This window comes from Salvelinus alpinus, chromosome 34 (assembly GCF_045679555.1).
Source record: "Salvelinus alpinus chromosome 34, SLU_Salpinus.1, whole genome shotgun sequence".
In the NCBI taxonomy this organism is placed as follows: Eukaryota; Metazoa; Chordata; class Actinopteri; order Salmoniformes; family Salmonidae; genus Salvelinus; species Salvelinus alpinus.
In genome coordinates this window covers 26885799-27018046 of record NC_092119.1, presented here as the reverse complement: position 1 = coordinate 27018046, position 132248 = coordinate 26885799, and the positions used below count along the sequence as shown (strand labels likewise).

At 42.7% G+C, this 132248-nt stretch overlaps 2 protein-coding genes across 3 annotated transcripts; one reads left to right on the top strand and one right to left on the bottom strand.

The window, feature by feature from the left end:
- Positions 1 to 12677: 12677 nt before the first annotated feature.
- Positions 12678 to 19876, top strand: LOC139563737 (COMM domain-containing protein 8-like). The gene is made up of 4 exons (XM_071382640.1): positions 12678 to 12852; positions 17465 to 17617; positions 17927 to 18082; positions 19429 to 19876. The coding sequence occupies exons 1-4, from the start codon at positions 12745 to 12747 to the stop codon at positions 19447 to 19449; spliced, it is 438 nt and encodes a 145-aa protein (XP_071238741.1). The 5' UTR covers positions 12678 to 12744; the 3' UTR covers positions 19450 to 19876.
- A 9335-nt stretch (positions 19877 to 29211) lies between these two features.
- gabrb1 (gamma-aminobutyric acid type A receptor subunit beta1) lies at positions 29212 to 96540 on the bottom strand. 2 transcript variants are annotated; one of them, XM_071382638.1, is made up of 9 exons: positions 95795 to 96535; positions 95601 to 95692; positions 95396 to 95463; positions 73163 to 73383; positions 58349 to 58431; positions 51117 to 51251; positions 50719 to 50871; positions 32836 to 33089; positions 29212 to 32653 (listed from the first exon to the last, which is right to left on the bottom strand). In XM_071382638.1, the coding sequence occupies exons 1-9, from the start codon at positions 95872 to 95874 to the stop codon at positions 32279 to 32281; spliced, it is 1461 nt and encodes a 486-aa protein (XP_071238739.1). In that variant the 5' UTR covers positions 95875 to 96535; the 3' UTR covers positions 29212 to 32278. The 2 variants fall into 2 exon arrangements, with proteins under 2 accessions (XP_071238739.1, XP_071238740.1); XM_071382639.1 differs by lacking the exons at positions 50719 to 50871; positions 51117 to 51251 and having other exon boundaries at positions 95795 to 96540.
- Between the last annotated feature and the right edge of the window lie 35708 nt (positions 96541 to 132248).

The window sequence follows — 132248 nt, the reverse complement described above, 5'->3', positions numbered from 1 at the left end:
ATTTTCTGCGACTTATGTTCCATCCCTGCAGTGCAGTTGATAACCATTGGTATAAATGCTAAAAATCCAATCTTACTGAAGCATATATCACTTGTTGGCCTATCTCTCTGTACTGGTAAAGATCTACTACTCACACCACTCCTCTCAGGATCCCCTCCCCCTTGACCCATCTTCCTCTACTTCAAATCAAATCAAATTTTATTGGTCACACACACATGGTTAGCAGATGTTAATGCGAGTGTAGCAAAATGCTTGTGCTTCTAGTTCCGACCATGCAGTAATATCTAACTGTCACGCCCTGACCGTAGATTGCTTTGTATGTTTCTATTTTTTGTTTGGTCAGGGTGTGATGTGGGTGGGCATTCTATGTTTGTATGTCTAGGTTTTGTATTTCTATGTTTTGGCATGGTATGGTTCCCAATCAGAGGCAGCTGTCTATCGTTGTCTCTGATTGAGAACCATACTTAGGTAGCCTGTTTTCCCACTGGTAGTTGTGGGTGGTTATTTTCTGTTTAGTGTTTGTATCACCTGTCAGAACTGTTTCGGTTATTCCTTTTGTTATTTTGTATTTAGTGTTCAGTTTCGAATAAATAATATGTACACGTATCACGCTGCACCTTGGTCCTCACCTTCTTCTTCTGAATGCCATTACAGAACTACCCACCACCAACGGACCAAGCAGCGTGGATAAAAGGAGGAATGGACATGGGAGGACATTCTGGACGGGAAGGGATCCTACACATGGGAGGACATCCTGGCTGGAAGGGATCGCCTCCCATGGGAACAGGTGGAGGCAGCCAGGAGAGCGGAGGCAGCAGGAGAAGGGAACCAGCGGTATGAGGGAACATGGCTGGCAAGGAAGCCCGAGAGGCAGCCCCAAAAAATGTTGGGGGAGGCACACGGGGAGTGTGGCGGAGTCAGGTTGGAGACCTGAGCCCACTACCCGTTCTTACCGGGGCGAGCATGTGACTGGTCAGGCCCCGTGCTATGGGGTGATGCGCACTGTGTCTCGGCCGAGCATCCACAGGCCGGTGTGCTCGGTGCCAGCGTCCCGCATTTGCCGGTTGGAAGCTGGCATCCAGCCAGAACGGGTGGGGCCAAATCTGCGCTCGAGACCGCCAGTGCGCCTCCACGGCCCAGTGTATCCGGTGCCTCGGCCAAGGACAAGGCCTCCTGCATGTCTCCCCAGCCTGGTGAGTCCTGTGCCTTCTCCCAGAGCCAGGCCTCCTGTGTGTCTCTCCACTCCAGTGATGATCCATGGCAAGAAGCCTCCAGTGATGATCCATGGCACGAAGCCTCCAGTGGTGATCCATGGCACGAAGCCTCCAGTGGTGATCCATGGCACGAAGCCTCCAGTGAGGAGTTATGGCACGAGGCCTCCAGCGACAGACGCCTCCTGTCCGGAGTCGCCCTCCTGTCCGGAGTCGCCCTCCTGTCCGGAGCCGCCCTCCTGTCCGGAGCCGCCAGAGTCGCCCTCCTGTCCGGAGCCCGCTGCGAGGGTCTCCGCTCCAGAGGCGCCACCTAAGTGGGCCAATACTAAGGTGGAGCGGGGTCCACGTCCCGCACCAGAGCCACCACCGCGGATAGATGCCCACCCAGACCCTCCTCTAGGTTTTGCGGCCGGAGTCCGCACCTTTGGGGGGGGGGGGGGGGGGGGTACTGTCACGCCCTGACCTTAGAGATCCTTTTTATGTCTCTATTTTGGTTTGGTCAGGGCGTGAGTTGGGGTGGGCATTCTATGTTTTGTTCTATGTTGTCCTTTTCTATGTGTTTGGCCTGGTATGGTTCCCAATCAGAGGCAGCTGTCAATCCTTGTCTCTGATTGAGAACCATACTTAGGTACCCTGTTCCCACCTGTGTTTGTGGGTAGTTGTTTTCTGTTTTGTGTGTCTGCACCAGCCAGTACTGTTTCGGTCGTTATCTTTGTTATTTCAGTGTTCATTTAATAAATATGGACACGTACCACGCTGCACCTTGGTCTTCTCCTTCTCCCGACGACGTTCGTTACACTAACAAGCAATCGAACAATTTCACAACAACTACCTTATACACATAAGTGTAAAGGAATGAATAAGAATATGTACATATAAATATATGGATGAGCGATGGCCGAACGGCATAGGCAAGATGCGGTAGATGGTATGGAGTACAGTATATACATATGAGATGAGTAATGTAGGGTATGTAAACATTATATAAAGTGGCATTGTTTAAAGTGACTAGTGATACATTTATTACATCCAATTTTTAATTATTAAGTGGCTAGAGATTGAGTCAGTATGTTGGCAGCATCCACTCAATGTTAGTGATGGCTCTTTAACAGTCTGATGGCCTTGAGATAGAACCTGTTTAATCCATTTTAGAATAAGGCTGTAATGTAACAATGTGGAGAAAGTCAAGGGGTCTGAATAATTTCCGAATGCACTGTATGTATGTGTATATACAGTGGTAAACACAACGGCATAAAAAGGACAAAAGCTTTAAAGAGAAAATACATTTACAATGGTGATCTTTGTATTATTATTACCCACATCAGCCCATTGAAACATCTTGGTAGAGCAGAGACAACTTTTTATTTTACCATTATTTAACTAGGCAAGTCAGTTAAGAACAAATTCGTATTTACAATGATGGCCTACCAAAATGCATAAGGACTCCTGCGGGTTAGGGGGCTGGGATTAAAAATAAAAAATTCAATATAGGTCAAAACACACATCACAACAAGAGAGACACCACAACACTACATAAAGAGAAACCTAAGACAACAACATAGCATGGCATCAACACAGCATAGTAGCAACACAACATGGTATCAGCACAAAACAAGGTACAAACATTATTGGGCAAAGACAACAGCACAAAGGGCAAGAAGGTAGAGAGAACAATACATCAGGCGACTTAGAGCATGTGGCTTTGTAACACGCAGATGTTTCATCCACAAAGAAGCAGTGACTACCTGGCTAAGCTTGATAAGCAGGGGTCCGGAACAAGGTAGCATACACAGTGAAATCAGGCCATGGGTCCACAGCTGCAGTCAGAACGACAGCACGACCAGGAGTTCAGGTCCTCTATCAGGGGATACACAGAAAGAAAGAAGGGTGGGTGGGGGTATGCCTAAGATCACACCAGAGCCCATATTCACAAAGCATCCAAGAGTAGAAGTGCTGATCTAGGGTCAGGTCCCACCAGTCCATGTAATTTGATACATTATGATCTAAAAGCAACAATGATCCTAGATCTGCACTGGGTCCAGACAAGACAAGATGATCCTTTTCCTTCACTTTGGAGTCCAACTCATCCCAAACCATCTCAATTGGGTTGAGGTCAGGTGATTGTGGAGGCCAGGTCATCTGATGCAGCACTCCATCACTCTCCTTCTTGGTTAAATAGCCCTTACACAGCCTGGAGGTGTGTTTTGGGTCATTGTCCTGTTGAAAAATAAATGATAGTCCCACTAAGTACAAACCAGATGGGATCGTGTATTGCTGCAGAATGCTGTGGTAGCCATGCTGGTTAAGTGTCTTTTGCATTCTAAATAAATCAGTGTCTGCGACCCCACACCTCCTCCATGCTTCACAGTGGGAACCACACATGCAGAGATCATCAATTCACCTACTCTGCATCTCACAAGGACACAGTGGTTGGAACCAAAAATCTCCAATTTGGACTCATCAGATCAAAAGGACAGATTTCCACCGGTCTAATGTCCATTGCTCGTGTTTCTTGACCCAAGCAAGTCTCTTCTTATTGGTGTCCTTTAGTAGAGTTTGTTCTCATCTGAACAGTTGATGTTGAGATGTATCCGTTACTTGAACTCAAGCATTTATTTGCGTTGCAATCTGAGATGCAGTTAACTAATGTACTTATCCTCTGCAGCAAAAGTAACTCTGGGTCTTTCTTTCATGTGGCGGTCCTCATGAGAGCCAGTTTCATCATAGCGCTTGATGGTTTTTGCGACTTGCAACTGAAGAAACTTTAAAAGTTCTTGAAATGTTCTGGATTGACTGACCTTCATGTCTTAAAGTAATGATGGACTGTTGTTTCTCTTTGCTTATTTGAGCTGTTCTTGCCATAATATGTACGTGGTCTTTTACCAAATAGGGCGATCTTCTGTATACCACCCCTACCTTGTCACAACACAATTGATTGGCTCAAACACATTAAGGAAATAAATTCCACAAATTAGCTTTTAACAAGGCACACCTATTAATTGAAATGCATTCCAGGTGACTATCTCATGAAGCTGGTTGAGAGAATGCCAAGAGCATGCAAAGCTGTCCTCAAGGCAAAGGATGGCTACTTTGAAGAACCTCAAATATAACATATATTTTTATTTGTTTAACACTTTTTTGGTTACTACATGATTCCATGTGTTAATTCATAGTTTTGATGTATTCACTATTATACAATGTAGAAAATATTTAAAAAAAATAAGAAAAACGCTGGAATGAGTAGGTGTCCAAACTTTTGACTGGTACTGTATATCAGACATTTTCAGGAAAAGCAGCTAATAGTAAGCCATTAAAAATGTATATCATTGCATTCGTTCAATATAGACGTCTAACTCTCTAATTAAGATAGAATCTGAGAGATCGCACTTTTTTTTTTATCTCTCTGGGGCAGTTTGCCGCCATTTCGTTTGGGTACTCCAACACCCCGATTGAAGCAACTGTACATCTAATCTTCTCTCCCATCCCGTTGAGTCGACAGGGAGCTAGCCTGTTCTCCTCAAAACATCGCTAGCAAGCTAACTAACGTTACCCAATTTGAGCAGAGATATCAGCTTGCTAACTAGCAAAGCCAACCAACTAACTAAAGAGCAAACAATCATTTTCTAATCTAATTAGTTTCGACCAAATGACAAGTTGCTACATAGCGTCCTCACCAACGCCTTGCTGTAACTTTCAAATTCTGTGAATGTAATTTCAACAGATTTGATTCATATTTAGCATAGTGGAAAGCGTGCTTCCAAGACGAACCCTGGCACCCTATTTGAAAGTACTGTTCGGAAGGAAAAGCCCGCCCACCAAAGCTCTAGTGTTTTTCTCTACATACCTATTGCACAACGTAGCAACGCCCACTTCCTATCCGATACATAGCTTCCTGTCAGCCTGATTGTAGCCTCGAAGTAGCTTGTTTTATCATTACCTCAGTATATTAATATAATCATATTTCTATAGCGTTTAAAAAAAATCTGTTTATCCGTTTAGTTAGTGTATTTTGTTTGTCTCTTTAGCTTGCAAACGTTAGCTACCAGTAACGTTACCTAGCTAACGTTAGTGTTATTGAAAGCCCCGGCATCTGGGCTGTGGCTTGCCTTCTCACAAAACTAACAGTGTGGACCTCTTGTTAATTAAGGCATGGTCCAAGGCGCAATGAGCTACTACTGCAATGCATCTTTCCTTTTTTTGCTGTTACACCCTGTAGTCCATTTATTGATAATAAACACCACTGCTTACTCCAAACACAATGTTGTAAAGAGTTTTTATTTACAGTGACAAAAGAACAGAAACAATTTTACTGAATTATTTTAAATTATTAATTGCACAGACAGATTTGTTGGTTTGTTTCTCTTTCATTAATTGAAAGATCAAGGAGCATGTCCGTTGTTATTTAGTCTGTCCTGCCTAAGAACTTTTGCATGTACACATAAGTAGTAACAGTCACCCTTCTCTCTAATTAGTGAGAACACCACTGGGTCTCTATGTATTCTCTCGACCAGAATGTCCTCATGCGCACAGACAACAAAGTCACACCACTCCAACCCAGTGATGTAGAGCTGACCTTGAACTTGCCAATAGTAGGCATGCTGCTTCTTCAGGGAAGGTTCACCGTTATGCATGTGAATGTACTTGCAATCCAAAAAAACCTTTACGTTTTGGTTCTTATTCTCAACTAGGCCAAAAGATGGATGCTCGAGAGGGTCGTAGACCAGGCCATCAGGAGAAGTGGCAAGCCAAGGGACGTCAGGATGTATGATGAGGCCACAGGGTGAGAAGTTGACATTCTGCATCTTGCAGTAGTCACTGTCATCTCCAATTCCAGTCCCCTCTTCATGTCAGCTGTTGGTGCTGTGCCTTTGCGTATCCTTTCAGCTAGATTGCCTGAGGAGTATTTCTTACAAGCACATATTTTATTTTACAACTGGGAGCCAAGTATGCTTACTGTGTTCTTTGTATTTTTTCCTATTCTCATGTGTGTTTTATAGTATTACATTGTTATTGATCGTTGTGTTTTCAAGAAAGGTATTTCACTGTACTTGTGCATGTGACATTAAAAACTTGAAAGTATTTTAATATCCTGACAATCCAGAATAGATTTTTGGCTTATATCCAAATGTATTGATAGTGAGTGTGTTACTACAAATATCTGTACTACTCCCCTCACAGACCATAGGGCCATTTACATTGATATCAAAATATTTACCCCTGATACTAACCTTGGCAGTGCATCTTACTGGAAGCTAAATAGCTCATTATTAAATAATGATATAGTTAAATTTGAGGTTAAAGATCTGCTCTCACACTTTTGGGAAAGGGCTTGTGAAGAAAAATCTTATTGCAAGAACTGGGAGCTCTTTAAATTTGAGGTGTCCAAATACCTTAGAAAATATGGTAGTAATCTTGCTAAGACCAGGAGAGCTGAGGAGGAAAAGGTGATCATTAAGATAACTTCCCTTTCTCAGAGGTCCCCAGCCAGCCTCTCGGGGGAGGAGAAGATGGAATTAATTGAGTTACAAAATAAACTGGATAATATATATAGATTAAAAACAGAAGGAGCCTTTATTAGATCTAGGAAAAAATGGATTGAGGAGGGAGAACAGAATTCATCCTATTTCTTTAGACTTGAGAAATTTCACTCTAAAAATAACACTATCCATAAATTAAACATTGATGGTGTTATTACAGATGACCAAAAAATAATCGCTAAATACTGTAGCAATTTTTACAGAAAATTGTATAGCTTTACGTACTGTCAGGAATCCACAGATATGTTTTTTAACTCACTGAATAAGGTTCACTCTATCAGTGATATAGAATCTAAACAGTGTGATGAACCCATCAAAGTTGAAGAGATTATAGAGTCTATCAAACATCTAAAGAACAATAAATCACCAGGTGTTGATGGAATTACATCAGAATTTTACAAATTATTTTCTGAACAAATAGCTCCCTTCCTATTTGAAGTCTTTTTAGAGAGTATTAAAAACAATGTTCTCCCTCCTACAATGAGTCAGGGGTTAATAACACTGATACCTAAGCCTAAAAAATAAGTGCTGCTCATCGATAACTGGCGTCCAATTTGTCTTCTTAATAATGACTATAAGATATTAGCTTTACTACTTGCAAAAATAATTAAAGAAGTCCTGGATGCAATCATTGATGAAACACAGTCTGGCTTCATGAGGAACAGACATATTTCTAACAATGTCAGACTAGTATTAGACATACTTGACTACTCAGACCTAATAACTGAGGATAGCTTCATATTCTTTTTAGATTTTTATAAAGCATTTGACACAGTAGAGCATCAATTTCTCTTCCACTCCCTTGAGAGACTTGGCTTTGGGGATTTTTTCTGTAAAGCTATTGTAACGGCGTTCCTCCTCCTCTTCATCCGAAGAGGAGGAGCATGGATTGAACCAAAATGCAGCGTTGGAATAAGACATAATGAATTTATTGAACAAGACAAAACGAACTATACTTGACAACTAAACAAAATAACAAACCGAATGTAGACAGACTTGGACCACGAACTTACATGAAACACGAAGAACGAACGAACAAGTACTTACTACAAACAAAACGACGAACGAACGAAACAGTCCCGTATGGTGCAAACATAGACACAGACACAGGAGACAACCACCCACAAACAAACACTGTGAAACTACCTACCTTAATATGATTCTCAATCAGAGGAGATGAAAACCACCTGCCTCTAATTGAGAACCATATTAGGTACCCATTCACCAACATAGAAACAGAAAACATAGACTGCCCACCCAAACTCACGTCCTGACCAACTAACACATACAAAACTAACAGAAAACAGGTCAGGAACGTGACATAACCCCCCCCTCAAGGTGCGTACTCCGAACGCACCACCAAAAGTCTAGGGGAGGGTCTGGGTGGGCATCTGACCACGGTGGTGGCTCAGGCTCTGGGCGAGGTCCCCACCCCACCATAGTCAATCCCAGCTTACGTCTCCCCCTTAGAATGACCACCCTCTTATTTCCCCCACCTAATTTAAGGGGCAACACCAAGATAAAGGACAGCTCCGGGACAAGGTAGCTCAGGACAGAGAGGTAGCTCAGGACAGAGGGATAGCTCAGGACAGAGGGATAGCTCAGGATAGAGAGGTAGCTCAGGATAGAGAGGTAGCTCAGGATAGAGGGGCAACTCCGGACTGAAGGGCAGCTCCGGACAGAGAGACAGCTCTGGACAGAGAGGCAGTTCTGGATGAATGACGGCTCCGGACGCTCATGGCAGGCTGACGGCTCTGGACGCTCATGGCAGGCTGACGGCTCTGGACGCTCATGGCAGGCTGACGGCTCTGGACGCTCATGGCAGGCTGACGGCTCTGGACGCTCATGGCAGGCTGACGGCTCTAGACGCTCATGGCTCGCTGACGGCTCTGGCTGCTCATGGCTCGCTGACGGTTCTGGCTGCTCATGGCTCACTAACGGCTCTGGACGCTCATGGCTCGCTGGCGGCTCTGGCAGATCCTGTCTGGTTGGCGGCTCTGGCAGATCCTGTCTGGTTGGCGGCTCTGGCAGATCCTGTCTGGTTGGCGGCTCTGGCAGATCCTGTCTGGTTGGCGGCTCTGGCAGATCCTGTCTGGTTGGCGGCTCTGGCAGATCCTGACTGAAGAACGGCTCTAGCGGCTCCTGACTGACGAACGGCTCTGACGGCTCGGAACAGACGGGCGGCTCTAATGGCTCGGGACAGACGGATGGCTCAGACGGCACTGGGCAGACGGATGGCTCAGATGGCGCTGGGGAGACGGATGGCTCAGATGGCGCTGGGGAGACGGATGGCTCAGATGGCGCTGGGGAGACGGATGGCTCAGATGGCGCTATGGAGACGGATGGCTCAGATGGCGCTGGGGAGACAGATGGCTCAGATGGCGCTGTGGAGACGGATGGCTCTGGCCGGATAAGGCGCACTGTAGACCTGGTGCGTGGTGCCGGAACTGGAGGCACCGGGCTAAGGACACGCACTTTCAGGCTAGTGCGGGGAGCAGGGACAGGGCACACTGACCTCTCAAAGCGCACTATAGGCCTGGTGCGTGGTACCGGCACTGGTGGTACCGGGCTAAGGGCACGCACCTCAGGGCGAGTGCGGGGAGAAGGATCAGTGTGTACAGGACTCTGGAGACGCACAGGTGGCTTAGTGCGTGGTGCCGGAACTGGAGGCACTGGGCTGGAGACACGCACCATAGGAAGAGTACGTGGAGGAGGAACAGGGCTCTGAAGACGCACTGGAAGCCTGGTGCGTGGTGTAGGCACTGGTGGTACTGGGCTGGGGCGGGGAGGTAGCGCCGGAAATACCGGACCGTGCAGGCGTACTGGCTCCCTTGAGCACCGAGCCTGCCCAACCTTACCTGGTTGAATACTCCCCGTCGCCCGACCAGTGGGGGAGGTGGAATAACCCGCACCGGGCTATGTAGGCGAACCGGGGACACCATGCGTAAGGCTGGTGCCATGTAAGCCGGCCCGAGGAGACGCACTGGAGACCAGACGCGTTGAGCCGGCCTCATGACACCTGGCTCAATGCCCAATCTAGCCCTACCAGTGCGGGGAGGTGGAATAACCCGCACCGGGCTATGCACACGTACAGGAGACACCGTGCGCTCTACTGCGTAACACGGTGTCTGCCCGTACTCCCGCTCTCCACGGTAAGCCTGGGAAGTGGGCGCAGGTCTCCTACCTGCCCTTGGCCCACTACCTCTTAGCCCCCCCCCAATACATTTTTGGGGTTTCTTCTCGGGCTTCCAGCCACGTCTCCTTGCTGCCTCCTCATACCACCGCTGTTGGGCTCTCGCTGCCTCCATCTCCTCACGAACGCGGCGATATTCCCCAATGTGCGCCCAGTGTCCTTTTCCCTCTAATACTTCCTCCCAAGTCCATGAGTACTGATCTCTTGGCCGCTGCTCGAATTTCCGCTGCTTGGTTCTGGATTGGTGGGTGGTTCTGTAACGATTGTCTACTGAAGAGAGTGAGGACCAAGGCGCAGCGCGTGAAAAGAACATCTTCTTTTATTCAGAAGAGAGAAAACATGAAACGAACACTATACATAAACTAAACAAACGACCGTGAAGCTATAAACGTTGTGCACACACACACAGGCTACAAACGTTCAAACATAGACACAGACACAGGAGACAACCACCCACAAACAAACACTGTGAAACTACCTACCTTAATATGATTCTCAATCAGAGGAGATGAAAACCACCTGCCTCTAATTGAGAACCATATTAGGTACCCATTCACCAACATAGAAACAGAAAACATAGACTGCCCACCCAAACTCACGTCCTGACCAGCTAACACATACAAAAACTAACAGAAAACAGGTCAGGAACGTGACAGCTATTAAGACTCTCTATGCAAATGGTAACAGCTCTATCAAATTGAAATATGGCACCTCACCTAGATTTGAGTTAAAGAGAGGAATTAGGCAAGGTTGTCCTATCTCCCCGTATCTGTTTTTATTAAACACCCAACTTCTTGCAAATTCTTTAAAAAATAGTCCTGTACAAGGTATTTCCATAGCTGGTAAATAAATTATTATAAGCCAGCTGGCTGATGATACTACACTTTTTCTGAAAGACGCTAACCAAATTCCCATATCGATCAATGTGATACAATCCTTTTCCAAAGCATCTGGTCTATACCTTAACATTAATAAATGTGAACTCATAGCTGTCAAATATTGTGTGACACCTTCATATTATGGTATTCCAGTAAAAGAAGAACTTACATATTTAGGCATAACCATTAAAAAGGATCAGAAGTCTAGAGGCTTACTAAATTTTAACCCTCTTATTAAAAATACCCAGAAGAAGCTAAATCAATGGCTACAGAGGGACTTATCTTTAAAAGGTAGAGTCCTAATAACCAAGGCTGAAGGTATCTCTAGACTAACATATGGCGCTCTATCTTTATATCTTGACAGTAAAATAAGCAAGGAGATAGACCAGATGCTTTTCAACTTTCTTTGGAGAAACCGTACCCATTACATTAGGAAAACTGTTGTAATGAACACTTGTGAGAATGGTGGACTGAATTTTCTGGACTTTACTACTTTAAATAATACTTTTAAGATCAATTGGATAAAACAATTCCTAAGAAGACCCACTTCTATCTGGAATTTTATTCCTCATCATGTCTTCTCTACTTTTGGTGGCCTTAACTTCATGTTGTTGTGCAATTATAATATTGACAAAATTCCAGTGAAACTTTCTGCTTTTCATCGGCAGGTTTTCTTGTCATGGTCCTTAATTTATAAACACAATTTTTCTCCACACAGATATTATATATGGAATAATCGGGATATATTGTATAAAAATACTTCTTTGTTTTTAGAATATTGGTTCCGAAATAATATCCTATTGGTGAGCCAACTGGTAAATGCAGAGGGTCTTTTACTCAGTTATAAGGAATTCTTATCTCTTTACAAGGTCCCTGTAACACCCAAAGATTTTGCAATTGTTTTAGACACCATTCCCTCAGGTGTTGCTCTGTTATTCAGGAACGTGTCAAGACCTGACCCTCAGAGCCTACCTTCTATTGACCCTGTTGACTCATCAGTAGGAAAGATTTGTTTCTCTTTTGGCCCATTCAACAACAGAGCGATACGAACCTTGTTTCAGCAGGATGTTGTATCTATACCTTATGTCATGCCTTATTGGAATGGATTTATTGATAATATCTGTTGGGGAAAAGTTTGGATGTTGCCACACACATACCTACTTGTTAACAAAATTAAGGAGGTTTCCTTTAAAATTATTCATAAATATTATCCTGCCAACCACTATATGAAGAAGTTTAAGGAAAACATCAATTCAAATTGCTCCTTTTGTAATGACCACCCAGAAACAGTGTTGCATCTCTTTTGGCATTGTATACATATACTCTCAATCAAGGGCTAAAATGTGATTTGTAGTACTGTTGTAACTATGTAGCTTACAATGTTGTTGCAAGCTCCCCAATTCAGATACAATGTGTATTGATGATCCATTGTGTGTTTTCTGCATCTAACCATTTGGAAAGCATATCAATACTCAATCGTAAACCGCCCCTATAAATACTCTAGTAGGTCTGAAAGGATATGGTAATTACTTCAACTTTACTCATGATAGGCTTTGTGGAGCTGTCATCATATTATTTAAACCCGTGTAATCCTTTCTGATCTATGATTGCCTGGGTGTAGCTGTTAGGGCTCAATTTGGCAAAGTGTGCCCATGTCATTGTCATAAGCACACACTGAACCAACAATTGACCAGCAGAGGGAGCATTATGCTTGATTGTAAATCCAAAGCATGCAGATAAGTCAGTTACTCCAAAACACTATGACCTACACACAAACATGGGCATGGCATTGTTTACTGACTTGTTTTGGTGGGTAGATTAAATCCTACCATAGGCTACCATCATCATGATGATGATACACATTTTCTTTCCCCCAGCTATTACACAGGGTGGTGGATGGTGTATGTGGGCGGGAGTCCCCTCGGATGGCAGACTATGGTGACATGTGGACCCTTGTAGAATGGATGGAGCTCCTTGACTCCCTCTCCTCTCTGTTCCGGCTCGCCGTCGGTAAGAACACCCCAGACGAAGAGGTGAGCTAGGAGTCAGTGAGTTTGGAGTTGTATCATGCATGTTTGACAGAGTCATGTTCCATGCATGACTGACCATTGACTCAGATGTGACTGGAGTTGGGTTTCTAAGGTGTACAATGCAGTGACTCACTGGTTTTTGAAGGTTCTATGTCAGTCACAGGGTGTTTGACTCTTCAGTGTGTATTAGGTTTGTGTAGGGCCTCTTGATGGCTGAAGTATAGTGTGTTGGGTTTGTTGGGGAAATATGAAGAGTGTAGGGTTAGGTCAGTGTTTCTTAATCCATTCCTGGGGGATGCTCCGAGGGTGCTGGGTTTTTGCTGAGCAAGAACAAAAATGGGCACCCCCTGTGTGAGTGCTGCAGTGTGTGGTAGGCTGTGTTTGTTATGGCTGCAGAGTAGACCATGGGTTGAGTGTGTCAGGTGTATACAGTGTGTTGGTTTCAGGTTGCTATGTTGTTTGGCACTCAGGAGGAAAGTTCAACCAGGCATCAATCATACTGTTCCCATAGAATTTAACTTTGACACAGCATAGTAACATTCAATGCCAACAACTAGGTCTACATTTTCAAGTGCTAAACGTTACATATTAGTTATTTCAGTAGCTAAGTTATTTCAGTAACGAGTTACATACAATTCAAAAGGCACTCGCACATCTGAGCAATCTTATTTGCAGGTGCATGGCAACAATTGAAGGAAAAAGGAAACCGCACACTGCTCTTGATAGTATCACCGATATTTAATAAGCTTACGTATCGGCCACACGGCCTTCGTCAGAGCTTTTGTGATAAACATTTTTTTTGCACCCTTATGTAGACCTGGCCCCACCCACATCCGTTCTACACATCGAAGGGGGTTGGAGGCAAAGGAAAAACAAATAAGTGCTACCAAATATAACAATATGCATTTCATAAATATTACAAAATTGTATAAATAAGGCGTATTGAACACGTCTGTAAAATCTCAATGAGGACATAGCAAGTTTTCATTAGTCATTGGGTATATCGTACGAAAAACGTCAGAATAATCTACAATAGACACATATTTCATGTTCAAATTCGCGAAAAGTGGGAGGTGTGGTCAAGAAACACTGGCATATTTTATCATCAGACCCAGCTTTGCCGGCTGAATTTAAATATCCACCACGTATTGTGTATAGGAGAGGTCGCAATTTACGCAATAAATTGGTTCATGCCAACTGCCAGCCACAAAAGAAAATTAGCCAAGCTCTTTTACGCCCTCTACCAAATGGTCAAATGGTAGCTATAAATGCAGAGGATGCGCACAGTGCAAAAATATGATGACGTGTGAATATTTCTGCCACCCACACACAGGAAAACGGTTCCAAATAAATTACGTTGTTATTTACATTATTAAATGTCCATGTGGGCTCTGTTATGTTGGTAAAACCACCCGGTCTCTCAAACAGAGAATTAGTGAACATAATTGTTCAATCAGGAGAAACGACAGGGATTATCCAGTCGCTGTACATTTCAATGACATGAAGCATGAAGCAAAACCTTTAGATTTTTTAAAGATATCAGACAGAGGAGGAGATATTAATAATACTCTGAGTAAAAGAGAATGTTTTTGGATTTTCACCCTCCAGACATTATTTCCTAAAGGACTTAATGATGAAATGCCTATGTATGTTATGTTGTGAATTTGAACATGAAATATGTGTCTATTGTAGATTATTCTGACGTTTTTCGTACAATGTACCCAATGACTAATGAAAACTTGCTATGTCCTCATTGAGATTTTACCGACGTGTTCAATACGCCTTATTTATACACTTTTGTAATATATATGAAATGCTTATTGTTATATTTGGTAGCACTTATTTGTTTTTCCTTTGCCTCCAACCCCCTTCGATGTGTAGAACGGATGTGGGTGGGGCCAGGTCAACATAAGGGTGCAACTTTCAAAAAATCCCAAAAGCTCTGACGAAGGCCGTGTGGCCGATACGTAAGCTTATTAAATATCGGTGATACTATCAAGAGCAGTGTGCGGTTTCCTTCTTCCTTCAGTAACGAGTTACATCAAATCTTATTTGTCACATGCGCCGAATACAACAGGTGTAGATCATCTTACAGTGAAATACTTACTTACAAGCCCTTAACCAACAATGCAGTTTTAAGAAAAATAAGAGTTAAGTAAAAAATAATAAATAATTAAAGAGCAGCAGTAAAATAACAGTAGTGAGGCTATATACAGGGGGTACTGGTACAGAGTCAATGTGCGGGGGTACAGGTTAGTCGAGGTAATTGAGGTAATATGTATATGTAGGTAGAGTTAAAGTGACTATGCATACATAATAAACAGAGTAGCAGCAGCGTAAAAAAGGGGGGGGGTAATGCAAATAGTCTGGGTAGTCATTTGATTAGCTGTTCAGGAGTCTTATGACTTGGGGGTAGAAGCTGTTAAGAAGCCTTTTGGACCTAGACTTGGCGCTCCGGTACGGCTTGCCGTGCGGGAGCAGAGAGAACAGTCTATGACTAGGGTGGCTGGAGTCTGACAATTTTTAGGACCTTCCTATGCCCCCTGGTATAGAGGTCCTGGATGGCAGGAAGCTTGGCCCCAGTTGGGTCATACGCACTACCCTCTGTAGTGCCTTGCGGTCGGAGGCCGAGCAGTTGCCATACCAGGCAGTGATGCAACCAGTCAGGATGCTCTCTATGGTGCAGCCTTCGAAATATTTGAGGATCTGAGGACCCATACCAAATCTTTTCAGTCTTCTGAGGGGGAATAGGCTTTGTCGTGCCCTCTTCACTACGGTCTTGGTGTTTTTGGACCATGATAGTTTGTTGGTGATGTGGACACCAAGGAACTTGAAGCTCTCAACCTGCTCCACTACAGCCCTGTCGATGAGAATGGGGACATGCTCGGTCCTCCTTTTCCTGTTGTCCACAATCATCTCCTTTGCCTTGATTACATTGAGGGAGAGGTTGTTATCCTGGCACCACACATCCAGGTCTCAGCCTATAGGGAGGAGGTCAGTCTCACCGTAGTCGGTGATCAGGCCTACCCCTGTTGTGTGATCGGCAAACTTAATGATGGTGTTGGAGTCGTGCCTGGCCATGCAGTCATGAGTGAACAGGGAGTACAGGAGGGGACTGAGCCCGCACCCCTGAGGGTCTCCCGTGTTGAGGAACAGCGTGGATGTGTTGTTACCTACCCTTACCACCTGGGGGGCGGCCTGTCATTAAGTCCAGGATCCAGTTGCAGAGGGAGGTGTTTAGTCCCAGGGTCCTTAGCTTAGTAATGAACTTTGAGGGCACTATGGTGTTGAACGCTGAGCTGTAGTCAATGAATAGCATTCTCACATAGATGTTCTTTTTATCCAGGTGGGAAAGGGCAGTGTGGAGTGCAATAGAGATTGCATCATCTGTGGATCTGTTGGGGCGGTATGCAAATTGGAGTGGGTCTAGGGTTTCTGGAATAATGGTGTTGTGAGCTATGACCAGCCTTTCAAAGCACTTTATGGCTACAGACGTGAGTGCTACGAGTCGAAAGTCGTTTAGGCAGGTTACCTTAGTGTTCTTGGTCACAGGGACTATGGCGGTCTGCTTGAAACATGTTGGTATTACAGACTCAGTCAGGGACAGATTGAACATGTCAGTGAAGACACTTGCCAGTTGGTCAGCACATCCTCGGAGTACACGTCCTGGTAATCTGTCTGGCCTTGCGGCCGTTGACCTGTTTAAAGGTCTTACTCACATCGGCTACGGAGATAGTGATCACACAGTCGCTCCGGAACAGCTGATGCTCTCATGCATGCTTCAGTGTTGCTTGCCTCAATCAGAGCATAGAAGTAATTTAGCTCGTCTGGTATGCTCGTGTCAGTGGGCAGCTCGCAGCTGTGCTTCCCTTTGTAGTCTGTAATAGTTTGTAGTACGATTCAATCTTAGTCCTGTATTGACGCTTTGCCTGTTTGATGGTTCACCGGAGGGCATTGCAGGATATTTATAAGCTTCCGGGTTAGTGTTCCGCTCCTTGAAAGCGGTAGTTCTACCCTTTAGCTCAGTGCGGATGTTTGCGTCCGACTCTTTTAAAGAAAAAGTATTCTTCCAGTACGAGGTGAGTAATCGCTGTCCTGATATATCTAGAAGCTCTTTTCGGTCATAAGAGACGGTGGCAGAAACATTCTGTACAAAATAAGTTACAAATAACGCGAAAAAACATTGGTTAGGGGACTGTAAAACGGCAACCATCTCCTCCAGCCATATTGACAATATTTATGAACAATTACAGGGACACACAGACTCATCTGTTTCAGTTGAGCAACTAATAAACTGAATATTTTATATGTGTAAATAGAATTACAGGCAGATTGAAACAAGACCAGCCATTTGATATTCATTGCATAATCACCAGGAGCTGTTGCACCAGATGTGAAAGACGAGCTAAGGAACATATTTACAAAAAAACATGTCGTTTAAATTAATATTGTCCTGTGTCTTCTGTGTTGACAGTTTTTGTGTATCATGTTTGTTGTTTAATGTCGGCCAATGTATTATCCCACACAATAAAATCCTAAGTTATTTTGAATTTGAACTGTACAGTATGAGTGATTATTTATTAGTGCAACTGCCAGCCTGTTCTGCTTTGGGCAGGTGCTGGCATCGTTGGCAGACGTGGGCCGGGGGTACGGGGAGGCCGTGCTGACCGTCCTGAGGGCCAGACGGGAGGAGATCCGCCAGGCGCTGGTAGAGAGGACCAATAACGTGTCCAGCTCCACCCTCCAGGACTTTGACTGGCATATAAAGGTGAATTCCTTGGACTATAGTGAGGAGACCACAATCTTTGTTTGATTGGTAAACTGATTGATCAGGACTCCCTTGAAAAATATATTATATTTTTTATCTCAATGGGACATACAGGTCAAATGAAAAAAGTGGTTATGCTTTTTTACAGACCTGTTTTAACTGGGTTTTACCTGGTATTTATACATTATGTGATATCAGTCATTAATTAATCCGGGGTGAAATGCTGATGTGTATGGTTCACCATGTCTACTACTGCTACCACAATGATTTCTATACACTAGAATCCTAAGCCTCTCTGTCTCTGTTCAGCTGGCATTGGCCAGCGATAAGATCTCGTCTCTCCAGACCCCTCTACTCAACCTCAGTTTGGACGTGAAGGAGAACGGGGCCCTGAAGCCTGTGTCTGTCGAGATGAACCGAGAGGAATTACAAACACTCATCAGCTCAATGGAGGCTGCCAATAAGGTAAACCTTCAGGGACACACGTACATGCACACATATTATGACAATTAGGGTATTATCATTGCCAATCAAATGTGTTTGTGTCAACATGTTGTATGTCCAATGTTTTAGTGGTGCATAGTTATGCACAGCATGTGTGTATGAGTGCTTGCGCGTGTATGTATGCGTGTGTGAGCGTTTGGCCAGCATCAGTGGAGGGTGTGATTTGGATGGCTTGAGAACAGTTTTCTTGGCAGTTCCACCAATAGTTTAATATCATTATCTTTTCACCTACTGATGTCAGGAGCATAATAGCTGGTGATTTCTGCCCGTTTTTGCACGCTCATTCACTTAAAGGGACTGTTCTTTCCCAATCGTTCCATATTCCCTCTGTCCTAGAAGACATTTGTGTATTACAGAAGGGCGTTTATCCAGGTAAATATATTTGTATCCCAACAGCAGTTCACAGTATGTTATTTTTTGTGTGTGTGGTTTTTGCAGTGCTGACAGTGTACATTTGATACACACTTGAGGACAGCCCATCTCATATGATTTATGATTTTTCTTCGGATCCCAGTTAACTGTTGAAGAAGCAGCAGCTATTCTTCCTGGGGTCCACACAAAACATAGAACATGCCAAAATACACTAATGGACAAGAACAGCAACACATTTAAACTAAGAACACTACGACTATTAAAAAAAAAAAAAAGAGGAGAATAATAAAACTATGAATAATGTGTGGAAGGGTGTGTGTCTCCACAGTCCGCGTGGTTTTTATTGATATTATTGCTTGCCCGAGTTACCTGAGGTGGAAGAGAATTTGATGTAGTCATTGCTTTATACAGCACTGTGTCTCCCAGCCTCTGTTGTTGACTTGGGAAATGTGAAGAGACCCCTGATTGAGTGTCTTGTATGGGTTTTTGAGCTGTGTTAACTGGCTGAACAGACAATTCGGTACTTTCAACACGTCAATACCTACAGCCCTCAATGGTGTTGCCCATGCTATCTCCATTATAAAGTAGTCTACTTCTGAGTGTATTGGCAGTTCATAAATAAACAAAAAATGTGCATACCACTGTCTACTGTGCTGGAGTGTGTTTTCTCTGAATAGGTATCAATCAAATGTTGGTGATTTACTGCCACCTGCATTTATGGAAAGTTTGTTCAGGAGTATAATTCATTAGTTGACCACTCCTTTCTTAACCCATAGTAAGTCTCATCCAGTTGACTACTTTAAAATGGTGGAAGCCCTCAATGGCACTGTCTATGCTAAAGCAGGCTCTGTGGCACAAGAGCCCTCTATCCAACTCTATGTGCACACTACATCTGTGTGTATGTATCCTGATAGTGTGTATTTGTGTCCTTACAGGTGGTACTACAGCTGAAGTGATGGTGGCGATAGACATTTATTTCACTGTGCCCTTTCATCTATGGCTCTTATTAAGGGGACTTGCTATATCATCATAGAGGGACACTGAACTATGATGCAGGGTCTTTCTGGAAACAGTGGTCTGATCCAGATACAGCTTTTTGCCTTCAACCCCCTTAGGCACTGATTCCTACGCTTCCCCTCATGAATTCAAAATCATTGAATTTGTGTAAGCATGGGATAGTGGGTGTTGCACCATATTCCATTTATTTTCAATCCATGAGGGGGAGTGAATGAGTGCACATTTTAGGGAAAAGGATATAGAATCATACTTCAGCCTAAGATAGGTTCCCAAGACTGCAGTAAGAAGTAGTCTTTTGTACTTTTTATTTTTGCTGTGTTTTTTTGTAATCCATTCTATTACTGTATAATAAATATTAACGTTTGACCTTTTCTTCAATGGAATATATATTAGAGCTGTAGGCTGTCTCCATACTCTGAAATGGCTTCATCTCTTTCTCTTGTCCTTCCTGATCTCGGTTGATTGGCTAGGTGAAAAGATTGTCAAGGTCATCCCCAGAGGCAATGTTATATATCAGACCAAATAATACCCTTCCATTTTTTTTCTGTCTGTTGAATATTTAATACAGATCCACACTGTGTGCAAAATCTTCCTTTGCGTATGCCTGGTACTAGTCAGCATGCCTATGATGTTATTCACCAAAACAGCAGTGGGGGGTAGAGAGTCATGGAGGGCCTAATTTTCATCACATCTGGACCACAATATGGCAGCGCTATAATGCATTAATATTTTAATGAGCTATGTAAAAAAAGACCACGTTGACAAAAAGTCCAAGTCTCTAGTGTTGGATGAGAACCCGGTGCGTGTTCTAGTTGGGCATATACAGGACTTGCTATTAGAGCAGTCTTTTTAATAGAGGTAACCTGACTTTGCAAGCTAGGTTAGATGTGCATTTTGCCTGAACACGTGCACACACAACCAGAGGCAAAATGCCTGAACGTGCGTACACACACAACCAGAAGCAAAATGCCTGAACGCGCACACACACACAACCAGAAGCAATGCCTGAACGCGCACACACACAACCAGAAGCAAAATGCCTGAACGCACACACACAACCAGAAGCAAAATGCCTGAACGCACACACAACCACGCGAACGCTCAGAATCATAATTCCTGAAAGCACGCACCCAACCAGAAGCAAAATGCCTGAACCAGCACGCACACACACACAACCAGAAGCATAATGCCTGAACGCGCACACACACACACACACACACACAACCAGAAGCATGATGCCTGAACGCGCGCACACACAACCAGAAGCAAAATTCCTGAATTCGCACACACACACAACCAGAAGCATAATGCCTGAACGTGCGTACACACACAACCGGAAGCACAATGCCTGAAAGCACGCGCGCACACAACCAGAAGCATAATGCCTGAACGCACGCGCAACCAGAAGCATAATGCCTGAACGCACGCGCAACCAGAAGCAAAATGCCTGAACGCGCACATACAACGCACGCACCCAACCAGAAGCAAAATGCCTAAAAGCGCGCACACACACAACCAGAAGCATAATGCCTGAACGCGCACGCACACACACAACCAGAAGCATGATGCCTGAACGCGCGCACACACAACCAGAAGCAAAATTCCTGAATTCGCACACACACACAACCAGAAGCAAAATTCCTGAATTCGCACACACACACAACCAGAAGCATAATGCCTGAACGCGCACACACACACAACCAGAAGCATAATGCCTGAACGCGCGCACACACACAACCAGAAGCATAATGCCTGAACGCGCGCACACAACCAGAAGCATAATGCCTGAACGCGCGCACACAACCAGAAGCATAATGCCTGAACGCGCGCACACAACCAGAAGCATAATGCCTGAACGCGCGCGCACACACAACCAGAAGCATAATGCCTGAAAATTGGCTGAATGCGCGCTCACCCAACCAGAAGGAAAATGCCTGAACGTGCGTACACACACAACCTGAAGCATAATGCCTGAACGCGCGCACACACACAACCAGAAGCATAATGCCTGAACGCGCGCACACAACCAGAAGCATAATGCCTGAACGCGCGCACACAACCAGAAGCATAATGCCTGAACGCGCGCACACAACCAGAAGCATAATGCCTGAACGCGCGCACACAACCAGAAGCATAATGCCTGAACGCGCGCACACAACCAGAAGCATAATGCCTGAACGCGCGCACACAACCAGAAGCATAATGCCTGAACGCGCGCGCACACACAACCAGAAGCATAATGCCTGAACGCGCGCGCGCACACAACCAGAAGCATAATGCCTGAACGCGCGCGCGCACACAACCAGAAGCATAATGCCTGAACGCGCACACACACACAACCAGAATTATAATACCTGAACGCGCACACACACAACCAGAAGCATAATGCCTGAACGCGCACGCACACACACAACCAGAAGCAAAATGCCTGAACGCGCACACAAAACCAGAAACAAAATTCCTGAACACGCACACACACAACCAGAAGCATGATGCCTGAACTCACACACACACACACACACACAACCAGAACTGAACGCGTGCGCACACACAACTGGAAGCATAATGCCTGAATGAATACACAACCAGAAGCAAAATGCCTGAACGCGCAAACACACAACCAGAAGCAAAATGCCTGAACGCGCAAACACACAACCAGAAGCATAATGCCTGAACCCGCGCACACACACACAACCAGAAGCATAATGCCTGAACGAGCGCGCACACAAACAACCAGAAGCATAATGCCTGAACGCGTGCGCACACACACACACACACAACCTGAAGCATAATACCTGAATGCGTACACACACACAAACACAACCAGAAGCATAATGCCTGAACGCGTGCGCGCACACACAACCTGAAGCATAATGCCCGAATGCGTACACACACAACCAGAATTATAACGCCTGAATGCGCGCACACACAACCAGAATTTTAACGCCTGAACGCATGCACGCACACAACCAGAAGCATAATGCCTGAACGCACGCGCACACGCAACCAGAAGTATAATGCCTGAAGGTGCGTACACACACAACCGGAAGCATAATGCCTGAAAGCAAGCAAGCACGCGCGCCGCACGCACGCAACCAGAAGCATAATGCCTGAACGCACGCGCGCAACCAGAAGCAAAATTCCTGAACGCGCGCACACAACCACGCAAACGCACACAATCAGAATCATAATTCCTGAACGCGCGCACACAACCACGCAAACGCACACAATCAGAATCATAATTCCTGAACGCACGCACCCACCCAACCAGAAGCAAAATGCCTGAACGCGCACACACACACACACAACCAGAAGCAAAATGCCTGAACGCGCACACACACAACCAGAAGCAAAATGCCTGAAAGCACGCGCGCACACACACACACACACACAACCAGAAGCAAAATGCCTGAACGCACGAGCAACCAGAAGCAAAATGCCTGAACGCGCGCACACAACCACGCGAACGCACAACCACGCGAACGCACACAATCAGAATCATAATTCCTGAAAGCACGCACACACACAACCAGAAGCAAAATGCCTAAAAGCGCGCACACACACAACCAGAAGCAAAAAGCCTGAACGCGCACGCACACACACAACCAGAAGCATGATGCCTGAACGCGCTCACACACAACCAGAAGCAAAATTCCTGAATTCGCACACACACAACCAGAAGCATAATGCCTGAACGTGTGTACACACACAACCGGAAGCACAATGCCCGAAAGCACGCGCACACGCAACCAGAAGCATAATGCCTGAACGCATGCGCAACCAGAAGCAAAATGCCTGAACGCGCGCACACAACCAGAATCATCATTCCTGAACGCACGCACGCACCCAACCAGAAGCAAAATGCCTAAAAGCGCGCACACACACAACCAGAAGCAAAATGCCTGAACGCGCACGCACACACACAACCAGAAGCAAAATGCCTGAACGCGCACACACACACACAACCAGAAGCAAAATGCCTGAACGCGCACGCAGACACACAACCAGAAGCAAAATGCCTGAACGCGCACACACACACAACCAGAAGCATGATGCCTGAACGCGCACGCACACAACCAGAAGCAAAATTCCTGAATTCGCACACACACACAACCAGAAGCATAATGGCTGAAATTGCACACACAACAAGAAGCATTATGCCTGAACGCGCACGCACACACACAACCAGAAGCAAAATGCCTGAATTCGCACACACACACAACCAGAAGCATAATGCCTGAAATTGCACACACAACCAGAAGCATTATGCCTGAACGCGCACGCACACACACAACCAGAAGCAAAATGCCTGAACGCGCGCACACACAACCAGAAGCAAAATTCCTGAATTCGCACACACACACAACCAGAAGCATAATGCCTGAAATTGCAAACACAACCAGAAGCATTATGCCTGAACGCGCGCACACAACCAGAAGCATAATGCCTGAACGTGCACACACACACAACCAGAATTAGAATACCTGAACGCGCACACACACAACCAGAAGCATAATGCCTGAACACGCGCGCACACACACAAACAGAAGCAAAATGCCTGAACGTGCACGCACCAACACACACAACCAGAAGCATAATGCCTGAACGCGCATGCACACACACAACCAGAAGCAGAATGCCTGAACGCGCGCACACACAACCAGAAGCAAAATGCCTGAACGCGCGCACACACAACCAGAAGCAAAATGCCTGAACACGCACACACACAACCAGAAGCAAAATGCCTGAACGCGTACACACACAACCAGAAGCATGATGCCTGAACTCGCGCACACACACACACACAACCAGAACTGAACGCGTGCGCACACACAACTGGAAGCATAATGCCTGAATGAATACACAACCAGAAGCAAAAGGCTGAACGCGCAAACACACAACCAGAAGCATAATGCCTGAACCCGCGCACACACACACAACCAGAAGCATAATGCCTGAATGCGCGCACACCCAACCAGAAACATAATGCCTCAGCGCGCACGCACCCACCCAACCAGAAGCAAAATGCCTGAACGCGCCCGCACACACAACCAGAAGCAAAATGCCTGAACGCGCGCATGTACAGACCACCAGAAGCATAATGCCTGAACGCACACACACAACCAGAAGCAAATTGCCTGAATGCGCGCACACCCAACCAGGAGGAAAATGCCTGAATGTGCGTACACACACAACCTGAAGCATTATAACTGAAAGCACGCGCACGCACACAATCAGAAGAATAATTCCTGAAAGCGCGCACACACACAACCAGAAACAAAATGCCTCAACGCGCGTGCACGCACCAAACCAGAAGCAAAATGCCTAAAAGGGAGCACACACAACCAGAAGCAAAATGCCTGAACGCACACAACCAGAAGCAAAATGCCTGAACGCGCACACACACAACCAGAAGCATAATGCCTGAACCCGCGCACACACACACAACCAGAAGCATAATGCCTGAACGAGCGCGCACACAAACAACCAGAAGCATAATGCCTGAACGCGCGCACGTACAGACCACCAGAAGCATAATGCCTGAACGCACACACACAACCAGAAGCAAATTGCCTGAATGCGCGCACACCCAACCAGAAACATAATGCCTCAGCGCGCACGCACCCACCCAACCAGAAGCAAAATGCCTGAACGCGCCCGCACACACAACCAGAAGCAAAATGCCTGAACGCGCGCATGTACAGACCACCAGAAGCATAATGCCTGAACGCACACACACAACCAGAAGCAAATTGCCTGAATGCGCGCACACCCAACCAGGAGGAAAATGCCTGAATGTGCGTACACACACAACCTGAAGCATTATAACTGAAAGCACGCGCACGCACACAATCAGAAGAATAATTCCTGAACGCAAGCACACAACCAGAAGAATAATGCCTGAAAGCGCGCACACACACAACCAGAAACAAAATGCCTCAACGCGCGCGCACGCACCAAACCAGAAGCAAAATGCCTAAAAGTGCGCACACACAACCAGAAGCAAAATGCCTGAACGCACACAACCAGAAGCAAAATGCCTGAACGCGCAAACACACAACCAGAAGCAAAATGCCGGAACGAGCGCGTGCACACAACCAGAAGCATAATGCCTGAACGCGCGCACGTAGACCACCAGAAGCATAATGCCTGAACGCACACACACAACCAGAAGCATAATGCCTGAACGCGCACGTACAACCAGAAGCAAAATGCCTGAACGCTCACACACACACACAACCAGAAGCAAATTGGCTGAATGCGCGCTCACCCAACCAGAAGGAAAATGCCTGAACGTGCGTACACACACAACCTGAAGCATTATGCCTGAAAGCACGCGCATGCACACAACCAGAAACAAAATGCCTAAAAGCACTCACACACAACCAGAAGCATAATGCCTGAACAGGTGCGCACACACACAACCAGAAGCATAATGCCTGAACGTGCGCGCACACAACCAGAATTATAATGCCTGAACGCGAGCACACACAACCAGGATTATAACGACTGAACGTGGGCACACACACAATCAGAAGCATAATGCCTGAACACGCACACACAACCAGAAGCATCATGCCTAAACGCGCACGCACACACACAACCAGAAGCATAATGCCTGAACGCGCACGCACACAATCAGAAGCATAATTCCTGAACGCACACACACAACCAGAAGAATAATGCCTGAAATCGCGCACACACACACAACCAGAAACATGCCTCAGCGCGCACGCACCCACCCAACCAGAAGCAAAAGGCCTGAACGGGCCCGCACACACAACCAGAAGCAAAATGCCTGAACGCGCGCACGTACAGACCACCAGAAGCATAATGCCTGAACGCACACACACAACCAGAAGCAAATTGCCTGAATGCGTGCACACCCAACCAGAAGGAAAATGCCTGAATGTGCGTACACACACAACCTGAAGCATTATGCCTGAAAGCACGCGCAAGCACACAACCAGAAGAATAATGCCTGAAAGCGCGCACACACACAACCAGAAGCATAATGGCTGAACGAGCGAGCGCACACAACCAGAAGCATAATGCCTGAACGCGCACACACACAACCTGAAGCATAATGCCTGAACGCGCACACACACAACCAGAAGCATAATGCCTGAACGCACACACACACAACCTGAAGCAAAATGCCTGAACGCGCACTTACACAACCAGAAGCATGATGCCTGAATGCGCACGCACACACAACCAGAAGCATAATGCCTGAACTCGCGCACACACACACAACCAGAAACAAAATGCCTGAACGCGCGCACACACAACCAGATGCATAATGCCTGAATACGCGCACACACACAACCAGAAGAAAAATCCCTGAACGAGCGCGTGCACACAACCAGAAGCATAATGCCTGAACGCACACACACACAACCAGAAGCATAATGCCTGAACCCGCGCACACACACACAACCAGAAGCATAATGCCTGAACCCGCGCACACACACACAACCAGAAGCATAATGCATGAACGTGCGCGCACCAACACACACACAACCAGAAGCATAATGCCTGAACCTGCGCACACACACACAACCAGAAGCATAATGCCTGAACCTGCGCACACACACACAACCAGAAGCAAAATTCCTGAACGCGCACACACATACAACCAGAAGCATAATGCCTGAACCCGCGCACACACACACACACAACCTGAAGCATAATGCCTGAATGCGTACACACACACAACCAGAAGCATAATGCCTGAACACGCGCACACACACACACACAACCTGAAGCATAATGCCTGAATGCGTACGCACACAACCAGAAGCATAATGCCTGAACACGCGCACACACACACACAACCTGAAACATAATGCCTGAATGCGCGCACACACAACCAGAATTATAACGCCTGAACGCGCACGCACACACAACCAGAATTATAACGCCTGAATGCGTGCGCACACACACACACACACACACACACAAACAGAAGCAAAATACCTGAACGCGCACGCACACACACAACCAGAAGCATAATGCCTGAACGAGCGAGCGCACACAACCAGAAGCATAATGCCTGAACGCACACACACACACAACCAGAAGCATAATGCCTGAACGTGCACACACACAACCTGAAGCATAATGCCTGAACTCGCGCACACACACACAACCAGAAACAAAATGCCTGAACGCGCACACACACACACACACACACACACACACACACACACACACAGAAGCATAATGCCTGAACACGCACACACACACACAACCAGAAGCATAATGCCTGAATGCGCACACACACACACAACCAGAAGCATAATGCCTGAACGCGCACGCACACACACACACAACCAGAAGCATAATGCCTGAACGCGCACGCACAGACAACCAAAAGTATAATGTCTGAACGCCTGCGTGCACACACACAACCAGAAGCATTATGTCTGAACTTGCGCGCACACACAACCAGAAGCATAATGCCCTGAAGCAGCATGTCCCAAACTCAGTCCTGGGGACCCCAAGTGGTACACGTTTTGGTTTTTGCTGATTCAAATAATCAACTAATCATCAAGCTTTGATCATTTGAATCAGCAGTGTAGTGTTAGAGCAAAAACCAGAACGTCGCTGACCTAAAGCTTGTTTAATAGAAGTGTCCTGACAGCCTGCCAAATGTTGCTTGTGATTTGATCATCGCGCAGCTTATGTCGTCATTGTCCTCATGAGGCTGTCCTAATAGGTCATGGTAACCATGCAAACTGAACCGCGCTGATATGTTACACAGGCCATAAAAACAAATCACTTTTTTTCCCCCTCAATGCAATAAGGTCAAAATGTCCGAAGGCTTTATTTTGAAGACCCATCCCAAAATTGTCACATGGTTTCGGACACACACACACTGCCCACTTTGTGTAATAAAGGCAATTAAATCCAAAACTCTGAGTAACTGTGGATCGTTATCACAAGGTGACGTTTGTGTCATAGCCGTGCCCCTACAGTAGATTAGATGGCAGCCTGTCTGATTTTTAATGAGTGGCACTACAGTGCATGGCCCTACTAACTGGTCTGTCATTACTCCGTCTTTGTATGATTCCGCAGGAAGTTTTTGTGATATTTGCAGACAAATATGCGTTATTTTGCTGCAGCAATTCTGCAATTTAGCATGGCAATATGCAGTGATTTTGTCCAATTTGTCGCCAAAATGTGCTGACAAGGGAAAAGTTTTGTTGACGTGTCGCTTCATTTAACCATATTATGCGGTGATTGGTTGAAAGTGTGAGCCTTCTTTTTTTGTACTGAGGTGATGAGTCAGTTTCATGCAATAATACTGCAATGATTTGACTGTTTTATGCAGAAATTGTTCGGTGATTGGTCAAATTTGCAAGCCCTCGCATAATATGCAGGGAATTGTTGATTTTGCAAAAATAATTGTCATCGCAGAATCCTGGAGAGACTGATTCCTCTTTGCTCAGTAGCTTGAGTTTTTATCTTAGATCACTTGAGGATAATAAAAATGTACTTCTAAATATGCCAGTACAGAATGGGTGTATATCAGAGGATAATAAAAATGTACTTCTAAATATGCCAGTACAGAATGGGTGTATACCAGTGGAAGTTCAAGTTATGTCTCCCAGGTTTCAAGTTTTAGCACTGAATTGAAGATACAGTTTAGCAAACAGCACTATATCGCAGACAAACTTAGCCACTTTTGCAGTTAATATTGTTAAATGAGAGTGAAGCTCAGTCTTTTATTGGGTTGGTGAGATGTCAGTTATTTTATTTGAATTCTATTTTGATCAAAGTCCTTACAATGTCAAACAAAGGATTTGTACAAAGATGTTCTCTCACACGCAGACACAAACATACTTGCACACACATTCCCAGTTGCAAATGCTTGCTTGTACACGTTACCAAGCAGAAAAACACATGCTTGCAGTACAAACACTCTAGCGCACTCAAACACACACTCTCTCAGAAACACACACTCTCCTTTACACATGAGAGCACATATAGAGCATCAGAATTATTTTTACAGTAATTTTACACAATAGAGTTTAGTACATTTCCTTATCCCTTGGAAGCTTGAGGGAAGCCTGTTGTTAAGGCTTCCATTTTGCTATGGCCGTCCAAAGAAAACATGTCCTATCTGTTAAGCGAGTCTTTGCTGAGTGGAAAGACAATATTTTCTTTCACCAGTCCATAGAATTCCATTCCACCTGAAAACAACGACAGTAACAGCAACAGAACCAAACTTGCAGGACATTTTCTGCATTGAATTTACAGATTGTCATCATAAATGCTGGAATGTCTGACCACTATCTACTTTGAATATGTATTTAGAGCATCATAAAAGTCAGTCTCAGTGTAGTTGACCACAGTTTCATTTCTTCATCTTCTCTAAAAAAAGTACAAGTTCTTTCTTTTAAATTCTACACACTAGTTATAAGTTAAGTTAAACCCTGTGAAAATATTGAGATTCTTGTTAAAGGCACAATATTCAGCCATGAGGAGAGAGCACACTGCTACTTATTGTGTCCTGTAGAAGCCTATCTGGTTTAGCTTTTTTTGTAAGCCCTGATAACACAAGCAGTTCACACGTCTACTTGGAATCCACTCATTATTATAATAATAAAGTAGTTACATCAAAATAGTCACTGGCCATTGTGATAGCAAAGCAATAGTCATGAGCAAAAGCATTTTAGCCATGGTAAAGTACCCTGTTATAATGTAAAGGGAAAGAAACACTACCATTGTTTATTCAGAAAAATGAAGATATTTTAGTTTCAAATGTGATAAATTGTCATCATCTGAGAGCCGTAGACATTGACTGGCCAGATCTGAATGTAACATGGCCTGCCAAACAGAGAGAACTGCATGATATTATCATTGAGTAAATAAAAGTTAGGATTGCTTAGAATGCTGCCGAGGCCAGTTTAGCTTTTTCCCCATCATCCAAATTGTAAGGTTCCAAAGGATGTAATAGAGTCCAACCTAATCTAATTTAATTTACAGCCACATAGCATACTTTATAAGCTTACTAAATGCATCTATTGTGACACTAATTGCTGCCCTTTAATGCTACCAAATTACACCGTTACAAGGCTATAACTACTTATCTTATTTGTTTTGTTGAACTGATATAGTACCCATTCTGGCACAGCTTTTTCTACAATAGCAATGAAACCAGCAATGAATCAAGTGAGAATTACAGGGAATTGTTCAGGTTCATACAATTGGTCATCAGGCTTGAGTATAATTACAGGGGAGTGAACAAATTCATTGAAATCCAAATAAATATATAACCTCAGCGCACCGCTCCTGTTCTTTTTATGCACCAAAGCAATGAGGCCAATGGATTTCCATGCCAAATCTTATAGCTGTAGAATATCCCATTTTATGCTATGTCAGTTTTTCTGATGCTGGAACAGTTTTCACAGAGGCCAAGGTGTTTATGAGTGGAGATAATTTAGTATAATGTTAATGTTAGTATATGTACTTGTGTTTGCCATTTAACATATAACTTTTTGAATAGCCGAGCTGCACTATAGGTTACTATACTATGTGCAAATACGCTGTACAGTACTGTGTATTTGAACAGAGATTTTGTGTTGGCTGCACTTGGCTCAACCATCTACAGCATGTATTATCAGGGCTTGCGCATTTTGATGTGGTTTCGAAAGCATGGTGACATCATAAGTCATTCTTTACCTGATTTCTTTTAAAGAAAATTACATTTTACATGCTCACAGACGCTGTGAGAATTGATACAAATTTGAACAAATTTAGATTTTTAAGATTAGTTGATTTCCAATTCACTTCTGTCCTGTACTTACCCTAAATGCAATGATTGTTCAAAAGCATACAGTAGAATGATTTATAATACAGGTAGGCTCAACTATGGAGCCTTTGCTAAGGTTTCATACAAAGGAAAGAAAACGGGCTTTGTTTTACAGTGCAAAAAGCCGGTAAGCACACATGCATCTAGCATTAACCAACAAAATCATGTCACACATTAAGAACATGCGAGGTAGCATGTTCTTCAACTCACTGAACACCGCCTTAGTCACAAGGTGTGGACTCAACACAATGAGAACTGCCTTAATCATGGGAGGAAGAGTAAATACTTAATTGAGGATGAACTTATTCATATTTAAAACAAATGAGAACTACCTTATTCACAGAGATGAGTTCAACCAAACAAGGACTTCCTAAACCACAAGATGAAGTTTTACTCAGCAAGGATTTGCTTCAATAACAAGATAGGGTTTAACTAAGAGAAAAATGTATTTGTTTTTACCCACAGTTTTTGCAATGTTTTTTTTTCTCTTTAGAAGCAAATAAAAGTTGTGTTACGGTCCACATGCAGAGGCTGAGAGGAAATAAGGTGAGAACAGGATTTCCTAACAAATAAAATGCAGTTGCAGCCTAAGAGTAACAACGAAGTCACCAAAGTCCATTTTTGGCACAAAGTTCAGACTTACAAATGCAGGTGAACACTTTCACCGCCTCTTAATTCTGTACTAATTTTCACTATTTCTATTTTGTACGGATAAATACAGCAAAAAGGTGAGAGAATTTATTAAATTATACTTCTCTTTTTATATATATATATATATTTATATCATATAATAAATTGTATTTACATTGAAAAGACATCCGCTTCACCTCGCATTCCTCAAACAGAAGTCATACAAACGGGGCTGAAATTAACTCCCCTCTCTTTTACCCTTGCTGTACAAGAACCTAGCTAGCTAAACAAACCTCTAGCGGGAATAGCCACGCACCCTAGTGGACGTAGTACAGCCAGTAGACCAGGTTGAAGAAGGTGAAGGCGATAGGGAAGATGACACGGGACCACTTGTCTATGGCGTTGACGTCCGTCAGGTCAGGGATCTTGACTTTGAGCTGCGATGCCCTCCTCCTCAAACGACTCTTCTTGTGGCCGACTGGCCGGTCGAGGGCTGGTCGACCGTACAGGTCTCGGCTGGCCATGGGCTTACGGTACTGTATGCTGGCGCTGTCGTAGGAGAACATGGTAGCCCGCGGGTCGTTGAGAGCCCCTATCATTTCAGCCCCGGTCATCCCGGCCATGCCACCCATCCCGCCCATCTCGTTACGGATCTCCAGATTGGTCAGGAGGATATTGCCGTGGGCGTCCACCTGGGGAGGGAGATGGGACAAGGAAGTGAGGTCACAATATATTACAGAACACAACAGACCATGAGCTTTGATCATTTGAAGTTTGGAAAACATTTAAGCCCATAATGCCAACTCTTGTCTTTTTTGTTGATTTTCATATGCCAGAGACTTTGAATACGAAACGCGAGACCCCCCACTCCTACCTGCACTTTGTTACTCTCCAATCGGCTCTTATTTTCGTTATTGGTTTGAGCTGCTTTCTCTGCCACCTTTTTCTGCAAGTGAGGCCCCCGTCCGAAGAAGATGTAGTTGACAAAGGCGTACTCCAGCAGGGCGAGGAAGACAAACACGAAGCAGCCCATCAGGTAGATGTCTATAGCCTTGACGTAGGGGATTTTGGGTAAAGTCTCTCTCAAGTGGGTGTTGATGGTGGTCATGGTCAGCACAGTGGTTATGCCTGGGGGAGGAAGGGAAAGGAAGGAAAGACTCAGGGTCATGGTTAGTTTAGGGTTTAGATGAGGGATCTTAAGCTCATATACAGGGTGCGCAGGCTTTTGTCTTTCAAGACACGTGCTCTAAGAAATGGGAGACTTCTGGGTATCATAGAAACAAGGATGTGGAAAAGCCCTCTACATGACTTGATGATCTCGATAATTCAATCCAGTCCAAAGCTGCATTCTAAATGCATGGATTTCTGTATGGGGTACAAGGTCAGAATGCTAATATACCACTCATATTATTGTATTAAACCAAGGTGTGGGAACAAGAGGAAAAAAACAATTTCTTCGGTCTGAAGGTAGTGCATACCAATATGTTACCTACGTTGACCTGATACATACCTTATTTACATTTACCTGTGAAAATGCCAAATGACAGTTGCCATCAGTGCCCGTCACATGCATGACACCTCTGAGCTCCAGGTGAAAACACTGGACAAGCATAGATCCAGAACAGTGTTATATTGTATTCAAGTGAGACAGTTCTCAGAAGAGCAATGCACAACTAGATAGTGCCTTGGTGTGAAGTTGTCACTCAGCCACAATGCTACATTCACTGTGACACAGACTCTTGGGAGTTAACAAGAACAAGCTGACCCAACTCAACATGGCTCAGCACACAGCCATTCCAATCACTCACTGCTCATACACTTCACCTCATCTCACAACTGCTCACTTCATACAAACAGATGGATGTAAAAATGTGCCCTGCGTTACTGCATTAGATATGTGAACTGGGATCACAAGATGGAAGATCACTGTTCGTTTGGGCATTGTTTTAGTCTATACATACAATGTTTGGTCTACACAAAACTGTTAGATCAAAATAACATCATCAGTATATAAGACTAATAGGTTTGTTAGACTTTGGTTTACAGAACTATCTACACCCATGTAGGCTACATCTATGAACTGTATACAATTATGTATATTACTCACTTAGGCGTGGGACTCATGTAAGAGTAACATGTAAAGTAAGAAACAAACTCATATTATAATCAGCCATGCACAATCAGTTCCACATTATATACTTAATGGACAAAATGCCACATTTTTGCAGGTACACTACATGACCAAAAGTATGTGGACATCTGCTTGTCCAACATCTCCTTCAAAAATCATGGGCATTAATATGGAGTTGGTCCCCTCTTTGCTGCTATAACAGCCTCCACTCTTATGGGAAGGCATTCCACTAGATGTTGAAACATCGCTGCGGGGACTTGCTTCCATTCAGCCACAAGAGCATTAGTGAGGTCGGGCACTGATGTTGGGTGATTAGGCTTGGCTTGCAGTCGGCATTCCAATTCACCATAAAGGTGTTCGATGGAGTTGTGTTCCGGGCTCTGTGCAGGCCAGTCAAGTTCTTCCACATCGATCTCGACAAACCATTTCTGTATGGACCTCGCTTTGTGCACTGGGGCATTGTCATACTGAAACAGGAAAGGGCCTTCCCCAAACTGTTACGATAAAGTTGGAAGCACAGAATCGTCTAGAATGTCATTGTATGCTGTAGCGTTAAGATTTCCCTTCACATGAAAAACAGCCCCAGACCATTATTCCTTGTCCACAAACTTTACAGTTGCCCCTATGCATTCGGGCAGGTAGCGTTATCCGTTAAGATTTCCCTTCACCGGAACTAAGGGGCCTAGCCCGAACCATGAAAAACAGCCCCAGACCATTATTCCTCCACCACCAAACTTTACAGTCTAATTTGGTAGCGTTCTTCTGGCATCCGTCAAACCCAGATTAGTCTGTCAGACTGCCAGATGGTGAAGCGTGATTCATTACTCCAGAGAATGTGTTTCCACTGCTCCAGAGTCCAATGGCGGCGAGCTTTACACCACTCCAGCCGACACTTGGCATTGCGCGTGGTGATCTTAGGCTTGTGTGCGGCTGCTTGGCCATGGAAACCCATTTCATGAAGCTCCTGACGAACAGTTATTGTGCTAACATTGGTTCCAGAGGCAGTTTGGAACTCGGTAGTGAGTGTTGTAACCGAGGACAGACGATTTTCAAGCGTTGTGTGCTTCAGGACTCGGTGGTCCCGTTCTGTGAGCCTGTGTGGCCTACCACTTCGCGGCTGAGCCGTTGTTGCACCTAGACGTTTCCACTTCACAATAACAGCACTTACATTTGAACGGGGCAGCTCTAGCAGGGCAGAAAGTTGACAAACTGTCTTGTTGGAAAGGTGGCTTCCTAAGACAGTGCCACATTGAAAGTCACTGAGCTCTTCAGTAAGGCCATTCTACTGCCAATGTTTGTACATGGAGATTACTGTGTTAATCGGTTTTATACACCTGTCAGCAACGGGTGTAGCTGAAATAGCTATATCCACTCATTTGAAAGGGTGTGCACATATATATAAATATATCACACACAAACAGACACATACAGTGGGGAGAACAAGTATTTGATACACTGCCGATTTTGCAGGTTTTCCTACTTACAAAGCATGTAGAGGTCTGTAATTTTTATCATAGGTACACTTCAACAGTGAGAGACGGAATCTAAAACAAAAATCCAGAAAATTACATTGTATGATTTTTAAGTAATTAATTTGCATTTTATTGCATGACATAAGTATTTGATCACCTACCAACCAGTAAGAATTCCGGCTCTCACAGACCTGTTAGGTTTTCTTTAAGAAGCCCTCCTGTTCTCCACTCATTACCTGTATTAACTGCACCTGTTTGAACTTGTTACCTGTATAAAAGACACCTGTCCACACACTCAATCAAACAGACTCCAACCTCTCCACAATGGCCAAGACCAGAGAGCTGTGTAAGGACATCAGGGATACAATTGTAGACCTGCACAAGGCTGGGATGGGCTACAGGACAATAGGCAAGCAGCTTGGTGAGAAGGCAACAACTGTTGGCGCAATTATTAGAAAATGGAAGAAGTTCAAGATGACGGTCAATCACCCTCGGCCTGGGGCTCCATGCAAGATCTCACCTCATGGGGCATCAATGATCATGAGGAAGGTGAGGGATCAGCCCAGAACTACACGGCAGTACCTGGTCAATGACCTGAAGAGAGCTGGGACCACAGTCTCAAAGAAAACCATTAGTAACACACTACGCCGTCATGGATTAAAATCCTGCAGCGCACGCAAGGTCCCCCTGCTCAAGCCAGCGCATGTCCAGGCCCGTCTGAAGTTTGCCAATGACCATCTGGATGATCCAGAGGAGGAATGGGAGAAGGTCATGTGGTCTGATGAGACAAAAATAGAGCTTTTTGGTCTAAACTCCACTCGCCATGTTTGGAGGAAGAAGAAGGATGAGTACAACCCCAAGAACACCATCCCAACCGTGAAGCATGGAGGTGTAAACATCATTTTTTGGGGATGCTTTTCTGCAAAGGGGACAGGATGACTGCACCGTATTGAGGGGAGGATGGATGGGGCCATGTATCACGAGATCTTGGCCAACAACCTCCTTCCCTCAGTAAGAGCATTGAAGATGGGTCGTGGCTGGGTCTTCCAGCATGACAACGACCTGAAAGACACAGCCGGGGCAACTAAGGAGTGGCTCCGTAAGAAGCATCTCAAGGTCCTGGAGTGGCCTAGCCAGTCTCCAGACCTGAACCCAATAGAAAATCTTTGGAGGGAGCTGAAAGTCCGTATTGCCCAGCGACAGCCCCGAAACCTGAAGGATCTGGAGAAGGTCTGTATGGAGGAGTGGGCCAAAATCCCTGCTGCAGTGTGTGCAAACCTGGTCAAGAACTACAGGAAACGTATGATCTCTGTAATTGCAAACAAAGGTTTCTGTACCAAATATTAAGTTCTGCTTTTCTGATGTATCAAATACTTATGTCATGCAATAAAATGCAAATTAATTACTTACAAATCATACAATGTGATTTTCTGGATTTCTGTTTTAGATTCTGTCTCTCACAGTTGAAGTGTACCTATGATACAAATTACAGACCTCTACATGCTTTGTAAGTAGGAAAACCTGCAAAATCGGCAGTGTATCAAATACTTGTTCTCCCCACTGTATATATATACACATATATATATATACACACACATATATATATATACATACATACATACATACATACATACATACATACATACACACACACACACACACACACACACACACACACACACACACACACACACACACACACACACACACACACACACATATATATACACACACAAATACATATACACATATATATACACATATATACACACACACATATATATACACACACACATATATATATACACACACACACACACATATATATACAAATACATACACATATATACACATACATACATATATACAAATATATATATATATATATATACATACATACAGTTGAAGTCGGAAGTTTACATACACCTTAGCCAAATACATTTAAACTCAGTTTTTCACAATTCCTGACATTTAATCCTAGTACAAATTCCCTGTCGTAGGTCAGTTAGGATCACCACTTTATTTTAAGAAGATGAAATGTCAGAATAATAGTAGAGAGAATTATTTATTTCAGCTTTTATTTCTTTCATCACATTCCCAGTGGGTCAGAAGTTTACATACACTCAATTAGTATTTGGTAGCATTGCCTTTAAATTGTTTAACTTGGGTCAAACGTTTTGGGTAGCCTTCCACAAGCTTCCCACAATAAGTTGGGTGAATTTTGGCCCATTTCTCCTGACAGAGCTGGTGTAACTGAGTCAGGTTTGTAGGCCTCCTTGCTCGCACACGCTTTTTCAGTTATGCCCACAAGTTTTCAATGGGATTGAGGTCAGGGCTTTGTGATGGCCACTCCAATACCTTGACTTTGTTGTCCTTAAGCCATTTTGCCACAACTTTGGAAGTATGCTTGGGGTCATTGTCCATTTGGAACACCCATTTGCGACCAAGCTTTAACTTCCTGACTGATGTCTTGAGATGTTGCTTCAATATATCCACATAATTTTCCTACCTCATGATGCCATCTATTTTGTGAAGTGCACCAGTCCCTCCTGCAGCAAAGCACCCCCACAACATGATGCTGCCACCCCCATGCTTCACGGTTGGGATGGTGTTCTTCGGCTTGCAAGCCTCCCTCTTTTTCCTCCAATCATAACGATTGTCATTATGGCCAAACAGTTCTATTTTTGTTTCATCAGACCAGAGGACATTTCTCCAAAAAGTACGATCTTTGTCCCCATGTGCAGTTGCAAACCACGGTCTGGCTTTTTTATGGCGGTTTTGGAGCAGTGGCTTCTTCCTTGCTGAGCGGCCTTTCAGGTTGTGTCGATATAGGACTCGATTTACTGTGGATATAGATACTTTTGTACCTGTTTCCTCCAGCATCTTCACAAGGTCCTTTGCTGTTGTTCTGGGATTGATTTGCACTTTTGGCACCAGAGTACATTAATCTCTAGGAGACAGAACGTGTCTCCTTCCTGAGCGGTATGACGGCTGCGTGGTCTCATGGTGTTTATATTTGCGTACTACTGTTTGTACAGATGAACGTGGTACCTTCAGGCATTTGGAAATTGCTCCCAAGGATGATCCAGACTTGTGGAGATCTACAATAATTTTTCCGAGGTCTTGGCTGATTTCTTTTGATTTTCCCATGATGTCAAGCAAAGAGGCACTGCGTTTGAAGGTATGCCTTGAAATACATCCACAGGTACACCTCCAATTGACTCAAATTATGTCAATTAGCCTATCAAAAGCTTCTAAAGCCATGACATAATTTTCTGGAATTTTCCAAGCTGTTTAAAGGCACAGTCAACTTAGTGTATGTAAACGTCTGACCCACTGGAATTGTGATACAGTGAATTATAAGTGAAGTAATCTGTCTGTAAACAATTGCTGGAAAAATGACTTGTGTCATGCACAAAGTAGATGTCCTAACCGACTTGCCAAAACTATAGTTTGTTAACAAGAAATTTGTGGAGTGGTTGAAAAACGAGTTTTAACGACTCCAACCTAAGTGTATGTAAACTTCCGACTTCAACTGTACATACATATACAGTGGGGAGAACAAGTATTTGATACACTGCCGATTTTGCAGGTTTTCCTACTTACAAAGTATGTAGAGGTCTGTCATTTTTATCATAGGTACACTTCAACTGTGAGAGACGGAATCTAAAACAAAAATCCAGAAAATCACATTGTATGATTTTTAAGTAATTAATTTGCATTTTATTGCATGACATAAGTATTTGATCACCTACCAACCAGTAAGAATTCCGGCTCTCACAGACCTGTTAGTTTTTCTTTAAGAAGCCCTCCTGTTCTCCACTCATTACCTGTATTAACTGCACCTGTTTGAACTCGTTACCTGTATAAAAGACACCTGTCCACACACTCAATCAAACAGACTCCAACCTCTCCACAATGGCCAAGACCAGAGAGCTGTGTAAGGACATCAGGGATAAAATTGTAGACCTTCACAAGGCTGGAATGGGCTACAGGACAATAGGCAAGCAGCTTGGTGAGAAGGCAACAACTGTTGGCGCAATTATTAGAAAATGGAAGAAGTTCAAGATGACGGTCAATCACCCTCGGTCTGGGGCTCCATGCAAGATCTCACCTTGTGGGGCATCAATGATCATGAGGAAGGTGAGGGATCAGCCCAGAACTACACGGCAGGACCTGGTCAATGATCTGAAGAGAGCTGGGACCACAGTCTCAAAGAAAACCATTAGTAACACACTACGCCGTCATGGATTAAAATCCTGCAGCGCACGCAAGGTACCCCTGCTCAAGCCAGCGCATGTCCAGGCCCGTCTGAAGTTTGCCAATGACCATCTGGATGATCCAGAGGAGGAATGGGAGAAGGTCATGTGGTCTGATGAGACAAAAATAGTCTAAACTCCACTCGCCGTGTTTGGAGGAAGAAGAAGGATGAGTACAACCCCAAGAACACCATCCCAACTGTGAAGCATGGAGGTGGAAACATCATTCTTTGGGGATGGTTTTCTGCAAAGGAGACAGGACGACTGCACCGTATTGACGGGAGGATGGATGGGGCCATGTATCGCGAGATCTTGGCCAACAACCTCCTTCCCTCAGTAAGAGCATTGAAGATGTGTCGTGGCTGGGTCTTCCAGCATGACAACGACCCGAAACACACAGCCAGGGCAACTAAGGAGTGGCTCCGTAAGAAGCATCTCAAGGTCCTGGAGTGGCCTAGCCAGTCTCCAGACCTTAACCCAATAGAAAATCTTTGGAGGGAGCTGAAAGTCCGTATTGCCCAGCGACAGACCCGAAACCTGAAGGATCTGGAGAAGGTCTGTATGGAGGAGTGGGCCAAAATCCCTGCTGCAGTGTGTGCAAACCGGTCAAGAACTACAGGAAACGTCTGATCTCTGTAATTGCAAACAAAGGTTTCTGTACCAAATATTAAGTTCTGCTTTTCTGATGTATCAAATACTTATGTCATGCAATAAAATACAAATTAATTACTTAAAAATCATACAATGTGATTTTCTGGATTTTTGTTTTAGATTCCGTCTCTCACATTTGAAGTGTAACTATGATAAAAATTACAGACCTCTACATGCTTTGTAAGTAGGAAAACCTGCAAAATCGGCAGTGTATCAAATACTTGTTCTCCCCACTGTATATATCACACACAAAAGTATATCCATGGATTTTATATATGCATCTGGGGTTTACTATGCATCATTGGGTAAAGCACACCCCCAAGCGTGTCATCATATTGATAACAGTAATCCTGCCAGTATGCACACTATAAACAGTAGACAAGCTGACAGAAGAGTGTGAAATACTTGGAAAATGCAACCACTTACCAATCAAAGCAAATGCAGTATCTGTGTATGCTGTATGTGTTTTATTTAAACCCAATAACCTGTGAAAGTTGATTCTTCACAAACAGCAAAATGTTAACAAAACTGGAGCCACCCTTTTTGTAGGCAGGAACAAAGACCGGAAGCAGCGTTATGGTATTTAGCTAAAAAATATAGGAGCATCAGTAGCTCTAGCTAGCTTAATAATTGTGGCGTGAAATATTTACACTTTGCCTCCCGGGTGGCGCAGTGGTCTAGGGCACTGCATCGCAGTGCTAGCTGCGCCACCAGAGTCTCTGGGTTCGCGCCCAGGCTCTGTTGCAGCCGGCCGCGACTGGGGGGTCCGTGGGGCGACGCACAATTGGCCTAGCGTTGCCCGGGTTAGGGAGGGTTTGGCCGGTAGGGATATCCTTGTCTCATCGCGCTCCAGCGACTCCTGTGGCGGGCCGGGCGCAGTGCGCGCTAACCAAGTGGGCCAGGTGCACAGGGTTTCCTCCGACACATTGGTGCGGCTGGCTTCCGGGTTGGAGGCGCGCTGTGTTAAGAAGCAGTGCGGCTTGGTTGGGTTGTGCTTCGGAGGACGCACGGCTTTCGACCTTCGTCTCTCCCGAGCCCGTACGGGAGTTGTAGCGATGAGACAAGATTGTAATTACTAGCGATTGGATACCACGAAAAATTGGGGAGAAAAGGGGATAAAATTTATTTAAAAAAGAAAAAGAATATTTACACTTTTACAGTTAGTTAGTTAGCAACCGTTTCTTCGCTAGCTACGGTAACGCCCCCTTATAATGCCTCAAAATGTTCTTTACTGATTCTTTAGTTGTTCCACAGATAACGTTCTCTGCTTCTTTGCTTTGGTACATTTCAGCTCTCACCTTAAACTCAGGTTATATCACTGATGCACACCAATGAGTCAGTAGCTAGTCCACTGTGTGTTTTGTAAGGGTACAAACTGCCTCAGGGGTAGGGCAACCATGCATGTGAGGACACAAGGACACACTCTGCTGAGGGGTGTGTGTTTGTGTGTACACTCGACCTTGATGACAATGAGCATTTCAGGATTCATCTCTGACCTCCATGTCGTGGCTGCAAGGAAACCCATATTGGATGAGATAGTAAGCACCTAAAGAATCACTGTGCTTTGGAGGATGAATAGGTAGCCCTTAACTGTGCCTTTGGGGCTGTGTGTGTCAGTCTATCTTAAGACTGTGTCCGTGTGCATGGATGCATACTGCCTAGGGGGCTGTGTGTAAGTACAAGTTCTGCCTAGGGGGCTGTGTGTAAGTGTACACCAAGGTTATTATAGTTTTGTGTTTTTAGATTCGTTTTATTAGTTTTATGATTTCAGTTTAGTTTCAGTTCGTTTTCAGATCTGATTGACAAGTTTTACAAAAACATTTCTATTTAGTTGTATATTATTTAATTTCAGTTTTAGGGCCAAAAAAACAACCTATGCTTGGGAGACTATGAGCCATGTATGTGTTGTATAGTTTTTGTGATTTTTGAGAGGTCACTTCATGTCACTGTGGGGCAGTAATGCACAAGGCGATACAAATAATAATAATAATTTATTACATTTGTAAAGCGCTTTTCATTGTACAGAATAATCGCAAAGTGCTTAAATTAAAATGTAAAAACCAAATAGAAAAAAATGGACAACTAGACAGGGCAACTGACACAAAGAACATAGCTGACGCTACAAGTAGGGTTGCAAAGGGTCGGAAACTTCCTGGGAATTTTGCTTAAGTTCATCAAAAAGGTTAGCCTATAACAGTGAACCTTTTTTTGTGGGATACACAAGGCATATCTAGGTCTTGTGGAATATTTTGGTTAAACTATCCCCAATTCAATGGAATTGCAACCCTCTGCATGCACAGTGCATTCTTCCATCACATGTACAGCTGATTCTCAAGATCTTGCACACTAATGAGGTGCTATTGAGCCCACACTACTACACTGTCTGAGCCAAGGACTACATGCTTTCTGGTAAATTTTGATTACAATATGGGTGGGGTGAATATATTCTATACATACATACTTTTTTATTAACTAGTAAATAGTAGCCTACAGCAAAGTGTGTTTAAATCATTTCTAACTTGTTAACAATTTCTGCTAGTTATTTTTTGCTACCATGTGGGTTTTAGCTTGCTTGAGCCTGCTAATTGAGGTGTTAATTCCATACATGTTCCATTTTAAAACATTTATCTTACAAAGGAGTTGTTTAATCTAACTATTTATCTGTACATGGGATTGTATTTTTTTTTTCAAAAATTTTCTCTAATCTTTACAGGAAAATTCCAGAAGCACTATCTGTTGTGTGGAGACATTTCACTGCAGCTAATGTAGAAGGAAAAGCTGTGTACATTTGCAAATACTGTGCCAAATCATATGTGAAGAATGCAACAAAGATGCAGAATCATCTGGCCATGTGCATAAAGTTCCCTCAGCGCTCGCAACAAGCAACCTCTGACAAAAATCCCTCAATTTCTATTCGAGGTGAAAATTATGAATCAGACACCTTATCGATAGCAACAGCTCATGGTCCTCCTGGAATCAGATGTTTTTTTGACTCAATGGAGGAACGTAGTCAGAGAAATGCTGATGAATGTCTTGCTCGAGTTGTGTATGCAACTGGTTCACCGCTGATGCTCACAGGCAATGTGTATTGGAAGAGATTTCTGAATGTTCTTCACCCAGCATACACCCCTCCAACCAGACATGCTTTATCTACTCATTTGCTGGATGCGGAATTCAACAGAGTTCAAGTGAAGGTCAAGCAAATCATAGAGAAAACAGACTGTATTGCAATCATCTCTGATGGGTGGTCGAATGTTTGTGGGCAAGGAATAATTAACTACATCATCTCCACCCCTCAAACAGTATTCTACAAGAGCACATACACAAGGAACAACAGACACACCGGTCTCTACATTGCAGATGAGCTGAAAGCAGTCATCAATGACCTTGGACCACAGAAGGTATTTACACTGGTGACAGACAATGCTGCGAACATGAAGGCTGCTTGGTCTAAAGTGGAGGAGTCCTACCCTCACATCACACCCATTGGCTGTGCTGCTCATGCATTGAATCTGCTCTCCAAGGACATCATGGCACTGAAAACAATGGATACACTCTACAAGAGAGACAAGGAAATGGTTAGGTATGTGAAGGGTCATCAAGTTATAGCAGCAATCTACCTCACCAAGCAAAGTGAGAAGAATAAGAGCACCACATTGAAGCTGCCCAGCAACACCTGTTGGGGTGGTGTTGTCATCTTGTTTGACAGTCTCATGGAGGGGAAGGAGTATCTCCAAGAAATGGCCATATCACAGTCTGCCGATATGGACAGCCCCATCAAGAGGATCCTCCTGGATGATGCATTTTGAGAGAGAGTGGTAAGCAGCCTGAAACTCCTGAAACCTGTAGCAGTAGCTATTGCACTGATTGAGGGAGACAATGCCATCCTGTCTGATGTTCAGTCTCTGCTTGCAGATGTAAGAGAATACATCCGTACTGCCCTGCCCACTTCATTGTTGCTCCAAGCAGAGGAAACTGTAGTTCTGAAATACATCAAAAAGCGTGAAGACTTCTGCCTGAAGCCCATATACGCCACAGTGTACATGTTGGACCCCAAGTGTGCTGGCAAGAGCATCCTGTCTGGTGCAGAGATCAACAAGGACTATGGTGTCATTACTACCGTGTCTCGCCACCTTGGCCTGGATGAGGGCAAGGTTCTTGGCAGTCTGGCGATGTACACTTCCAAGCAAGGGTTTTGGGATGGAGATGCAATATGGCAGTCGTGCCAACATATCTCATCAGCCACCTGGTGGAAGGGACTTTATGGATCTGAGGCTCTTTACCCTGTTGCCTACATCATCCTCCAAATCCCACCAACATCAGCCTCCTCAGAGCGCAACTGGTCCTTGTTTGGGAACACACACACCAAAGCACGCAACAGGCTGACCAATACAAGGGTTGAAAAATTGGTGGCCATCCGGGCAAATTTGAGGCTTTTTGAGCCTGACAACGAGCCATCCTGAACAAGTTTGGAAAGTGACAGTGAAGATGAGGCCTCAGAGTCATGAGTCAAGATGAGGCCTCAGAGTGGACATTGAGGAGGTCCAGGGAGAAGACATGGAAGCCTGAGAGAGGGACAACCAAAGCTTTAGTGTCTAGACTATCATTTTACAGATGTATGTTGAAAATGTTTTTGGGAGATGCGATGGATCATTGGGGATCACTCAATATTCCCTTTCTTTTGTTGTTCAGTGAAATCATCCCATGTGAAGAGTGAACTCATTTAATTAAAGTTCAATTCGTATTATTATAAATTCGGACTTGTTCTGGGATTGATTTGCAATTTGTTCAATTCGCTATTATTATAATATTTTTTTTTCACCTTTATTTAACCAGGTAGGCTAGTTGAGAACAAGTTCTCATTTGCAACTGCGACCTGGCCAAGATAAAGCAAAGCAATTCGACACATACAAGAACACAGAGTTACACATGGAATAAACAAAACATACAGCCAATAATACAGTAGAACAAAAGAAAACAAGAAGTCTAAATACAGTGAGTGGAAATGAGATAAGATAAGGGAGTTAAAGCTAGTGAGGGAGATATGAGTCTCCAGCTTCAGAGATTTTTGCAGTTCGTTCCAGTCATTGGCAGCAGAGAACTGGAAGGAAAGACGACCAAAGGAGGAATTGGCTTTGGGGGTGACCAGTGAGATATACCTGCTGGAGCGCGTGCTACAAGTGGGTGCTGCTATGGTGACCAGTGAGCTGAGATAAGGTGGGGCTTTACCTAGCAGAGACTTGTAGATAACCTGTAGCCAGTGGGTTTGGCGACGAGTATGAAGCGAGGGCCAACCAACGAGAGCGTACTGGTCGCAATGGTGGGTAGTGTATGGGGCTTTGGTGACAAAACGGATGGCACTGTGATAGACTGCGTCCAGTTTTTTGAGTAGAGAGTTGGAGGCTATTTTATAGATGACATCACCGAAGTCGAGGATCGGTAGGATGGTCAGTTTTACGAGGATATGTTTGGCAGCATGAGTGAAGGATGCTTTGTTGCGATATAGGAAGCCGATTCTATATTTAATTTTGGATTGGAGATGCTTAATGTGAGTCTGGAAAGAGAGTTTACAGTCTAACCAGACACCTAGGTATTTGTAGTTGTCCACATATTCTAAGTCAGAGCCGTCCAGAGTAGTGATGCTGGACGGGCGAGCAGGTGCGGGCAGTGATCAGTTGAATAGCATGCATTTAGTTTTACTTGCGTTTAAGAGCAGTTGGAGGCCACGGAAGGAGAGTTGTATGGCATTGAAGCTCGTCTGGAGGTTAGTTAACCGTTTGGGTCTTTGTAATTTAAAGGTAGACTAAGTGAGATGGCATTGCATGCATCAACCAATGGTTGCGCGCCACGTCATCGACTGTGCAGTCGGGCACCAGATTGCAATACCATAAAGAGGTTAGCTGATAGGTAAAATACTTATCCAGGCGTTGTAAAATCTGGCATGCGTCAAAATCTGAGCAGAGAAACACGACCGACATCTTATAGCAATCTGGTGCTCGACTGCACAATCAATGACGTGGCACGCAACCATTGGTTGATACATGCAATGCCATCTCACTTAGTCTACCTTTAAATTAAAGTCAATGTCACTAGTCAAATTCAGAAGCTTGAAAACCCAATTAGAAAAAAGCTTGAAAACCCCATTCAATTTTTGCCGCCCCCCCCCCCCCCAAAAAAATACATGTTTTTTTGTTTTATTTTAATTAGCTTTGGAGTCCAAGATAATATTTTCAGTATAGTTTTAGTTTTTCAAACAGGTTTGTAAAATATTTAATTTCAGTTTACTAAATCGTTTTTAAAATTATTTATTGTTATTTTTAGTTTCAGTTTCAGTTTACTAAAATGACCTTGGTGTACACTCTGCCTAAGGGGACTGTGTGTGTGTGTCGGCGACTTCCGGCGCCGACACGAGATGGCCGCCTCGCTTCGCGTTCCTTGGAAAATATGCAGTATTTTGTTTTTTTATGTGTTATTTCTTACATCGGTACCCCAGGTAATCTTAGGTTTCATTACATACAGTCGGGAGGAACTACTGAATATACGATTAACGTCAACTCATCATCGTTCCTACCAGGAATATGACTTTCCCGAAACGGATCCAGTGTTTTGCCTTCCACCCAATACAATGGATCTGATCCCAGCCGGCGACCCTGTGCGACGCCGTAAAAGGGGCAAACGAGGCGGTCTCCTGGTCAGGCTTCGGAGACGGGCACATCGCGCTCCACTCCCTAGCATACTACTCGCCAATGTCCAGTCTCTTGACAATAAGGTTGATGAAATCCGAGCACGGGTAGCATTCCAGAGAGACATCAGGGATTGCAACGTGCTCTGCTTCACGGAAACATGGCTAACTCAAGAGACGCTAACGGAGTCGGTGCAGCCAGCTGGTTTCTTCATGCATCGCGCCGACAGAAACAAACATCTTTCTGGTAAGAAGAGGGGCGGGGGGGTATGCCTTATGATTAACGAGACGTGGTGTGATCATCATAACAACACACAGGAACTCAAGTCATTCTGTTCACCTGATCTAGAACTCCTCACAATCAAATGTCGACCGCATTATCTACCAAGAGAATTCTCTTCAATTATAATCACAGCCGTATATATTCCCCCCCAAGCAGACACATCGATGGCCCTGAACGAACTTTATCTGACTCTTTGTAAACTGGAAACCACACACCTTGAGGCTGCATTCATCGTAGCTGGGGATTTTAACAAGGCTAATCTAAAAACAAAACTCCCTAAATTCTATCAGCATATCGATTGTGCTACCAGGGCTGGAAAAACCCTAGATCATTGTTATACTAATTTCCGCGACGCATATAAGGCCCTCCCCCGCCCCCCTTTTGGAAAAGCTGACCACGACTCCATTTTGTTGATTCCAGCCTACAAACAGAAACTAAAACAACAAGCTCCCGCGCTCAGGTCTATTCAACGCTGGTCCGACCAATCTGATTCCACGCTTCAAGACTGCTTCGATCACGCGGATTGGAATATGTTCCGCATTGCGTCCAACAACAATATTGACGAATATGCTGATTCGGTGAGCGAGTTCATTAGGAAGTGCATTGACGATGTCGTACCCACAGCAACGATTAAAACATTCCCAAACCAGAAACCGTGGATTGACGGCAGCATTCGCGTGAAACTGAAAGCGCGAACCACTGCTTTTAACCAGGGCAAGATGACCGGAAGCATGACCGAATATAAACAGTGTAGCTATTCTCTCCGCAAGGCAATCAAACAGGCTAAGTCCCAGTACAGAGACAAAATCGAGTCGCAATTCAACAGCTCAGACACAAGAGGTATGTGGCGGGGTCTACAGTCAATCACGGATTACAAAAAGAAAACCAGCCCCGTCGCGGACCAGGATGTCTTGCTCCCAGACAGGCTAAACAACTTTTTTGCCCGCTTTGAGGACAATACAGTGCCACTGACACGGCCCCCTACCAAAACCTGCGGGCTCTCCTTCACTGCAGCCGAGGTGAGTAAAACATTTAAACGTGTTAACCCTCGCAAGGCTGCAGGCCCAGACGGCATTCCCAGCCGCGTCCTCAGAGCATGCGCAGACCAGCTGGCTGGTGTGTTTACGGACATATTCAATCAATCCTTATCCCAGTCTGCTGTTCCCACATGCTTCAAGAGGGCCACCATTGTTCCTGTTCCCAAGAAAGCTAAGGTAACTGAGCTAAACGACTACCGCCCCGTAGCACTCACTTCCGTCATCATGAAGTGCTTTGAGAGACTAGTCAAGGACCATATCACCTCCACCCTACCGGACACCCTAGACCCACTCCAATTTGCTTACCGACCCAATAGGTCCACAGACGACGCAATCGCAACCACACTGCACACTGCCCTAACCCATCTGGACAAGAGGAATACCCATGTGAGAATGCTGTTCATCGATTACAGCTCAGCATTTAACACCATAGTACCCTCCAAACTCGTCATCAAGATCGAGACCCTGGGTCTCGACCCCGCCCTGTGCAACTGGGTCCTGGACTTCCTGACGGGCCGCCCCCAGGTGGTGAGGGTAGGTAACAACATCTCCACCCCGCTGATCCTCAACACTGGGGCCCCACAAGGGTGCGTTCTGAGCCCTCTCCTGTACTCCCTGTTCACCCACGACTGCGTGGCCATGCACGCCTCCAACTCAATCATCAAGTTTGCGGATGACACTACAGTGGTAGGCTTGATTACCAACAACGACGAGACGGCCTACAGGGAGGAGGTGAGGGCCCTCGGAGTGTGGTGTCAGGAAAATAACCTCACACTCAACGTCAACAAAACAAAGGAGATGATTGTGGACTTCAGGAAACAGCAGAGGGAGCACCCCCCTATCCACATCGACGGGTCAGTAGTGGAGAAGGTGGAAAGTTTTAAGTTCCTCTGTGTACACATCACGGACAAACTGAATTGGTCCACCCACACAGACAGCGTCGTGAAGAAGGCGCAGCAGCGCCTCTTCAACCTCAGGAGGCTGAAGAAATTCGGCTTGTCACCAAAAGCACTCACAAACTTCTACAGATGCACAATCGAGAGCATCCTGTCGGGCTGTATCACCGCCTGGTACGGCAACTGCTCCGCCCACAACCGTAAGGCTCTCCAGAGGGTAGTGAGGTCTGCAGAACGCATCACCGGGGGCAAACTACCTGCCCTCCCGGACACCTACACCACCCGATGTCACAGGAAGGCCATAAAGATCATCAAGGACAACAACCACCCAAGCCACTGCCTGTTCACCCCGCTATCATCCAGAAGGCGAGGTCAGTACAGGTGCATCAAAGCAGGGACCGAGAGACTGAAAAACAGCTTCTATCTCAAGGCCATCAGACTGTTAAACAGCCACCACTAACATTTAGCGGCCGCTGCCAACATACTGACTCAACTCCAGCCACTTTAAAAATGGGAATTGATGGAAACTATGTAAAAATGTACCACTAGCCACTTTAAACAATGCCACTTAATATAATGTTTACATACCCTACATTACCCATCTCATATGTATATACTGTACTCTATATCATCTACTGCATCTTGCCATCTTTATGTAATACATGTACCACTAGCCACTTTAAACTATGCCACTTTATGTTTACATACCCTACAGTACTCATCTCATATGTATATACCGTACTCTATACCATCTACTGCATCTTGCCTATGCCGTTCTGTACCACCACTCATTCATATATCTTTATGTACATATTCTTTATCCCTTTACACTTGTGTGTGTATAAGGTAGTAGTTGTGGAATTGTTAGGTTAGATTACTTGTTGGTTATTACTGCATTGTCGGAACTAGAAGCACAAGCATTTCGCTACACTCGCATTAACATCTGCTAACCATGTGTATGTGACTAATAACATTTGATTTGATTTGATTTGAAGTATACTCTACCTAGGGGGCTTTGTGTAAGGGTACACTCTGCCAAGAAGGGAAGTGTGTAAATATACACTACCTAAGAGGCTGTGTGCAAGTACACACTGCCGTGGGGACTGTCCGTCGAGGGACTAACTATAACTAGAAGTATTTGCTCGGCTGTGTAAAGGGGCACATTCTGCCTGCCTGGAAGGCAGTACAACACATGCCTACACCTGGTAACCCAAAGCTACTAAAGACATTCAGACGTGACTCTTTATTGAACCCCTCCACAAGGACAACCCATAGAATAACCCAAAGACACCGTCCTAAACCCCCCCCCACATGGACAACCCGTAGAATAACCCAAAGACACCGACCTAAAGCGACTCTGGCCGCAGACGCGTCATAGTTGATCCAGAAGGAGACCCAGGATAGGATGGTGATCAGGGTCGAGGGCATGTAGGTCTGTAGGATGAAGTAGCCAATGTTCCTCTTCAGCTTAAAACTCAGAGAGAGCCTCGGGTAGGAGCCTGGGAGACCAAACACAGTTTTCACATCGGAGTAGGATGAAGTTTCCCCCTAGACGCTGAACTAAGGTCAGTTTAGCATTTAGGGGTAAGATTATCCTATTTTCTGTGCCTGAGAGAACTTCTACCCGGTGCTTATGTGGCAGTTACAATCTGCCACACTCTCTAACGTTAGACACTCTTAAGTGGAACATCAGAAACTTTAATTAATCATACACTCTTGTAAGGGTTAGTAATCAGATTGTTACCTGTAGCAAACACTGCTTTTGTGGATTGGATGTGGTAGTCTATAATAGAGAATTGGGGCAGTTCGATGTTCTCCACCCCAGTCACTGAATTATCACCTTTCCAGTAGAACTCGATGTCATCAGTGGTGTACCCATCTGCGAGAGGGAGAGACTGTTACATCATCTAAAATGGACAGACAGAAGGCTACCGTATGTCACGGCCAGTGTACCCAGCTGAGAATCTAACAGAATGGAACGTCATTCAACATGGACAGGCAGAAACCTGTGTCATTGAGAGTTTACTTGTCTGAAGCGGTGGCTCAAGTCTTTTTCTAACACTTCTCTTTGCCAGGTCTTAGTTGGAAAAGGAATGAAACAGTCAGTTATTGGCCTTTCAGTAATTAGGCAAACTTAATTGGACTGGGTTGGCTTTTTCTCCCGTCAGACTCCTCCGCAGGATTTCAGGGAATTAGTTGCTTCTCATTACTGCCTGTACTCAATCAGTGGTTTTGTCTTTCTTTCCCATTCATTTAATTTATGTGTGAGAGGGTCTTGGGTTATCACATCACCCCTGATGCCATAAGAGTATGGGAGAATGACATGTAAAGAAATGTGTAGACCAATATAGAGATAGTTGATTTCAATGAGACTACGAAGAATAGCACAGCAGCACTGGAGATGTGTTCCCATGTATCTGTGTCCACAGCCAGAATCTGGACCAGATTGCCCACAGCTAGAAACTGGATCAGATTGCCCACTGACAGAAACTGGACCAGACTGTACACAGCCAGAAACTGGACCAGACTGTACACAGCCAGAAACTGGACCAGACTGTACACAGCCAGAAACTGGACCAGACTGTACGCAGCCAGAAACTGGACCAGATTGTACACAGCCAGAAACTGGACCAAATTGCCCATTGCTAGAAACTGGACCAGACTGTACACAGCCAGAAACTGGACCAGACTGTACACAGCCAGAAACTGGACCAGAATGCCCACAGTTAGAAACGTTGCACCTGCTATTTCCATGAGGGTATAACATGAAAAATATATAATAACTTCAATTTTAAGGCCACATCCACGCTAGCAGTAACCTTAGTCTTGATTGTTCTTTTATTTGTATTTTTTAGGGGTTAGATCAGCATTAATATTGTAGATACTGTACAGTATATTGTGGCTTCTATCAATGTAATTGTCTGCATCATTTCCAATACCCCATATATATTTTTTTGCAAATATATACACACACACACACACACACACACACACACACACACACACACACACACACACACACACACACACACACACACACACACACAGTACAAGTAAAAGGTTTGGACACACCTACTCATTCCAGAGTTTCTTTATTTTGACTATTTTCTACATTGTAGAACAATAGTGAAGACATCAAAACTATGAAATAACACATATGGAATCATATAGTAACTAAAACAGTGTTAAACAAATCAAAATATATTTTATATTTGAAATTATTCAAAGTAGCCACCCTTTGGCCTGATGACAGCTTTGCACACTCGGCATTCTCTCAACCAGCTTCATGAGGTAACCTGGAATGCATTTCAATTAACAGGTGTGCCTTGTTAAAAGTTCCTTTGTGGAATTCCTTTCCTTAATGCGTTTGAGCCAGTCAGTTGTGTTGTGACAAGGTAGGGGTGGTATACAGAAGATAGCCCTATTTGGTAAAAACCAAGTCCATATTTTGACAAGAACAGCTTAAATAAGCTTAAATAAACGACAGTCCATCATTAATTTAAGATATGAAGGTCAGTCAATCTGGAAAATGTCAAGAACTTTGAAAGTTTCTTTAAGTGCAGTAGCAAAAACCATCAAGTGCTGAAATGAAACTGGCTCTCATGAGGACAACCACAGGAATGTAAGACCCAGAGTTACCTCTGCCGCAAAGGATAAGTTCATTAGAGTTACCAGCCTCAGAAATTGCAGCCCAAATAAATGCTTCACAGAGTTCAATTAACCGACACATCTCAAAATCAACTGTTCAGAGTGTGTGAATCAGGCCTTCATGGTCGAATTGCTGCAAAGAAACCACTACTAAAGGACACCAATAATAAGAAGAGACTTGCTTGGGCCAAGAAACACGAGCAATGGACATTAGACCCAACACACCTCCAGGCTGTGTAAGGGCTATTTGAACAAGGAGAGTGATGGAGTGCTGCATCAGTTGACCTGGCCTCCACAATCACCCGACCTCAACCCAATTGAGATGGTTTGGGATGAGTTGGACCGCAAACTGAAGGAAAAGCAGCCAACAAGTACTCAGCATATGTGGGAACTCCTTCAAGACTGTAGGAAAAGCATTCCATTTGAAGCTGATTGCGAGAATTTTTTTCTTTTTTCTTTATTTAACTAGGCAAGTCAAGAACAAATTCTTATTTACAATGATGGCCTAGGAACAGTGGGTAAACTGCCTTGTTCAGAATGACAGATTTTTACCTTGTCAGCTCGGGGATTTGATCTTGCAACCTTTCGGTTACTAGTCCAACGCTCTAACCACTAGGCTACCTGCCGCCAAGAATGGCAAGAGGGGGCAAAGCTGTCATCAAGGCAAAGGGACAATCTAAAATCAAAAATATATTTTGATTTCTGTTACACTTTCTTGGTTACTACATGATTCCATATGCGTTATTTCATAGTTTTGATGTCTTCACTATTATTCTACAAATGTAGAAAATAGTAAAAATTAAGAAAAACCCTTGAATGAGTAGGTGTCCAAAATTTTGACTGGTACTGTATATCATTTTAAATATATATATATTTAAATTATTTATTATTTTCCCATAACCCTACCACCACCTACCACTCCCCTAATTGGAGTAAACTAATGGACAACAATACTTAGGCTTCTACTTCCAGCTTATTTATATTATATACATTTTACCGTCATAGTACATTTTATATTAATTATCTTTTGTTTGTTTTTAGTCCCAGCCTTCAGCTACCCTCAACCCCACCAATATATCTCTGAAGACCTTGGAGTTTTGATTTCTAGCTGCCATATATTTTTCCACTGTCATGTTTCACAAAATATGTGAATCTTCCTATTCTCATAGTTTCTACAGATTGCAACTAAAAACACACATTTTTGCTAAGAGTATTATTATACTATTGATCAATTGACTATGACTTTTCAAATCACCCAGCAGTGCTATTTGCAGAGTTAGCTCCAAGTAAATGTTTCAATTTTTCAGGCATTCCTGAATCTGCGAACCAAAACAAGCTACATATGGGCAGTACCAAAACAAGTGATCTAATGATTCTGTCGCTTTGCAAAATAATCTGCAGAGATGTGATGGTTATATCCCCTATATACAGTGCATTCGGAAAGTATTCAGACCCCTTCCCTTTATCCACATTTTGTTACGTTACAGCCTTAATCTAAATAGTATTCCATAAATTTTTTCCCCTCATAAATCGACACACAATACCCCATAATGACAAAGCGAAATCAGTTTTTTTGAGATGTTTGCAAATTTATACAACATACAAAACAGAAATACCTTATTTACATAAGTATTCAGACCCTTTGCTATGAGACTTGAAATTGACCTCAGTTGCATCCTGTTTCCATTGATCATTCTTGAGATGTTTCTACAACTTGATTGGAGTCCACCTGTGGTAAATTAAATTGCAGGGCCGACAGACTAGTGCCTTCTTCCCTTTCCACATGGTTGTAATTTTGGATAGAGCAGACGTTTCCATAATTTTTGTTAACTGCATGTGTGACATAACTCCACCAGTCCTATTTATGATATAATTTACTAAATTTATACAAAAAACATTATTTGAGTTTATTTGAGTTTAACCATAATATTTGTTGTAATATTTGTTCTGTCTTTTCAGGTGGATTAAACTGAAATTGGAACCAATTTTCTATGGCTTGTTTTAGAAATAGCGATATTTGAGATTTTCATTTTCAAATAACTAAAAGTGAGAGGTTGTAATCTGAATGAAGGGAAAAAGGCCACTCTTCAACACAGGTGAGCCATTCTTACTAATCTGCTAGAGAACCAGTTCAAATGTAAGTATAGTTTTTGTATGACTGAAGCCTTTAGTGAGAGGTCCAATGCTTTAATATTTAATTAAATATTCAAATTAATATTCATTATATAAATAGGCCAGTTTAATTTTGTCTGGCTTGCAGTCTTGATTGTTGCAAAAAGTATTATTGCGCCTAGGTAACTGTCTCATAATTAAGACCAAAGATATGATAGAGGGTTTGAGTAAGGTGTTGCCAAAATTATTATATACATCAACCCGGCCAATCCATTCATCCAGCAGCTCCACAGGGCCTTATAGTGATTGCTATAACCTTGTCATAATGACCAAAGCTAAGCATCCATGTCTGTTGCACTGATTTAACAATCCTTGCAGGTAGAATGTATTATTCAACTGAAACACTCCGGCCAAGTTTGATTTAACAAAAAATGCCAGTTTGAATAGTTGATGTAAAGTGTGGTTGTTTGTTTTCCTGCTTAATGTACGTCATGTCCTCGATTGGGAAGATATTTTGCCATGATTTGGAATAGAGTTATCCCTTAAATGAGGTACATAGACCCGTTTAACAGAATAATGTGTGAAAATAAACCGACAGAGAAAGTTATCACGAGATGTGTAGATTAATTAAAACAGAGCGAGAAGAATGTTATAATTGAAGGATGTAGCTGCCGGTTTCAGTGACCCAGATTATGTTTATTCCTGGATTAAAAAGCATGCTAAACAGAAAATCTCCATTGAAAGTGCCTTTTAGTCCATGAATAGGCTCAATCTTGGTCAGGGAAACTGGCCCTTAGGATTTATTCAATAGCATCCATAGTCATGTAGACCTTTGATTTATGTACAGTGGGGCAAAAAAGTATTTAGTCAGCCACCAATTGTGCAAGTTCTCCCACTTAAAAAGATGAGAGAGGCCTGTAATTTTCATCATAGGTACACTTCAACTATGACAGACAAAATGAGAAAAAAAAATCCAGAAAATCACATTGTAGGATTTTAATGAATTTATTTGCAAATTATGGTGGAAAATAAGTATTTGGTCACCTACAAACAAGCAAGATTTCTGGCTCTCACAGACCTGTAACTTCTTCTTTAAGAGGCTCCTCTGTCCTCCACTCGTTATCTGTATTAATGGCACCTGTTTGAACTTGTTATCAGTATAAAAGACACCTGTCCACAACCTCAAACAGTCACACTCCAAACTCCACTATGGCCAAGACCAAAGAGCTGTCAAAGGACACCAGAAACAAAATTGTAGACCTGCACCAGGCTGGGAAGACTGAATCTGCAATAGGTAAGCAGCTTGGTTTGAGGAAATCAACTGTGGGAGCAATTATTAGGAAATGGAAGACATACAAGACCACTGATAATCTCCCTCGATCTGGGGCTCCACGCAAGATCTCACCCCGTGGGGTCAAAATTATCACAAGAACGGTGAGCAAAAATCCCAGAACCACACGGGGGGACCTAGTGAATGACCTGCAGAGAGCTGGGACCAAAGTAACAAAGCCTACCATCAGTAACACACTACGCCGCCAGGGACTCAAATCCTGCAGTGCCAGACGTGTCCCCTTGCTTAAGCCAGTACATGTCCAGGCCCATCGGAAGTTTGCTAGAGAGCATTTGGATGATCCAGAAGAAGATTGGGAGAATGTCATATGGTCAGATGAAACCAAAATATAACTTTTTGGTAAAAACTCAACTCGTCGTGTTTGGAGGACAAAGAATGCTGAGTTGCATCCAAAGAACACCATACCTACTGTGAAGCATGGGGGTGGAAACATCATGCTTTGGGGCTGTTTTTCTGCAAAGGGACCAGGACGACTGATCCGTGTAAAGGACAGAATGAATGGGGCCATGTATCGTGAGATTTTGAGTGAAAACCTCCTTCCATCAGCAAGGGCATTGAAAATGAAACGTCGCTGGGTCTTTCAGCATGACAATGATCCCAAACACACCGCCCGGGCAACGAAGGAGTGGCTTCGTAAGAAGCATTTCAAGGTCCTGGAGTGGCCTAGCCAGTCTCCAGATCTCAACCCCATATAAAATCTTTGGAGGGAGTTGAAAGTCCGTGTTGCCCAGCAACAGCCCCAAAACATCACTGCTCTAGAGGAGATCTGCATGGAGGAATGGGCCAAAATACCAGCAACAGTGTGTGAAAACCTTGTGAAGACTTACAGAAAACATTTGACCTCTGTCATTGCCAACAAAGGGTATATAACAAAGTATTGAGATAAACTTTTGTTATTGATCAAATACTTATTTTCCACCATAATTTGCAAATAAATAAATAAAAAATCCTACAATGTGATTTTCTGGATTTTTTTTTCTAATTTTGTCTGTCATAGTTGAAGTGTACCTATGATGACAATTACAGGCCTCTCTCATCTTTTTAAGTGGGAGAACTTGCACAATTGGTGGCTGACTAAATACTTTTTTGCCCCACTGTATAGGCACAAGCTTTCAAAAACATGCCCAGTAATCAGTGCATCAGCCTCTGCCTATACGCAGACTACGCACTGTGTGTAGAGTCCCACGGCCGCTAGGGGGACTCGACCCCCAAAAATATACAAAATATATATATTTTAAATGTTTTGGGGAACTCAGTCAGGGTCTCAACTTACTGAAAAGTAGAATACATACGGTGCAATAGAATACATACGGTGCAACTTCCCAATACATTCGAAATTTGGTTGTGCATCAGCAGTTTTCCACTTGTTATGTCAATCACTGACAGCAACTCAATTAGCCCATGTCAGCATTTTTTTATAGATTGCTTGTTACGGTAGTCTAGCCAGCTATCGAAACATTGTAGTAATCATCACCAAATTACTGACCAGTGCTCGCAGGGCATGTGCCCATGGACCCTGACCTCCAGGGGGCTCCCATTGATATCTCTCAGATACTCATTTTGTGATGGGTTGGAGAGATTTTTCTTCGTTTTTCGTTTTTTTGACAATTTTGCAATTTTAAAGCAAATTTCCTGCAATTCTACACATTTTGGCATGAATGACTTATGCCATGTCCACATGTGTAGAATTGCAGGAAATTATTCACTGCCAAATGTTTTGCCTGCGAGGTGGGAGGGGCCCACCAAACAAATCTAGCTTAAGGCCCCCAAAAGGCTAGGGGTGCCTCTGCCAGTAGTGATAAATAGCCCACATGAAGCTGAGATAAGTCTCTACACTACAGTGATTTTACAGTGATGTCACTCACAGCTCTCGATCTCCAGGGTGCAGTTCTGCTCATCCAGTGGGTATCTACGCAAGTCCATCATGCAAGCTGCAGTAGTGGTGATCCTGAGAGAGAGCGAGAGAGAGAGATAAAGAGTGAGGGGGGTAGGTATGTCGAGAGAGAGAGAGAGAGAGAGAGAGAATCTCTACCTTCCCCCACCCCTCTCTCTCTATCATTCGCATATACTGTATCTAGCACAGAAATAAGAAATATACCCCCACATCCGATAGGACTACTATCTCACTAACCCTTACCATAATGTACAGATGTAGGATCTTAATTTGATCACCCTGTTTGCCATTAGACTTGCAATGCAGGAAACTTGAAAACTTGTAGTGTATTTGATGTTAAACGATTCTGAAGTTTGCAATTTCCACTTTATTTTCATTACGAAAAATGTATTAATCCCTACAAAAATTTTCATTAATTATAATCCACATAATAACTCACATTTCCTGTTGTTGCAGGATTATTTTCCTGCTGTAGCAAACTGGTTCAAATTAGGATGGTACATCTGTGTGTCTTTATAAGTGCAGGGCATATAGTATACAATATGTGTGAAGACATATCATAAATCAGGAGTAGTATGTTATGGTCAGGAACACTTGAGAAACAAGAGTTAAATATGAGACCTACGTAAAATGTTTTTTTGGGGGCGGAGGTGTATTACATTTCCTAAAATGTCATGTAAACCCTTCCAGGTGCACTGAAAAAGGTTGAACTAATAACAGAGAAATGAAAAACGCATTCATCTCGCACACATTGACTCAGGAAGCACACAAAGTACATACTCTACTCAATGTTCTGTCGCACAAATCTCTCCATGGTTTCACTGGAAATTTAACTTTCATTTTCTCTCCCATAATTGCCTTCATACTGCGTCATACTGTGTCCTCCTTATTTAAAATGCTCTATGTTCCATCTTAATTACCACTACGATTAATTAAGAATTAACACCAGCGGACTTTAAAATCTGTGACTTCTTCGCTTTTAGGTGTCATTTGAAAGAGCACACTTCAATTTGACGATTGCGGATTGCATTTGTGAGTGCTTTTATTCTTGTAGTATTGATTAAACCCAAAATGTTCGCAAACATTGAAGTAAGTGGCTGTGCTTATGTATTCATGCTGTTTATTTGGTCTCTGACAGAAAAGGGTTAAGGTTGTGGCCACATTTTATTACAAGCTGCTTGCCGAGGGGTTGGCTGGCCCTTGGGGGGGGGGGGGGGGGGGTCAGAGTCACATCCCTTGTGGAGTTCTCAATGCTCACAAACCACATACGATGAGAATAGGTCAATTTCATATAGATTTTTATGTAAACCGCTTATGTTGAGTAAAGGATTACTTTAGATAGTGTGGTGGTGTCACTGTTCACAGATAACATTAGATGTTCAGAGAAGTCCATTTGTTTTTACAACATATACACTTTACAGTTCTGGCTCATAATAATGGCCGGAACGGAGCAAATGGAATGGCATCAAACACATGGAAACCATGTGTTTGATATATTTGATACCATTCCACTGATTACGCTTCAGTCATTACCACAAGCCTGTTCTCCCCAATTAAGGTGCCACCAAGCTCCTGTTGCCCTGTACAACTAACATGTTTGCACATTGGTTTATCATTGTGAACAGGAAACTACTACTGTAAAGTTTCTGTGTCCATTTTCCACTGCATAACCCCTGTTTAAAATGAGAGGAGACCTGAGACAGAAAAAGAGCGTGTAGACACGCACACACATACACTGCCAATATATGAGTAATAGCCAGCAATGAATTCACCTAACCCAACCTGAGCCCCCTAGCTGTTTGAGACATTTCCAGGGATACTCTGCTGTTTCCCCATTACTCTCTAGCTTCTCCTGCCGCAAAATGTCAAACATCGCTGAGCGCCTAAAACTCACTCAAGCTGCCACTTGTTCATTTTGGGTGAAGAACCTATTGCCAAAACCTGGAAAGCATAGTAGTACATGCTACATTTTGAATCCTCCCCTAGCCCCTACTACCTATGCTGATCTGAAAGTATTGGATAGTTATTGCCTATTAGAGGGCAAGGCTGAGCTATAACCATGCTGTTTAGTATACCAATCCAATCCTTTCAGATCCAGATGTAGTGCCAAGGGGCTAGAGGCTAGGAATCGATTTGGAATGTAGCATTAGAACCATGCACAGGTAAAGGGCATCCCAAAGTCCAGTGGCTGTCTGCAGTGCATTAGTTCTGGTCTTCATCCAATCCAAGAGCCCTGCCCTGTAAAAGCTAATCTCACTGGCCCATAGCCACTTTCCTCACCAAGTGAAAGCGAGTGTCCAGTGAGACCAATATCTGTCAATTTCAGCCGCAACAATGTTGTGAACTAAAAAGCCCTGGGCATAATTTATCTTACACTGCAGCTGAAAATTCTGTGGCTGTGGACCATGTCTCGGACACACCAAATGCATTAGGGAAGTCTGGATGAATTATAAAGCAGCTGCAGAGATGGGGTAAAAATAGAGCACCGTAGGGGCGTCAGTAAGGGTGTACCCTACCTTCCAGGACAGAGCTCGGAGAGCTATAAGCGCTAAACCCACTCCCAATTACCCTGGTGTTCAACATCCCCTTAAAAATAAAGGAGAGCCGCACACTCTAGGAGCTCAGATGTAAAAGATATTTAATTTACCAACGTTTCGACAGGCAAGCTGTCTTCATCAGGCTACCTATGTTTAACATCCCCTCCCCATCAGATCAATACAGATCAAACACATATCAGGAACAGAGGTGGGCTTTGCATCCGTGATGGTAATGAGCGTCATGATTGATACGTGATAGATGTTACGGGTGTGACTGACTGCAGCATTAGTATTGGATTGTGTTTTCTGAGATGGCTAATGCAGCTGGCGAGAGTAATGCATTGTTAATGTGAGAGGAATCATAACTGATATTGGAGAAGTGATGCTATTGAAATGTCTGCAGTTATACTAGTATAGTGATTTAACCAGGATAGTCCACTCAGTAACAATTGATACTGTTTTCCAGGGGAAGATGAAGGTAAGACATGCTCAACTCTATTGTCTTATTGTGGGGTTTTTTACTGAAAAAGGGTGCTAGCTAGAGAGCTGATCTGTTAAATAACCTGTCAAATTTGACTGAGCATAAAGCTTTTTGTTACATGACCGCTATACTTCATGAAATGTTAAATCACACACACACTCTCTTTTCCTTCACATGCTGAAGTACCGGGAGAAGAAGTGTCAGTGCTGCCTAAAAAATGAGTAATTTTCCAGATATGAACGTGATGCTTGATTTGATTAAAGGTTGAATTAAAAATATTCAATCAATCTTCATTGAGCATAACTAATAGGCCTACTGTTTGATAGCGTGTGCAGTGACCATTCAGACCATATGGCCATATGCATATGGGTGGATACTATAAACACGTGAAGGTAACAGCAGACATGTGTACACTACAGTAACTGGTGAGGTCATTCCAGTCAGCCTAAATATAGCCGGCTCACTGTAGACAGCAGGCAGCAGCACGCTGGCTGAATAAGTTTGTTAGTCTGCGGGGAATAATAATTCTGCAGCATTCGAGTGTAAAGAGGTCTCACTGCTCAACGTGAAACTGTCAGAATTGTGTGTGAGAAGCAAAGGAGAAAAGTTGTCACAATGACATGCAAGTTATTTCTGGGTGATCTTGCGAGGGAGGCAGGGATAGAAGAAGGGAGGAAGACAAGGAGGGGCAGAGTGGTATTCACATTATACAGAGAAAGACATAAGAGCAGGGGAAACACTGACACTGACAGATAGCCACATGAATTACATGCTCATGGTGCAGAGTAACTGTCTGTTAGTGCAATCTAGTATGACAGTGCTTAAGACATTGCTGTGGTTCAGGACGTTAATAACTTAGTAATGTTGTTTTCTGGGTATTTTTGGAAAAAAAATTGGTCTTATTGTCCTCAGTACTACCTAATTAATTTTTTTTCTTTCACTCTGTTCTTTTTTTCTTTTCCATTTGTTTTGTTATGTGGCTGATTCCTAAAGAGGATGCTCCTCTTGTGGTCATGCCATAGACTTATAGGGGTTTTGGCTGGGCACTTGAGGGGTGGCAGTATTGGTTTATGGGAGAGTCCCACGTTTTTACCTGGACCACACCGATCGGCGGTTGAATGTGTGTTTTAGGATGCTAAAGGAGTGTTACAGGTACAGGGGTGGTATGATAGTATCAGTGACAACACCCCCTTCTGGGATGGGGGAAGGCTTTCATGGGAGGGATATTGGAAGACAATTGGAGGTTTACTTAGAATCAGTTGCAGCTGCAGTATGTTTAGCACTGCATATATTATGGTAGAGGTACAAGGGTAGATGTCAGACATTGATTCTGGTAGTGTTGGTAAGTATGGATAAATTCTAGGTGTCTAGCAGCTTGATCATCATGGTAATTTGTGGTAGTACGTTTACAGGCATATCTTATGGTAAGTATTGAAACATTATGTCATTATGGTAAGTGGTGAAATAAGTATAGCTAGTTATAATTGTAATGACTTAGGAGATAATAATAAAAGGACGATCAGTCTTTAACTGGCTAAAAGACAGTTTACAGGAAACTCACTCTACAATTACAGATGAGGTTGTATGGGAAAAGGACTGGGAGGGAGAAATATATTTATGTCATGGTCAAAGAAACTCAAGAGGTGATGATATTAATAAATAACCATTTTGATCCGAATGTGCAAACTGTCCAAACAGATCCGAAAGGAAGGTGGATAATTTTAAATATGCTATAGGACAATAAACATATTTGGCTAATTAATCTATATGGTCCAAATAATAATGATCCATACTTCTTCAAAATTATATATACTGTACTAATCTATTGAGCTCAAAAGCAACCAATTACTCTATTATTATGACAGGAGATTATAATACAGTTTTAAGTACCCCAATGGATCGTAAAGGAAATCACACTACAAACTATCACCCTCATGCAATTAAGGAAATTACGAATATTATGGACACATTAGAACTAGTGGTTATATGGAAGCTTAAAAATTCAGACTCAGGGAGATATACATGGAGGAGGCTTAATCAAGCTAGTCGTCTTGATTACTTTCTTGTATCCTTCGCGCTGGCACCAAAAGTAAGAAATGTTTTGATAGGGGACAGAATGCAGTCGGACCATCAAATATTTGGCATCCGCATTTATAACTGACTTTTGCCTGCATAACATAGCTACAGCAGATCCCCTTATTGTATGGGACACTTTTAAAATGTGCCTTAAGAGGTCATGCAATTCAATATTCATCTTTAAAACAAAAACAATTTTGGCCAAAAGAGTTCATATTAACAAAGGAAATAGAAGAAATAACAATACAGATGGATAGCAATAAAAACTGTACCATAGAGGCACAGAATAAGTTAGAGGGAAAAAAGAAATTGACGAACTTATTCGGTAACAATCAAGTATAATGTATTATAAAAAGAAACCGAGTTGGATGGAAAATGATGAAAAATGAACCAAATTCTTTTATAATTTTCAACATAGAAATGCTACCAAAAATGATTTACAGAAACTTGTTACAGATGACGGAGTCATCCATGATTAACCAAATTATATGAAAGAGAAAGCAAAGTACTTTAAGCATATGTTCTATTTTCAGTCTCCTCCATTTCCACGAGCTCAAGTTAACTGTAAGGAATTTGTTCCTAATAATAGAGTAAAATTAACACCTGTACAGAAAGACTTGTGTAAGGGACAAATTGCAGAGGAGCAACGTATTGATGCAATTAAAGCCTTTAGGCCAGGGAAAACTCCAGGGCTAGATGGCATAGCAGTTAAGGTATATGAAACCTTTTTTGATCTATTCAAAGATCCAGTATTAGCACGTTTTAACCATTCCTATAAAAATGGTAAACTATCAGGTGCTCAGCAAGGTTTGATTTCACTATTACTGAACCAGGACCCAGGTGGTAAGTATAAATATCCAGTCTATCTAAAAAAAACTTTAGGCCCCCTACACTTCAGTGTTGTGATGCAAAAATCCTTGCAAAATGCATAGAATTAATCTCATAGAATTAAAAAGGTGTTGTCGGATATTATTCATCCTGACCAGACAGGTTTTTTTTTACATAGAAAATACATTGGAGATAATATAAGACAAGTATTTGAAACAATATAATATTATGAAACATCTAGGGAACCAGGTCTGGTATTCAGAGCAGATTTTGAAAAGTATTTTGCTAAAGTACGACTAGAATTTATATATAAATGCCTGGACTATTTTAATTTAGGAGAATCTCTTATAAAATGGGTTAAAGTTATGTAGAGTAACCTCAGGGGTAAAATAATAAATAATGGCTACTTCTCAGAAAGTATTAAACTGTCAAGAGGAGTAAAACAAGGTGGTTCACTGTCAGCATATCTATTTATTATGGTCATCAAAATGTTAGCTATTAAAATCAGATCCAATAATAATAATAATAATAATATAGAAGAGCTGGACATCCAGGGCTTAAAAACAAAGGTATGCTGATGACTCACATTTCCTCTTAAATCCACAATCTGGATCCCTGCACAGCCTCATAGAGGATCTAGATAATTTTTCTAACCTCTCTGGATTACAACCGAACTATGATAAGTGTACCATAGTACGTATTGGATCGCTAAAAAATACAACTTTTACATTACCGTGTAGTTTACCCAGTGGTGTAAAGTACTTAAGTAAAAATACTTTAAAGTACCACTTAAGTCGTTTTTGGGGTATCTGTACTTTAATTTACTATTTATATTTTTGACAACTTTTACTTCACTACATTCCTAAAGAAAATAATGTACTTTACTTCATACATTTTCCTTGACACCCAAAAGTACTCGTTACATTTTGACAGGAAAATGGTCCAATTCACACACTTATCAAGAGAACTTCCCTGGTCATCTCTACTACCTCTGATCTGGCAGACTCACTAAACACAAATGCTTTGTTTGCAAATTATGTCTGAGTGTGGGAGTGTGCCCCTGGCTATATACGTCAATAAAAAAGAAAATGGTGCCGTACTTTGCTAAATTTAAGGAATTAGAAATGGTTTATACTTTTACTTTTGATACTTCAGTACATAGCAATTCCATTTACTTTTGATACCGAAGTATATTTAAAATCAAATACTTAAAAAAAATACTATTTAAAATCTTTTACTTTTACTCAAGTAGTATTTTACTGGGTGACTTTCCCTTGTACTTGAGTCATTTTCTATTAAGGTATCTTTACTAAGTATGACAATTGAGTATTTTTTCCTCCACTGAGTTTACCAATAAAATGGTCTGAAGGTGAAGTGGACATACTCGGTATTCATATCCCTAAAGAAATAAAGGAACTTACTACAACAAATTTGAACCGAAAGTTAGCAAAAACAGCTAAGGTCTCGCTACCATGGAAAGGTAAATTCCTGTCTATTTGTGGAAAAATCACCCTGATTAGTTATTTTGTCACATCCCAGTTTACCTATTTACTTATGGCCCTGCCTACGCCAAACAATTTGTCTTTTAATTTATTTAAGCAAAAAAGATTTAAACTAGGGGGCGATATTTTAGTTTTTGGCTAAAAACACGTACCCATTTGAAACTGCCTATTTCTCAGCCCCCGAAACTAGAATATGCATATAATTGTCAGATTAGGATAGAAAACACTCTGAAGTTTCCAAAACTGTAAACATTTTGTCTGTGAGTTAAACAGAACTGATATTGCAGGCTAAAACCTGAGGAAAATCCAATCAGGAAGTGCCCCTGTTCTTGAAACCTCTCTGTTCCTATGCATCCCTATTGCCCATATAAAGGGATATCAACCAGACTTATTTTTCTATGGCTTCCCTAAGGTGTCAACAGCCTTTAGACATAGTTTCAGGCTTTTATTTTGAAGAATGAGCGTGAACGACCACATTGCGTAAGTGGATAGGTGGGGGCTCTCAGAGTGACTTGTGCGCAAAAGAGAAAGGCAGCCATTGTTACTCCTGGTCCTAGTGAAAAGCCAACTGTCCCGGTTGATATATTATCGAATAGATATTTGAAAAACACCCTGAGGATGGATTATAAAAAACGTTTGACATGTTTCTGTGGACATTATGGATATAATTTGGAATATTTGTCAGCGTTGTCGCGACCGCTCTTTCCGGTGGATTCCTGGGCATAACGCATCAAACTAACAGAGGTATTTGGATATAAAAAATATCTTTATGGAACAAAAGGAACATTTGTTGTCTAACTGGGAGTTTCGTGAGTGAAAACATCCGAAGATCATCAAAGGTAAACGATTAATTTGATTGCTTTTCTGATTTTCGTGACCAAGTTACCTGATGCTAGGTGTACTTATTGTTTTGTCGAGCGATCGATAAACTTACACAAACGCTTGTATTGCTTTCGCTGTAAAACATAATTTCAAAATCTGAGACGACAGATGGATTAACAAAAGGCTAAGCTGTGTTTTGCAATATTGCACTTGTGATTTCATGAAATTATATTATATTATATACCTGTGGCGCTAGGCTAGGCTATGCTAGTCAGCGTTTCTGATGACAATTATCCCGGATCCGGGATGGGTGGTTCAGAAAGGTTAACTTTATTTGGAATGGCATGCCAGACAAAATAAAATGTGATTATTTCTATAACGAATATGAGTTCGGGGGGCTAAAATTATTAAATATTAAATGCATTAAACCTCTCACTAAAACCATCAGTCATACAAAAATTATACTTAAACCGGAACTGGTCCTCCAGTAGATTAGTAAAATTGCTCATCCCTTGTTCAAAAATGTCCTTTTCCCCCTTTATCCAGATTACATCCTCTCACTTGAAATGTTTTTCTGTTTAAATGTAACATTTATTTAACTAGGTATTTCAGTTAATTGAAAATGAACCTTTTTCAAAATATCTCCCTTTCTAAAACAAGCCATACAAAGCTGGTTTCAACTTCCAGAAAAGACAACAAATAATATGGTTAAATTCAAATATACTAATGAAAGAAAGAAAAAAAAAAACTATGTAATGATATCACAGGTGCATATAACAAAGATTTATGGAAATGTTTGCTCTATCCAAAATAACAACCAACTGAATGCAGCATTACCACAAAAAAATGGAGGAGGCAAGTGGAAGGTGGAGAAGGTAGGGAACTTGTTTGTTTGCCCATTATTAAAGACCAAATTGAAGATTTGTATTTTCTCATAAATAAAAAAAATATCAGTTTTACTTGAAGACCAAAATGTTTACCGCGGCGCCATACAGGTTGCAAAATAGTCGGGATGAGATTTTCGATGTGCCGATTCCGTGGCATATGGTTTATGAACTGATATGCAAAAGAACGCTTGATTCAGAATTGAGTTTTTACATTTAAATTACTATACAAAATTCTTGCCACAAACAGAATATTATGTACAGTGTATTCAGACCCCTTGACTTTTTCACATTTGTTACATTACAGCCTTATTCTAAAATTGATTAAATAGTTTTTTCCCCACATTAATCTAAACACAATACCCCATAATGACAAAGCAAAAACAGTTTTTTTATTTATTTTGCAAATGTATTACAAAATAACAAACTGAAATATTACATTTACATAAGACCCTTTACTCAGTTCGTTGCTGAAGCACTTTTGGCAGCAATTACAGTCTAGAGTCTTCTTGGGTATGATGCTACAAGCTTGGCACACCTGTATTTGGGGAGTTCTCTGCAGATTTTCTCTGCAGATCATCTCAAGCTCTGTCAGGTTGGATGGGGAGCATTGTTACACAGCTATTTTCAGATCTCTCCAGAGATGTTCGATCGGATTCAAGTCCGGGCTCTGGCTGGGCCACTCAAAGACATTCAGAGAATTGTCTTGGCTGAGTGCTTAGGGTCGTTGTCTTGTTGGAAGGTGAACCTTCACCCCAGTCTGAGGTCCTGAGAGCTCTGGAGCAGGTTTCATCAAGGATCTTTCTGTACTTTTCTCCATCCTGATTAGTCTCCTAGTCCCTGCTACTGAAAAACATCCCCATAGCATGATGCTGCCACCACCATGCTTCACTGTAGGGTGTCACTCCAAGCAGGCTGTCATGTGCCTTTTACTGAGAAGTGACTTCTGTCTAATCACTCTACCATAAATGCCTGATTGGTGGAGTGCTGCAGAGATGGTTCTCCTTCTGGAAGGTTCTCCCATCTCCACAGAGGAACTCTGGAGCTCTGTCAGAGTGACCATCGGGTTCTTGGTCACCTCCCTGACCAAGGCCCTTCTCCCCCTATTCCTCAGTTTGGCCAGGCAGCTAGCTCTAGGAATAGTCTTGATGGTTCCAAACTTCTTCCATTTAAGGATGATGGAGGCTACTGTGTTCTTGGGGACCTTAAATGCTGTAGAAATGTTGTGGTACTCTTCCCCAGATCTGTGCCTCGACACAATCCTGTCTCTGAGCTCTACGGACAATTCCTTCGACCTCATGGCTTGGTTTTTGCTCTGACATGCACTGTCAACTGTGGGACCTTATATAGACAGGTGTGTGCCTTTCCAAATCATGTCCAGCCAATTGAATTTACCACAGGTGGATTCTAATCAAGTTGTAGAAACATCTCAAGGATGATCAATGGAAACAGGATGCACCTGAGCTCAATTTCGAGTCTCATAGCAAAGGGTCTGAAAACTTATGTAAATAAGGTTGTTGTTTTTTCATAAATGTGCAAAAAAGTCTAAAAAACAGTATTTTTTTTGCTTTGTCAGTATTGTGTGTAGATTGATTTGGAAATTAATTAATTTAATCAATTTTAGAATAAGGCTGTAACATAAGAATGTGTGGAAAAAGTCAAGGGGTCTGAATACTTTCCAAATACACTGTACGTATAAAGTGTCCTAGGAAATGACAGAGCCATAACAAAGAAATATTGTTTACAAACAAATTATTATGGCAGTGGTCAGGGACATGGGGAGAACTATGATGCTGAAGCATTATTAGTTACTGTAACTCTAAACTGGTACCAACACGGGATCTATACTTCAGTACAGTACCACTGGATAACTGGATGCACTGGGCACCATTTACCTTTTAGAGAGACAAAAGAGATGGGGACTGGAGATGAGAGGCGAGCGGAGCAGGTTTTCCTGGTAGTGCTCCTGGGGAGAGCAGCGTATGGTTGAGGCAGACTGGAGCTGCCGGCGCCAGCAGGGTGAATCACCTGATCCTCCTGAGAGGCATGGCTATCGCTAATGAATGTCTCCACAGGCCTGTGCCAGCCAGTACCCAGGCCACTGCTGCTCAAGCAACAGGCAGACCACTCAACTCAAACCAAGCTAATGTGGTTTTCTACAGTAGGCTAGCTTGAAATGTCAATCAATAGGATTTGTTAAAAGTACACAAGGCAATAAGACGTCATCATGCACAGAGGGGCTACTTCCTGCTTACAGACGTCAATAACAACAGAATACACATCTGCCAAGACTATCAGTATGTGGGCATGCCCAAACTGGGAAGAGCCAATAGTGGCAATCTGTCCTGCTGTGTAGGATGATGTCATGTTGATCAGTCTACCTTTAAATGTGCCCTTCAAAGGACTAAGGAAGGCTTAACTTCTTATGGCTGGGGGCAGTATTGAGTAGCTTGGATGAATAAGGTGCCCAGAGTAAACTGCCTGCTACTCAGGCCCAGAAGCTAAGATACGCATATTATTAATATATATGGATAGAAAACACTCTAAAGTTTCTAAAACTGTTTGAATGATGTCTGTGAGTATAACAGAACTCATATGGCAGGCAAAAACCTGAGAAAAAATCCAACCAGGAAGTGGGAAATCTGAGGTTTGTAGGTTTGCCTATCGAATATACAGTGTCTATGGGGCAATATTGCACTACCTAATGCTTCCACTAGATGTCAACAGTCTTTAGAACCTTCTTTCAGGCTTCTACTGTGAAGGATGAGGGAATGAGAGCTGTTTCAACCAGGTGTCTGGCAGAGTGCCATGAGCTCACTCAGGCGTGCCCCCGTGAGAAGTTCCTTTTCGTTTCTAAAGACAAAGGAATTCTCCGGTTGAAACATTATTGAAGATTTATGTTAAAAACATCCTAAAGATTGATTCTATACATTGTTTGACATGTTTCTACGAACTGCAATGGAATTTTTGGACTTTTCGCCTGGCCTGCGCGTCATGAATTTGGATTTTTGAACTAAACGCGCGAACAAAAAGGAGGTATTTGGACATAAATTATGGACTTTATCCAACAAAACAAACATTTATTGTGGAACTGGGATTCCTGGGAGTGCATTCTGATGAAGATCATCAAAGGTAAGTGAATATTTCTAATGCTATTTCTGACTTCTGTTGACTCCACAACATGGCGGGTACCTGTATGGCTTGTTTTTGTGTCTGAGCGCCGTACTCAGATTATTGCATGTTGTGCTTTTTCCGTAAAGTTTTTTTTAAATCTGACACAGCGGTTACATTAAGGAGAAGTTTATCTAACGTTCCATGTATAATACTTGTATCTTTTATCAATGTTTATTGTGAGTATTTCTGTAAATTGATGTGGCTCTTTGCAAAATCACCGGATGTTTTGGAGGCAAAACATTACTGAACATAACGCGCCAATGTAAACAGATTTTTGGATATAAATATGAACTTTATCGAACAAAACATACATGTATTGTGTAACATGAAGTCCTATGAGTGTCATCTGATGAAGATCATCAAAGGTTAGTGATTAATTTTATCTCTATTTCTGCTTTTTGTGACTCCTCTCTTTGGCTGGAAAAAATGGCTGTGTTTTTATGACTAGGTACTGACCTAACATAATCAGATGGTGTGCTTTCGTCATAAAGCCTTTTTTAAATCGGACACTGTGGCGGGATTAACAATAAGTTTATCTTTAAAATGGTGTAAAATACTTGTATGTTTGAGGAATTTTAATTATGAGATTTCTGTTGTTTGAATTTGGCACCCTGCACTTTCACTGGCTGTTGTCAAGTCGATCCCGTTAACGGGATCTCAGCCGTAAGAAGTTTTAAGGTGAGTTGAGTGTTTGCCTATAGACAGGGATGGTGTGTACTGAATTTGAATTCAGTCCATTCATGGAGTGAATTGGAATTCGACGTGTAAACAAAGCAGTTGCATAAACATTGCTTTGGCAGGTTTGAATCCGGTCCTAAATGTTACCTTGATAATCATGTTTTTATTGTCAGACATGCTCATGCCAGTAAACAATCAGGAGCATGCTGTTCAGCCACCTAATACATATTACCAAATCCTTTAGCGACAACTGAAACAAGAACAAAGTATCTTAAATTTGCCTTGCCACCAAATGATACTATAGACCTATACACCAAAAATAACCCCTTAGATGTATTATGGGCACAGCCAATATGTATGTTGCCTAAATCAATGCTTAATCAAATGACACATCAAAGACCTTTTTTTCCACCACCATACCAGGTTAACGCCACGCACGACTCCCCCTCAGCCCTAATTAACCTAACAAGTCATATGGAGTTGAAGAAAACACTGCAGCTCCCTCACAAAGATCTGAACCACACAAACTTCCTTAATCTAGACGTCGAGTGCAGTCACAGCAACTCATGCTAACGTAGCTAATGGGCTTGATTGCCTTGTTGTCATTAGCTTCTGCCGTGATGTAACCTACCCCGAGACCCGAAGACAGATGTTGGCGCCAGATGTTAGCTTTCAGAACTAATGGCTAGATCACAGACTTAACACTGTCCTTTTTGTGATGGGCCCATCTCGCTGTCAACACAGGTTTGATTCCAGTCGACGTTCACATTGGTTCCGTGACTCAGATCACACCCCCCAGTGTCTTTTCAACAGATGAGGTCAATCTGAGTCAGATTATTGTGGTGATCTAATCTTGCTTGAATCTTTGAGACAGATGTTATCTCCCAGAACTACCAGCTAGCCTTTAACTCAGTCAGTTAACTAGCTATAGCAGAGGGTGACTAACTCCTGTCCTCAAAGGCCTCAGTGTCCACTGGTTTTCCTTTCTCCCTCACACTTAATTGATCAATTAATGTCAGTGATTGGGTAGAGCAGGACTACTTTAATGCAACCCTGATGGTCCGGGGTACTGTTGGATAACGAAAACAAAACAACACAAATGCCTTCCCAAACAAACTACACCTTTTGGCTTGAACAAACCCCCTCAAAAGAGCACGTTTGACAGAATCCACATCCATCGTCAGCACGGGCATGATTACAAGAAATGCCCCCCGACTGAACATGTATTGGATCTTCCCTACCAACCCTACAGTTCTGCCTCGTAGCTCCAAAAAAGTATATCTAACTCGAAAAACTGTCAAGTCATCATTCCCCCCCACCAAAGTGCTGAATCCCTCTGATCTCCACTGTCATTATTGACAGTGGCTGCCCTTCAATTCCCTTCGTTAGCTCGGTGCGACTGGCTTCAGCACGGCTCAGCCCTGCAGAGGCGAGGAGGGGAGCATGTAGAGTACGAGGCTACACTGCTGCTGTGCTCCGGACTGCAGGGGAGCGCGGCTCCATAAATAATTCACCACCTGGGTCTTCCTCTCACGCTCCAGAGGCAGAGGAGAAAGTGCAACGGCTGTTTGAGAGGGCTTTGAGGAATGGAGGGTTTCCTTGCCCATGTTTCTGCAGTAGAGTTGCAGCACCCACACACTAAGAGATGTTGTGTAGGAGCTATGGTTGCATGTTTTTCAACCAGCCACCAGTCACACACAGACACAGACACTAAGACAAAGACACACACACAAACACACACCTCAAACAAAAACGCTGACATAGGAGCCCAAGAACACATAACGCTGATGCACACACACTCACCTGAGGCCGTAGAGCACAGTTCCGTCAGGATGGAGTCGGATCATTCTGTTCTTCACTGTAACCCCGTGCACAAAGGACTTCTTATCGTTGATGAAGTAGGTGTCAGGGACCCAGAGCGAGTCTGCCACCCTGTTGTCCAGTGTCAGGTTGAGGGGAATCCCTGTGTAGGACAAGCGTTTGTCCCTCCAGGACTGCTGGAAGTACATAGTGATGGTGTAATCCTAGGGGGGTGGAAGATGAAGAAGAGGAAAGGGTGGGATGATTAGGCACACAATAGGAAAGTACATGGTGTATAGTGTTTATGGGAGGGATTAGCTCTCTGTTGTTGGAGTGTTCACAGTGTACCTGTTGGCTGTGGCACTGTGTGTGGGTGTGTACAGTTCATTTGTGAAGTATTCAGACCCCTTAACATTTTCCACATTTTGTTACGTTACAGCCTTATTTTAAAATTGATTAATTTGTTTGTTTTTTCCTCATCAATCTACACACAACACCCCTTAATGACAAAGCAAAAACCTATACTTTTTTTATTTTAGCAAATGTATTGAAAATAAAAAACGGAATTATTACATTTACATAAGTATTCAGACCCTTTACTCAGTACTTTGTTGATGCAACTTTGGCAGCGATTAAATCGAGACTTCTAGGGTATGACGCTACAACCTTGGCACACCTGTATTTGGAGAGTTTCTCCCATTCTTCACTGTAGATCCTCTCAAGGATCTCTCTGTACTTTGCTCCGTTCATCTTTCCCACGATCCTGACTAGTCTCCCAGTCCCTGCCTCTGAAAAACATCCCCACAGCATGATGATGCCACCACCATGCTTCACCGTAGGGATGGTGCCAGGTTTCCTCCAGACGACGCTTGGCATTCAGGTCAAAGAGGTCAAATCTTGGTTTCATCAGACCCGAGAATCTTGTTTTTCATGGTCTGAGAGTCTAGGTGCATTTTAGCAAACTCCAAGCGGGCTGTCATGTGCCTTTTACTGAGGAGTGGCTTCCGTCTGGCCACTCTACCATAAAGGCCTTTTTGGTGCAGTGCTGCAGAGATAGTAGAACTGGAAAGTTATACCATCTCCACAGAGGAACTCTGGAGCTCTGTCAGAGTCACTATCGGATGGCCTTTCTCCCTGGATTGCTCAATTTGGCGGGTGGTGGTTCCAAACTTATTCCGTTTAGAAATGAGGCCACTGTGTTCTTGGGGACCTTAAATGCTGCAGACATTTTTTGGTACCCTTCCCCAGATCTGTGCTCGACACAATCCTGTCTCGGAGCTCTACGTACAATTCCTTCGACCTCATGGCTTGGTTTTTGCTCTGACATGCACTGTCAACTGTGGGACCTTATATAGACAGGTGTGTGCCTTTCCAAATCATGTCCAATCAATTGAATTTTGCACAGATGGACTCCAATAAAGTTGTAAAAACATCTCAAGGATGAGCAATGGAAACAGGATGCATCTGAGCTCAATTTCTAGTCTCATAGCAAAGGGTATGACTACTTATGTAAATACGTTTATTTTATTTTTGTACATTTGCAACAATTTCTAAAACATTGCTTTGTTATTATGTGTATTGTGTGTTGATTGATGAGAAAAAAAACAATTGAATCCATTTTAAAATAAGGCTGTAACATAACAAAATGTGGAAAAAGTCAAGGGGTCTGAATACTTTCTGAATGTACTGTATGTCCTTTGTGTGTTGTCTGGTTGAGTTGTCTCTGTGTATGACTACCTGGATGATTGTATGACTAAATGTAAATTGGGGAGAACAAGTATTTGATACACTGCCGATTTTGCAGGTTTTCCTACTTACAAAGCACAGCCCCGAAACCTGAAGGATCTGGAGAAGGTCTGTATGGAGGACTGGGCCAAAATCCCTGCTGCAGTGTGTGCAAACCTGGTCAAGAACTACAGGAAACGTATGGTCTCTGTAATTGCAAACAAAGGTTTCTGTACCAAATATTAAGTTCTGCTTTTCTGATGTATCAAATACTTATGTCATGCAATAAAATGCAAATTAATTACTTAAAAATCATACAATGTGATTTTCTGGATTTTTGTTTTAGATTCCGTCCCTCACAGTTGAAGTGTACCTATGATAAAAATGACAGACCTCTACATGCTTTGTAAGTAGGAAAACCTGCAAAATCGGCAGTGTATCAAATACTTGTTCTCCCCACTGTATATGTGTGAGTGTGTTACCAAACCTCCAGACTGAGTCTCTGCTGTCAGTCGGGGATGCACTGCAGTCTCCCACACAGTGCGCACCTTTTTAAAAATGGCAACCACAGACTCTGCAATAAGGCCACATACTGCTGAGGTGGATTCTGTTGTGTAACGTCAGTTCTTATTAAGCGCAGCAAACAGTCGACTATCGCTCGCTCCTCTGCTCCTTGGAGAGGCTGAGCAGCTACAGTACTCTACCTCCATCACCTGCCCCACTGTCACTCCTGTCACGCCCTCCGTCCAGTCCTGCCCTCAAACTCTCCCCTTTCTCTCTACCCTTGCATCAGCACCCCAAACGTCAATCTGAACATTTGCCTCTTTTACCTTTTTACTCTGTTCTGTTGTTCTCTCGGGTTTACATTTATACTTATAACAGCTACATGCACGCGCATAATGAGCGTAATGCCGTCATGAGCTATTGTTGTGACTATCAATGGCTAAGTTTGAACATTCAGTCGGGTTTCAAGCTAGTTTGGATAAGTCATTGGGAAGTTACTGATGAGAGAGAAGAAGGATGATGTGTCAATAAACCTGAGGTGTAACGTGAAGGGCTAACATTTTGGCTCTGCCATAAACACTCTGTCCGATATCAGAGGGTATCTTCCCTTGCATATCGAGTGGTGTGTATCGCAGTGTGAGAGAGTGAGAGGAGGGTGGGGAATAACAATAACAGAGCTGATCATTAGGCGACAGAGACGGTTGCCAAGGTGCACAAGGTCTTCAAGATCACTCAAGGTTATTGAGAAAAAGACGTGCCAGCAAACCAGCTTAATGAGAAAGACCTTAACTGTGTTTGTTGTAATTTGGTACTGCGTTGATATTGAAAATGGTGTGCCAGATTTACCCAGCGTTTGCACCAGTGTGAAATTCCAGAGGGAGTAACAAATAAAGAGAGGACCAAAAAGTAAAACATACTGTGGGAAAGAGATGAGAAAACTAACATGACGGTACATTTCAAAGTTCTTTGTTATATACAGTATACAATAAATGCCATCTGGCAGGATTGAATACGCTATCTAATGTTCAATTAGCTCTCTTTAGATTTTTTATCAAAGGTCAAGTGAGGTGTTCCCCAGGGCTCTTTTCTGGGCCCGTCTTAAATGTGGCTATTTTTGAGCCGCTGCTGCGGTTTGATCTTAGTGACAGCACTGCGGCATCTTTTCCCAATCTGAAGATTTGCTGTTGACGGGACAGCAGGAACAGGGCCAACCAAAAACAAAGAATTAACAATGAATGGATATCATTTATATCAGCCATCCAAAAAGCATTGCAGGCATTTTGATGAAACACACTTCAAAATGCTTCACTTACCTGCTGGTAACATTCTCTGAGGGCTGGCAGGGGAGAGTTGCATCACTCGGGTTTCTATCAATCTAATCTGGGTTGCAAAACTGCAGTTAAGATTCCATTCACAGCGTTCAAGCTTTCCAGTATTCGTTGCAGTTTGAGAAGATGCTTATATAGGCATTTCAGAACATACTTCAGGGAAATAAACTTTCTGGGAAAAAAGCTTATTGGAGTTACATTTTCATATTTTATTCAATTATGAAGGAACAATTTGTTGGTTATTCATGGACAAACTAAATGTTTTACAATACGAACACACTAAATAATGTGTCTGCTTTAAAGCATGCCTACTGCTTGGGCTTAGACTGCACTGGTAATTAAAAGTAGTTTCTTCAGGCAGTTGAAAGAGACAACATGATGAATGCAATATGAGATTGATGTGTATGATCAGGGCCAAGAGATCTGTACCTGTCAACCCTCCACCAGGTGTCAGAGATAACTGCTTCTAGAATGCAGATGTTACAGTAATTATTTTCACTATTACCCAGAATATGGAACCATCCTTCAATTGAGGGGGTCCTGATCATACAAATCAATCTCATATTGGATTCATATAACCATATAATAAATTAAATACAGGCTATCTCACTCAAATGTGCATGATTAAAGGCCCAATGCTGCCGTTTTTATATCAGTATCAAATCCTTTCTGGGTATCAATTAAGTACTTTACTGTAACAGGTTTCAATTAACATTGTCAAAAAGTAACAAAAATAGCTTTTTAGCAAAAAACTACTTATCAAGCAAGAATTTTGCTACGACTGTCTGGGAGTGGTTTGAGTGGGGAGGGGAGGGGAAAACTAGCTGTTATTGAAAATCATTTTGGAACTCGCTTTGTTATTGGTCTATTAACTAACTTAACGCCTGGTAATGTCACCAGGCAAGCCGAAACGCCACCCTTGCAAAAACTGCTGATGAGAAGGTCCTGTGCAGATTGTATTTTCTATGAGGAAATAACACTGATCACATTTTTAACATGTTTATAGTCTTAGTTTCATCAGCTGTTGTACAATAGGATATTAAACACAGGTAAAACTGAATGTTGACTGCACTGGGCCTTTAAGATGTGAGCAAGAAATAAAAAATGAACATAACATAGTTGATTTGCAAATGAATTGCTGTATAGGAGAACCTGCAACCTGAATAAAAAAACATGATAGATGTATAATGCTCGCTTTATCACCATCATAACACAGGTATGATTACATAAACCTGGAAAGTACAGCTACAAGCCTCTTACTGTACCTTACATGCAAACCAATAAATAACAGATAGGGGAATTAGAAATCCACAGGAACTGTTAGTGAGCAACATAAACTTGGGATGACATAGCTTTAAGTGAGAACTGCTGCCTCATAAGGCTGGGAACAGAGAAACGGAGGAGGAGAGGAAGGGGGCGTTGCAGCTCTGTCCCTCATTGGGGATAAACACTTTCCTTGGAGCCTATTATTAGAAACAGCTGTTCCCCTCGACGCCCGCTTTCCCATCATCACTCTGGCACCTCAGCATTTCCACAGCAGAAAGTCTTAAACGTGAGTGGAATACCGTTATGCATATGAGAGCGCTAAAGCAGAGCGCCCGCTGCTGCACTGTAAACACACAGTCACACGCACACTCACTCTCAGACACTCACACAGGAAGGGAAACAGGGGCAGGCGATGCCCTTGGCATGTTTCCTCTCACCCCCATTTCCTTTGTTGATGTGTGATAGGCAGACAAGTGAGTGCTCCTCTACTCCTCTCCATATTTCACCGCACCGCGGACGACAACACGGGCTCTCTCCTACTCACGTCGGCACCACGCTATCCCCTCTGCAGTGTGCTTCTTCGTGACCTAATTCCTCCCAATCCATGCCCATCTACGGGTGCAGACATCACAGGATAGAGGGATAGGAAGAGAGGGTGGGAGGAGAGGGGTAGAGATGGTGGCGCAGTCCTCCCTCCCAGCTTAGTTACTGTCAAAACTTCTGCGGCTTTTGGCAATCATGATGAAAATAAGTTGCTGGCAACTGGATCTGCAGATATTCATTGGATGAATGGTGTTCATTGCATGAGAGCAGACTTGCTTCAGCTTTAGCTGGGCGTCATTGCAGTGTTCACTCATGCGTGCATGCATGGCTGCACACACAAGTAAGCGAACCAACACACAAACACAAAAGTACCAAATTCCACTATGGTGTGCAGCGCCCTCAAAAGACTACAAACATCTGCATCTATTCATCTATTCTTCTCTATCAATAGTATACTCTTCTGATCGTTCCCGGTGTCTTGTGTGGAAATGTTGCATAGGACTATTCCTGCTGTAGTTTGGTAACGACTTGCTGCCTAACTGTCCCATTGTTGAGCTCTTGCATATGATATATTTAGCTGACTTAAGAGGATTCTGAGGTAGGAATTCCTCCATCTTGGCTGACACTATCCAAACGGGGTTGGATCCCTGACAAAAACAGACATGATATGTAATTCAGTCCCACTGAGGAAAGTTTTTGACAAAGGTCTCTGCAGCTTCTTCTGCTGTCGGACGTGCCAATGAAGAAAAGTCAGGACACAACTCAAGACTCATCTTTCAATCAAATTTGAAGATCCCACCAAGTCAGAGGAATGTCCAACCTGCTTAGTGTAACAGACAAATGTCAGCACTGGTTGCAGTTAAAAACCTGTATAATGTTCTGTGTTATTATGTTTCAAGGTCGTCCAAGACTTAGGGCTCTATTCAATCTGATCCGCTTTAGCTGACATCAGCATAGCAGTTGTTTTGGCGGTGTCAGTGGTGGAACTGCGTTTGAGCTTTCAAATCTACATGCTTCTGCCGCTTATCTAAAGTGCACATTGCCATTGGCTGCACGGCATCACATTAAGATAAATTCCATGCAGCCTTGTTTACAAGTTCGAAACACTGGAATGTGAGATGTAATCTATACCTTGATTAGGCTGATAGAAATCCTCATTTTTTTGTTCAATGATTTTCAATTTGAGCATCATTACTTCTATATAGCCTACACCGCCAAAACATCAGCTATTCAGGTGTCGGCTATTGCCAGGTTAATGCTTGATCTGATTGAATCTAGGCCTTATTTTCATACATTTACTGTCAATGAGTTATTGATCAAGATTTTAGTAATGTCTATGTCCTTTTGAGACATGAGTGCAAATTGGGTGCACAGCATAACTAGGAACTTGTCAGATTTTGTCACCATGTGTTAACTGCAGGCGACTGACTACATGGCTGTTTGAGTGGACTGAAGCCTGTGTTGTAAGTGCTTGGATAAGACTGTCTGTACTAGAATGTACAAACAGACAGGCATTGCAGGTAATTGATATGTATGTATACCAGAGACGGTGTCAAATTCATTGAAATTTCAATTAATTGCCGAAATAAAGTCTACTGGAACTCAAAATGAATTACCCCCCCTCACCACCCACCCACGACCCACCTCTTCCTGTCCCCTAGACCAATAACCATCCCCTCCTCTAGTCCCGTCTCTCCCCTTGTTTCCATGCCAACAACATGCCAACACCATGTGCATGAAGTCATACACATGTAAGAAAGTGACAATTCAATAAAACTATCATCGAGATTATCTTGGTGGTGAATAGAGCAGAAAAGCATGTCTCAGACTGTCTTCCTCTCGTGACTTTCTATCTTCCAGATATCCTGAGAGGCTTGGGCCAGGGAAGAACGATTCCATTAAGCATTAACCCTGAGTGCCCTCTGTCGCGCCGCCTCATATTTTATCCCACGCTCCTACTGACTGAGCAGTGCCTGTGATGTTCCTTATAGGAAATGCCTCTTGACATCTAATCAGATGGGGAACCATTAACTTCCAGTCTAATGGGTCTTACTCTGGTTTGGGATTACACTAGAACGGTGGTCAGGTCTAGATGTTAAACGGTCAGTGTGTACTCTATGTGTGATGAAATCCTAGCTCTCACTCTTATTCAGAAAATGCTAAATCTATCATTTTCTCACTAGCTACCAAACACAAGTACTTTCTAACATGCATTAGTTGACTAAAAAGGTTTACAAATAAGCAGCAAGACGCCCTCATAGTTCCTTCACACTAATATTCTGTGAATTCTTAAGACACTTCTGCAGAACAAGATGGTGAACAGAATGCACTCGTACTGCTTTATAAAAAGGCCCAGTGTTCTGTACTACAGATAGACAGCACCAGCACTGTATGGTACTGTATCAGTACAAGACAGGACTTCACAGTACAGACAGAACCGAAGGGACAGATTAGATAAAACGCAGCATTCCTCCATCTGCTCTGCTTCAGGCTCACCAAGGGGTTAAATAAAATGAAGTTACTTGCTTTAAATTAATCTCACAGAGCTCTTAGCGCAATAATGTCTCAACCCATCTCTTCATCTGCATTATTTCCAGGACTGAATGGTGAGAAAGCACAAAGAAAGAGTGCAGTTCCACTGCAGCAGTCTGCCTCACACTGGGAAATGTCACCTATTACTGTGAATACGTATCAATGAGCCCCCCAACTTTAATGTGTCAAATGACAAGAAGATGGAGAAACAGACTCTCTGACAACATCTTTGTGTTGTCGTCATCTCAGTCTATAGTGCTGGTGACGCCCTACTCCCTCACCGTTTTCAGAGAGATCAAATCTATGGAGTACAAGGACCTAATCAGACACCCCATGACTCTCTCATACTGTGGTTACTGCAGTAATATACAGTAAATGGTGTACCAGAGACTATAGGAAAATCACCATAGGATCTATTGAAGTAAATTTGGGGGGGCAGTTGGACTCAAACCTCTGCACCCACACTGTGCAGTGCCTTGGTTTCTCTATTCCAGGGGGGAAATAAAACTGTCAATCAAATCCAGGTGGGCTCCTGCGTCCTCAGTGCTTGAACCCCTGATCATGGCGCAGCATGGGCAACAGATTTTGAGTTAAAATTAAGTTGTTTGAACTGAGAACCCACTCGTGACACCTTGATCTTTCTCACTGGTGAGATGAAGTGCTATCGGCAGAGCATCACATAAATCCTCATCCTAAGGAGGCGGCGGACACATCAATCTCCCAAACAGATCAATAACTCCTGACCACAAGCCACTATGAGGGCTTCATAAGGCGCTCAATACAGGAGCTGTTGTGGAGATACATAAGGTGCCATGACAGGAGGAGTAGTGGGGGTTCGTAAGCTTCCTCATACTAACAACTAGGCCTACTATGAGGAGTTCTCACACAATATAATCACATTGTTGGCTAACCAATGCAACATACGACACCTGCATTTTCATTAACACCCCGATAAAGCGATTATTGCCTTCCTATCTGTGCTGTTGATTGATTTTGGCACAAGTGGGCTTCCATGGGGCCTGGGAGAGAGTTCTACAGTATGTTGAGCGTGGCCGTCACTTTATGAGAGTCATGGCTGTACTAACCGTGCACTCCTACCGCTCTCACCTTGAGAAACTGAGTTGCCGCTTTCAAATCTCCACAAATATCTGAAATGATATGGACTGTGAGACAAAGTCAAAGCAATTCCACTGTGGTTGTCATGATAACAAAATAGCTTTCACACGTTGCTAACAAACACCACTTTTACTTGTCGTCACTCAAGCTTGTAAAAGCGAGACCTTCACATGTCCAGCAAACAAACCACAAAAATCTAGGTACAGTCCGCAATATGAAAAATCTGACAGTTAAATGAAGAAAGCCCCAAGAGAAAAAAGAAAAGGAGTTGGAGTGAGGGAGAAGGAGAGAGAGTAGAGAGAGAGAGTGCAGGGAAGAGGGAGGGAGTGAGAAAGATAAAGAGACCAGGACTAATTCATTACAGTATCTCACACCAGCCACAAGGTGAGAACTACCTGCTATTTCAGCCCAATACTATGTCTTAAAGTCTTAAGTAGAGCAAAGAGTGCTCAAATCTCTCTGCCGCTACAATCCTGCAGGAATCAGACTATCAAATCATCTGAAAACAAGACCGCTCACCCCTCCCTTGATCGCATCCGTCACGGGCCGTTATTTGAAGTCTCCAACACAAACTAACTTAATCAAATACTAATTTAATCTCTTGAAATTAATTATTGACTGAACAGAAATCAAGCAGCCTTGACTATTACTACTACTGTAGTATACTGCCCCATGGGGAAGCACCACTATCATGTGTGACATCCTGACGGCATTCAACAATGTAGGCTATCGAAGACCTGAACACATGCAGCAGCCCTTTTTCAATGAATGTCCGAGGTCGCTCAGGCAGAAATTTTGCCACAGACAACCACTCAACTCAAGGAGGGAAAGAATACGAGTCTGACCCTTGGTATCTCACAGCAAACCTCCTACAGCTCATGTCACATCAGTGTTGTCTGGTTCACTAGCCGGTTGCCTTTGACAGCACAGGATGTCTGATTACTAAGGTCAGTACGAGTGAAAGCAGTAAGACACTGACCTGAAATATAATCATTCTGGTATTGCCACGTTCGGGCGCTAACTCAGCATACAGCCCGCCTTTCGGACTAATTTCAATGTTACCGCAAGGTTGTATGATTTGTTGAAGAAGCAAGGGTATCAGAAACCCCTCTGTGATATTTGGTAAGAATACAATTAAAATCTGTTTTTGCCTGGAATTGTCATGCTTAGGCTAGCATTAAATCTCTTAGAAGAATCTCACTGTAGCAAACTAACAGTACCAGCATTACAAGAAAATAATACAGCACCACTGTTGGCATCAACCGAGTATCTGAACTCAACGCTAACATACAAGTCATTTGCACTTAGCTAGTCTATGTAGGCTAGGCTGGGTGCTTTTAAGATGGATGTGTAAATATCTATTTTAGTTCGTATTCGGCACTTGTGATGCATTTTGGCCCATTTTCTTACATACAGTACACACGCTGAGCATTCAACTTTTTTTTAGATAGTAAGCAGCCGATCGACCTTATAATAATAAAATCAACACATTTACTGTCTCTTAATGATGTCCCAATAACCCATATTCAACATATTTTATTGCATGTGTAAACTGCTCTTCCAAACCATAATTAGCTCACATACTATATATACTTTTATCTGTAACATTATTTGGCTGTTAATTGGCTCACTTGCATTTGCTGATCACATTTTCTAAGGCATGTCCTTTTTTGTTCAAAATGGAGTCTTTCCAAAGAGCTATTTGAATAAAATCATAATCTTAATCAGCTGTGTCTTGCTCCTCTACATTTTTATTTTTCTAATCTATCACAAGTGTATTTCACTTTAGGTTAGACCAAAGAAGCACATTGGCATCCGTCAGGGATAGTCAAGCGGCTTTAGCTGAGGAGCTTTAACAAAAAGCTAATGGGGTGTGAAGTCTGCAGAGAATTTGACAAAAGTGGAAGAAAAGGAGAGTTTCATTAAGAGGGACTTCCTTTATGACTGATCAATGTCCATTTTCATAACTACAAAAAAAAATTCTATCCTTTCAAGCATCAAAAGCTTAAAAGTTTACACCTAAACAGTACAGTACATTATAAAGAAACTGGTACCTGGTCAAATAGGGGAGTGTCACGAACTTCAAAATGAGCGGACCAAGGCGGACCAATAGTTCCACATATTTTTAATACAGAGTGAAACTAGAAACAAAACCTAAAAACTTAAAAAGAACGTGACGATGTAGTTCCCAAACACACTAACACAAACAATGTCCCACAAAGCAGGTGGGAGATAGGGCTTCCTAAATATGATCCCCAATTAGAGGCAACGATTACCAGCTTCCTCTAATTGGGAACCATACAAAACCACCAACATAGAAATGCACATTCTAGAACACCCCCCTAGTCACACCCTGACCTAAACCACTATGGAGAATCCAAGGGCTCTCTATGGTCAGGGCGTGACAGTACCCCCCCAAAGGTGCGGACTCCGGCCGCAAAACCTGAAACCAAATGGGGAGGGTAGGGGCGGTGAATAGTGTCGGTGGTGGCTCCGGTGCGGGTCGTAGCCCCGACCACAGATCCGGCCATGGAGCTGGGTTGGAAGCCGCGCCTGGACTGGGCACCGGCGCCGAGGAAGACTCCGGCCATGGAGCTGGGTTGGAAGCCATGGCTGGACTGGGCAACGGCGCAGCAGAAGGCTCCGGCCATGGAGCTGGGTTGGAATCCGTGCCTGGACTGGGCACCGGCGCAGAGGAAAGCTCCAGCCCTGGAGCGGGACTGGACACCTTGCCTGGAAGCGCCGGTCCACGGTCCGGAACCTCCGGCGACGATCCACGGTCCGGAGCTTCCAGGCAAGGTGTCCAGTCCCGGACCGTGGACCGTCGCCGGAGGTTCTGGACCGTGAAACGTCGCAGGAGGTTCCGGACTGTGAAACGTTGCAGGAGGTTCCGGACTGTGAAACGTCGCCGGAAGCTCTGGACTGGGAAACGTCGCCGGAAGCTCTGGACTGGGAACCGTCGCCGGAAGCTCTGGACTGGGAACCGTCGCCGGAAGCTCTGGACTGGGAACCGTCGCCGGAAGCTCTGGACTGTGAATGCGCACTGGATGCCTAGTACGTGGAGCCGGTACAGGTGGCACCGGACTGGTGACACGCACTTCAGGGCGAGTGCGGGGAGGAGGCACAGGACGTACCGGACTGGGGAGGTGCACTGGAGTCCAGATGTGTGGAGCCGGCACAGGTTTCACCAGACTGCTTACCGGATCCTCTGGTCGAATGTTGAGCAGAACACACTTGCACAACATCTCTCTCCTCTCTCTCTCTCCCCCAACTTCTCCATCGCCTCCCTGACGGTCTCTGGCTTTTTAGGGCGAATGCAGAGAACCGGCACATGACGTGCCGGACTGGGGAGGCGCACTGGAGATCTGATGTGTGGAGCCGGCACAGGTTTCACCAGACTGCTAACCGTATCTTCTGGTCGAATGTTGAGCAGAACACACTTGCACAACATTTCTCTTATCTCTCTCACTCCCAACTTCTCCATTGCCTCCCTGACAGTGTCTGGCTCTTCCTGCGGCTCAGCCGCCAGCTCCATGTGCCACCCCCCAAAAAAATCTTTGGGTTGTCCTTGGGCTTTCTTTTCTTTTTTCTTTTTTCTTTTCGTCGTCGCTGTCCTCCATTATTACCTTCCGTCTGCCGCCAAGGAAGGGTTTCGCATCCACCCCTCGCTTCTTCCCATGTCCAAAACTCCTTTCCCTTTTGGGCACGCTGCTTGGTCCTGGTTTGGTGGGATATTCTGTCACGAACTTCAAAATGAGCGGACCAAGGCGCAGCGTGAGTATAGTTCCACATATTTTTAATACAAAGTGAAACTAGAAACAAAATTTTAAAAGAACGTGAAGACGTAGTGCCCAAACCCACTAACACAAACAATATCCCACAAAGCAGGTGGGAGATAGGGCTTCCTAAATATGATCCCCAATTAGAGGCAACGATTACCAGCTGCCTCTAATTGGGAACCATACAAAACCACCAACATAGAAATACACATTCTAGAACACCCCCCTAGTCACACCCTGACCTAAACCACTATAGAGAATCCAAGGATCGTGACAGGGAGAGGCATTGTGCCGTGAGGTGTTGCTTTATCTGTTTTTTAAAACCAGGTTTGTTGTTAATTTGAGAAATATGAGATGGGAGGGAGTTTCGTGTAATAATGGCTCTATATACTACTGTATACTTTCTTCAATTTGCTCTGGATTTGGGGACTGTAAAAAGACCCCTGGTGGCATGTTTGGTGGGGTAAGTGTGTGTGCAAATATGCTACAGTATGGTAGTCGAGTGGAAGTCAGGTATTTATTCACAATCTTTATTTAACCAGGAAAGATCACAGATGTATTTGATCAATTTTACAGATGTGACTGACCATACAACAAATGCCATATAGCTGCATTATCAACAGCACATAATCTGATCTCAAAATAAACTTCCTGTTGATAACATTACAAGCCAAAGCGAGTTGGAGAGAAATTGAGAGAGGGGGGTTGGGGTGGGAAGAGAGATCCTGCCATCAGATGAGAACAGGTCCAAAAAAAGCACAGATGATCACACAGCTCTTAGCTTAACCCAGAAGAGCTATAATTTGGCCTTTTAATTAAGCCACAATCAGGGTGCTGCGCCTGCATTTGTTTGTAAACTTTGCAACTGGTTCTTATACAAATGTAACTGCCACTCAGTTATTCCGTAGTAACCACCCTCAAAACCCAAAACTATGGTGTGGTTTTGCGATGTGTGATGCAAAAAAACACAAGGTTGTACATTCAGAACCCTTTCTAGATGCCAACATCCAATACAGTCCAAATCTCTGTATCACGTAGCTTGTCATAAAAACTGCAGTGCTTACCCCCAAAAAGTCTACTGGGTGACAGTGATGTTGCTGAAGCAGGGTGCGAAGTACATGTAATGAAATAGCAATAGGCGTACTATAGTATATAATCAATTTATGGATGGATATTTATATCGTGACCAGTATGACCAACGTTTCGGTGTGGCCTTTCTCAAGGAGAGCCGATGCCAAATGTTTCTATCAGACAGAGCATAAAACCATTTCCAGCTTCCCAGTCTCATACACATTCAAATGCTAAACCAGGAAGAGGCCACAGAGGCACAATCAATGACCCGTCCAGGCTGTTAGGCTTTCCAATCAGAAGTCCCCTGGGCCCGGCTCAGAGAAAGAAGCACCTTCCATCTTCCAAGAGGAGATTTTGTCAGTAGGAATTCAACCTAATAAACAATTCATAACCTTGGCTCACGATGACAGCACATCATTGACTCCACAAACTCTGTCTATATTTACTTGACAAATTCAGTATCTCATGTGGAAATGACTCATGTATGAATGCTATGAACGTAAAAGGCTTTGTTCAGGTGCAAGCCTGTGACTTCCAATTTATAATTTAATGAAGCCTTTTAATACGCAAGAATAAAAGGCAATTTCAGAAGGGCAGCTCACATGTGAAAAACTACTGCAGGCACTCTACTATCAGATGTCACAAATAACTCAGTAGTAGACTGCTCAGTAACGGGACCCATTTCTTTGGATGAATGGGTTTCAGACAACCAAAAATATAGAAATGTATGGAGGCAATGTCATTGATACTCAATAGCCAGTTGAATGACTGGAAACACAGATACTACAGTAAGTAATAATCATTTTGTATGTCAAAGTGCAAATAGTCTGTTGTTCATATGTGATCAATGGTGTTGAAACCAGATATAATAATCCATTACAGATATATTACTATTATTACATCTATTACTTTGGAATGATCCTTATTGAACTAAAAATGTTCACCAATCAAAAACCTTGCTTCATTATGGGTGTTTGAGAGACAGTTTTGAATACCATGTGTGTGTTTGAAAGAACTATAGGGATGAGAATCTTCAGGACCCGACCAATGATGAACATTGGACAAATGTCTAGCCTTTTTACATGAGTTATTGTAGTGTTTTTGACTAACCAGATTTTCCTACAGTTATGATTTGCAGACTATTTGTGTGCAACTGGTGATGTCTGGTGATAACTGGTGATAACTGGTGGTTATGACTCCCTCGATGAGGTAGAAATGTTACATGTATTTTCACACGCACCTTTACTGGACCTTTAAAGGTAGTAACTCTATAAACTTAATATGATAGTCGAGTGAAATAATGTATTCAGATATTTGTTTCCTTACCTTGTAAGCGGTCTATAGACTGCTCTTAATCTCTTGTGTAAACCGATTCATCTGTTGCGACAGAATGGAATGCGTAAGATAACGAGCAGCAGTAGTTCCGGTGTTTTGGTTTTCGTCACTGATATTATTTCGACAATCGCAAACCGGAACTCCCAATTTCTATCACATATGGACCCAGAATTTAATCATGCAGCTGAACAAATTATGCAATATTTTAGATCTGGGTTAACCGATATTAAAATGCTCTAACAAGTGACTGCAATCCACACTTTGGTTTTGGTAGAAAAGTCACTGCCAAGAAACACTTATGTTAGCATTTCTGGACTAAAAATGTTATTTTACTCAGCATAGTGTGTCTGAAGTTACACATCACACTATTACAACAGTGTGACTGTTTTGGGATAAAATGTTCTATATATTTAATTTAATGTCCTGTGTTGTGTGCTTATTCTGTTACCATTGATATGTTCTAGGGGCCATTTTGAGACCTTAAGGAGCATCAGGTACTGCTGGAATGTCTACCAATGGCATGTCCATCCTTTTGTGAGAAATTACACCGGTCACTCAAACATTTATAAAGTATTTATAAAGTATGAATAGCCCACACTTTAGATGAGTCCATACAAAAATATGCAACTAATGATTAGTAAATGGTTTAAGGACCTATATTAAACATCTCATGAATGATCTTATGAATCAGTATTAAATACTTTAAAGTTTGTTTATAATGTGTGAATAACTAGGTTACTAACATGTACAAATTTGGGAGTAATGATTAACAAATTATGAATAAACGATTTACTAATCTATTATAAATAATTTATTATAGGAGTTATTATAAAGTGTTACCAACACATGATTTCCAGTGTGTATAGCGTCACTCTAATTTACAGTGCATTCGAAAAGTATTCAGACCCCTTCATTTTCCCCCACATTTTGTTACATTCCAGCCTTATTCTAAAATTGATTAAATCGTTTTTTTCCCTCATCAATCTACACACAATAACCCATAGCGGCAAATAAAAAAACAGGTTTTTAGATTTCTTTGCAACTTTTTTTTTTTTAAACGAAAATATCACGTTTAGATTAGTATTCAGACCCTTTACTCAGTACATTGTTGAAGCACCTTTGGCAGCGATTACAGCCTCAAGTCTTCATGAGTATGACGCTACAAGCTTGGCACACCTGCATTTGGGGAGTTTCTCCCATTCTTCTCTGAACCTCTGTAAGGTTGGACGCGGAGCGTTGCTGCACAGCTATTTTCAGGTCTCTCCAGAGATGTGCGATCAGGTTAAAGTCCGGGCTCCGGCTGGGCCTCTCAAGGACATTCAGAGACTTGTCCCGAAGCCACTCCTTTTTTTCTTTTTCTTTTTTTTTTTTCTTTCACCTTTATTTAACCAGGTAGGCTAGTTGAGAACAAGTTCTCATTTGCAACTGCGACCTAGCCAAGATAAAGCATAGCAATTCGACACATACAACAACACAGAGTTACACATGGAATAAACAAAACATACAGTCAATAATACAGTAGAACAAAGAAAACAAAAAGTCTATATACAGTGAGTGCAAATGAGGTAAGATAGGGGAGTTCAGGCAATAAATAGGCCATGGTGGTGAAGTAATTACAATATAGCAATTAAACACGGGAATGGTAGATGTGCAGAAGATGAATGTGCAAGTAGAGATACTGGGGTGCAAAGGAGCAAGATAAATAAATAAATACAGTATGGGGATGAGGTAGGTAGATAGATGCGCTGTTTACAGATGGGCTATGTACAGGTGCAGTGATCTGTGAGCTGCTCTGACAGCTGGTGCTTAAAGCTAGTGAGGGAGATATGACCCTCCAGCTTCAGAGATTTTTGCAGTTCGTTCCAGTCATTGGCAGCAGAGAACTGGAAGGAAAGACGACCAAAGGAGGAATTGGCTTTGGGGGTGACCAGTGAGATATACCTGCTGGAGCGCGTGCTACGAGTGGGTGTTGCTATGGTGACCAGTGAGCTGAGATAAGGCGGGGCTTTACCTAGCAGAGACTTGTAGATAACCTGTAGCCAGTGGGTTTGGCGACGAGTATGAAGCGAGGGCCAACCAACGAGAGCGTACTGGTCGCAATGGTGGGTAGTGTATGGGGCTTTGGTGACAAAACGGATGGCACTGTGATAGACTGCGTCCAGTTTTTTGAGTAGAGTCTGCCAATAAGAATGTGGTGATTGACAGAGTCGAAAGCCTTGGCCAGGTCGATGAATACGGCTGCACAGTAATGTCTCTTATCGATGGCGGTTATGATGTCGTTTAGGACCTTGAGCGTGGCTGAGGTGCACCCATGACCAGCTCTGAAACCAGATTGCATAGCGGAGAAGGTACGGTGGGATTCGAAATGGTCGGTAATCTGTTTGTTAACTTGGCTTTCGAAGACCTTAGAAAGACAGGGTAGGATATATATAGGTTTGTAGCAGTTTGGGTCTAGAGCAGACATGGGCAAACTACGGCCCGCGGGCCACATACGGCCCGTTAGGCTTTTTAATCCGGCCCGCCGAACTTGTCCAAATTATAGTAAAAACCTCCTTTTTTTCCCCTTTCCCTGCAATGCCCACGTTTCCCCAATAGATGGCGCACTCAAAACACATTGACCGTTGTTGGAGTGGCGCGTATTTCTCTTTATTTCACTTTAATTTTCACTTCGTTTCACGTCACCATTAAGCCCTTCTGTGAAAATGAGCGGACCAAAGAGAAGGAAAGTGGACAGCGAATGCCGAGTGTTTAATAAGGAGTGGACAACAAAATACTTCTTCACTGAAGTCCGATCAACGGCTGTATGTCTGATATGCCAAGAAGCTGTTGCGGTTTTCAAAGAGTACAATATCAGCCGTCACTTTGCCACGAAGCATGCAAACTATGCTAGCAAGCAGTCAACACAAGAACGGGCGGCTACTGCTCAGAGGTTGGCAGCTAATTTACAGAGTCAACAGAACTTTTTTCAGTAGCTTTTTTCAGTAGCTGTACAGTAGCTTTATTAACACGCCGCACATCGCTCTTAATTTAAATTTAAATTTTCAGCTGCAGGTAGGATATTTAATACAGCCTATGTCTGTGCTTGGCAACGATACACGTGTACTGTTTGCGCGTGAAGGCGAGGGCGTCCGTGGCGAGTTTGTAGAGCGCGCGGTCAGGACAATCCATCCATGATTTTGCGGAGTTTAACACAAGTAGATATTATTGAGCTTGAGTATTTCGTTGTGTAATAATATGTTTTGAATGTTGAAAGTGATTCCATTTTTCAATAAATGTTGATTTCTTTAACTTTGCACCTTCGATTGAAACTTATTAAAAACAGACGCAATCTTGATAAATCACAGTGCGTATGTTATTTTAATCTATTTACATTTCCTCATCCCGTTATCTGCGAAATAGTATGTAAATGCCATATCTTGCATATTCCTTGAGACAAATTTATTAACTGATAAGGGCTATTTTTCACATTTGAAAGACAGTTAATAAATTGGGTTGTAGTGTTCTTACTGTGCTATGAGGTTTGCACACACTACATTTAATGCTTTAGTATATCCGGCCCAAACACTCCCTCCAAATGCTCCTGGCCCGGCCCCTCTGTCAAATTTTAGAACCCATTGTGGCCCGCGAGTCAAAAAGTTTGCCCACCCCTGGTCTAGAGTGTCACCCCCTTTGAAGAGGGGGATGACCGCGGCAGCTTTCCAATCTTTGGGAATGTCAGACGATACGAAAGAGAGGTTGAACAGGCTAGTAATAGGGGTTGCAACAATTTAGGCAGATCATTTTAGAAAGAGAGGGTCCAGATTTTGCAGCTCTTTCAGAACATCAGCTATCTGGATTTTGGTGAAGGAGAAATGGTGGGGGCAGTTGGCCGGGGTAGGGGTAGCCAGGTGGAAAGCATAGCCAGCCGTAGAGAAATGCTTATTGAAATTCTCAATTATAGTGGTTTTATCGGTGGTGACAGTGTTTTCTAGCCTCAGAGCAGTGGGCAGCTGGGAGGAGGTGCTCTTATTCTCCATGGACTTTACAGTGACCCAGAACGTTTAAGAGTTAGTACTACAGGATGCAAATTTCTGTTTGAAAAAGCTAGCCTTAGCTTTCCTAACTGCCTGTGTATATTTGTTCCTAACTTCCCTGAAAGGTTGCATATCACAGGGCTATTCGATGCTAATGCAGAACGCCACAGGATGTTTTTGTGCTGGTCAAGGGCAGACAGGTCTGGAGTGAACCAAGGACTATATCTATTCCTAGTTCAATTTTTTTTGAATGGGGCATGCTTATTTAAGATGGTGAGGAAGGCACTTTTAAAGAATAGCCAGGCATCATCTACTGACGGGATGAGGTAAATGTCATTCCAGGATACCCCGGCCAGGTCAATTAGAAAGGCCTGTTTGCAGAAGTGTTTTAGGGAGCATTTGACAGTGATGAGGGGTGGTCATTTGGTCGCAGACCCATTACAGATGCAGGCAATGAGGCAGTGATCGCTGAGATCTTGATTGAAAACAGCAAAGGTGTATTTGGAGGGCGAGTTAGTTAGGATGACATCTATGTCGGCCCGTGTTTACGGATTTGGAGTTGTACCTGGTAGGTTCATTGATAATTTGTGTGAGATTGAGGGCATCCAGTTTAGATTGTAGGATGGCCGGGGTGTTAAGCATGTCCCAGGCGTTGCCTTGGCTGTGTGCTTAGGGTTGTTGTCCTGTTGGAAGGTGAACCATCGCCCCAGTCTGATGTCCTGAGCGCTCTGGAGCAGGTTTTCATCAAGGATCTCTCTGTAATTTGCGCCGTTCATCTTTCCCTCAATCCTGACTAGTCTTCCAGTCCCTGCCGCTGAAAAACATCCCCACAGCATGATGCTGCCACCGCACTTCACCGTGGGGATGGCATTGCCCAGGTGATGAGCTGTGCCTGGGTTCCTCCAGACGTGGTGCTTGGCATTCAGGCCAAAGAGTTCAATCTTGGTTTCATCAGACCAGAGAATCTTGTTTTCATGGTCTGAGTGTCCTTTAGGTGCCTTTTGGCAAACTCCAAGCGGGCTGTCATGTGCCTTTTACTGAGGAGTGGCTTCCGTCTGGCCACACTACCATAAAGGAACTGATTGATGGAGGGCTGCAGAGATGGTTGTCCTTCTGGAAGGTTCTCCCATCTCTACAGAGGAACTCTGGAGCTCTGTCAGAGTGACCATCGGGTTCTTGGTCACCTCTCTGACCAAGGCCCTTTTCCCCCGATTCCTCAGTTTGGCCGGGTGGCCAGCGCTAGGAAGAGTCTTGGTGGTTCCAAACTTCTTCCATTTAAGAATGATGGAGGCTACTGTGTTCTTGGGGAGTTTCAATGCTGCAGAATTTGTTTGGTACCCCTTCCCAGATCTGTGCCTCGACACAATCGACATTTCCTTCGACCTCATGGCTTGGTTTTTGCTCTGACATGCACTGTCAACTGTGGGACATTATATAGACAGGTGTGTGCCTTTTCAAATCATGTCCGATCAATTGAATTTACAACAGGTGGACTCCAATCAAGTTGTAGAAACATCTCAAGGATGATCAAGGAAACCGGGTGCACCTGAGCTCAATTTTGAGTGTCATAGCAACGGGTCTAAAGACTTATGTAATAACGTATTATTATAGCTTTTTTTATATACATTTGCTAAATTTTCAAAAAAACTGTTTTGCTTTATCATTATGGGGTATCGTGGTTAGATTGATGAGGTAATTAAAAAAAAGATATATATATTAGAATAAGGCTGTAATGTAACAAAATGTGGAAAAGGTTCAAGGAGTCTGAATACTTTACGAATGCACTGTACGTCCTATTCAGAGTAACAGTAACGCTATCTCGTGACAAGATTTACAGTATGTGTTAACTTGTGATTTAAAAAACTTAATCTGCATGGCCAGTACATAACCAGTATGCCAACCTAATTGAGATGGTTTGGAAAAGCATTCCTCATGAAGCTGGTTGAGAGAATACCAAGAGTGTGCAAAGCTGTCATCAAGGCAAATGGTGGCTACTTTGAAGAATCTCAAATATAAAATATATTTAGATTTGTTTAACACTATTTTGGTTACTACATGATTCCATATGAGTTATTTCATAGTTTTGATGTCTTCGCTATTATTCTACAATCTAAAAAATAGTAAAAAATAAAGAAAACCCTTCAATGAGTAGGTGTGTCCAAACTTTTGACTGGCAATGCATCTCTGCAGACCACGGTTCTACAACCAAAATGGGAATGCCAAAGCTCCCTGAGCAATACGACTGTAAAGACTGCAGTTTTCTGTAGCATCATGAAAACATTGAACTACCCGACATTCCATAAACACCAAGTGTTTGCTTGGAAGCTGAGTAGGAAAAAAATGTCTCCCTTGCCACACACGCACAGACTTTACAGTCATGCCTGCTGTTATTATTTTTTAAGGCAAGTTGATCCAAGCATAAATTAATTTGTATCAATCACTGGCATCTTGCCAATACTCATATGCACACACTAAGTGCCCACATTCATCGTCACAATTTGGCTTTTCTGGGCCTCCTTGTTGAGTCACTGACAACATTATGTAATTACTGCATTGAGGCCAAAGCAGCAAACAAGCACAATTTTTTTAGTCTCCTCCTCGTCAATTCACCCTGTTTCATAGCTCGTAATGGTTATTTTTAACACCTCACAATTCTGTAAGGTACGCGCTTGTAAATCCATGTGCATCACCAACGCCCCCCCCCATTAATTTTCTGACTTTAGTGTTTCTGACACCACAGGGAAGTTTCTGCATATGGATTGGATTTCACACATTGCGGTAGCTCTCCTTGGTGCTGAAATGCAGTGAACCATTTTGGTCAACGGAAAAACGTTATACTAGTAACCAAACAAGGGCAAAGACAAGAATACGAGGATTTATCACTACATCTAGAGGACAGTGGTATTGAAACACGCAAATATGCAGAAGATTACCCAAGCCGTAATCACGTGTTCTGTGTTCTCACACTAACATGTGTTGCACGAGGCACATCTCCCTTAAAAAAACATTTTGTAGGCTACTTACCATGTTGACTTCCGAAACCATGTCGATACTGGCGATATCTATGCTCATGCCAACGTCCACAGGGGCACCTTTAAATCGCATGTAAAACAGGTATCAGTGGCTTTTTAATCAGACAGCTCGCTCGCGCGATAAATGAATCTGTATGCGACTTGTTATTAGTTATTAGCCAACATTGGGTAGACTTCACCACCAAAAAGGTATTTACCTCCAAAATCAGGCCTCAGACGAATGTCATACCCCTTCAGCAGTTTGTCGACGGTCGCTTTCACAAATGACATGTTGCTAGGCTCGTTGGCGCTAAAGGAAACAGATATGGTATTGATTCAGAATCTTAATAAAAAACTGCAAAGGGACAGGCAAGACAGGCAGAAACAAGACATCACATCCGTTGGATCTCACCTTTGAGCGCCGCAGACCATGGCGACCATGAGGAAAAGACAAAAAATCCCCCAGCGTCCGCGGTCCAAAGCAGTGCACATCACTAACTTTGATCAGAGAGATGACTTTGAGCGAGGATTTAAGGAATGCTACCTACTTAAGTCACAGGCTGTCCAATTATTCCAAGACCAACGCATGCGCGTCTTTTTACCAACATCAAAACTGTATTTGCACAAAAACCACGCTATTTCGTAGAAATGTCGGTGACTTTGAAATAAAATGGGTAGGCTATTCGCGTTTCACCCGAGGTGTCGATGATGGCGCAAGAAGACCGCGCCGGGATGCATGCAGTAGCTGAACCGTATCAATATGCTAGGCAGATCCACTCCGGTTAATTCGAGCATTTCAGCAGACACAGCAGTGTCCGGAGCAGATTTGCATCAAGCAGGTCTCCCGGTGTTGGTCGGCTGAAGATCTTAAAAGAATAAGCATTGAACACGGCTCTCCGTTCACCTTTAGTCAGCGCTATGTGGGGCATCGTGCAACACAAGCACGTCTGAGGAGCTGCGCATTTTCTGAGGTGTACCTGGACGCTTGAGCTCCCTCGCAGCGGATTCCATTCCCCACCCGTCACGGGCTAGAGCACAAGTTAATAATTAGTTAAAAACCCAGAAAACGCATAAAAATCGCAACCGCACCTATAATTAATGAAAGAAGGAGATAAGATACGCTATAGGGTATGCAATGTCCCTTGCAGCAGCATGACGTGCTATATACCACAGAATGAATAATACACGTTCTGCTATATCTAGTGATGATATTGACAGACTTCTGACTAATTTGCCAAATCGATTGCAGTTTATCTGGTCACCATGTGCTAGACCACATTATTATTTCAATCATAATTAGCGGTGTATTGAAAATGGGTGATTTGTGGATAATTGGCCACCATCAAATGACAAAACTCATATTTATCATGGCAAATATTGGATTAGTGAAAGGGGTATCCCTGTGTGTGTGCGTGCGTGGGTGGGTGTGTGAACCCGAGGTAATTGAGGTAGATATGTACATATAGGTAGGGATAAAGTGACTAGGAAACAGGATAGATAATAAACAGTAGCAACAGCGTGTGATGGGTCAAAATAGTTAGTGCAAAAAGGTTCAATGCAGATAGTTAAATAGTTAACCAATAGTTACCCAGACAAACTATTTAGCAGTCTTATGGCTTGGGGGTAGAAGCTGTTCAGGATTCTGTTGGTTCCAGACTTGGTGCAACGGTACTGCTTGCTGTGCGGTAGCAGAGAGAACAGTCTATGACTTGGGTGGCTGGAGTCTTTGACAACTTTTAGGGCCTTCCACTGACACTGCCTGGAATAGAGGTCCTGGTGGATAGAATGGAGCTAGGCCCCAGTGATGTACTAGACTGTACGCATTACCCTTTCTAGTCCCTTGTGGTTGGATGCCAAGCAGTTGCCATACTAAGCAGTGATGCAGCCAGTCAAGATGCTCTCAATGGTGCAGCTGTATAGAATTTTTTGAGGATCTGAGGCCCCATGTCAAATATTTTCAGCCTCCTGAGGGGGAAGAGGCGTTGTCGTGCCTTCGTCATGACTGTGTTGGTGTGTGTGGATCACAATAATTCCTTAGTGATGTGGACACCGCGGAACTTGACGCTCTCGACCCACTCCACTATAGCCCTGTCGGTGTGGACGGGGGTGTGCTCGGCCCTCCGTTTCCTGTAGTCCACAGTCAGCCCATTTGTTTTGCTTCATGATGTAGACTGCACCAGATGGGTAAAAACCTTGGCCAGACCGGGTCTGTGTGTGTTGTAAACTGTACAGTACCAGTCAAAAGTTTGGACACACCTACTCATTGAAGGGTTTTTCTTTATTTTTACTATTTTCTAGATTGTAGAATAATAGGGAAGACATCAAAACTATGAAATAACACATATGGAATCATGTAGTAACCAAAACAAGTGTAAAACAAATCAAAATATATTTTAGATTTTAGATTCTTCAAAGTTGCCACCATTTGCCTTGATGGCAGCTTTGCACACTCTTGGCATTCTCTCAACCAGCTTCATGTGGAAGGCTTTTCCAACAGTCTTGAAGGAGTTCCCATATATGCTGAGCACTGTTGGCTGCTTTTCCTTCACTCTGCGGTCCAACTCATCCCAAACCATCTCAATTGGGTTGAGGTCGGTTATTGTGGTCAGGTCATCTGATGCAGCACCATCACCCTCCTTCTTGGTCAAATAGCCCTTAAACCGCATGGAGGTGTGTTTTGGGTCATTGTCCTATTGAAAAACAAATGATAGTCCCACTAAGCGCAAACCAGATGGAATGGCATATTGCTGCAGAATGCTGTGGTAGCCATGCTGGTTAAGTGTGCCTTGAATTCTAAATAAATCACTGACAGTGTCACCAGCAAAGCATCCCCGCACCTTCTCCTCCATGTTTCACGGTGGGAACCACACATGCAGAGATCATCCGTTCACCTACTCTGCGTCTCACAAAGACACGGTGGTTGGAACCAAAAATCTCAAATTTGGACTCATCAGACCAAAGGACAGATTTCCACCGGTCTAATGTCCATTGCTCGTGTTTCTTGGCCCAAGCAAGTCTGTTCTTCTTATTGGTGTCCTTCAGTAGTGGTTTCTTTGCAGCAAATCGAACATGAAGGCCTGATTCACATAGTCTCCTCTGAACAGGTGATGTTGAGATGTGTCTTTTACTTGAACTCAGTGAAGCATTTATTTGGGCTGGAATTTCTGAGGCTGGTAACTTTAATGAATTTATCCTCTGCAGCAGAGGTAACTCTGGGTCTTCCTTTCCTGTGGTGGTCCTCATGAGAGCCAGTTTCATCATAGCGCTTGATGGTTTTTGCGACTGCAACTGAAGAAACTTTCAAAGTTCTTGAAATTGTCCGGACTGACTGACCTTCATGTCTTAAAACTTCTTGTCAATAGGGGGGCGCTATTTTCACTTTGGAAAAAATCGTGCCCAATTTAAACGGCCTCGTACTCTATTCTAGATCATACAATATGCATATTATTATTACTATTGGATAGAAAACACTCTCAGGTTTCTAAAACTGTTTGAATTATATCTGTGAGTAAAACAGAACTCATTTGGCAGCAAACTTCCAGACAGGAAGTGAAAATTCTGAAAATGGGGCTCTGTTTCAGGGCCTGCCTATTCAACTGGCTTATATTTATCGATATACATGCACTTCATACGCCTTCCACTAGATGTCAACAGGCAGTGGAAGGTGGAATGGGGTGTCTAGCTTGATCTGAGGTCGAACAAGAGCTTTTGGAGTGGCAGGTCAGGAATTTCCTTTGTCTACCAAGGCGCGCGAAGCACCTCGATATTGTCTTCTGATAAGCGTTCGGTTTACACGCCGAATATCTCCGGCTCTGATTTTATTTGATACATGTGATAATAACATCGTAAAGTAGGTTTTTTCAACCGAGTTTTATCAGATTATTCAACGTTTATTGGGACTTTTGGAGTTTTCCGTTCTTTGCGTCGAGAGAAAATGGGAACGTTTTCAACATTGGCTAGCATTGTGGCGCGAATTCGACAGAAGAAAAGGACATTCTAAAACCAAACAACGATTTATTCTGGACCAAGGACTCCTTGTACAAGATTCTGATGGAAGCTCAGCAAAAGTAAGAACAATTTATGATGTTATTTCGTATTTCTGTGGAAAATGTTGATTCCTATTATCCGCTGTTTTGGCGAGCGCTGTCTCGCAATAACGCAAGCTGTTTGTTATGGTAAAGTTATTTTTAAAAATCTAACATGGCGGTTGCATTAAGAACCAGTGTATCTTTCATTTGCCATACAACAAGTATTTTTATGTAAAGTTTATGATGAGTTCTTTGGTCAGATTAGGTGAGTGTCCAAAATAGCTCCGGACATTCTGGGGAAATGTTGCTACATATTCACAATGTATAACCACGGTTTGCAGCTCTAAATATGCACATTTTCGAACAAAACATAAGTGTATTGTATAACCTGATGTTATAAGACTGTCATCTGATGAAGTTGTTCAAGGTTAGTGATTAATTTTATATCTTTTGCTGGTTTTTGCGATAGCTACCTTTTGCGGTGAATAAATGCATTTGTGTGTTTGGCTATTGTGGTAAGCTAATATAATTCTATATTGTGTTTTCGCTGTAAAACACTTAAAAAATCGGAAATATTGGCTGGATTCACAAGATGTTTATCCTTCATTTGCTGTACACCATGTATTTTTCATAAATGTTTTATGATGAGTATTTAGGTATTTCACGTTGCTCTCTGTAATTATTCTGGCTGCTTCGGTGCTATTTGTGATGGTAGCTGCAATGTAAAACTATGATTTATACCTCAAATATGCACATTTTTCGAACAAAACATAAATGTATTGTATAACATGTTATAAGACTGTCATCTGATGAAGTTGTTTCTTGGTTAGTGACTAATTATATCTCTATTTGGTCGGTTTTGTGATAGCTACCTATGCGGTAGAAACATGGTGAAAATATGCGGTTGAGTCTTTGGCTATTGTGGTTAGCTAATATAAATACATATTGTGTTTTCGCTGTAAAACATTTTAAAAATCGGAAATGATGGCTGGATTCACAAGATGTTTATCTTTCATTTGCTGTATTGGACTTGTGATTTCATGAAAATTATATTATATGATATCCCTGTCCCGTTAGGCTAGGCTAGGCTATGCTAGTCAGCTTTTTTGATGAGGATGCTCCCGGATCCGGGATGGGTATCACTGAAAGGTTAAAGTTATGGACTGTCGTTTTTCTTTGCTTATTTGAGCTGTTCTTGCCATAATATGGACTTGGTATTTTACCAAATAGGGCTATCTTCTGTATACCACCCCTGCCTTGTCACAACACAACTGATTGGATCAAACGAGTTAAGAAGGAAAGAAATTCCACAAATTAACTTTTAACAAGGCACACCTGTTAATTGAAATGCATTCCAGGTGACTACCTTATGAAGCTGCTTGAGAGAATGCCAAGAGTTTGCAAAGCTGTCATCAAGGCAAAGAGTGGCTACTTTGAAGAATCTCAAATATAAAATATATTTTGATTAGTTTAAAACAGTTTTGGTTACTACATGATTCCATATGTGTTATTTCATAGTTGTGATGTCTTACTAAAAATAAAGAAAAACCTTGGAATGAGGAGGTGTGTCCAAACTTTTGACTGGTACTGTATGTGTATAACATCCGTAGTGTATGACCCTTCCTCACACAGGATGTGGCGCAGGTTCTAATCCAGGTTCTTGTCATCTCCCGTCTAGACTACTGCAACTCTCTGTTGGCTAGGCTCCCTGCTTATGCCATCAAACCCCTGCAACTTATCCAGAACGTAGTGTTCAACGTTCCCAAGTTCTCCCATTTCACCCTGCTCCTCCGCACAGTCAACTGGCTTCCTGTCGAAGTTTGCATCCCATGCTGCTTGCCTACGGAGCAGCTAGAGGAACTGCCCCTCCCTATCTTCAGGCTATGCTCAAACCCTACACCCCAACCCGAGCACTCCGTTCTGCAGCCTCTTGGCCATTCCACCTCTATGATGTGCCCTTGAGCAAGACACTTAACCCTAATTGCTCTTGTAAATCACTCTGGATAAGAGTGTTTGCTAAATGACTCAAATGTATGGCCCCTTGTGTGGCTGAAAGGCCCTGTGTTTTGGTTGATCATGTCACATGACATGGATTTTAACCTTTATTTAAAGCTTTTCCATTGAACTTTTCCCCTTTCTTTTTATTTCAGAAGGTCCAGCACCATCCTCCATGGCCATCCTGAGACAATTGCTTTCATTTTTGGTGTAATTCTCATTTGTGGAAAATGCTTAAAATAAAGGTTAAGATCCAGGTCATGTGAGGCGATTAAAACACAGAGCCCTAGTACGGGCCACACACCTTCAATAACACTCAGTGCTCCTGACTCTACAGCTCATTTCAATGGAATCATTTGATACACTTTCAATTCATGTTTGTTTTCTAAGCTTGAGATTTGGTTAGTACTGTGGGTCAACTAAGGGCTCCTAGACATTTTCTAATAGTCATGTTCCATTTGCTTCATTATGTCTGTTTGTGATAAAAGTAAACGTTACACCATGCAGGGTTACATGTGTAACAGTTGCCTTGCAATGTACCTCTACGATAATGTGATATTCAACAAGAAACAACGTTTGTAAAAAATATCTCTGACTCAGTTGATTTGATTTCAGTTTGAGTCATGGATCTGTGAGTCACCTTCATGTCTTACAATTGTAGTCAATAAACAGAGTACAGAACAGCAATCAGGAGAAACAACAAAACTGTATATTACAACCCTAATTCTGCTATTATGCTGGCATGTTTAACTTTCCTTCTCTTCTTCTGTTACTACTGTACTCTACCTACTGTAGCCCCCTTCCCCCTTCACCTCCTAGGCAGGCAGAGGTGTTGCACACATCAGTTCTGGCACCAGCTGCCCCCCCCCCCCCCCCTCTCTTCCCTCTCCTCCTCCTTCTGCCCCCCATTTCAACCCCCAGAAGCAGGGCATCTGCCCTCCCCTGCCCTTGATTTCTGAGCAAAGACTAGACAACAATCGAGAAGAATGTCAGTAACTGTTCGTGTCACACTGAAAATGGACCAATAAAAGTGTATAATGAGACTTGCTGTTCATATCAGGAATAAAGAAAGATGGAGCTAAAAGGGTCTTACAAGTCAAAGTTACATCTTTATGTCCTTGGGTTATGCCTCTTTGTGTCCTTTCACCATGTCAAATTATGATGAAAACCGATTGAAAAGACAAATGTTTTTTCATTGTGGTTTTCCATTGCAGCTCTTATAGGAAACACCATGTTTCTCTAGACTAACCCCCTTTTCTAGAATGGATGTGTACAAGATTGATGGTCTTCAGTGAATAATTGGATAAAGCAGTGCACTGTTTGCTATGTCTCTGTAACTGATGCTATATTTTCTCTGGGATGCGCTGATGATGTGCATTATTTGCTCAGCTAGGTTTCATCTTTGTGGTAAGTGTCATCACAACAGCTGCAGAGAAGGCCAATGTGCACATTGTTGACAGGGCTAATTCATAATGGCTGCTGTCAGTGCCACAGTAGCCTACTTCTATCCTTTCAATAACTCATCTGCAGAGAGACACCATACACATTAATTGTCTTGTTTCTATGTTTGTCAGATAACTCCCAAACTTCAAAACAGACATAAGTTAATGGCGAAATGCAGAGACATATACTGAATGACCAATACATGCAGGGATTTTCTCTGTCATAGTGATAAATATATAACTGCTGTTTTCAATGACTAAACACCTTTGGGCCATTGCAGACTGTGTGAGTTTCTCAATGAGTTCTCGTTGGAAAAACACTGAATATTTTCCCTTCCTTTTAATTCTTCTGTAAATCTGAATCAGAATCTACTCTGATAAGCTTCCGATTTGTATACTGTATGGTAACTAACCAATGCAAAGACTTATTATACTCTAAACATATTGAGTTAAACACTTATAATGCATTCCATTCATACATGACATACTAAGTGCTGCATGTAGTATAATGAATGAATGCATCATTAGTCATACACTTGGCTACAAACATCACATGATCACAACGTCTAATTGCTGTAGTTAATAAGCAACTTATGTTATCAATTAGTGAACTAGGTCACAGAGACATATTTCAAATGGCTGTGGGTGATGAGTAAGTTTACATTTAAAAAAACATGTAAGCTAAAGATACAGTGAAGCTAGTGAGTAAGAATGTAAGATTAGGACTACACGTACAGTAGTAGTAGTATTAAAATAACATAAACGACAGAAAGCATAACAATCAGTAAGTAAATAAGGTTATCAATAATAAATTAATATCAATATCAAAAAAGTAAATATAATGTATTTAATTATTTTTCCTTATTGATTTATTTGTATAGAAATTCACATCAACATGCTGTTGATTTACATAGACTGATATCAAAATACATCAGACAATATCAAAAAGGTAATCCCCCACATAGGTAGAGAATCTATAGGTGCATTGAGGTGCACTGTCACTGTTCAAGTAAAAGTGAACTATAAAAACACTATGGCCTCTATTGGTATGAAATATGTGAAATCCTTTAGCTCACACTGTTAATATGAAGCCACTGTCTGAAATATTTCAGTACATTTCAAGCACCGAAATAATAATAACTGCACAAAAAAACTATACAGTTTGAATGCCGTATTAATCTTGTCCCACTGCAAGTCACCTTAAACAGCCATCACTAACACAGAGTGACTGCTGCCAACATACAGACTCAAATCTCTACATTTAATAAATGGATGGATAAATGGATTTAACTTCTTTGGGACAGGGGGGCAGTATTGAGTAGCTTGGATAAAAAGGTGCCCAGAGTAAACTGCCTGCTACTCTTTCCTAAAAGCTAGAATATGCATATAATTGGTAGATTTGGATAGAAAACACTGAAGTTTCTAAAACTGTTTGAATGATGTCTTTGAGTATAACATAACTCATATGGCAGGCAAATACCTGAGAAAAAATCCAACCAGGAAGTGGGAAATCTGAGGTTTGTAGTGTTTCAACTCGTTGCCTATCCAAGATACAGTGGACATGGGGTCATGTTGCACTTCCTAAGGCTTCCACTAGATGTCAACAGTCTTTAGAACCTTATTTCAGGCTTCTACTGTGAAGGGGGAGCGAATAAGAGCTGTTTGACTAAGAGGTCTGGCAGAAGGCCATGAGCTAAATCATGTGCGCTGCCGTGAGAGCGAGCTGCGTTCCTTTTGATTTCTAAAGACAAAGGAATTGTCCGGTTGAAACATTATTGAAGATTTATGATAAAAACATCCTAAAGATTGATTCTATACATCGTTTGACATGTTTCTACGAACTGTAATATAACTTTTTGTCTGAACTTTCGCCTAGATTTGCCCGCGCTTTGTGAATTTTGATTGGTGAACTAAACGCGCTAACAAAAATGAGGTATTTGGACATAAATTATGGACTTTATCGAACAAAACAAACATTTATTGTGGAACTGGGATTCCTGGGAGTGCATTCTGATGAAGATCATCAAAGGTAAGTGAATATTTATAACGCTATTTCTGATTTTTACTGACTGCACGACATGGCGGGTATCTGTATGGCTTGTTTTTGTGTCTGAGTGCTGTACTCAGATTATTGCATGGTGTGCTTTTTCCGTAAAGCTTTTTTGAAATCTGACACAGCGGTTACATTAAGGAGAAGTATACCTTTAAGTCTGTGCATAACACTTGTATCTTTTATCAAAGTTTATGATGAGTATTTCTGTAAATTGATGTGGCTCTCTGCAAATTCGCCGGATGTTTTCGAGGCACAACATTACTGAACATAACGCGTCAATGTAAACTGAGATTTTTGGATATAAATATGAACTTTATCGAACAAAACATACATGTATTGTATAACATGAAGTCCTATGAGTGTCATCTGATGAAGATCATCAAAGGTTAGTGATTCATTTTATCTCTATTTCTGCTTTTTGTGACTCCTCTCTTTGGCTGGAAAATGGCTGTATGTTTTTTGTGACTAGGCTCTGACCTAACATAATCATATGGTGTGCTTTTGCTGTAAAGCCTTTTTGAAATCGGACACGATGGGTAGATTAACAAGAAGTTAAGCTTTAATTTGGTGTATTGCACTTGTGAATGTATGAAAGTTAAATATTTCAAAAAAATATTTTGGAATTTCGCACTCTGCCTTTTCAGAGGATGTCGCTAGCGGAACCCCTAGCCTTAAGAAGTTTTAAGCCATTTTGCCACAACTTTGGAAGTATGCTTGGGGTCATTGTCCATTTGGAAGACCCATTTGCGACCAACTTTTAACTTCCTGACTGATGTCTTGAGATGTTGCTTCAATGTATCCACATAATTTTCGTACCTCATGATGCCATCTATTTTGTGAAGTGCACCAGTCCCTCCTGCAGCAAAGCACCCCCACAACATGATGCTGCCACCCCCGTGCTTCACAGTTGGGATGGTGTTCTTCGGCTTGCAAGCCTCCCTCTTTTTCCTCCAAACATAACGATGGTCATTATGGCCAAATAGTTATATTTTTGTTTCATCAGACCAGAGGACATTTCTCCAAAAAGTACCATCTTTGTCCCATGTCCAGTTGCAAACTGTAGTCTGGCTTTTTTTATGGCGGTTTTGGAGCAGTGGCTTCTTCCTTAATGAGCGGCCTTTCAGGTTATGTCGATATAAGACACGTTTTACTGTGGATATAGATACTTTTGTACCTGTTTCCTTCAGCATCTTCACAAGGTCCTTTGCTGTTGTTCTGGGATTCATTTGCACTTTTCGCACCAAAGTACGTTCATCTCTAGGAGACAGAACGCGTCTCCTTCCTGAGCGGTATGATGGCTGCGTGGTCCCATGGTGTTTATACTTGCATACTGTTGTTTGTACAGATGAACTTGGTACCTTCAGGCGTTTGGAAATTGCTCCTAAGGATGAACCAGACTTGTGGAGGTCTACAATTTTTTTTCTGAGGTCTTGGCTGATTTCTTTTGATTTTCCCATGATGTCAAGCAAAGAGGCACTGAGTTTGAAGGTAGGCCTTGAAATACATCCACAGGTACACCTCCAATTGACTCAAATGATGTCAATTACACTATCAGAAGCTTCTAAAGCCATGGCATAATTTCTGGAATTTTCCTAGCTGTTTAAAGGAACAGTCAGTTTAGTGTATGTAAACTTCTGACCCACTGGAGTTGTGATACAGTTAATTATAAGTGAAATAATCTGTCTGTAAACAATTGTTGGAAAAATGACTTGTGTCATGCACAAAGTAGATGTTCTAACCGACTTGCCAAAACTATAGTTTGTTAACAAGAAATTTGTGGAGTGGTTGAAAAACGAGTTTTAATGACTCCAACCTAAGCGTATGTAAACTTCCGACTTCAACTGTACTGTATTCTATACCGTCTACCACATCTTGTCTATGCCGCACGGCCATCGCTCATCCATACAGTATATTTATATGTACATATTCTTATTCATCCCTTTACATTTGTGTGTATTAGGTAGTCATTGTGAATTTGTTAGATTACTTGTTAGATATTACTGCACTGTTGGAACTAGAAGCACAAACATTTTGCTACACTCGCATTAACATCTGCTAACCATGTGTATGTGACCAATAAAATCTGATTTGAAGATGATTAATGCATGTAAACAGATTTGAACTGTCGTATCAAAATGATCTTCTAAAAGTGCTTATGCTACTGAATGTCATTAAAGTCATCATTAATTTGCCATAAATGTAGGTAATTTTTCGAATTGCCATTCTTCCACCTTCAAAACGCACTCGACTCAATCCGTATCATGGAAATTCAGCACTATAGAATGATTGAAATGTAAAGGTAATTTCAATTAAGCAGACATATGGGTCATTCTATGAAAATGCTGGGTTTTTGAACAGCCAACTTATACAAATGTAACTTCTTTTTTTTAAAATCAAAACTTATAACTTTAATCAAAACTTATCAGATAATAGTTATACCTAGGTGTCTGGTTAGACTGTAAACTCTCCTTCCAGACTCACATTAAGCATCTCCAATCCAAAATTAAATCTAGAATCGACTTCCTATTTCGCAACAAAGCCTCCTTCACTCATGCTGCCAAACATACCCTCGTAAACTGACAATCCTACCGATCCTTGACTTCAGCAATGTCATTTATAAAATAGCCTCCGACACTCTATTCAGCAAACTGGATGTAGTCTATCACAGTGCCATCCATTTTGTCACCAAAGCCCCATATACTACCCACCACTGCGACCTGTATGCTCTCGTTGGCTGGCCCTCGCTACATATTCATCGCCAAACCCACTGGCTCCAGGTCATCTGTAAGTCTTTGCTAGGTAAAGTCCTGCCTTAACGCAGCTCACTGGTCACCATAGCAACACCCACCTGTAGCACACGCTCCAGGAGGTATATTTCACTGGTCATCCCCAAAGCCAACACTTCCTTTGGCCGCCTTTCTTTCCAGTTCTCTGCTGCCAATGACTGGAACGAATTGCAAAAATCACTGAAGCTGGAGACTCATATCTCCCTCTCTAACTTTAAGTATCAGCTGTCAGACCAGCTTCCCGATCACTGTACCTGTACACAGCCAATCTGTAAATAGCACACCCAACTACCTCATCCCCATATTGTTATTTATCTTCTTGCTCTTTTGCACCCCAGTATCTCTACTTGCACATCATTATCTGCACATCTACCACTTCAGTGTTAATGCTAAATTGTAATTATTTCGCCTCTATGGCCTATTTATTGTCTACCTCCCTACTCTTCTACATTTGCACACACTGTACATCGATTTTTTTCTATTGTGTTATTGACTGTATGTTTGTTTATGTGTTACTCTGTGTTGTTGTTTTTGTCGCACTGCTTTGCTTTATCTTGGCCAGGTCACAGTTGTAAATGAGAACTTGTTCTCAACTGGCCTACATGGTTAAATAAAGGTTAAAAAAAACCTTAACATTATAAATCAACATAAATGACAGGTTAACATATTTTTATATTTTTACTACATTACATAAAAAAATGCTTGTGCTGCCTTTTTGTCGCTGGTGTTACCTATATTTTAGATGACAATTCAGGCTTTCTAGACTGTAATTTCAGTATTTAATTATTTGCATATATCATCAAAGGGAGAAAAGGTTAATGATAATACTAAGAAATTGTTTGGATTAATAGTAATTGACTTTAAACATGCATGTGCAAAGTTCTATTGTCTGACATTTTTCCATTTATACTATTGTTTTGTTTTTGTTGAAACATTAGAAATAATTGATGTTGAGTCATCAAAATGTAATGATCATACCCTTAAAATGTTTTCTAATGAATGTAGCAACAGTTAGGTAGATCCAAAAAACATATTCAATTAAATTGGGCAACTCTGATGCCAGAACACCAATACGCCATACAGTAATACCAGTGAGTAATACCAGTGACGCAATGTAACACCAGTGACAAACATAAGATTATTTCAAACAAATTTGATCAATTTATTAGTAATATTTTTCATTACAAATATTTTCCTACTCTGTCACGCCTATCCACAAAAATAAGTAGCTTGTTAAAACAGTATATATCAACTATCGTGCCATGTGACAAATATTGTATAGGCCCACTTAAAGGGATATTATGAAACGACATTTTGGTTTCCTGACCATATAAGAAGTCTATGGACAATGTATGACAGCAATCAATGCTTTGGTTCTGTGCCACAAATGCAAAAAGAATTAGCACTTGAAACAGTGGCCAGGTAAATAAAAGTATGGCTTGCTGTCATACCTTGTCCATAGACTGCATACATGGTAAGGAAACCAATATGTAATTTTGTAATTTGGGTGAACTATCCCTTTAATTAACTCTGTAGATACAGAGTACATATGTCTTCCTACAGACACTGTCTTAATTCTGACCTTGCAGTACTGGGTTCACTGTCTGGAGTGGATGGGGGGGGGTCAACACTGTCATTCCTGCTCTCAATCTCTCACTGTGTTTTGCCTGTCTGATCCGCCATTTCCTTTGCTCCTGTCTTTTTCCCTTTCTGTGAGATCCTTCACTCTCTTTCTTTTTTGACTCTCTAAACCCTTTAAGTAAGTCTGGTGTTTTTGTTTAAGGTAGGCTGCTCTGTGGTGTGGGTCAGCATCCCTGCACTTTCTGTAGAGTCTTTGCTTTTCAGCAGCACCTAATTTCGCCATATCTATCAAAAGGAAAGCCATATTATGTGATTACAATATTGAAACAGTAATAAAATGCTAATAAGTATTTTTTAATATAATTGTTGAGGGTTTATAAAACATTACGTTGAGAAAAAAAGTTTGTGGTGTTATTGATTGTCACTGGCGTTATCGTCATGTCACTTGTGTTACCAGCAAGAACAGTAACACCAGTGACGATAACACCAGTGACATATCTGCAGACAAGATGGCATATGTAAGATGGCAGCCACTGTAGCTCAAACCACATTTCTTAAATTGTAAATAAATCACTTAATAATGCGATTTTATCAATAATTTTAATCCAATTTGCTTTCCTCTTACTATAAACTGTATAACACAAGTGACACATCTTAAGTCCTCGCATGAAATTACCAAGTTAATCATCAAATTGTTAACATATGAAGAGAGTGTGCACACTCACCATGTGCTTTTCAAAACAGTCCCATCTCCAATAAACCTTTGACCCAGGAAGAATTTGGCAAGGATGTTGCATTTTTTCAAAGTTGTGTTTTTTATACATTTTAACACCAGTGACATGAAATTGAGGGACAGCTGTTACTTGTAAATTATTTGTAATATTTATTTAATATTTTAGTTTTTTAAGTAGTTCACTAAGTAGTCCACTAAAAGTCCACTATAATACTTTCCTTTGTATTATGACATTTATAGAGGGCGAAAATATATTTTTAAACTCAAAATATGTCACTAAACCATGACTCCTGACCTGAGGGACAAGCCAATTTCATTGTACTGACCGTGCTCTACAATATATTTTAAAAAATGTTTTCAATATAACTGTCTTACATATGTTTTATCAATAATAAAACACTTCAATTAAAACCCCCAAAATATTTGTTGTGCCATTATCTTTCCTGGTGAATAAGGCCGGGACAGGAAAGCCACCATTTTCGTAGAATGACCAAACGCAGTCTCCTTGAACGTGGGAATATTGCCTTTAAACTAATGGATATGGATGGAATCGAGCCCTTACTCCTACTACTTACTCTACTGAATCAATGCCCATGAACGTGCCAAGATTAGTTCCAGCGAAATAATGTCTGACCTCTATCGCCATCTTGTTGAGTAATGTGCTTCCTACAACCTTAAGCACAGTGTACATTGCCTGCCATACATTTAAAACCAATCGCTCCAGACCAGTGTTTCCCAAGGTCTTCAATGAAGAATGAAAAAGTATGGCGTCTTTCCCTAATGTCTGGATGACATCATGAAAAAAACACGTCTAGTTATCTGATGTGAACATAAAGCCAAGCTTTTCTGCACTGGCCTGGTTACGCATCCGTCATTGCTGGAATCTTGTTGTGAAGGACAGTGTGAAAAGAACATATCTGGGCCAGCACATTACAGTTAGGGCTGGTACTGCATTGTAAAAAGGGTATGATAAAACTGTATTTCCTTAGAGTCCTCAATGACATGAAACATAGAAAGACTGTATGAGTGAACTGTTTGAGTCCGCTCTTAAAATAGAATGTGTGCTTCATTGTGTGTGTATGTGCAGGGGCGTTATGCACACATTTTCTTTATGAACTCTTATGCCTTAGGAGTTTAGTACAACTGCCACACTGGTATATAGAATCATAACCCAGGAATTAAATACATTTTGTATTTTCTAAAGTCTAGCAACCATGCCAGCAGTCATGCCAGCTAAGATAGTTAGACAATCTACTCTAACTTAATGTATAGTCTGAAATGGGTTGGTTTGCCCGGTCCAGTCATTGTGCCCCCTCCACAAAATACTGCTGACAGATCCTTTTTTAAATAAATAATGATGATGAAACGTGGGCTTCAAAATTAGTTTCAGTAATTGATTTAACATATGAAAAATTACGAAACAGGACAAATCTATGGGCATGAAGCATATGTGTGTGTGTGTGTATGTGTTTGTGTTTGTGTGGGAGAGAAAGAGCGAGCGAGAGAGAGAGAGAAAGAGAGAGCAAGGAGGGCTGGGAGGGAAAGGGAGAGGGAGAGGGAGAGCAACTAAGCAAGAAAGGGGGAGAGATATAGGGGGGGCAGAGACAGAGAAAAAGAGAGAGTGATAGAGAAAGAGAGAGCAAGGGATAGAGAAGAAGAGAGAAAGAGCAAGAAAGCAAGAGAAAGAGAGAGATAGGAGGGCTGGGAGAGAGGGAGAGCAACTAAGCAAGAACCCCAGAGCTGACAAGGTAAAAATCTGTCGTTCTGCCCCTGAACAAGGCCGCCATTGAAAATAAGAATTTGTTCTTAACTAACTTGCCTAGTTAAATAAAGGTTAAAAAAATGATAAATTCACCCAGTTGGGGGTAAGGCAGGTGGAAGGTGAACACACTCCAGTTAGCACAGACTCAGACAACAGTCCAGCACAACAACAGACCTGGAGAGCTGGAGGGGGAGAGAGACATGTCTACACTGTGGTGAGACAACTTCAACAGGAGAAAGAGCAGGAGCGGCAGAAGAAGGCCCAGCGGCAGGAGAAAAACAGAGCACTAGAGGAGAAGGTGAGCGTGCTGGAGGAGAAGGTGAGAAAGATGATGTGTGACAGAGAACAACCCATTAGAGAGGTGGCCACCCCTGCAGAGAAGCCAGCAGAACAGCCCACCTCAGATCCTGACCAAAGTCTTGACACCACAGCAGAACAGTTCACCCCTGACCATAGCCTCAATGTCTCAGCAGGACAGATAAATGAAGAACCCCAAGCCCATGGGATCCCACCCCCCCTGTCAGCACCCCTGATAGCCCTCCTGACAACCCCCCCACACTCACTGAGGACATACACAAGCCACAGATTGTACTCCTTATGGACTCAAACAGGAAATATATACAAGAAAATTTACTTTTTCCCAAACAGACAGACCTACATCCAGACCACAGCACAACCAGCCACATCCACACCCCCACCCCAACCAATCAATATCCCCCCAAACCAACCATGCCCACACCCTATATAGGCCCCCTCAGATCAGACCTATGTCCCTCCTTCCCACCCCATGCCACCCACTCCCACAAAGAGGTCCTCAACATGATAGTCACACATAGCCTTGGCCATGGGCATGCAAACAGGCCCAACACCCGCTCTTACACTAGCCAAAGCCAATGACATGTACCAGATGCTCAGCAGGCTCTTCTCATACTTACTGGTCTGAGGTCAAACCACACAACTAACAACATTGGACACCTTATGGAACACAAAGCCTTCACTATCTCATCCTGGAATATCCAAGGCCTGAGGTCATCTGCCTTTGGCCTAAAGAGCAGGAACCTGGACTTCACAAAATAAATCAGAAATACAGACATTATAATCCTACAAGAAACATGGTATAGAGGAGATGGACCCACTTGTTGCCCTCTAGTTTACAGAGAGCTAGTAGTCTCATCCACCAAACTACCAGGTGTAAAACAGGGAAGGGACTCAGGGGATATGCTCATTTGGTATAGAGCAGACCTAACTCACTCTATTAAATTAATCAAAACAGGAACATTTTACATTTGGCTAGAAATTCAAAAGGAAATGATCTCAACAGAGAAAAATATCCTCCTGTGTGCTACCTATATCCTCCCACTAGAATCCCCATACCTTAATGAAGACAGCTTCTCCATCCTAGAGGGGGAATTCAATCATTTCCAGGCCCAGGGACATGCACTAGTCTGTGGCAATCTAAATATTAAAACTGGGCAAGAACCTGACACCCTCATCACATGGGGATGTGATATGCCCCATATGCCCCCCTAGGAATACTACGACAACATAACCAACAAAAACAGGTCACAACTCCTGCAGCTCTGTCGCACACTTGGTATGTACATAGTCAATGGTAGGCTTCGAGGGGACTCCTACAGTAGTTACACCTATAGGTCATCTCTTGGCAGTATACTGTACACTACTTTATCATGGACCTCAACCCAGACTCTCTAAGAGCGTTCACAGTCAGGCCACTGACACCCCTATCAGATTACAGCATAATCACAGTCTACTTGAACAGAGCAATACTCAATCATGAGGCATCAAAGCCAAAGGAACTGAATAATATTAAGAAATAATATACACTATGGAAAAAGTAGGACCAGCACGTCAGAAATCAGCTCAATGTAATTGAAGAATCCATAGAATCTAACCACTTCTGAGAAAATTGGAACACACTAAACAAACAACATCACGAAGAGTTATCTATCCAAAATTGAGATGTATAGATAAACCACTTCTCCAATCTTTTTGGCCCAATAACAAAGAACAAACAGCAAAAACATATACGTGATCAAACACACATTTTAGAATAAACTATTAAAGACTACCAGAACCCACTGGATTCTCCAATTACATTGAATGAACTACAGGACAAAATACAAAACCTCCAACCCAAAAAGGCCTGTGGTGTTGATGGTATCCTAAATGAAATGATAAAATATATAGACCACAAATTCTAATAGGCTATACTTAAACTCTTGAACATTATCCTCAGCTCTGGCGTCTTCCCCAATATTTGGGACCAAGGACTGATCACCCCAATCCACAAAAGTGGAGAAGAATTTGACCCCAATATCTACCGTGGGATATGTGTCAACAGCAACCTTGGGAAAATCCTCGGCATTATCATTAACAGCAGAATCGTACATTTCCTCAGTGAAAGCAATGTACTGAGCAAATTTCAAATTGGCTTTTTACCAAATTACCATACGACAGACCACGTATTCACCCTGCACACCCTAATTGACAAACAAACAAACCAAAACAAAGGCAAAATCTTCTTATGCTTTGTTGACTTCGAAAGGCTATTAACTCAATTTGGCAACAAGGTCAGGTCTGCTATACAAATTGATGGAAAGACGTGTTGGGGGAAAAACATATGACATTATAAAATCCATGTACACAAACCACAAGTGTGTGGTTAAAATTGGCAAAAAAACCACATTTCTTTCCACAGGGCCTTGGGGTGAGACAGGGATGCAGCTTAAGTCCCACCCTCTTCAACATATATATCAGCAAATTGGCGAGGGCACTAGAACAGTCTGCAGCACCCGGCCTCACCCTACTAGAATCTGAAGTCAAATGTCTACTGTTTGCTGATGATCTGGTGCTTCTATCCCCAACCAAGGAGGGCCTACAGCAGGACCTAGATCTTCTGCACAGATTCTGTCAGACTTGGGGCCTGACAGTAAATCTCAGTAAGACAAAAATAACGGTGTTCCAAAAAAGGTCCAGTTGCCAGGACCATAAATACAAATTCCGTCTATACACTGTTGCCCTAGAGCACACAAAAAAACTATAGATACCTCAGCCTAAACATCAGCACCACAGGTAACTTCCACAAAGCTGTGAACGATCTGAGAGACAAGGCAAGAAGGGCCTTCTATGGAATCAAAATGAACATAACATTCGACATTCCAAGTAGGATCTGGCACAAAATAATTGAACCACTTACAGAACCCATTGCCCTTCATGGGTGTGAAGTCTGGGGTCCGCTCACCAACCAAGAATTCACTAAATTGGACAAACACCAAATTGAGACCACATGCAGAATTCTCCAAAAATATTCTCTGTGTACTTCGTAAAACATCAAATAATGCACACAGAGCAAAATTAGGCCGATACCTGCTAATTATCCAAATCCAGAAAACAACCATTAAATTCTGCAACCAACTAAAAGGAAGCGATTCCCAACTTCCATAACAAAGCCATCACCTACAGAGAGATGAACCTGGAGAAGAGTCCCCTAAGCAAGCTGGTCGTGGGGCTCTGTTTACAAACACAAACAGACCCCACAGAGCCCCAGGACAGCAACACAATTAGACCCAACTAAATCATGAGAAAACAAAAGATAATTACTTGACACATTGGAAAGAATGAGAAAAAAGAAAAAGAAAAAACAGAGTAAACTAGAATCCTATTAGGCCCTAAACAGAGAGTACACAGTGGCAGAATACCTGATCACTGTGATTGATCCAAAATTAAGGAAAGCTTTGACTATGTACAGACTCAGTTAGCATAACCTTGCTATAGAGAAAGGCCACCGTAGGCAGACCTGGCTCTCAAGAGAAGACAGGCTATGTCCACACTGCCCACAAAATGAGGTGGAAACTGAGCTGCACTTCCTAACCTCCTGCCAAATGTATGACCATATTAGAGACACATACAGTGGGGAGAACAAGTATTTGATACACTGCCGATTTTGCCGATTTTCCTACTTAAAAAGCATGTAGAGGTCTGTAATTTTTATCATAGGTACACTTCAACTGTGAGAGACGGAATCTAAAACAAAAATCCCGAAAATCACATTGTATGATTTTTAAGTAATTAATTAGCATTTTATTGCATGACATAAGTATTTGATACATCAGAAAAGCAGAACTTAATATTTGGTACAGAATCGTTTGTTTGCAATTACAGAGATCATACGTTTCCTGTAGTTCTTGACCAGGTTTGCACACACTGCTGCAGGGATTTTGGCCCACTCCTCCATACAGACCTTCTCCAGATCCTTCAGGTTTCGGGGCTGTCGCTGGGCAATACGGACTTTCAGCTCCCTCCAAAGATTTTCTATTGGGTTCAGGTCTGGAGACTGGCTAGGCCACTCCAGGACCTTGAGATACTTCTTACGGAGCCACTCCTTAGTTGCCCTGGCTGTGTGTTTCGGGTCGTTGTCATACTGGAAGACCCAGCCACGACCCATCATCAATGCTCTTACTGAGGGAAGGAGGTTGTTGGCTAAGATCTCGCAATACATGGCCCCATCCATCCTCCCCTCAATACGGTGCAGTCGTCCTGTCCCCTTTGCAGAAAAGCATCCCCAAAGAATGATGTTTCCACCTCCATGCTTCACGGTTGGGATGGTGTTCTTGGGGTTGTACTCATCCTTCTTCTTCCTCCAAACACGGCGAGTGGAGTTTAGACCAAAAAGCTCTATTTTTGAATCATCAGACCACATGACCTTCTCCCATTCCTCCTCTGGATCATCCAGATGGTCATTGGCAAACTTCAGACGGGCCTGGACATGCGCCTGCTTGAGCAGGGGGACCTTGTGTGCGCTGCAGGATTTTAATCCATGACGGCGTAGTGTGTTACTAATGGTTTTCTTTGAGACTGTGGTCCCAGCTCTCTTCAGGTCATTGACCAGGTCCTGCCGTGTAGTTCTGGGCTGATCCCTCACCTTCCTCATGATCATTGATGCCCCACGAGGTGAGATCTTGCATGGAGCCCCAGACCGAGGGTGATTGACCATCATCTTGAACTTCTTCTATTTTCTAATAATTGCGCCAACAGTTGTTGCCTTCTCACCAAGCTGCTTGCCTATTGTCCTGTAGCCCATCCCAGCCTTGTGCAGGTCTACAATTTTATCCCTGATGTCCTTACACAGCTCTCTGGTCTTGGCCATTGTGGAGAGGTTGGAGTCTGTTTGATTGAGTGTGTGGACAGGTGTCTTTTATACAGGTAACGAGTTCAAACAGGTGCAGTTAATACAGGTAATGAGTGGAGAACAGGAGGGCTTCTTAAAGAAAAACTAACAGGTCTGTGAGAGCCGGAATTCTTACTGGTTGGTAGGTGATCAAATACTTATGTCATGCAATAAAATGCAAATGAATTACTTAAAAATCATACAATGTGATTTTCTGGATTTTTGTTTTAGATTCCGTCTCTCACAGTTGAAGTGTACCTATGATAAAAATGACAGACCTCTACATGCTTTGTAAGTAGGAAAACCTGCAAAATCGGCAGTGTATCAAATACTTGTTCTCCCCACTGTATTTCTCTCAGATTACACTGACCCACAAATAATTTGAAAACAAATCCAATTTGGATAAACTCCCATATCTACTGGGTGAAATACCACAGTGTGCAATCACAGCAGCAGTATTTGTGACCTGTTGCCAAAAGAAAAGGGCAACCAGTGAAGCACAAACACCATTGTGAATCCTACTACGTGTGCTCCGACGCTCGTCGGATGTGGCAGGGCTTGCAAACTATTACAGACTACAAAGGAAAGCCCAGCCACGAGCTGCCCAGTGACACACGCCTACCAGACGAGCTAAATTACTTCTATGCGCGCTTCGAGGTAAGCAACACTGAATCATGCACGAGAGCACCAGCTGTTCCGGATGACTGTGTGATCACGCTCACCATAGTCGATATGAGTAAGACCTTTAAACAGGTCAACATTCACAAGGCCGCAGGGCCAGACGGATTACCAGGACGTGTACACCGAGCATTCGCTGACCAACTGGCAAGTGTCTTCACTGACATTTTCAACCTGTCCCTGCACAAGTCTGTAATACCTACATGTTTTAAGCAGACCACCATAGTCCCTGTGCCCAAGAACACCAAGGTAACCTGCCTAAATGACTATCGACCCGCAGCACTCACGTCTGTAGACATGAAGTGCTTTGAAAGGCTGGTCATGGCTCACATCAACACCATCATCCCAGAATCCCTAGAGCCACTCCAATTTGCATACCGCCCCAACAGATTCACAGATGAAGCAATCTCAACACTGCCCTTTCCCACCTGAACAAAAGGAACACTTACGTGAGAATGCTGTTCACTGACTATAGCTCAGCGTTCAACAGCGTTCAACACCAAAGCTCATCACTAAACTAAGGACTCTGGGACTAAACACCTCCCTCCTCAACTGGAACCTGGATTTCCTGACGGGCTGCCCTCAGGTGGTAAGGATAGGCAACAACACGTCTGCGACGCTGATCCTCAACACGAGGGCCCCTCAGGGATGCGTGCTTAGTCCCCTCGTGTTCTCCCTGTTCACCCATGACTACATGGCCCAGAACGATTCCAACACCATCATTAAGTTTGCCAACGACACGATTGTGGTTGTCCGGATCACCGACAACGATGAGACAGCCTATAGGGAGGAAGTGGAAGTGTGTGGAAGTGTGGTGCCAGGAAAACAACCTCTCCCTCAAAGTGATCAAGATAAAGGAGATGATCATGGACTACAGGAAAGGCAAAGCACACCCCCATTCTCATCGACAGGGCTGTAGTGGAGCAGTTTGAGAGCTTCAAGTTCCTTGGCGTCCACATCACCAACAAACTATCATGGTCCAAACACACCAAGACAGTCGTGAAGCAGGCATGACAACACCTATTCCCCCTCAGGAGACTGAAGAGATTCGGCATGGGTCTTCAGATCTTGGACAAAAATTATAAGAATATTCAGAGTTATGAAGTGATGAAAACTGGTTGTTTTGCAAATGTTGAACTTATTATATGGCTACTAATACTGTAAAAGCTAAATCAAAGTCCAAGTATACAGATTTGACGATATTCTTGCAGAAAACTGTAATATGAATGCAAATGTCTCCTTCCGCCAACTCCTGGACAGTCTCTGGTGCAACGTGGCGTTGGTGGATGGAGCGAGACATGATGTCCCAGATGTGCTCAATTGGATTCAGGTCTGGGGAACGGGCGGGCCAGTCCATAGCATCAATGCCTTCCTCTTGCAGAAACTGCTGACACACTCCAGCCACATGAGGTCTAGCATTGTCTTGCATTAGGAGGAACCCAGGGCCAACCGCACCAGCATATGGTCTCACAAGGGGTCGAGGATCTCATCTCGGTACCTAATGGCAGTCAGGCTACCTCTGGCGAGACCATGGAGGGCTGTGCGGCCCCCCAAAGAAATGCCACCCCACACCATGACTGACCCACCGCCAAACCGGTCATGCTGGAGGATGTTGCAGGCAGCAGAACGTTCTCCACTGCGTCTCCAGACTGTCACGTCTGTCACATGTGCTCAGTGTGAACCTGCTTTCATCTGTGAAGAGCACAGGGCGCCAGTGGCGAATTTGCCAATCTTGGTGTTCTCTGGCAAATGCCAAACGTCCTGCACGGTGTTGGGCTGTAAGCACAACCCCCACCTGTGGACGTCGGGCCCTCATACCACCCTCATGGAGTCTGTTTTTGACCGTTTGAGCAGACACATGCACATTTGTGGCCTGCTGGAGGTCATTTTGCAGGGCTCTGGCAGTGCTCCTCCTTGCACAAAGGCAGAGGTAGCGGTCCTGCTGCTGGGTTGTTGCCCTCCTACGGCCTCCTCCACGTCTCCTGATGTACTGGCCTGTCTCCTGGTAGCGCCTCCATGCTCTGGACACTACGCTGACAGACACAGCAAACCTTCTTGCCACAGCTCGCATTGATGTGCCATCCTGGATGAGCTGCACTACCTGAGCCACTTGTGTGGGTTGTAGACTCCGTCTCATGCTACCACTAGAGTGAAAGCACCGCCAGCATTCAAAAGTGACCAAAACATCAGCCAGGAAGCATAGGAACTGAGAAGTGGTCTGTGGTCACCACCTGCAGAACCACTCCTTTATTGGGGGTGTCTTGCTAATTGCCTATAATTTCTACCTGTTGTCTATTCCATTTGCACAACAGCATGTGAAATTTATTGTCAATCAGTGTTGCTTCCTAAGTGTACAGTTTGATTTCACAGAAGTGTGATTGACTTGGAGTTACATTGTGTTGTTTAAGTGTTCCCTTTATTTTTTTGAGCAGTGTATTTGTGTCATTCTCAAAACGTTTGTCCACGACTGTATATAGGCATAATATGCCATTTTAAATGTCTTTATTCTTTTGGAGTGTAATCTTTACTGTTAATTTTTTATTGTTTATTTCACTTTTGTTTATTAACTATTTCACTTTCTTTGGCAATGTAACATATGTTTCCCAAGCCAATAAAGTCCCTTAAATTGAAACTGAATTAAGAGCGAGAGAGAGAGAGAGAGTAACAGACATATTCCAGGGTCTTCCTGATCTCTTCCTCCACACAAATGGCCAACTGTGACTAGTGTTAGTGTCTGAGGAGAGTCTGAATCTCACAGGCAGGCATGTTCAACTGTGTATTTATAGAACAAAGACACACTCATATGTACAGCCTCGGGCTAACCCACGCACATGCTCTGTGAGCAACCACGCACACACACACACACACACACACACACACACACACACACACACACACACACACACACACACACACACACACACACACACACACACACACACACACACACACACACACACACACACACACACACACACACACACACAAAACACACACACTTAGCGTCAGATGCCGGAAACCATTAACAACTAGAGCATGGAGCTAAATTACATATTAAAATGGAAGTTCAAGTGAAGTGCAACAGCAACACGTTTGTTTGTGGGGTGCGTTGCCACGGTACAATTAGTGTGACCAATGGGATTTATGGTTGGGGTGGTCCTTTCTGATTTGGTCCAACTGATATAATGGAATTCCTTATTTGCCACGGCGATTGTACATATTGTTAACTCTTACACTAACCCCAACCCTACCCCTGAACCTAGACTCATGTCCAATCCTGGCTCAACCCTAACCCTACCCTCAACCCTCAACCCTAACCCAAGACTGGTGTCCACATTCTGGCTCAACCCTAACCCTACCCTCAACCCTCAACCCTAACCCTGTCAAACAATTTTGCTCATTGTCAGTTTTGTTCCGCCCCCCATTCACACACGTGTTCTATTTCCAAGATGACACCATCTTCAGTGGCAGATTTCCCAGATGCAGTGTGTGGCCGGTTGCTGTGGTAACCTGTCTGACACCACCAGCATGGCGATATGAGTCACTCTCTGGAGTGAGAATGATGGCAAACAGAGATACTGACAATTTAGATGTCATCCTATCAAACTGAAGAGTTCTCCAGTAGCATTACAAGAGCATCATAAAATCATAACATCATAAAGCTTTCTATTTAAATTTATATAAACAGTAATTGTGAAGAAGTGTCTTCTTTATCGTCATCGAAAGGCAAATGAATGCGCTCAATGTGTTCACACTTGGCCACATTACAGTTATTGTGTCCTCATACACCTCAGGGAATGGTTTCACCAGATCAGCTCACAACCTGTCCCAAAGCGTTTTTTCACCTGGCAACGGTGATCGGATCTCAACAGATGTCACAGGTCTGATCACAAGATACATTTCAATAGGTGCTATCAGGGGCTATATGACATCAACACATTTTTCACTACTATATGTTCCTACTCGTCTGCATACTAGAGAAAAAAGGAAAAAAGTAATTGCAAAAAAGTTGGACCCGGACCCAAACAGACCCGAGGACAATCAGACTTAAATCGGATCAGTACGCTAACGGATCCGGGTCTAGACCAGACATTATTCGACCCGAATGACAAACAAATTATGTTTATCAGCCAAGTTGCTCTTCTGGTTAACGAATAGGTCTTTAAATGTTGGCTTGGCTTTCTGTAAGTCAATAAATTCACCTTATTAGCAAAATAAGTATATGCTATAGGCTATGCAGGTGTCGTGGTCCCGGGTCGAGTCTTGGGTATTCGGGTTTGGGTGGATACTACACTGCATACTACACCGTAAAAACATTTTATGGTTCAAATTTGACTTAAATTAAAAGTATATTTAGTTCTGATTATTTGCCATCTTGAATACAGAACTCAAATACCAGTATGCAATGTAATTTCTTTGCAACGAACACCAAAACCACATTTCCCAAGTTTAATCCTTTGAAATATTTGTCCTTCCAAACTTCCCCATAAGATGGCATACTAAGTTTGCTTAATACTCCTCTATAAAATATGCAACCATTGTAACGGCTCTCGTCGAAAGGAGTGGACCAAAGCACAGCGTGGAAAGTGTTCATGATTTTTATTATCAAAAAACACTCAAACAAAATAACAAAGCGAACAGTTCTGTCAGTTACAGACACTAAACAGAAAACAACACCCCACAAAACCCAAAAGGAAAATGACAACTTATATATGATCCCCAATCAGAGACAATGATAAACAGCTGCCTCTGATTAGGAACCACACTCAAAAAACAAAGACCCACACAAAAAAAAAACACACTCAAAAAACAAAGAAATAGAAAACAGACTTTCCCACATGAGTCACACCCTGACCTAACCAAACATAGAGAGTAATAAGGATCTCTAAGGTCAGGGCGTGACAACCATAGCTATTCATAACTGATTAGCAATGTGCCCATTGAGGTAAAATAGTATTCACAGCTCTTAATTCCTGGTGAATTTGTTTGGTTTTGATTTCCTCAGTTATTAACAACATTTTCAGATGCAGCATCAAACATATCACCTTGACGTTGAGACTCAGAAAATGTGTGTATGTATTTGCATATGGTCATTGGAAATTACAGTGCAGATGTTTTAATAACAGCATGATATCATTGATGTTGTTACTCTTCATAGTATCTAATAAGCAGAATGATTGTAATTGAATCATTTTGAATTACATGTCTTTTCAATGTCTTGAAAAATGTTAAAGCCATTACTAGACAGCCCTTGAATTTTTGGTCTTAATTATTTGATTGATTATTGAGGTGACTACTAAATTGATTATCAGGTCAACAAATGGGTTTTCTCCTTATGGCCTGTGTAACTGTAATTGCTGTGATGCTTCAAAGTGTTCCCTGTTGGTCTCCATGGTCTGGTCATACCTTCTCAAAAATTCACGGTGAGATGCTTCGAGACACACCCATTGCGGCACTGCTCCCGAGTACAACAGAAGGTTGACATTTGAATTGTCCATTGTAGTAGGAAATTGGATGACAACACAGACAAATAAGGGATGACAAGGCAGACAGACATGATGAATTAACAGACAATAGGGCACATTGTAAGTGAAACATCCAACTGGGTAGAGACGTCAATTCAGCGTTGATTCCACTTTGGTTCCACGCAATTTCATTGAAATTACATGGAAACAACATTGATTCAACCAGTGTGTACACAGTGGGACAGCCCAAAGTAATTTATTATAATTGTTGGATTCAAGTTTTTTTATGTCTATAAATCTGACAAAGGAACACACTGTTGTTGCTGAATTACTGAGCGTAGCAGCATAAAGAAAGGAGAAATAAATCACATTTTCACATTTTTGGCACACTTTCCCACACTGAGCATGCACCTGTGAAAATCCTCAAAACCCTAACAAACTAGTTAAACCTTGTGGTCTGAAATGCCCTCCCAATCCCATGAGGATTCAGTGAATGAACCAGTATAAGAGGCACCCATGTCACCCACACCCTATTCATAACACTTACAGCCAAGGGTTAAGGGATGGATTCCCTAATGACGTCAATCAACCCCTCCACGTGTTTTACAAGAGCTGAGCTCAATCAGCCTTGTACAATAATTTAAACCACATCAGCCCTCAATTTTAGTCCCTTAAACCGCCATGCATGCTGGTCCCCTTCCACCCATCCATCAATGGATATCCATACAGCAGCAGGCAGACTGGACTCCCTGAGGAGAGGGAAGGGAGTTAGGGCCTGGATCTAATGTGGAGATCATTGGAGAACTATTGGAATCTCGCCCACTGTTGTTCATTTGGCAGCTTCACAAATCAACTTGTTGGAAGTTATTTGCAAGAAAGACACCAAGTGGTAATGGACTGTTCACTTGGGTGCAGATCGAAACATCTCACCAGAATTGTGTGTGAATTCCGGTCAGGGCAATCCAATTCTCAACTGGCATAAACCAACCACTCCAAGTGGTTAACAGAAACAATGACTCATCTATGTCAATCAATCATTTGCCCTTATTTGGTCATTGTCCACCCTCCATGATTACATGCCTACACTTTTATATTTATTTATTTATTTTACCGTTATTTTACCAGAAAAACAAAGTTCAAAAAGGGTTCTTCGACTGTCCCCATCGGAAAACCCTTTTTTGGTTCCAGGTAGAACTTTTTGTGGTTCCATGTAGAACCCTCTGTGGAGTGGGTTCTACTTGGAATCAAAAAGGTTCTTCAAAAGGTACTCCTATGGGACAGCCGAATAACCCTTTTAGGTTGTAGATAGCAACTCATGACAACGACAGGTGACATAACACCTATCATAACACATGAGACGGACTACAGCAACAATTGCATGCCTCAAGACTATATTGTGTCAATTGGTATGAACCAGTTCATAAAATGTCAACAAATGTCCATGGAAGGACCACCAGGGGGCAGGCTGATCCCCGGGATAGTAGCCCAGCCCAGCATGTGAGTCAAGGTGATCAGAGGCAATTAAGCACAGCTGACAGTACAAATATTCTCTTCCCCCTACAAGAGAGAGGAGGGAACCGGCAGTGGGGGAGACTGGAGAAGAAAAAAAAGAGTGATTGCTTCTCCAAAGGAGAGGACTTACCAGACGGAAGGGAGAAGAAGAGGACAAACTACCTCTTGGGAATGGCAACCACGGATCCGCACCACCACCCAAAGGGAGCTCTCCACGAACGGATAGTTAAGGCGGGGACACACCCGTCATTTATGTAGTAGTTAAGTTACTCACCTTGTGTTCCTTGTTCCTGTAAAGAAGAAGATTTGTGTTTTCCTGTTAAGATCATCCTTGATTGTGTGGGATTGTTTGAGAAGAAAGAAATACCTCAATAGAGAACTTTGTTCAATGTAAGAAGATCTGCTCCCGACTCGTTTGTTCCACCTTTCCGCTTTAGCGCAACCTCAAAGTACTTGGTCCGCTCACATGTCATATACAAATTTGGCCAAACGAAACAGCACTTTTCCCCTTTTGCAATAATTGGACTAATCTGAAAATTATTCAGCAGCAAAATTTTGCACACCAGCTTTTTGGTACAGTGTGTGAAAACAGTCCAATATTTAAGCAAAGCACCAAGTCCCATGAAAGTGCTAAGCTGTAGTGTAGTAAAGGAAGGAGTAATAAACACATGAGAAACAGAATCAAACTATTCCTAAATGTCTGCCCATGGCCTTTTCCCAACAGGGCGTTGAGAGTAGGTTCAGGTGGAGGGAATAGGGTATCTGAACTGCCTGAACACATGAGGAATCAGGTTCTTTGCGTCTCACTGGGACTCACTAAAGTATGCGTGGTGTGCCAGATACGTTGAATGCTGTGTGGGGAGTTACTTCTATGATATTTATATTCTTACACTTCATATGAACTAAGCTTAAATAAAGTAATACAGTTTTGGAAGTCAGACAAGAGCCTCCACACCCCATGGGTCCACAGAACTAGGATTGAAGAATACTGCTGTGGAATAAAGATATATATATATAAGATTTCCAAGAGAAATATTATATTTGTCTGGCATGAACTTTGAATTTTCATTGTACTGCGGTACAGTTTCCACACAATGCTAAATATACATGGCCTCTTGAGTAATGACTATTGGTTGATGTGAGACAGAAGCCATCAGGGAGAAAGTAATCCTCTACACAATACCTTCTATAACTCATGTTTCGTGCATCAGAAGTGAAAGCAGATTTTTCTGTGGGTGCAATATGTAGCAAGATCATGACAATTTCTGTGTTGACCAATAAAAGCATATATTAATCATAGCCGCACTGTCATAAAGCCATACTAATTTAAGGTGCCTTCAGAAAGTATTCATACCCCTTGACTTATTCCACATTTAGCTGTGTTAAAGCCTGAATCTGAAATGAATGAAATGGATTTATTTGTATTTTTGTTTTCTCACCCATCTACACACAATACCCCATAATTACAAAGTGAACATTTCTTTCATTTTTTTTTTTTACTTTATTGAAAATTAAATACAGAATTATCTAATTTACATAAGCATTCACACCCCTGAATCAATACATGTTAGAATCACCTTTGGCAGTGATTGCAACTGTGGGTCTTTCTGGGTAAGTCTCTAAGAGTTTTGCACACCTGCATTGTACAATATTTGCACATTATTCTTTTTAAAATTCTTCAACTCTGTCAAGCTTGTTGTTGATCATTGCTAGACAGCCATTTTCAAGCCATTTTTCAAGTCTCAAGCCGATTTAAGTCTAAACTGTAACTATGCCACTCAGGAACATTCAATATTGTCTTGGTAGGCAACTTCAGTGTATGTTTGGCCTTGTGTTTAAGGTTATTGTCCTGATGAAAGGAAAACATTTCTCCCAGTGTCTTTTGGAAAGCAGACTGAACCAGGTTTTCCTCTATGATTTTGCCTGTTTTTAGCTCTGTTTCGTTTCTTTTTATCCTAAAAAACTCCCTAGTCCTTGCCGATGACAATCATACCTATAACATGATGCAGCCACCACCATGCTAGAAAATATGAAGAATGGTACTCAGTGATGTGTTGTGTTGGATTTGCCTCAAACATAACTCTTTGTATTCAGGACATTAAGTTAATTTCTTTGACCATTTCTTTGTTTTGTTTTACTTTAGTGCATTATTGCAAACACAATGCATGTTTTGGAATATGTTTTATTCTGTACAGGTTTCTTTTTACTTTGTCATTTAGGTTAGTAACTACAATGTTGTTGATCCATCCTCAGTTTTCTCTTATCACAGCCATTGAACTCTAACTGTTTTAAAAGTCCCCATTGGGGGTGGCAGGTAGCCTAGTGGTTAGAGTGTTGGGCCAGTAACTGACAGGTTCCTAGATCAAATCCCTGAGCTTACAAGGCAAAAATATGTCATTCTGAGCAAGGTAGTTAACCCACTGTTCCTAGGCCGTCATTGTAAATACTTGCCTAGTTCAATTTTAAAAAATGGCCTCATATTGATATCCCTGAGCAGTTTCCTCCCTCTTCTGGCAACTGAGTTAGAAAGGACGCCTGTATCTTTGTAGTGACTGGATGTATTGATACACCAAAGTGTAATTATTAACTTCACCATGCTCAAAGGAATATTCAATGTCTGTTTTATTTTATTTTAACCCATCTACCAATAGGTGCACTTTTTGTGAGGTATTGGAAAACCTCCCTGGTCGTTTTGGTTGTATCTGTGTTTGAAATTCACTGCTCGACTGAGGGACCTTACAGATAATTGTATGTGTGGGATACAGAGATGAGGTAGTCATTTAAAAAACATGATAAACACTATTATTGCACACAGAGTGAGTCCATGCAACTTATTATGTGACTTGTTAAGCGTATTTTTACTCCTGAACTTATTTAGGCTTGCCATAATAAAGGGGTTGAATACTTACTGACTCAAGACATTTCAGCTTTTCATTTGTTATTAATTTGTAAAAATTCATTCAACTTTGACATTATGGGGTATTGTTTGTAAGCCAGTGACACAACATATAAATTAAATTAATTTTAAATTCAGGCTGTAACCCAGCAAAATGTGGAAAAGATTTCTGAAGGCACTGTGTATGGATATCGAGACAATGTTGCTCAATATTCAGTGTGCTCCACAGACAGATAAGCATGCTAGGATTTGTAGACAGATGCAACGGATATGATTGGAAAGAAATCTGATTTTACTAAATGTTAGAAATAGATTAGGTAATTTACAATCATAAGATCCTAAAGCCCTCATAATAGTATCACTAACATTACATATATTATTTTCAGCAATTCACCATAAAAAAAACTAGATACTGAATCATGTCATATTTAGATACATGTCGGATGCTAGTTGATGTATACAGTGATGTTATTACTTCATAGACCCAACATATCCCAAGCTGCCTTTCCTACAGCTCAAATCAGTTGTGACATGTTCAGTGCTGTATACACATTTCTCCTGAGGTTAAGAAGCCTTTCGCTTATAGGGTCAGACTGAGAATCTTATCTTTCTGCATTAATGGAATCAGGACCAGACACCGATTGAGGGAATTTCCCTTTCAAATAATTCCTCAGGGTGAAAGGTGTAATCTATAGCAATGATTTGAGTGCCTTGTATCGTACTTGTATCGAATTGTGATCACACTTCTGCCACAGTCACAGTCACGACTGGTTTATGCTACAGTAATTTGAGCATTCGCTTACAGTAGTGACAAAAAAGGTGAAGCTGTAAATGTCGAGTGCAGAATCTATTGTGAGCTTATTTCAGCTCTGCCATGGACTGCCATAGCATTCAGAGAGACAGAGTTTGAGGCAGATTCTAGGTCAGCATTGACTCATATGCATGTCTCTAATGCCACCATTTCTATCGCTTATGTTCCTAAATATTTTGTTGTGCAGTTTGATTTGGTTGCCAGACAAATTCATTTACATTCAATTTTATTTCACCCAGGTAAGCGTTGACACGGGCTGGGATTAAATATATATATAGGACAAAACACACATTATGACAAGAGAGACACCACGACACTACATAAAGAGAGACCTAAGACAACAACATAGCATGGCAGCAACACAACATGGCAGCAGCACAACATGGTAGCAGCACAAAACATAGTACAAACATTATTGGGCACAGACAAGAGCACAAAGGGCAAGAAGGTAGAGACAGCAATACATCACGGGAAGCAGCCACAACTGTCAGTAAGAATGCACATGATTGAGGCTTTGAATGAAGAGATGGAGATACGTTGGGAAGATGGCGTTTGCGTCACTGAGCAAGAAATAATTAAATCAAATTGATGGATGCTACCCCCCCTCCAATCTAAATCAAACATGTGCAGTGGCAGCATGCTCTCGCCTCTAGGCAACTGTCTGCACTCATGCCACTTCCTGTCTGTGGTTCACCAGCACAAGCCTCACAAAATTGGCGCAGTGCTGCCACCCACTGCTCACCAAAAGAAAATATATGTGTATCGCAGCCTCTGCAGAGGTCTGTATCGCGGCCTCTGCAGAGGTCAAATAGTCCGGTGGCCATTTGATGAATTGTTCAGCAGTCTTATGGCTTGGGGGTAGAAGCTGTTAAGGAGCCCTTTGGTTCTAGACTTGGCACTCCGGTACCGCTTGCCATGCGGTAGCAGTCTATGACTTGGGTGACTGGAGTGACTGACAATTTTATGGGCTTTCCTCTGACACCGCCTATTATATAGGTCCTGGATGGCAGGAAGCTTGGCCCCAGTGATGTACTGGGCAGTACGCACCTCCCTCTGTAGCGCCTTATGGTCAGATGTCGAACAGTTGCCATACCAGGCGGTGATGCAACCGGTCCGGATGCTCTTGATGGTGCAGCTGTAGAAGTTTTTAAGGATCTGGGGACCCATGCCAAATCTTTTCAGTCTCCTGAGGGGGAAAAGGTTTTGTCGTGCCCTCTTCATGACTGTCTTGGTGTGTTTGCACCATGATAGTTTGTTGGTGATGTGGACACCAAGGATCTTGAAACTCTCGACCCGCTCCAGTACAGCCCCGTCGATGAGAATGGGGGCCTGTTCGGCCCGCCTTTTCCTGTAGTCCACGATCAGCTCCTTTGTTGTGATCACATTGAGGGAGAGCTTGTTGTCCTGGCACCACACAGCCAATTCTCTGACCTGCTCCCTATAGGCTGTCTCATCATTGTCGGTGATCAGGCCTACCACTGTTGTGTGGTCAGCAAACTTAATGATGGTGTTGGAGTCGTGCTTGGCCATGCAGTCGTGGGTGAACAGGGAACACAGGAGGGGACTAAGTACACACCCCTGAGAGGCCCCAGTGTTGAGGATCAGCGTGGCAGATGTGTTGTTGCCTACCCATACCACCTGAGGGCAGCCTGTCAGGAAGTCCAGGATCCAGTTGCAGAGGGAGGTTTAGTCCCAGAGTCCTTAGTTTAGTGATGAGCTTTGAGGGCACTATGGTGTTGAACGCTGAGCTGTAGTCAGTGAACAGCATTCTCACGTAGGTGTTCCTTTTGTCCAGGTGGGAAAGGGCAGTGTGGAGTGCAATTGAGATTGTGTCATCTGTGGATCTGTTGGGGTGGTATATTAATTGGAGTGGGTCTAGGGTATCCGGGAGGATGCTGTTGATGTGAGCCATGACCAGCCTTTCAAAGCACTTCATGGCTACCGATGTGAGTGCTACGGGGCAGTAATAATTTTGGCAGGTTACCTTCGCTTCCTTGGGCAAAGGGACTATGGTGGTCTGCTTGAAATATGCAGGTATTACAGACTCGGTCAGGGAGAGGTTGAAAATGTCAGTGAAGACACTTGCCAGTTGGTATTCGCATGCTTTGTGTACATGTACTGGTAATCAGTCTGGTCCCGCGGCTTTGTGAACGCTGACCTGTTTAAAGGTCTTGATCACATTGGCTACCGAGAGCGTTTTTCACACAGTCATCCAGAACAGCTGGTGCTCTCGTGCATGCTTCAGTGTTGCTTGCCTTGGAGCAAGGATAAAAGGCATTTAGCTCGTCTGGTAGGCTTTTGTCACTGGGCAGCTCGCGTCTGGGTTTCCCTTTGTAGTCCGTAATAGTTTACAAGCCCTGCCACATCCGACGAGCGTCAGAGCCGGTGTAGTAGGATTCATTCTTAATCCTGTATTGACGCTTTGCTTGTTTGATGGTTCGTCTGAGGGCATAGCGGGATTTCTTGTAAGCGTCCGGATTAGTGTCCCGCTCCTTGAAAGCGGCAGCTCTAGCCTTTAGCTCGATGAGGATGTTGCCTGTAATCCATGGCTTCTGGTTGGGATATGTACGTACGGTCACTGTGGGGACGACGTCGTCGATGCACTTATTGATGAAGCCTTTGACTGAGGTGGTGTTCTCCTCAATGCCACTGGTTGAATCCCGGAACATATTCCAGTCTGTGCTAGCAAAACAGTCCTGTAGTGTAGCATCCGTGTCATCTGACCACTTCCGTATTGAGTGAGTCACTGGTACTTCCTGCTTTAGTTTTTGCTTGTAAGCGGGAATCAAGAGGATAGAATTATGGTCAGATTTGTTGGGTGGTTCTTTACATGGGGTGATGTAAGTTTCTGTTAACAATCAGTCTTCCAGATAGATGACACAGACACTGGAACCTTGGTATAAAACTCTTTAGTAATAAAATGCAATTGCAGACAGAGATACACATACAGAATACCTCAGTAGTATATAGTAAAGATCTGTGTGGCGAAACAGGAGACAACACCCTTTTTTACAACATACCGTCAATCATATTCTAACATTGTTTTATTGGATTAGATACAAATTATCTAAGATGAGAAAAACATGTCTAGACTGTGGTTTCTCCCTCTACTATCTCAACCTTGAGGCTGTGTGACTATCAGCAGGTGCTTTAGTTCTCAGCCTGAGAACTAAAGCAGTACATCTCCATTTACCCAGTACTTTTCCATCATTGCGCTTTGCAAGCATACAAAGGTTATCACATACATGTATATACAGTAATCATGGCATTGGTGTAGTCCCACACCCGACCCCCAGGGTAACCCCCAACATATTTGCCAAATGGAAGGCGGGGAAGAGCTTTGTATGCATCTCTGTGTGTGGAGTAAAGGTGGCCTAGATTTGTTTTTCCTCTGGTATGTGACATGCTGTTAAAAATGTGGTCTTCTATGATGGTAATTGTTGTTCAAAAACAGGCCTGTTGAGATAGTGAGTGACCAAACGTAATAGTACTTTTGCATTTTTGTTGTTGTAACCGATGGGACCCAACCTCCGTGCAGTGTCTGTTGTGGTAGGTCATTGTGACCCCACATTCACACCTAATGTAGATCCTCAGCTGGAGGCTGGCAATCACCTAAATGACCCTCTTTTCAGCAAACATGCTATCCCAGACGTCAGATGGACACATCTCATCTCCTGCAAAACTTCAACTTATTCTTCCCAGCCCCCTGTCTCACGCCATAGTCCATGTGCGTTAATTGCCCCTTCTCTTTCTCCTGCTGGGCAGGGCAAAGTCTGCCAAAAATACATTATGAACAAAGCAGAACAGAATGTCCCCAAACCCCTCTGTCTCCGAGAACAATTATTGGCCTATATTCTCAATGACACTCCCCATTGTATGCAGCCTTTCGGGTGCCCTAATTGATATTTGGTAGGGCCGCCCCCACCTCCCGGGCAA

What these genes read in the sequence shown, in the direction of transcription:
- LOC139563737 (XM_071382640.1), top strand. Translation starts at nt 12,745, where the DNA reads ATGGCAGACTATGGTGACATGTGGACCCTTGTAGAATGGATGGAGCTC. An exon ending in AGAACACCCCAGACGAAGAG is followed by an intron (nt 12,853 to 17,464) that starts GTGAGCTAGGAG and finishes TGCTTTGGGCAG; the next exon opens with GTGCTGGCATCGTTGGCAGA. An exon ending in ACTTTGACTGGCATATAAAG is followed by an intron (nt 17,618 to 17,926) that starts GTGAATTCCTTG and finishes GTCTCTGTTCAG; the next exon opens with CTGGCATTGGCCAGCGATAA.
- gabrb1 (XM_071382638.1), bottom strand. Translation starts at nt 95,874, where the DNA reads ATGTGCACTGCTTTGGACCGCGGACGCTGGGGGATTTTTTGTCTTTTC. An exon ending in ATGGTCTGCGGCGCTCAAAG is followed by an intron (nt 95,693 to 95,794) that starts GTGAGATCCAAC and finishes TGTTTCCTTTAG; the next exon opens with CGCCAACGAGCCTAGCAACA. An exon ending in TGGAGAGTAACAAAGTGCAG is followed by an intron (nt 32,654 to 32,835) that starts GTAGGAGTGGGG and finishes CTCCCTCCCCAG; the next exon opens with GTGGACGCCCACGGCAATAT.